This window comes from Solea solea, chromosome 5 (genome assembly GCF_958295425.1).
Source record: "Solea solea chromosome 5, fSolSol10.1, whole genome shotgun sequence".
Lineage (NCBI taxonomy): Eukaryota > Metazoa > Chordata > Actinopteri > Pleuronectiformes > Soleidae > Solea > Solea solea.
In genome coordinates this window covers 8,153,019-8,297,197 of record NC_081138.1, presented here as the reverse complement: position 1 = coordinate 8,297,197, position 144,179 = coordinate 8,153,019, and the positions used below count along the sequence as shown (strand labels likewise).

At 41.4% G+C, this 144,179-nt stretch overlaps 1 protein-coding gene and 1 long non-coding RNA gene across 4 annotated transcripts; one reads left to right on the top strand and one right to left on the bottom strand.

The window, feature by feature from the left end:
- Positions 1–29,858: 29,858 nt before the first annotated feature.
- On the bottom strand, positions 29,859–31,863 carry LOC131459507 (uncharacterized). Its single transcript, XR_009240251.1, has 3 exons — positions 31,757–31,863; positions 30,479–30,536; positions 29,859–30,101 (listed from the first exon to the last, which is right to left on the bottom strand). It is a non-coding gene; the product is annotated as an uncharacterized LOC131459507 (long non-coding RNA).
- Positions 31,864–37,583: 5,720 nt separating this feature from the next.
- Positions 37,584–142,051, top strand: ano1a (anoctamin 1, calcium activated chloride channel a). Of its 3 annotated transcripts, none has more exons than XM_058629389.1 (26): positions 37,584–37,685; positions 46,142–46,290; positions 70,308–70,655; positions 72,735–72,833; positions 75,221–75,372; positions 83,323–83,377; positions 90,493–90,544; positions 91,859–91,914; positions 92,149–92,190; positions 93,469–93,533; positions 93,910–94,044; positions 108,395–108,555; positions 109,978–110,063; positions 111,409–111,420; positions 112,517–112,588; positions 113,738–113,812; positions 117,778–117,979; positions 118,802–118,913; positions 119,017–119,074; positions 119,622–119,722; positions 121,616–121,758; positions 127,734–127,886; positions 128,944–128,996; positions 137,692–137,876; positions 138,045–138,150; positions 139,079–142,051. In XM_058629389.1, the coding sequence occupies exons 2-26, from the start codon at positions 46,198–46,200 to the stop codon at positions 139,304–139,306; spliced, it is 2,844 nt and encodes a 947-aa protein (XP_058485372.1). In that variant the 5' UTR covers positions 37,584–37,685; positions 46,142–46,197; the 3' UTR covers positions 139,307–142,051. The 3 variants fall into 3 exon arrangements, with proteins under 3 accessions (XP_058485372.1, XP_058485370.1, XP_058485371.1); XM_058629387.1 differs by lacking the exon at positions 37,584–37,685 and adding an exon at positions 40,763–41,199; XM_058629388.1 differs by lacking the exons at positions 37,584–37,685; positions 111,409–111,420 and adding an exon at positions 40,763–41,199.
- The last annotated feature ends 2,128 nt before the right edge of the window (positions 142,052–144,179 follow it).

Genomic DNA, 144,179 nt, shown 5'->3' with positions numbered 1-144,179 from the left:
AGGTCCCATCCCAGATCCCTGTGTAGCGTTTTGTGCTGTCTCGTCGCTGGGGGATCTGTCCAGCTGCTGTGGGCCTGCCGTCAGAAGTGATCCAGGCTGTGCTCTACGCTGCCCGACAGGTGTTTTTTTCTGCAAAGAGGCACTGTTCAGGTGGTCTGGGTTGTGGAGCTGGGAGCTGCGTTTGCTGCTGACCTCCGGCGTCTCTGGACATATCGGAGTTTTCTTTGCCGGATCCCGATCTTTCGATCTGCCGGTTGGCCCTGGTTGTTGGGTTGGATCCTCCCGGGATCGGAAGCCGCTGTTTCGCCGGCAAACAGGTGATCACCTGCCGCTGCCTGGTTAGAGGAGGCTGGGCTGTTGGTGTCTGATGGCTGCAGGCAGGTAGGTCTCGTGCCACTGCCGATGAGGAGATCTGCCGAGGCATCGGAGTCTGTTTTTTGCCGCTGACGGCTTTGGCTTCTGCGACGGGAGACTGCCGGCCGCTTACAGCTGGAATTTGCTTGGCCGCTGGGTTCTGCTGGCTGTGCGCCGCTCGCCGCTGGAGCTTGTTGGCTGTAGCAGCTAACCACCGGAGCCTGTTAGCCACAGGCTGCTAGCCACCGGAGCCTGTTAGCCACAGGCTGCTAGCCACCGGAGCCTGTTAGCCGCAGGTAGCTAGCCACCGGAGCCTGTTAGCCGCAGGCAGCTAACCACCGGAGCCTGTTAGCCGCAGGCAGCTAACCACCGGAGCCTGTTAGCCGCAGGCAGCTAGCCACCGGAGCCTGTTAGCCGCAGGTAGCTAGCCACCGGAGCCTGTTAGCTGCCGAAACAAAGCCATTTGTCGCGCTCCAAGACTTCTTCTTATTGTTGCTTTTATTTTCTTCTTCTTTTATCAATATATCCAGAGACAGTAACAATGAAGCTCATTTTCGCACTGTTTGTTGTATTTTCGTTTGCTTCCCATGGGTCTGTGTTGTCGAGCTTTGGTGGTGGGGTGCGCAGACACGCCCCCTGTCCACCTTGTGGTCTTTCCAGGTCAGCAACATGCACCTGGCCATTAGTCGTTGATAAACTGGCCCTGCATCCGCTGCTGTCCTACTGTCCGCCAGGACAAATTCATGTACATTTTCTTCGTTTGATGTGTTTATTTGTCTTACAGGGCAATTTCGTACACACAGAAATTTTACTTATTGACCTGGTAAATTCCAATATTGATGACAAGGTGTCAACTTCTGATGTAAAACGAAAATGTTTCATCCTCCTTCTTCTTTTATTATCAGGCAATGTTCAGCCTAACCCTGGCCCTTTCCAGAAAAATATTAGTACCCCTCATGAATTTAGAGCCAGATCAGGCCTTGGCATCTTACATCTGAATGTCCGGAGCCTGCTTCCTAAAATTGATACAGTAAGGATTTGGGTACAGACAACTGAAACTGATATTCTTGTGTTGTCTGAAACCTGGTTGGGTAAATCAGTCTCAGATCGGGATATTTCTATAAATGGTTACAATGTCTTTCGCTGTGATCGTCCGAGGAAAGGTGGAGGTGTAGCCATTTATATCAAAAACAAGTTTCATGCTACTCTCCTCTCCTCTTTGTCTATTAGAAAACAGTTTGAACTTCTGGCATTGAAACTTCAATTTCAACAAGGACAGTCCCTTACAGTCATAGGCTGTTATAGACCCCCCTCAGCCTGCAGTGAGGCTCTAAGTTCCCTAAAAAACTTTGTCGCAGGGTTAAACTCTGGTGAGCTTGTTTTGGTAGGGGATCTAAACCTTGATTGGTTGTCTTCAGCCTCGGACGGCCTGAAATCTATATCTGACTCAATGAATCTAAGTCAATTAATAGATAGTCCAACTCGGCCTAACATTAAATGTCCTTCTAGATCGTCGCTCCTTGATCTAGTAATAACAAATGCCCCCCACAAATATACTGATGTTGGTGTTTTTGGGAACGATCTGAGTGACCATTGTGCTATTGCAGTGGTCAGAAATGCCAAACTCTCTAAAGCTAAACCACAAATTTTACTCAAAAGAGATTTTAAAAATTTTCATGAGCAGGCTTTTTTGCACGATCTGTCTACTGTTCAGTGGAAACGAATCTCCCTCTTCGATGATGTTGAGTTGGCATGGAGTCTTTTTCATTCTGAATTCTTGAAGATGATAAACAAACATGCTCCATTACGAAAATTTAGAGTTAAGGGGCGAAATAATCCCTGGTATCTATTTTTGAGGTCTGTAGTGCATTGGAAAATTTGGATCCCAAAAAATCAGCTGGACCTGATGGTTTGGATCCATTTTTCCTAAAGCTGGCTGCTGATTTAATTGCTGAGCCTCTAACTGGTATTTTTAACTTAAGTCTTAGCAGAAACCAACTTCCTAAAATTTGGAAATCTGCGTTTGTCCTCCCACTGCTTAAAGGAGGCGATCCCTCAAACGCGAACAATTACAGGCCTATTTCAAAATTATGCATTTTGGCGAAAGTATTGGAAAAATTGGTTTGCGATCAGTTGAAGGACTTTTTGGAATCTAACAACATTCTAAACTCTCTTCAATCAGGTTTTAGGAAGCAACACAGCACTGCTACTGCTGCCCTAAAAGTTTTAAATGATGTGTTTGAGGCATTGGACTCAAAAAAGTTTTGTGTTGCCCTGTTCATTGACCTGTCCAAGGCATTTGACACTGTGGATCACAATATTTTGCTAGACATTCTCATCAAAAAAGGTATCTCCACACAAGCTACTACTTGGGTAAAAGATTATTTGGCAAATAGGACACAATGTGTTCAGATGGCTGGAGTTAGTTCCACTTTTCTTGAGGTCACAAAAGGTGTACCTCAAGGCTCAGTCCTAGGACCACTTTTGTTTACAATTTATATTAACGATCTGTGTGCAAACTTGTCCAATGCCTCACACCATTTTTATGCTGATGATACAGTCATTTATTGCTCTTCACGTTCAATTGCACAAGCATTCATATTTTTGCAATCCGCCTTTGATACAGTGCAGACTAATCTGGAGAAATTGAAACTGGTTTTAAATGCTGAAAAATCCAAAATTTTGGTTTTTTCAAACTCATCTGTTCCCATGGAACAAATCCCCTCAATTAGAACTTGCCATGGCAGAGCTCTTGAGCTGGTTACCAGTTATAAGTACCTGGGATTTATTATTGATGGGGAGCTGTCTTTCAAAGTGCATGTTAGAAATTTGGTTTCTAAATTAAGGGTGAAGCTTGGTTTCTTTTATAGAAACAAGTCTTGTTTCTCCCTCAGAGCTAGGAAGGTCCTGATAACAGCGACATTCTTACCAATAATTGACTATGGCGATGTTGTGTACATGTGTGCCTCTAACAGTTGTCTACAGTCTTTGACTCCAGTCTATCATTGTGCTCTGAGGTTCATCACTGGCTGTAGCCGCCTCACCCACCACTGTGAACTGTACGCCAAAGCTTCCATGTCTTCTCTGTCTGAAAGACGCTACACACACTGGATGACTCTGGTCTATAAGGCTCTTCTCGGCTTGGTTCCTACCTATTTAAGTACTTTTCTTCAGCGGACCAGAAGCCATTATGCCTTACGTTCCAATGATATTTTGCACTTGTCTGCCTCACGCGTTCGGACCGAAATGGGGAAAAAAGCTTTCAGTTTCTCTGCCCCCACTACTTGGAATGCCCTCCAAACAGAACTTAAATTGCATGCTCTTATTTCGCTGGGAGCTTTCCGCTCCATCTTAAAAGATAGACAACAAAAAACAATTGAACAGTGCCTGTGCTCTTAAATTGTTACTGTGACCAAAACTTTTGCACTTTATGTTTGTCTAGTTGTACTTTTGTAATTCTATGTTTGTATTGTAGTTGTTGTCTTCCTGTTTTTAATTGACTATGATGTGTGCTGCTGCCTTTCTTGGCCAGGTCACCCTTGTGAAAGAGATCTTGATCTCAATGGGTCTTTTTATCTGGTTAAATAAAGGAGAAATAAAAAAATAAAAAAAAGGACTGTTCTCCCTGCTGGCATCTGGCAGGAGGTTTCCGCAGCATCCTCTGCAGAACAAACAGACTCAAGAACAGTTACTTAAATTTGACCATCTAACTGTAAGCAAGAAAGATAAGATTTTGTCATGACCGAACAAGGACTTGAACCCAATAGCATGACTCAGAGACAACTTCCAAAAGTATCCAAATTTAATACACAAAGTATCAAACAATAATCACTCTCAAAAGAGGAAAAGTAACAACAAAAAATCACTCTATCAAGGAATCACTAGAAAAGCAAAAAAGGCAAAAATAACGAATTATAATCACTGGGAGGAGACAAAACGGTTTGGGCAACGTGTCAAATAAAAATCACTCTTCAAGAGGAAAAACTCTGAAGGCTCAAAAAGTCAAAACAAAGTAACAACTAAGAAATACAAAAACCTGACAAACAATTAGTGATGTGACGTTCCGTTTCGAGGCTTCGAAGCGTGTGCCGAGTAGGGGAGGGGGCGTTTCCGCGATGCGCGTATCGAGGCTTGCTTCATTTAGGGGAGGAGCCAAAAATGATGACGTCCGAAGCCTCGCTGCCCGGCTGTACCACGTGATTGCTTCGTGAAGTGGTTCAGATTAAGCGCGAGGTTTTACGGCTTTATAGACCCCTCAGGCTCCATTCAAAATGTGGGTTTTTGAAGGAGAGTTGCGGTCAGTTGAGAGTTTGGATAGAGTTTGGAGAGTTTGGAGAGTTTGGATACTAGAGTTTGGATAGCGTTTATATAGTTTGGAGAGTTTAGGGAGAGAGAGAGAGATTTAGGAGAGGGAGGAGAGTAGGATAGGTGATATAGGATGGAGCCAGCGAGGCTCATCATTGTCCAAGTTACACAAGCATAATCTGTGCCCTTTTCCTAGTTCCACAAGCACTTTCACTGTCCTCTGCCTGATTACGCCCATGCCATTTTCAGAAAAACATTGCACAACCTGCCATATTATGATATTACCATTTTGGGAAGATTTACACACACAGAATACATTCAAAAAATGTATTAAACACATATGTACAGAAATTATTTGGTCGTACATTTTTTGTAATTCATAGTCATTTCTAACAGACACAAAAATTAAATTCATCACACATTATGTGGTTCAGATACAGCTGCCTGTGATTATACACTTGGCCAGTAGGTGGTTTCGTGTGCACATGAAGCTTCGAGAAATGAACCCTTTCTCAAACCAATTGGCTCAAGTGGTTCAATGCCTCATGAGGCTTCTCTGGCATGGCAAACAAGACAAACTGGCACAGGGCAGAGGGAAGCACAGGCTATATATAAACTCAAAGTAATGGGGAACAGGTGGAAACAATCAGGGCGGGGAAGATAATCAGACTGGTGGGAAACCTACAGGGGAAGGGCAAGTTATCTGAAACAAGAGGAAAGAGAGATGTCAAAATAAAACAGGAAGTCACGAGACAACAGATACAAGGCAAAACTAAACATAACTTAACACAACTTTCTAGATATGACAGTACCCCCCCCTCTAGGGACGGCTCCTGACGGCCCAGATAACTGAGGGTGGTGTCTGTGATGAGGTCAGGATCCACAATAAAGCTTGCCGGAACCCATGATCGTTCCTCTGGACCGTAGCCCGCCCAATCCACCAGGAACTGCCTGCCCCGGCCCCTGTTGCGCACAGCCAGCCTTGACCGAGTAGACAGGACTGCCGTCCATGGGGCTTTCCTTAACTGGGTCTTGTTTGATGGTACAGATTTACCTGGTCCAATGTGTCCATGATGTTTGCAGTCTTTTGGCGTGTTGCTCCTCCTTTGGCACAACTGACTTTGATCAGCTGAGTTGAGTGCATGTCTAACTGGGTCATGAACTTCTCCTCAAGAGGAACAGCCATGAGCCTCTGGAACTCTGTATTTATCTGAAAACAAAACACAAATGACAGTAGATACTGTATTATGGAAAACATGCAACTGGTCTCATCCTATATAAACACTCAGAACACACAAAGTAACCATTGAAGCATACCTGCCAAAATATCAATACCCAAAAAAGTATTTCGTGGAAATTAAAAATGTAAATGTCATTAAGTTCAGTGTTATACTCTGTTATATCTCAACCACATCAAGTTATGACCAATTCCTGAACGCTCACTGCCTGAAGCATACAGACTTTTGGCGCATCTCCTCGCCTTGCCTCGGCACGACACCGCACGATTAGGTTGCATCTCCACGACAAAAAAGTACCTACTCAACGTGGGTGGAGTCATCACTGCACGGCTGAGGTGACTTCGTTTTATACGTGACACACACCCACCCACCCACATACAAACATACACACACACACACACACGAGTGTACTCGTCAACCAGTAGAACAGCGTTGTTACACACACACAAAGAGGGGACTCACCGTTGAACAGGGGACATTTTTCAGGTCCCCTCTTTGTCATGCTTTAAAACAACCTAAAATCATGTCTAAGACGCTCTAGTGAATTTTTTTAATATTAAGCAAAGTGGGGACTTGGAAGTGTGTGAGTGTTAAAGCCCATACTCAGCAGCACTCCTGGTGGCTGGAGCAGGGATTTTAACACCTCATTCACACACGTTGTTTCTTAACACTTCAATTTGTCAGGAAACCACCCAGGTTCAACGGTGTGTTAGTGTCAGTGGCCAAGGGTTTTGGAAGACGAAATAACGTCTTTACTGAGCAAACGAGCTATCAGAGCCGAGGAGTCACAACAGGGTTTCTACTCCCGGTACTTCCTCATTCCCAAGAAGGCAAGCACAGCCCTTCGCCCCATCCTAGATCTCCGTGTGCTAAACAAACACCTACGGAAATACACATTCAGGATGTTGACACACAAAGTGCTCTGTCGCTCTATCCGTCGGAGAGATAGGTTTGTAACACTCGATCTCTCGGACGTGTATTTTCACATCGCCATTCACCCTGCACACAGAAAATATCTCAGGTTTGCTTTTCAAGGCAAAACCTACGAGTATCAAACTGTTTCGTTCGGGCTGTCGTTAGCTCCGAGGGTATTCAGCAAGTGTGTGGAGGGGGCTCTGTCTCCACTACGGAGCAAAGGCATCAGAATTTTTCGTACATTATCTGATATGCGCTGGCTCGCTAGAAGGCGGTCATGGATTCTGCTGTGGTGATAAATCATCTCAGGGATCTTGGGTTCAGTATAAACTGGATGAAAAGTCAGATAGAGCCAGTACAGTGTACGGAGTATCTGGGTCTAAAAATAAACTCCCTGTCATATCAGACGGGAGAATAAAATCTTTCACACAGTGTCCCTCCCTCTTTCAGATGGGGAGAGTGGTGTTGTTTCGACTATGCCTACGTCTGCTCGGCCTGATGGCATCAGTGATAGCCGTAGTGAATTTAGGTCTGTTGATGATGAGAGATTTTCAGTGGGGGGTTGCAGCTTTGCACCTGTGCCCCCCCAGAGTGACGTCAAGTGTTACCATGACAACGGACGCTTCCCTGTCAGGATGGGGAGCAACGATGTCAGGCAGAGCAGTGAATGGCTCCTGGGGTCCAGAAATGGCCCCAGATTCACATAAATCTCTGGACAGTGTTTCTAGCTCTGAAACATTTCCTGCAATTTCTCAAAGGCCGTCATGTTCTGGTGAAAACAAAAAAATTCCCCTTAGGTAGCCTATGTCAACTGTCAGGGAGGCACTCGCTCACTACGGTTACACAAGTTGGCTCGGGGGGTGATACTGTGGAGCAGCACCAGGGCCTGGCCCTGGCCCGTGAGAGGTTTAATTTGGACGCAGCAGGACTGCCTCCGCAGGTTATAGACACCATTCAGAGTGCAAGGGCTTCCTCCACCCGTGCTTTGTACGGCTGTAAATGGCGGGTTTTTGAGGAATGGTGCGAGTCCCTTTTCAGTGTTCAGTTGTGGACCTGTTGTGCTTTCTGCAGGAGCTGGTGGATAAAGGGAGAGCTTTTTCCACAGTTAAAGTGTACCTCGCTGCCATCTCAGCATGTCACGTGGGGTTTGGTGATAAACCAGTGGGACAGCACCCCCTGGTTTGTCGCTTTATGAAAGGTGCACGTAGAAAGCTCCCAGTTTCCAGGCACCTGGTTCCACTGTGGGACCTTCTGGTGGTGCTAGATGCCCTTTCTCAGCATCCCTTTGAGCCTTTCGAGGCAGTGGGGATGAAGTTTGTATCTCTGAAAACGGTTCTGCTTTTGGCTTTGTCTACGGCGAAGCGCGTGAGTGACCTTCAGGCATTGTCTATCCGCCCTTCCTGTCTACAGTTCGGTCCGGGACTCTCCAAGGTTTGCTTACGGCCCAACCCGGCTTTTGTGCCTAAGGTGGTTTACAGGTGTCCCACAGTAGAGTTGCTGGCTTTTCACCCACCTCCATTCTCCTCGACAGAGGAACAGGTTCTTTGATAACAGAGGGAGGTGTTTCACCACACGCCCCTTCTTGCATGAGGCACGGAAAGAAACCGGTCTTGAATGATTTTGAGGGGAACGGTGCCCCAGCATAGCTCGACCTGTCTGTCACTGACAGGTGTGGTGCCATTGGAGCTTCCCTGGTTGGTCATGCCAAGGCGATATCCCATAGTGAAACAGTTATCAAAGAACCGGGGTTACGTTGAGTAACCCTTTGTTTCTTGTTTGTTTTTTTGCAGCTTTGTAGTCTCCTGAGACATGATTTATTATGTTTTTTTGTTACAAAACACAAAGACTTCCTGGCCTGTTTCAAGTTATAGATTGTTTTAAATGAAGGGCAACCCATTAGTGATATGTCGTTCGTGAACGATTCGTTCAAAATTAACTAATCTTTTATATGACTCGGGAGTAATGAGTCATCTCAGTGAGTGATTCGTTCATTTTCATGCAGTACCTTCCTTCGCCACATGGCAGGCAGCTGCATAAGCTCAGTCAGCAGAACAGGAAACAGAAATGATCAGTTCAGGACTTACTCAACTGAGTGGTTCGTTCGTTAATTTTCATGCAGTATCTTCCGTCGCCACACGATGGCAGGCAGCTGCATAAGCTCAGCAGGAAAGGAAAATAAATTATTAGTTCAGGACTGACTCGTCACGTGACAGCTACCTAGTCACTGTCGTGCTACAACAATGGCAGAGAGGATACAGGACACAAGTCACTTGTCACTTTATTGAGGTGTGTATTTGCTTTCCTAGGGTTTCATATGGTTTGAATTGCTTGTTGCATTTTGTTTATTATACTTTGTCAGCTGAAGCAAACGATGTTGCCTTCAGTGTTAAGTGTTTGAGAACCGTGGTCTTTTTTACAACGCCCACAAGAGGGATACAGCGCCACCCGCTGTAAAAATGAACGAAATTAACGAAATGACTCAAAAAAAGATTAGTTCAATTTACTGTCCGAGAGTAAAAGGTCCGAGTCAGTAAGAAGAGTTGAACTTCCCATCACTACAACCCATGAGGCAGCAGATAATTTTTAAAACTTATAAGAAAAAAGTTACAGTAAAACCATGAACAATAAAATTAATATGGGAAATGGTAAGATGATTTCTTTAAATTTTTAAAGTAACATCTGACTTTCACAAGACCCTTAAAAATGATTAAAATCTTTAATGTTCATACCACAGGCTCCTATAATCACAAATAGAAAAGACAACAAGAAATGCATATTGTTTCAAAGCCAAAGTTTATTTAATTACATTTTAAACTATATAGGCACTCCTAACCTGAGTTTCTCACTTCCTCTTGCTGCACTCCAAATGACGGAAATGGCTTTCTACATGATATACTATAAAGACATATCACATGGAAAATCTCATAAGCTCACTATAAGAGCCATTCACTGATGCTCCGTTTATGTGAACTACCAATGTTATGACCCTTACGTTGATGCTCTGTTTACATGAACTATAAGTGTTGTGACACTTAACACTGATGCTCTGTACTGCAAGTTCCCAGTATTTATGCACATAACACTGATAATCCATGATGTAAACTCCCAGTATTCAGGCACATAACACTGATAATCCATAATGCAAGCTCCCAGAATTCAGTCACAAAACGTTGATGATCCATAGTGCAAGCTAATACATTTGACACAAATTTCTCTTGATAGCTATTATCTTATTGTGCACAAAGAATTTAACTGCCTTCCAGTCTCTTCCTTTATCCCGGAGAATCTGATTTTAAGCATCATTGACACTCCAATTTTCCAGGACATTCATTTTTTGAAGGAAGTCCTTGAAATGGTGTTCAATGATCAGTCTCTCGGGTTGGTACCCGGGATTTCTGAATTTCCCTATAAATAAGAAAGTAAATTAAAAAAAATGAAAATGTCCACCATTAATTCTTAACAAATGTCGAGGTTTTCCATGGATACAGTACTATTTAGAGTCAACATAATGACATACCCTTTTTTATGTCTCCAAGTGCCTTTCTTGAGGTAGCAGCCCTTTCTTCAGACTGTTTTGGATATCGGCCCTTCCTCTAGAATGTGCATCTTCTGAGTTTCCTGAAATCACATAAATGTAAATACATGTTTACACCTAATAAAGTGTTCAGTCACAATGTGTTTAGTTGACAGATGGCAGCAGTTTAAACAGTTTGTCAGGGGTGTGAGGGGTCTGCAGAGTTTGTTGCCCATTTAAGTACCCTGGATCTGTACAGGTCTTGGATGGAAGGAAAGGTCAGCACCGGTGATCTTCTGTGCAGATCTGATTGTCCGTTGCAGTCTGGTACTGTCCTGTTTTGTGGCTGAGCCAAACCACACAGTGATGGACATGCACAGGACATACTGAACAATGGCAGTGTAAAAGATGACCAGCAGCTCCTGTGGCATGGTTTAACTTCCTGAGTTGCTGCAGGAAGTACAGTCTCTGCTGGGCCTTCTTTCTGACAGTGTCAGTGAGGACCACCTCAGACCACCTCAGATCCCGTGAGAGGGTGGTTTCTAGGAATCTGTGGGACTCCACTTTTGACACTGTGTTGTTGAAGATGGTGAGACGTTGAGGGGGGCTTTCTCCACTGTCTTGAGCGAGTTCAGCTCCAGGTGGTTATGACTGCACCAGTGGACCAGCTGCTCCACCTCCTGCCTGTATGCGGACCAATGATGGTGGTGTTGTCCGTGAATTTCAGGAGTTTAACAGATGGATCTACTGAGGGCAGTCTTTTGTGTAGAGGGAGAAGAGCAGTGGGGAGGGAACACACCCCTGGGGGTATAGGTGCTGATGGATTTTGGCGATGATGTAACGCTCCCTAGCCTCACCTGCTGCTGCCTGTCTGTCAGGAAGCTGGTGATCCACTGACAGGTGGGGGCAGGTACAGCGTACTGGCTGGTGGAGGATGTCTGAGATGATGGTGTTGGAGGCCGAGAGGTGAATAGAGATGGTGAGCTGTTGGGAGGTGTGAAGTGCTGCTTTTAAAACCTGCTGGGGGGATGGGCTCCTGTAGTTGGTAATATGCTGAAAGCCTCACCAGACTGTTGTTGGTTAGCTGGAAGCTATTGTTTAGCTCTCCCTGTAGCTCCTTTTAGCTTCCCTGATCTCCTTGGTCAGTTTGTTCCTGGACTGCTTGTACTTTTTCTAAAACAAATGACATTGACAGCAGGAAATTACTAATTTTAAGTATACAAGGAATTAAAAGTATTTGAACATTACATTGTCTTTACATATAATATAGGCTATATTAATCCTAGCTGCGTCAAGTGTAAAACTTGACTAAACTTGGTTAGATTAGTAATCTCACAATTCTCAGAGTTCAATTCTTCTTCAAGGGTAGAGTTAGTCACAATATGCTAAAAAGGATTCATGCCAGTTTGCAAAGTTTCAAAGGATTATGCAAAGCTACAATATTGGTTAGGAAGAGAGTTGTCCTCACTAGTTAAATGATGAAACTCCTGAAATATAGTGGAAGAAAATGTGTAAATATAAATATAAATACATCTCCATGGACAGTTGGGATATGCGTAGGCCGTACACGATTTCTTCTCCTGCGTTTATTTTTGTGATTGCAAATGCACAGAGATGTGGGCTTTTCTATTCATCGATGATTTATTGGTCACATAAACACAGATTGGTGAGATGTGATCGTCATTTATGAATCTCCCAAGTCTTGCTGTTTACTTACTGCCATCAACACTGCATAATGAAATGTTTTTTTTCAGTTTAGAAACATTGTAAAACATAGCTGAATAATCTCAAGAAGTTAGAATATTATTTCAATTGTTCTTACCAGGGGTCACACGGTGGGTAGTGGTTAGCACTCTGAAGCGAGAAGACCCGGGTTCGAGCCCCGGTCGGAACAAGGGCCTTCCTGCATGGAGTTTGCATGTTCTCCCTGTGTGTGCGTGGGTTCTCTCCGGGTTCTCCGGCTTCCTCCCACAGTCCAAAAACATGCAATGTGGGGATTAGGTAAATTGGACACTCTAAATTGACCATAGGAGTGAGTGTGAGAGTGAATGGTTGTTTGTCTCTATCTGTGTGTGGCTCTGTGATGGACTGGCGAACTGTCCAGGGTGTACCCCGCCTATCGCCCGATGTAGCTGAGATTGGCACAGCACCCCCAGCGACCCTCTGGCAGAGGATAAAGCGGTAGATGATGACTGTTCTTACCAGAAAGTCTGTCCCTGAAAAGAGTAGAAATACAAAAATGCTGCATCTGCATCTGATTACTCTTTGAACAGGGCCTTTCCTACCGAGCCGGAGATAAGTCTTCTGATGTACTCGAGCAAGAACTCTCCTGGCTCAATAATTGTTGTGGCAAACACACCATAACCTGTCTTTCTCAAGACATATAAATGCATGAATTGGCACAGCACTTCAATAGGTAGGTCATTATATGTCATAGCTTTGTTATAGGTTCACAGTCACAGTCACTACAGTTTCCTCATGTAAAATCCCAGTGTTCAAAATCTTACTTTATACACTGGTCTATAGGTTTTTGTGTACTATCAATTTAGGCCATGTTTTGTGCCTGTATCATGGTCTTGAATATTTTTCTATTTAAAATATAATTGTGAATAATTTATGGTCTGAGAAGATATTGATTAAGGAAGCTGCATATGTGACTATGGAAAAACTCCAACACAGCTGTGACCTAACATGCAATCACTCTGTATATCAACACTGTGCTGCTTTATGCCTGGTATGTCTTGAGAAAGGTCTTTGTGACTGAAACATCAACACTTTTTTGATAAATCATTGCAGAAGTGATAAATGTGTGCAGGGAGTTTTTCTTGGAAATGTATGTTCATGGGATTTAGTTTTCAACACTGTAGGAAAGACAAAGCAAGTGGTGTGCGTGTTGCCCTCTCTTTATCTTACTAATGACAGTCACACATATGATATCATGATTTATATTGTAACAATATCCACAATATCCACAAGATTAGGAACTTACCTCTTGTTTTAAAGATTGAAGACAGAAATTGAGAAGATGTAGTACATGGATGAGTTTCCTTCTCCAAAAACTTGCGGTGGTCAAAATGTTGCAACAAAGCTTGCTGTGAACCTTCTGTGAGGAGTATTGGCTGTCAGGATCAGGCATCAACTGCTGTCTATTGATGAAACAGTGCAAATGTTCTCTGGCCATGGAATTGTGAAGCTTCCTCCATGTAAATAAGAGCAGGTCAGACATGGTGCTCTAAGCTATTGTTCTGAAATAGGCCGTTATCTGGCCAGACATATGACAGTTTCCTGTGCATGAGTATCTGGCAGACGAGACAGAGATGCTGAAAATTCTTCAATTTACTGAGACTGTTACAAGTACAAGTAGTGGAAAAGAGAGAGACTGAACTAAAACATTTAATCAGACCAATAAGTTGCTGTAGCATAAGATTTTCTATGGCTGATGGAAGACAGAAAGGCTTGCATGGACACCATGAGCATATTACTTATGTCTTAATATTAACCTGAAAACTTAAATCACACTCTTTGAAGAAATTTGACCCTTAAAGTAGTAATGTAAATGATATTTTGTTGGTTGTTTTTTTGGAGATAGTATGAATACAATATGTTTCATATAATTCCGTAGTTAATTGTGGATAGAAAAAAACCTACATAGAAACAGTGAAGTGACACAGCACAGATTATAACTTTTAATGTTGAATTGTGGTGAGTGGTGTAATTTATGCAACTATACATTCCTAAGCATGTGGACATGTTTCCAGGTTGTAAAGAGGACCTTTCATGGAGAATTTTGTTTTGAACTCTGACTCTTAAATAGTTAAGATGCTTTCCACTTTGTCCCCTCTTTGTTAGGACAAAATGACACGAGCCCCCCCTGTTAGATGGTAAAGGACATTAACACTCCTATATTACAGAAAAAGACATGTACAGCCCTATTTCATACCACCAACAAACACAAACCTGTCCCTCAGCAAAAGTGGATGCTTCTGTTAAAACAGCATAGCAATGGTGTAGTTGGGGAGAAAGTGCCAGTGCACCTGGCATGTAAGGGGAATTAGAGATATACGGACTCATTATATTTCATCTGACCTCACTATATTCATGAATGACTTTACAATGAATGCCATCACATTGCCCAAAGTGACACAAGGTGAAGTTGACACATGATTCAAAACATGCATAAGATAAAGAAATGCTTGAATCCTGACTCCAATTAGATTATTAAGATCAAATACAAAATAAATCCATGTCATGATGTGAGTCCTCTTTCAAATCCATGCTTCACCATTCCACACAGGTCATAAACATGAGAAACAATAAGACAGGAGAATATGAATTTCCTGAAGTAAAAATTTAAATTTAACTTTGAGAATTATTTTTAATTATTATTAATCCCAGATAAAAGTCAATTTTATAACACACGTCAAGTGTGAAGAAGAGAGGGTGAAGGTGGAGATAGGTGATTCACAGGCATATACACACATACACAGAGATTCCTTCACTGACATTAGACTGCTGTGCCTTGTGTTTAATGTGCACGTATACATGGGGATACATTGGCCCTATTTTATACCACCAACAATCACAAAACTGTCCAGTGCATGCTTCTGTTAAAACAGAATAGCAATGGTGTCGATGGAGAGACACATCATTATAACCCACGTTGGAACGTGCAGCAGCACTCCCCTTCAGTTAATATCAGTGCTGTGGTCTATACTGTATGCTGTCAGACGCAGCTCTTGATAAGATGATGGAGACAGAGGGTCGACCAATGATCACGTACCTGTCCCAGCTACCCAAAAAAACAAAGTGCCAGTGCACCTAGCTTGTAAGGGGAATGGAAGATAACACTGAGACTGTTTTAGTTCATGTAATGCCCAAAACACTCTATGATTAATTAAGAGACTAAATGCAACTCCTTTGCATGCTGCACCTTTCTTTACACTGGGTTTATGCACAGTTTAAAAGTGTTTGTGTATATTTTTAATTGTTGTTGTGTTACAAAATTGTAATACATTTTTTTGCAAAACTATTAGAACTGTACATTAAAAGTTGTTGTTACAGCTCAAGTTGAAAAAGTATGTATACATCCCCCAAAAAAAAAAATATATATACACACTATATATATTAATCATAATCAATTAATATGTCGATTATTTTCTCAATTTATCGTTTGGTCCATAAAATATCAGAAAACCTTAAAAAATGTTGATTAGTGTTCGTCAAACCTGGAAATGATGATGTTCTCAAATGTCTTGTTTTGTCCACAAACCAAAATTATTAACTTTTAATGATTTCTTTGTTATCCTTTGTTATCTTTGTTTGGCAGCCCGTGGCCAAGTGGAAAAGGGAACTTGACTTGTAACCGGAAGGTCGCCGGTTCAAATCCCCACCCGGCCAAAAAGGGCTGGGGTATCCCTGAGCAAGGTACCCAACTCCCAATGCTCCCCGGGCGCTACTCATTGCGGCAGCCCACTGCTCCTAATTCTAGGATGGGTCAAATGCAGAGAATATCAGTCAGTCTGAGACTGAGAGTAATTTCCCTAAGGGGATTAATAAAGTATCTAAAAAAAAAAAAAAAAAATCCGGAGCAAAGAAATTAAGAAAATATTCACACTTAAGAAGGTTAAACAATCGAAAAATCTGGTTTTAATCACGAAAAACATTTCAAACTGATTAATCAATTATTATAATAGTTGTTGTATTACTAGTATGCAGTGTGAGCTGACTGCACATACATACTCCACTCAATGTATTGCTAGCCTGATACTCAGACAGAATTGCCATTTCGTTTCACTGCATTATTCAGTCTGACCGTGCTCTCATAGCAGCAGATGGTGATTAAAATCAGACATGATGACGTGGGTTTTTGTAACATATACTAGCAAAATCTACTTATTTCCTGTTATGTGCAATAAGAGTAATTTTGAGGCCTTTTTCTTGATGCAATGAATGTGTATTGGGAGCTGTACTCTTCCACAATTGTGAAGCACAAGAGCAGCTTATGAAGACAATCAACAATATTTGGACTTAAATCATGGCCATTAAACTTTGTAACCATTTCTTGCAAATTAAACAAATGTAAAAATCATGTTAGGAGACCTTCAATGTGGGCAATACATACTGTGCATGAGAAACAGAGCCTGATCACTTCAAACTGTCTGTTCACTTGCTTGGCTGCTGGGGCCTCCTTAAATACCTCCGATTGTCCATCTATGGAGAAAACAGGCATTTGATTAGACAATCCATATAAACCTTTTGGCCTTATACATAAACATTCATAAGGAACTAAAATTAACATTTCAACTTTTAGCTTTTTTCTTATGGAGACATTACCAGAGTATATGCAGGAATCCTGACGTTCAGTACCTTTAAGACTTTTTGCCACTTTAACTGTGAACTGTAATCAGCAACACACATTCTTGTGTAGACTTTGGCTTTGACTTTTTTTTTTAATTTTAAAATATTTTTTAAATAAAAGAAAAATAATCATGTGACGAAGTATGGTACCGTTATTTGAAGCCATTCATTGAATTTACAGAACAATTACTATATTTTGATGTATACCGTTACTGTGATTGAAGATTTTGGCCATATCACCCACCCCTCAGTCCAACTGTGGAAAATCCAATTAATTGGACATCATTTATCAGGCTCAAACCTGTCTAAACGAGATCTCACAGCTGGCAATGCATATCAGAGCAAAAACCAAGCCATGAGGGGGAAGGAACTACCTTCAGAGCTCAGAAACAGGATTTTCTATAGGCACAGATCTTGGGAAGGCAAAAAAAAATCTGATGCACTGAAGGTTCCCAGGAGCACAGTGGCGTCCATAATTCTTAAATGGAAGAAGTTTGGAACAACCAGGGCTCCTCCTAGAGCTGGCCGCCTAGCCCAACTGAGTGATCGGGGAGGGCCAAGGGCCTTGGTAAAAGAAGTGACCAAGAACCTGATAGTCACTCTGGCTGAGCTCCAGAGATCCTGTGTGGAGATGGGAGAAACTTCCACAAGGTCAACCATCACTGCAGAAGATTTTATTTGTAGCCCTTCCCCAGATCTATGACTCAATACAATCCTGTTTCAGACCTCTGCAGGCTGTTCCCTCCACCTCATGGCTTGATTTTGCTCTGATATGCATCGTCAGCTGTGAGACCTTATAGAGACAGGTGTGTGCCTTTCCAAATCATGTCAAATCCATTAAATTTACCTAGTCAAGGTGTAAACACATCTCAAAGATGACCGACATAAATGAAAGCATCCTGAGCTACATTTCAAGAGTCATAGTTATAGGTCTGAAAACTTAGAACAATGTTAAATTTTAGTTTTATATTTTTAATAAAATTGCAAAATTTTCTAAAACTCTCTTTTCACTTTGTCATTATGGGGTATGGAGTGCAGATTGATTAGATTAAATACATTTAAATGATTTTAGCAAAAGGCTGCAACATAACAATGTGAAAAAGCTGAAGGGGTCTGAATATTTTCTGAACCCATTATATCTATTTTACAAGCTAACCAGGGCCATGCAAACACATCAAGGAACATGTAAAAAAGATGGAGAACATGGAGGAATATTACACCAATACCACGCAACTAGCATAATATACAGCACAAACAAACCATATAGTTGTATATCATTGCCCCCTACCTGATGTACAGTAACTGGAGAGGGACTATGATTTGTTTTCTATTGTGCATGTGTGTTTGTACACTCACTTTGGCTGCGCAAGGTGAAGTGTCAAGGAGTGTATGTTTTCTTGTCCACATGACTCATTCTACAGCAGGTACCTTCAGTGCTAATGAAGAGAGAACCAGGTCATTATTTCCATTAGAGGATTCATCAGGATTTTTTGATTTGAAAGTATATTTCACATTAATCATCACTCACTTCAGGGTGGCACAATTACAGCACTACATGTCTGCCTTGTGATCCACAAGCCAATGAGCATTGCTAGCAAAGCCAACAATGTGCCAATTTTCTTCCTAACTAAGAGAGACACATAAGAGCAGAAATAAAGAGTGATAGATATTCCCTTTAGAGATTATACTCAGCACATTACTCCACTCCTTTCATCATTATGTTCTTAAAAGTAAGATTTGCATGAAAACATTAAAAACATGTCAATCACAGATCCGGAAAATGCTTCTCTTTCCAAAATAGATTCATGCAGTTATATACAGAGAAATCAATATGGTCTTACTTCTCCAGGTCAAAGTCTCCTTTTTTACAGGCATGACATCATTACAAGCAGCTCGCACACACATATAGGGAAAAGGGAGAAAAGCAGTTGGAAAGGAGACGCAGGAGTCAGGACTGGATCTCTGGATCTTTACTTGGGAACTGTGGCGACAGACAGAAAAACAAAAATCATGAGCTGTGTGAGAACTAGAGAATGCTTTTTAACTTGTTGCAATACAACAATACATTTTGCACAGTCTAATTAAGTTACAAAAACACAAATCGGTTCTTTAAATAGGTTACTTTCTGATTTCAATGGTTCAGTATTTAAAGTTCAAAAAAGAAATAATAAAGCAAAAATAAATAACATCAGTAATTCTGCTTCTTTTTTTTAATAGATAACACAATTAGGCAACCACACTTAATCTGGTAACCAGAAAACCCACATTTCACAACCTCAGTTTAACATTTAAATCCAAATGTACTAATTTACATTCAGCAGGCATCTATATCATTTAACAGCTACATAAAACATAGACAACTTCTCACGAGTGTTTAGCGAAATGTGAAGATCTAACCTCCAGCCAGAGCACAGTGGTTGTGGCGCTGTACAGCTGATCAGCGTGTGTTTTATAACGGCAAAAAAACACATCGTCGATCATCCTCACAGGATGGAGTATCGGATTGCCGATCAGCACGAGCCCAGTCACAGACACTCAGAACATTTGAATCGTCGGTTAACGGTTATTAATCACAGACACAATAAGCTCCGTGTGACTTTGCTCTCCCCTTATGAAAAAAGAGCGGCTTCTAGCTAGGGAAGGCAGCAGTTCATGATTTTTCTTTCATGTTCATGATTCATGACATGCCCAAACATGCAGGTTGGTTGTTATGGGCGGGACGAAGCAAACTGGAAATAGACGCCAACTTCAAAATTTGAATCTGCCTATTGTGATTGCAGGAAGTGAATGAAGTAAATAATGAGCGCAGTCTTCAAACAAAGTTGCGAGGCGTCCATGAGGGCACGTCTTTCACGTTCACGACTTATGACATGCCCAAACATGCAGGTTGGTTGTTATGGGCGGGACGAAGCAAACTGGAAATAGACGCCAACTTCGAAATTTGAATCCGCCTATTCTGATTGCATGAAGTGAATAAAGTAAATAATGAGCGCAGTCTTCAAACAAAGTTTGCACATGAAATTACAAAAGCACAAATAAACAAAGACAGTGTAGTGGCTGGGATATAGTGACAAGGATGCTTTGAGAGTAACAACAATACAAGCAAGAGTAGGGGGAAAACATTCAAGGAAGTATGTAGTAGAAAACGGAACTCAGCAGGGAAGACTAATACATCCTTTATTACTCTCCATCATGATGCATGACATTTATAATGGAATGGAAAGGGATTCTGGATGTTCTGGGGCAATTTGGAAGAGGGAGGAAACATGAATTTCATTAAAAAATAATAATAATGGCTCTAATTAATAATGAGATGTTTAGTTGGTAGGGAATAGGGAGCAGATAGAAATGCTTTAAGGGCTATATATGATGGATTACTGAGATCAGTGTTTGAGTATGGTTGTGTAGTATATGGATCTGCAGCAAGCACGCATCTCAAAAAAGTTGACACGTTAAGTCTTTAAGATTATGCACAGGAGCTTTTAAGACAACCCCGACATCAGCACTCCAAATAGAAATGGGGGAAATGCCACTAGAACTAAGAAGCATTCAGAACTCATATTACTGGACCAGACCACACATACAAACATACAGGCCAGGGGTCCCTGAGAACTAGGATTGGGAAACACTGATCTCGAAGATGTTCCGCTCGCACTTTTGAAACAACAACAACTTCTCGATTCTCATCCCCATTCATAATGTCATACAGCAGGTTATTTATTCATGTCTGACATATTCTGCACATTTCAAGACGCTGAAACTGTAGAACTACGTCTATTTCCAATGAGAATAGTGCACTTCTGAAAAAAAGAGGGTGAAACTCCGAATCTCTAGATTAGTGTTTCCCAATCCTGGTCCTCAGGGACCCCTGGCCTGCATGCTTTTAGATGTTTCCTTCATCTAGAGATTTGACATTTCACCCTTTTTTTCCAAAAGTGCACTGTTCTCAGTTGAAATGGATGTAGTTCTACAGTTTCAGCGTTTTTAAATATGTAGAATGTCAGACTTAAAAAAATAACCTGCTGTATGACATTATGAATAGGTATGGGAATCGACAAGTTGTTTTTTTAATCAGTTAATTAAAAAAAAAGTGTTATTGATATGGAGCCTGTCTGATTTTCCAGTTCTGCTGTTGCAGTCCCCATGGGCTCACAAGACACCATAGAATCAAACAAACCAAGACCAAGAAGGTTGTACATGTATTTTCCAGATTTCTAAACAAAAAAGGACTGATCCATCTCGTCAACTCTGAAGATTTTCACCAGTAATGGTGGGGAAAACATCACCCATGAGCCCACTGTACTTTATTCTACATATTAATTACCCGCAATTTTAAGGAAAACACTTTGAATGACAGCGGATTTCTGTAATGTACATTTGAATATGGAAAAATGAACATGTTCAATTGCCTTTCAAATTATAATAATGTAATCATATATTATGGTTAACCATTTGTAATTTTAAGGGTACATCTTTAAACTACTGCTAATATCTGTTAATCTACAGTTATAACCATGCAAGTAACGATGCATGCTTAATGACCTGCAATTTTATGGAAAACAAAAAAGATTTCTGGAATTTTACGTACAGTTCTTTATTATTATTATTTGGAAAGATCTGTAAAATTACATCACATTTTATGTAAAATTGCATTTGAATATGAAAGAAATATGTTACATTCCCTTTAAAAAACATAATAATAATGTAATATCATATTATGGTTAATTACTTGTAATTCTAAAGGTAAATCTTTAAATTACTGTTAGTATCTGTTATTTTAAAGTTAATACATTGTCTTATGTAAATGGTAATAAACCTGTAAATAAATGCAGAAAGTTGTATGTAAAATTACAGTTAAAGATATACAAATACAGTCAATTGTTATTAAAAAAACATAATATTAATGTAATCTTACATTACGGTTAATTTACTGTAATTTTAAACATAAAACCTAAAATTACGGAAAATATCTAAAAATCTACTAGCATTTCATTGTTTTATTGGAAAACGTGAAAAATCTGTTAAAAATTCCAGAAGATCTCCTGTAAAATTACTTTTTTTTTAACAGTGTAGAGTAAGTATCAGGGGTAGGTAGGAAAGTGAGTGGACATTTAAGACGAGGAGTTAAATATCCAAACAGCAGTGGGGATGAAGGACTTTCGGTAGCACTCCGTCCTACACTGAGGGTGCCGGGGCCTGCTGCTGAAGGAGCTGCCAAGCCCCTCCACAGTCAGGTGCAGTGGGTGGAGTGTGTTATCCATGATGGAGGACAGTCTGGATAACGTCCTCCTCTGTCCCACCTCCTCCACCGATTCCAGCGAGTGGCCCGGGACAGAGCCGGCCCTCCTGACCAGCCTGTTCAGTTTCTTTCTGTCCCGGATCGTGCTGCCCGCTCCCCAGCAAACCACAGCATAGTGGATGGCAGAGGCCACCACAGAGTCATAAAAAGTCCAGAGTAGAGGTCTGCACACTCCGAAGGACCTCAGTCTCCTCAGGAGGTGGAGGCGACTTTGACCCTTTTTGTACAGGGCGTCGATGTGAGTGGTCCAGTTCAGTTTATTGTTGAGGTGAACACCCAGGTAATTGAAGTTATGCACCAGCTCAATGTCCGAGCCCTGGATGCTCACCGGTGGGTGTGGTGGGGTCTTTTTCCGGAAGTCGATCACCATCTCCCTCGTCTTTCCGGTGTTCAAGCACAAGAAGTTGCTCTCACACCAGTCCACGAAGTCCTTGATGACCGACCTGTACTCCAACTCGTCCCCCTCAGACACACAGCCAACAATGGCTAAGTCATCTGAGAACGATGCTGCAGATGGCCACCTCAGACCTGCAGTCCTGCAGCCTCACATACTGCGGCCTGTTGGTGAGGTAGTCGGTGGTCCATGCAGCCAGCTGCGTCCCCACTCCTACGTCCTCCATCTTCCTCCGCAGCAGCGCCGTTCGGATGGTGTTGAAAGCGCTGGAGAACTCAAAGAACATGACTCTCACAGCGCTCCTGGCGGCCTCCAGGTGAGTCAGCGGCCTGTAGGCAAACTGCAGCGGGTCCATCGCGGAGCTCACCACCATGCGAAGATGTCTGAGGACCAGCCTCTCCATGGTCTTCATCAGATGAGAGGTCAGGGCAACGGGTCTGAAGTGGCTCGGCTCCTTTGCGTGCGCCGTCTTAAGAACCGGAACCACACAGGAGGTCTTCCACAGGACCGGGACCTTCTCCAGTCTGAGGCTCAGGTTGAAGATGTGCGCGACCACCTCACAGAGTTGGTCAGCACAGCCCTTGAGCAGTCTGAATAAAGTGCCCTTTACACATTAGTGCCAAGACGAGATCACTGGCAACAATAACAATGTCCTATATGCACCACCTCTCTTTTTTTAGCATAAATTTACAGTAGAAAAAGAGTGACCATAAAATGTGGCAACTGCAAAAATTATACTAATCTGTATGAGAAAATGATTACCAGTGCTATGAAAGCAAATGAAAATAAAGCCTTGCTTTGTATTTAGTGCCCTTTACACATTAGTGCCTAGACCAGGGGCCCGTTTCAGAAAGCAGGTTTAGTGAAAACTCTGAGCAAATTAACCATGAGATGAGGGAAACTCTCTTTTTTCGGTTTCACAAAGCCAGTTCAGCTTAACGCTGAGTCAGTTACCCCGGCAACATACTCTGTGAACCTAACCTGCTCGCTGGCAGGTTTTCTTCAACAAACCCAGAGTTTCTTTGTGTCTCCTCCTGCTGAGCCTGAGGAAATGACACTCCGTCTCATTTCCTCATTCATAGAGTTGATCTCAGAACGCGTATCAGAGCGTAAATTTCCGACTTTCAAAACATCGAAATCCCAATCAGATGTTACTTCCAGTGTGCCAAAAGTACCGCGGGTTTCGGGGGAGCTAACATATATGGGGGGGGGGGGGGGGTTGGTTTGCGGGATGGACGCTTGCGCATGCCTCAGAGCGAGGACTTGAGGCATATTTCGACCGGCTGTACTTGCCTCGGCACGGCACGACGCGGTTTAGGTACATACTCAACTCAACACATCCATTACATACATCCAAGGCTGTACGTCTATTAAGTCAGCACATATTGAATCCAACCTCCACACACGCATCAAATCAATCAAAAAACAATATTTTGCCAATATTTTACAGACGCCCCCAAAATCTCACAAATCATGTTTCCAGGGGAGCTCATGTCTCATTAAGGGAAGGGTGAGAGGGCTGGCTCCACTGTAGTTCACACCAACACTGTGACTGTGTGCATATTAGGACTGTCAGATTGTTTTACTGTGTGTTACTGTAGGTTCATCATCACTGTAGACACTCTTTGGTACTGTAAACATTGTTGTGAAATGTTCCTATCATAGATCACATCATGATGAAGATTATAGCTGATGTGAATATTTCTGATGCAGCTGGAAACACTTTAACTTCACTGTAGTTTAGAAGTGACTTTTTGAATCTAGCTGTAGACGAAATCTTAATGTTTGACAGCATCTAAGTGACTGCGTTAATATTTAGACGTCGAAATATAGTCATGAAATAGCGTTGAGCAAGATGTTTTAACGTAAAATAGAGTCAAATGAAGTGAGTCCGTTTGAACATGGACACTTTAGTTGGACTTTATATTTAGAGGTCCGTGAGTAAACTATGTTTTATCAGTTTGATCCATATTCTCATCTTCAGTTTGTGTCTTGTCAGGTTACAGCTGAATAAATATCAAATCAAATGTAAAATAATGGTAGGACTGCAGCATTTAATCATCCATTAATGAAATTAAAGTCTGTTAAATTATGAATAATTGGATTACGCTGTATAAAATGTAATAGTGTTCATTTATTGACTCGTCTCTTCACTCCTGTTTTTGAACATAAATGTAATGGTCATTGGCATGTGTTAATATTTCTGCTCAACTGCATTAAAATGGAGGCTGTGCTCTTTGTTTACCTGTTGCCATGGTGAATCATAGTATCAGAGCTCCATTGATGATGCCTTTTTTCACTCCCAACGCACACGCCTCAGAGTTTGACAGCTCAGAGTTGGCCAAACTCGAGTTAAGGTTTTAACTCTGGGTTGGCCAAGTTTGTTGAACCTGCTTTCTGAAAAAGGCCCCTGATCACCGGCAATCAAAACAATGCTATAGGCACCAATGTGGAAAAAAAAACAACTTCCTCATAAAATTAAAAAATTACCATAAAATGTGGCAACTGCGAAAAAATATTCTCATCTTTATGAGAAAATAAAATAAATATAAATTGGTACTTTTTATTTAACTGCCCTGTAGTGTCAAGACTAAATCACTGTCAACTAAAATGATTTTCTACATCTACATCTACCAATGTGGGAATTTACCATTAAAGGTGGCAAACCCTGTAGTTGCAATTGCAGTTTTCAATATGCATGTAAAACCCCATATAAAAACAATTCTAACTAAATCATACATGCCAAGATTACATTTTTGCTAACAAAGCAAGATGAGTTCTGCAACCCATAACAAGGCAAATGCACATTTTGCCTATAAATTAGCAGGAAAGAATTGTTTTGAGGACCTGTATATACTCGATAGTTTCTTTCCATCCAGTTGTAGGACTATTTTCTGCAATGCTTCAAACGTATATTGCAGCTCTGGAGGGTAACTCAGGTTCAGGGAATACACAAAGGCAAGCAACATGGCCACAGCAAAAGCAACATTATGTAACTTATTGAGTACTGCAACTCCTTCCAGCAGAATTCCCACATTCTCTGGGCTTTCTCCAGGACTTCCTCCTCCGTGCTCGATGAGTTAGATGCCAAAGACGGTTTCTGTCATGGCTGTGTGACTGTTTGGTTCTTCAGCCTGTGACACAACAATTAATGCATTAATGGTGTTTATTAGTCACAATTTATAAAGAATGTCTTTCTTCAAGGTGATTTTTTTTGGAAATTTAAGCAAATTTACAATGATGACCAATTACTTTGCTCTCCTTGGTGATGATCAAAATATAAGTTAACCTACCATGTATTTCTTCAGCATCGCATTAACCGAATATTTTCTGTCATTGACTGTTTTTTTAAAAAACGGTGACGGAAAAAATCTGAGGGCCATTCGTCATTTTGACAGATTGCAATTCACACCCCTGACCACCAAGTGGTCAGGGGTGTGGTGAAGAGCATATTACAGTAATTGGCTCTTGTAGAAGAAGAAAAGTAGAAAAGAAGAAAAATGTCACGGCAGTTGAGTGTCAGAAGTTTCTTTAAAAAGCCCAAAAACTATGTTCACGAAGAGGTGAAAAAGGAGGGATAGATGCAGATGAAGATGAAGGACAAACTCAGCCCTTGGCCTCAGCGGAGCGAGGAAGCGGCAGTAAGGAGGTTAGGCGGGAGTACAGAGTTCAGTGGGAGCGGGAGTTCTCCTGGCTGAGGAGGGAGGATAGAAAAATGTTGTGCGACAAAATAAAGACTCCCATCGGAGAATCCGAGCATAATTTCTGACCTGAACACCGTACTCAATGCATCTCGCTATCCTTGTAGTGCTGACAGCGTGTTAAAGAGCTATGGACAGGAGGCTTTGGAGCGCGTCTGGTGCAGCTGATCCACTGCTGCGGGATTTCCTACCACGCGCAACTACGCGCAAGCAGGCACACGATTTAAGCTTTCAGCTTTCTTTGTTTTTTTCACCCCATAGGCAGGGCTACATAGGTTATGGGCATCCAACTCTCCTCAGTTTTGTTCGGTAGTGAGCAAGTTTATGTTTCAAGCTCGTCTTCCAGCCAACATATCCACTGTCTGAACCGGGCTCTTTCAAACATGGATAATTTGAAATTAGAGCATCAGCTACATCCTCAAAATCACTGTCGGAGGGGTAGACTTTGCACTGTATAATGGCTTCAGCCAAGCCATCCAGCATACAAGATTTAAGATTACAATTAGGGCTCAACAAAGATCCGGTTTCTTTAAAACCAGGGGTGGGCCAGCTGGAGGATCTGGAGGAAGTGGACTCTGGAGAGGACAATATGTCGGTATCAAATGAGGTTGAAGATGAGGAAGATGAATCCTCTACAGAGTGTACAGCAGCAGCAGCCGAGGGCACAGCAAAACCTCCAGGATTGGCAGGGGCAGCAACTGAGTAGGGAGGGGGAGGAGGATCATCAGACCAGTCGAAGATGACCTTGATGGTCAATTTAGAGTGTTCAATTTACCTAATTGTTACCTAAATCTGGATGTCTTTGGACTATGGGAGGAAGCCGGAGAACCCGGAGAAAACCCACACAGACACAGGGCAACCACTACACCAACTGTGTGGCACGAGGCATGTGACTCTGAATTTAAAGGGGACATATTATACCCTATTTCTCCAAGTTAAAATAGTTCACTGGTGTCCTAAAGAACATGTCTGTGACGTGCTTTGGTCAAAATACCATAAGGATGAAGGACCATAGCAGTTCAATAACCCTGCCGAAACCGCCCCTTTCAGAACGCTCGGTTTTGTGCCTGGTCTCTTTACATGCAAATGAGACACAGGCAAACACACACCCACTTCTTCTGATTTGTCCTTTTTACTGCGCTCACTCAGCTCCTGTTCCCTCCACTCCACTCCTCTCCCCCTCCCTCCACTAGTTCTCTGACAATATCAACATGGCAGCGTGCGCGGAAAACAGCGAGAGTGCCGTCACAGGAAGAGACGTCCGACACAAGGATCAAGCTGAACACTGGCGAACTGTAAATCAGTTAAAAACACTTAGGGACAGCACAGCTGATCGCTAGGCGCACAAACTGCCGCTGTATGTGACTGAGTCTGTGCTCCGGTCATGGAGGACGTACTGAACAAATATTTTTAATTAGGACGTGTCAGAATGGTCAGTAATGAGCTCTATTTGACCTTTTCTTAAAAATGTGTGTGTTTGTACGTCGGTGAAATTCGGTCGCTGACTAAATATGGCGACTGCTGGCCGCAGTCTGATGCGAAGTGGTGCGAACACACAAACACACGTTTGCTGACTTTATCCGGCACATTAGCTTCATATATAAAATCCTCTGAGGCTGGAAGTTTGTGTAAAACACTGTGCTCCACTTTGCAGCCACGAACAGCAAACTTGTCCCTCCGCGTTGACATAATACCGCTCTTCCTCCCTCGCCTGCACTCTCGCATTTTATAGGTGGAGCTAAGGTGGAGCTCTCGAAGTAAACTTACTGGTGGGGGGGCAACATTTGCGGTGAAATGCGCATGCTGTCGTCATAATGCATAATGTCGTCATAATCCACTAACAGTTTAGTTTAAGTAATGCCAACAATCGAAACATATCGATCCTTGTTTCTTAAACCTCAAATTGACCCGAAAATGTTCTAAACAACCTTTACCAACCTTGGCTGATGCACTTGAAAGGAAATCTCAGTGTAACTCAGTGGACACTTGTAACCAAAAGCTGTGTGAGAGAGTTAATGTATTAACATTAGACATGGTAATACATGATCTTGTTAAAAAAATTAAATAATAATAATAATAATAATAAAGATAATAACAACAATAATAAGATCCACACAATGTCAACTTTTCCACACAAAGTCCCAATATGACAGTAACAAGTGGACACAAAAAGAGACAGAAATGGGATGACATGTAAATTATCTCAGCCAAAAGTTTAAATTTACAAAACAAAAAATTTTTTTTTTAAACAATTAAAATGTATCCAAAACACAAATAAATTACATTACAAACTTTAAAGGGGACATATTATACCCTATTTCCCCAATTAAAATAGTTCCCTGGTGTCCTAATGAACATGTCAGTGACATGCTTTGGTCAAAATACCATAAGGATGAAGCACCATAGCAGTTCAATAACCCTTCTAAACTCGCCCCTTTCAGACGCTCTGTTTTGTGCATGGTCCCTTTACATGCAAATGAGACACAGGCAAACACACACCCACTTCTTCCAGGGGGTTTCTGATTTGTCCTCTTTACAGCGCTCACTCAGATCCTGTTCCCTCTGCTCCATACCTCTCCCCCTCCCTCCACTAGTTCTCTGACAATATCAACATGGCAGCGTGCGCGGAAAACAGCGAGAGTTCCGTCACAGGCAGAGACGTCCTACATGAGGATCGAGCCGAACAGTGCCGAACTGTAAATCAGTTAAAAACACTTAGGGACAGCACCACTGATCGCCACTGCTGATCGCCAGCGGCGAGCTGAATAAACTGCCGCTGTATGTGACTGTATCAGACTGAGTCTGTGCTCCGGAGACCTCGGCACCGCTGATCGCCACCGCTGAGTGCCAGCGGCGAGCTGCATAAACTGCCGCTGTATGTTACAGACCGGTGACTGTATGCTCCGGAGCTTGTGATCAGTCACGTACAGCGGCAGTTTAGGCAGCTCGCCGCTCGCAGCTGGCGATCAGCGGTGCTTAACTGATTTTCACAGAGAGTGCCGTCACAGGAAGAGACCGGAACACAGACAGTCTGATACAGTCACATACAGCGGCAGTTTATGCAGCTCGCCGCTGGGGATCAGCGGTTCTGTCCCTAAGTATCCATGTGTCGGAGGTATCTTCCTGTGACGGCACTCTCTGTGAAAATCAGTGAAGAGACCTCTGACACATGCGCTCCAGCTCCGGAGCGCTAGTGAATTCGCTGTGATGGCAACGGTTTGCTAACAGAAGGCTGACAGCTTCTGTGTATTATTAATAAAGAAAATACAGTAGCGTTTGATACTGTGAGCTGTGCAAACGCTTCACTTCAAAGCTGTGCGTAACTGCGTTGTGACTCGGTCAAGTTAGCACCGGCAATGTTGTCAAAAATGATGCCGCTCATGAAACATGTATTCATTTTTAAATTCATTATTAGTTAGTGATGGGAAGTTCGACTCTTGTTACTGACTCGGATCTTTTACTCTCGGACAATAAATTGAACACCCACTCACAGTTGGCCCACATACAGCAATGAATTACGGTCCTTTAGTGGTCCACATCTGGCATCCAAAACAAGGGCCACATATGGCCCATAACTCAGCCAAACTGTACAACCAGAACTGGCCCTATGTTGGACCGAACAATTTTCCAAAGTGGTTCCTGATATTAAACCTTAACTCAGCCACTTAATATATGTGCCATATCTGATCCAGATTTAAAAAAAAGCTTCAACAAGTACAAGTACAAATGTTTATTTATTTTCAAATCATGTGTTAACACACAGTACACATGCACACCTGCCCATTTTTTAACACTGAGCCCATGAACCAGGACGCACCGTGCATGGACCAGGATTCTGTACATTTCAGAACAATATGGGAGTCTACGAACCAGGACTTTAACCTGTTGTGCCATCCATTCTCTGCTTTTGCTTCATCCTCTCCATTCTGCCACCATCTCTGTCTGGAGCCAGATGTAACCATCATCGTTGAGTCGATTTCCTGCTCTGTGGCCTCAGATGTTAGGCGGTTACGCCTTACGGCAGCTGAAACATAACATGCACAAAGCACAAATGATTTGAAAAACAAAGACAACTTACCAATAACAACATTTCTTAACTACAAGCGCTGGAAACCAATATTCCATTTATCCCTCTCATGTTTATAGTTCTTGCCAGGGAGTTTTTGATCATCGCATACATGATCCTCCACACTCACGAATGTCCACTCCACCTTTGAGAGCCAGTGTGTTTACCTGAAATCATATTATCCCATATGTATTAACTTTTTCTTATTTTTTTCAGAGAAATAAATAAAGACACTGGGAAAGTTGTTAGACAAAGTTTTAAGATAAGAAATTTTATTTATGGAAGCCGTGTCAGTTCGATGAAATGTGGGAATTGTATATCATATGCCAACATACCAATTGTTTCTGAAGGTCGGGGCTACTAGTTCCTCCAGGCCCTGGAGAGAACCAACATCTGGCAGTGGCAGCAAATTAGGAAGAAAGACAGATTAGACAGTGCCGGCCCTGAGTAATTTGGTGCCCTAGGCAAGATTTTAGCTGGCGCCCCCTTGTATCGCAGCAGTCAATTTCACAATCAACTTTCATACAATCACACAGAAACTGCATGTGTGTATTCAAGATTTTATTTCTTTGAGTAAAAAATATCACACCAAATAAAAACTAAAGAAAGAAACAAGTGATAAAATTAAAAAGGACAGGAGCACGTGATGCTGTGTCACTGGGGGTGGTACTGAAATATTTTAAAAGTGCATCTGAAGAGAGAAGAGAAGTATATGTGACGACGGCATGTTACATTTTAATAAAAAAACAGATGCTTGGTGTGCTATACATGAGACTAATATAGACTAATAATGAAAATGTGATGAGATTCATTCAACTTTATTGTCATTGCAATGCAATTCAGTCTAACCAGAGTGCAAAAACCAGTAAAGTGCAGTGAAATGAATATATATGTATATATAGCCTATGAATGATATGGGAAAGCTAAGGTATGAAATATTAACAGTAATACACTTTAACTGCACTTTAACACTGATGTAAACTTTAACAAACATTAACAACTGTGACACATAAAACCAAAGGCTTACAACCACCCTATTACAAAGGGGATGGACAACTTAAAGCATTTTAACTGACATACAAGCAGGAAAGACACCTGTAAAATAACACCTGAACAGGCCTAACGTTAAGTTTCCAAACGTCCCTGATGAATTTAAGGTGGAGTAACATTAACACACGTCCACTCAGCTATTTATTGATTATTAAACAATGTTGCTATCGTCCGAAGTAAGCTAGCAAGCTAACACTGCTCCAACAACGGTAACTACGATGCATTATTTAATAATCTTTGCTATGACTTTATGTCGCTGTGGGCTTATATAATATTTCGAAATAATAGTAATAATGGCACTGGTAAAAAAAAAAAAAAAAAAAGTAGTATTTATACTTTTTTTTTTTTTTTTTTTTCCGTTTTCGGCGCCCCCTGCGGATGACGGCGCCCCTAGCATTTGCCTATACTGCCTATGCCCAGGGCCGGCTCTGAGATTAGACATAGTATAAAATTCATGTTCAATCTAATGCATTACACAAGATAATAGTGTCACCATTACAGATGACCTGATAATCTATTTACAGTATCTAATCTTAGCAGAGAAAGCATGTGTGAATACTCACAAGTTTGCAAACTGGATGTGTGCTGTGTTTTACTGCTGGTGTGCCTTGTTGCACGGATCTCACTGCTGGTGCAGCTGTGTGGATGGATCACAGGCTCAGGACTGCAGTGGCTGCTTGCATAGAGGAATTAATTATGAATAACATGACATAATTGTATAATACATCATTACATAATAATAAAAAATGTTCTTAGTTGTCAAAACATCATTCATTTCATATTTCTACACAGGCATCTTCTCTACTTTAGCGTGGCTAGTCTGCTTGTTTCCACTCTGTACATGGCTGTGCAGACCTCAAACAGTTAAAAACTACATAGTACTGTGTAAACACAATTTGCTTGAAAATTATTTATATAAATACTTCATTGAAACAGAGGCAATGCAACACACAGCAACTTTGTGAAAGTTTTCACATTGAAATAAATCAGTGTGAATCTAGGCTCATGCAGCTAAAATCACCTAGTTCATCCACTCAATAAGTTTATATGGCTGGAGCTTTCATAGACTGCATAAACAAGTGCATTATCACTAAACTTATATGCACAGTAAAGCAAGCACGCAAAGACGACCTCTGTACAGCAGGTTGAAACCACGTACAACCCGTCTGTCCCATATTTCGACCGTTGCTGTACAGAAAGATTTGATGCTCAACTCTTAACCTGACATAAGACCTTTACTTCAGTCTCACAATGTGTGAAACCAGACACAGCAAATGGCACAAGTGACACATTTAAGATATTATAGCCTGCATTTGAATATTCATATAATTGCAGAGTCTTCGACTAAATCCAATGATGTCGGAGTCGAATCAATGTCATTGCCAGGCCAGCAGAAAAAAAAGCCAACATGCTAGCAGAAGCTAGTGGCAGTACTAGCCATAATCAGAGCCGGCCCTGGGCATAGGCAGTATAGGCAAATGCTAGGGGCGCCGTCATCCGCAGGGGGCGCCGAAAACGGAGAAAAAAAAAAAAAAAAAAAAAACTTTTTTTTTTTTTTTTTACCAGTGCCATTATTACTATTATTTCGAAATATTATATAAGCCCACAGCGACATAAAGTCATAGCAAAGATTATTAAATAATGCATCATAGTTACCGTTGTTGGAGCAGTGTTAGCTTGCTAGCTTACTTCGGACGATAGCAACATTGTTTAATAATCAATAAATAGCTGAGTGGACGTGTGTTAATGTTACTCCACCTTAAATTCATCAGGGACGTTTGGAAACTTAACGTTAGGCCTGTTCAGGTGTTATTTTACAGGTGTCTTTCCTGCTTGTATGTCAGTTAAAATGCTTTAAGTTGTCCATCCCCTTTGTAATAGGGTGGTTGTAAGCCTTTGGTTTTATGTGTCACAGTTGTTAATGTTTGTTAAAGTTTACATCAGTGTTAAAGTGCAGTTAAAGTGTATTACTGTTAATATTTCATACCTTAGCTTTCCCATATCATTCATAGGCTATATATACATATATATTCATTTCACTGCACTTTACTGTTTTTTTCACTCTGGTTAGACTGAATTGCATTGCAATGACAATAAAGTTGAATGAATCTCATCACATTTTCATTATTAGTCTATATTAGTTAGGGTGACCATACGTCCGTATTTCCCGGGACATGTCCGTATTTCACGTCCTGTCCCGGGTGTCCCGGGTTATTTTTAGAAAGTGAGGAAATGTCCTGGTTTTTAAAATTACCTTCTTTGGACCATTACATTTACATGCACTAGGGCACTGCCCACGGCGCTGCGTGCGACGTAGCCTAATCCCCGCCCCTATGCTGTCAGCCCTATTAATCAGAACGTAGACAACGTGACTGTCAGTCATACGCAAGCAACATGCCGAAGCGCAAGTGCTCGTTTACCGACGAATTGCTAAAGAGTTTCCCGGCTTTCAGATCGGGTCGAGACAAATGGGAAGCCTTGTGCACAGTGTGCAAAGCAGGCACATATGTCTCGGTGTCCAATGGAGGTGCAAGAGATCTGAAAATCCACCTGGACACAGAGAAGCACAAAACAGCTGTCCGAGGCGAGGGTAGTGCTAGCTCGATCATAAAATACTATTAAAGCAGCAGCATCCTCCACATGACCGCCCACCCCCCAACATTCAAGCTAGACTCTAACAGAAATTGTCTTTGTATGCCAACTGCCAATGCACTGTCTACGTAACAAACATTATTGGAAACAAACAATTGATGCATTTCACTCACCACGTCTTTGTTGGATATGCCTCACCGGAGTGTACAGGCGGCAGACAGACTCACTCAACAGCCACAGGCGGGACTCTGTGACGTCACTGTTACCTACGTTGGTGAATTTGAAAAATTCTCCCTCTCTCTCGCCTCGATTTCTCTCGCGCTCTCTCTCTTTTTTTGTGTTCAATATGTTAAGTGGCGTGTGGGTTTCTAATATAATTTAAAATATTCTTTTATTTTCTATATTTTAAATTTCTTATACTGAACACACACTCACACACACATATAAACTGTATATATACTGTAAATATATATATACATATACATACATGGGTATATATATATACATATATATGTGAGGCTGGACTCATATGAGTCCAGCCTCACATTATGTGGCCCAGAGTTCTAATTTGTTATATGGCCCGAATACTGCACTCAACAACTGGCCCATATCTTGTCTGCCAGAGTCAAGACAGTGCCACCTTTGCCACACCTGGGCCATGTTTGGTTCATATGCCTTATGCCAGTGCTGACTGAATGCCACCTGTGCCAGCTTCATGCCAAATCTGGGCCAAATGTCACTGCTATGTGGGAATCTTTTTTTGAGTCATTTCGTTCATTTTACAGCGGGTGGCGCTGTATCCCTCTTGTGGGCGCTGTTAAAAAGACTGCGGTTCTCAAACACTTAACACTGTAGGCAACATCGTTTGCTTCAGCTGACAAAGTATAATAAACAAAATGCCACAAGCAATTCAAACCTTATGAAACCCTAGGAAGGCAAATACACACCTCAATAAAGTGACAAGTGACTTGTGTCCTGTATCCTCTCTAACATTGTTGTATAACAGCACGACAGTGACTAGGTAGCTGTCACGTGACCTGAGGACGGCCGCTCGCTCAGTTGAGTGAATCCTGAACTAATCATTTCTGTTTCCTTTCCTGCTGAGCTTATGCAGCTGCTTGCCATCGTGTGACAAGGAAGGTACTGCATGAAAATGAACGAAGCACTCACTGAGATGACTCATTACTCCCGAGTCATATAAAAGATTAGTTCATTTTGAACGAATCGTTCACAAACGACACATCACTATTATTAGTCAACATGTAAGTGAATGATATAGTGGACACTGTCTTACCTTCTCCGTGTTACCTTCTCCACGGTAGTATGGACGTGCTCCACTCTACCCTCTGCTGTCCTCGCGCATGCGCATGCTGCGTTATCTTTGTGATATCGCGCAAGATCTTCTCGATTATGCGTGGAGCTTGACGGTCTCATGCTATGTGAGCACAATGAAGTCTAGCAACGCAAGGAAGTTGCGGTTTTAAACAAGTCCTGCACGAATTATTCACAATCTGCATGACCTCCTCCTATTGTAATTACAGTTGTAATTATTAATCAAATCATTAGACTGGAAGTATGCAACTAAACAAGTTAAAAAGGAACAGCTTTTAGATAAAGAACAACAATCATCATGTGAGTTCATCAGGTAAAGGTCCAGATGAGGCTATATTTGATAATGCAATCATGCAAGAAGTGAAAGAATTGGGCAGCTTGATTAGGCACGTCATTGTAACAACTTAAATCAAAGTGATATGATATTTTTTAACAGCAAGAGCTTTGCCTTTAAACATGCTTTTCATTTGTTTGGCAAAAAAGGTTAACAACTATTTGCCTTCTAGGTAAGAAAATAAACTATGTTCTAAGAAGGTTTTCTTGTCACTAAAAAACAGACTGACAAAAAACACTGAACAGACTGAAAGATAAACAGCCCCATTGCTTTAGTTATGGCTTTTTTCAATTTACGTCCATTTTATATCCATCTGTCTGTCCCAAATGTTGTCTCCATCACTGCGCTTCATGCTTTTGTGCCTTTTTTTTTTAATTTTTCTGTTGTTGATATGGACAACACATCATGAACTGAACAGTGACATGCATACCAAATGGGACATATTTTTTAAGTGAATCATTCCACCACTAGCCGATACAATAAGAGCAAGCATTTGGTTTCAGCTTTTCTGCAGGTTTTGGGTGTGGCATGTAAAACAACACCCAGGGCTATGAGTGCCTTGGTGTTACTGAGAAACTCAATAGATGGAAAAAGCTCATGCAAATTTATACTGTCCTCTTACAATACACTGCTCGGTCCCTTACCCAAAGGACCAGGGGATTTGTGTTTCTGTCAGCAGTTTTTCAGCGGCGTTCAAAGTGACAACTATCTGGGAAAACATTTTAAAAATAGCACTCCCTGGTTTTAATTTAGCACTGTGTGCCTACGGGTTCCAAAATGTCCTGAAGCTGTGTTTTGGTAGCAGAAATGTCAATGTTGTTTTAGCCAGCTAATAATATAATTCAGGTTTAATTACTTTAATTTAAATGTCGAAGAAGTGACTAGGACTGTGAGTATAACTCTGCATGTCTGCACAAGTTTTCCCTGAATGTAGGCAGACAAGCAGCCCATCCCAGCAAATATAGGGTCAAAGGCTGGTTATATCCTAACCAGTCCGTCACAGCACTAATAGAGTCAGACGACAATTTACTTTGCTTTGTAAACACACACAAACCTCGTTTGGTAGGTTTGTGCCACTGACGTGTGGGGAATGAGCAGTTTACAAAGAAACACAGACCCAAGTTCCCGGTTGGAAAAGACTGTCTAATGAAAGGATAAAGCGGCAAACATATCCTATTCTTTTATACATATGCATATACATATATATATATATATATATATATATATATATATATATATATATATATACACATATATGTGTGTATATATATATATATATATATATATACACATACATATATGGTGTACATTTCTATTAGGTCACCCTTTTTAATAGGCTAAAATCAGTTTCCTAGTGCTCCCCTGCTGAGTGTGTGTTTTTTTTTTTTTAATTCTTCAAATCTTTGTGTAGCTTGTTCTTGGCACAGGAGGCATGCACACACAACACTACATGTCAGTACATGCATACGTTGAATAAGTAAATAAGCATTATGTTAAAGCACTTGGAGCTGTATTGCTGCTTGATTATTTGATTATTTGTGTGTGTGTCCATGCCTAATAAAAGCTCAATGTGTTTGCTTTGGATTGAACTGTGTCTGTGAGAAGAGAGGTAAGTTTGTGTTTCAGAGTCAGGTAACTACAGTCCACTGCAGGTCCACACATGCCTCTCACCTGAGCGGTATTACATTTCTCTGTGTGCTTGCACATAAAAACACACATGTCTCTCCCTCTCTTATTGTCAAGATTCAAGATTCAAGATCAACTTTGTCCCTGAGTGCAGTGCCACTGAACAAATTATTTAATTGTGCAAGAGCAGCAACAATTGAGGTGTTTGCATTTGGTTTCCTTGGTGCAATAGTGTATTTAAAATTTGATTAAAAATAGTTTTAGAGGTTGAATGTTATTCTTGATTAATTTCTGCCTTCTCAGAGAAACCCAGTGAGTCAGCTCAATTTTTTTTAAAGATTTCTAAAATATTTAAGTTCTCATATTTGTTATGACAGCTGGTCTAATACACATGTTAAGTACTGTATGTGTATGCGTAAGTGTATGTGTGTCACCATAAACCCCCACTCACATGTCCTTGAGTTGCATTATGTGAGTAGGAGGAGAGAATTTACCTGATGCTTGGAGCACTTCCTCGTCTGGCCAGTCTCACCAGGTAAGGGGGAAGTGTTGCTAGACCTTGTGTACCTGCTGCTACTGGAAGGATACCGGCTCACTCGGGAGGAACGGTTAGAACTCTTTTCTAATATGTCTTTATTTTCACACTTATTGACTCTCTTTTCAACCATGTATTGAGTTCTGAGCGGAAGTCCTGGGCTTATTTGCCGTTATGGACAGGACAGCACAGTGAGATGAGGTGGGGGTGGGGGATCAAACCGGCGGCGCAGCAGGACGCCTAACTCGATAGGGCGTCACCATTACCAGCTTCATATGTGTCACCGTGACTGTTGGACTCGGCGCAGTCAGCCGCTTTCGGCCAAGTATGGCATCAGCTGCCGGTGTGCTGCTGACAGCAGGTTTTCTTGATGTGCACAGAGAAGCGGAAAGAGGAATCATTCTTTCTTCCAACTCGCGCCTGGCGCGCGCGTGGGCGGCACCTGCTGTCGTAGTGATTCTGCGTTCATGTTGTATTTGCACAAAAGAACAAGGCAGTGTAATTTTTACGTATTTTTGTCAGTAATCACGGAACACTCTCCGCTCTCACTGAAACGTTTGTCTCAAAATACAGTAACCCTTTGTACATGATTGTTGTAAGTTAGAGGCACATGTGGTCAGGGCTCTAAACTCATAATGACGTCATGAAATACATGTGCAATACATTTGTTTTCTGTATGATTTATCAGTTTCATAGTCAAAATCACTGAATTTGGACATTTCCTGTTCAAATACAGGGGAGAAATGCAAGGAATGACCAGCCTCAACTCAACTCGGCACTGTCCCTCGATGCGTGCTTGTTGCTGTGTCTCTGTTTGTCGGCAATATAATGTTTGCAGACACGATTATTATACACCCTGACTTTCCACAGTCTGGCTATTATCTGTAATGAATGTGTCTGTACATAGTGTTGCTGATTGGACATAAAACCACAGTGAAAAGGCACAAGGTGAAGTACACAGTACCTTGGCCAATGTTGGGCATCTGACTATAAAAAAGTAGTTAGTTATAGTTACAAATTACTTCTCCCAAAAGGTAATTGCATTGGTAACTAGGGGGTTGGAGTGGCTCAGTGGTTAAGACCGCCTGTGCTTAAGACCCTGTGTACAAAGACTTCATGGTCGCAAGTTCAACTCCATCCCTGGCAGGTTGTACTCAATTCCCTTCTAAGTTGCTTTGGATAAAATAGTCTGCTAAATGACATGTAATGTAACTCAGTTACCACATTGTAAAAGTTATTAGTTACTCAGTAACTGACCTTATTTTTTATGTTCTATAACACTATTACATTCTATAACCAGTGGCGGAGCTAGACTTTTATCTTTGGGGTGGCCGGGGGGCAAGGCTATTTCAGGGGGTCCACAGACTATGACAATGAATTTGTTTCTCGACCAATGAATTGCAATCTGAGTTTCTTAATGTTAAAATGTACATACTAAGCACACAGATTTGTGTGTATAATGTGCAGTTTATTAACAATGTACAAAATGTAAAACACAACTTGGCAACAATTTTTCAATAATGACGTAATTTTTACAAAAATGCTCTCTCTCTGGTACACACTCACACACAGTTAAACACTCACACAGTTACACACTCACACACAGTCACACACTCACACAGTTACTCTCACTCAGGGATACTCTCACACACACACACACACACTGGACCCAGCTGGCTCCGGGTCTGGCTCTTCTGGCTCATCTTCGTCAGAATCAGAGGCCTCTGTGTCCTCCTTCGATGGAACTACATTGTATAAAAATATTAATATTAGAAATGCAACCACCATTGAAAAAACAACTCATATCAGTAACCAACATTCAAATATCTAAAACTTAACTTAAAATTACTGAACTGAGCATGTGATTGTGACTACGACTGCTTGTGTAGATGCTCTGACCTGGTGATGATGGGCTGTGTTGTGCCTCACATTCTCTCTCCTGACTAGTCCCAGGATGAACACTGCAAGGACTGCTGATCTCAGAGCTGAGTTCTGTCTGCCTCATCTTTGCCTGACTTGCTTCTCTTTAAGAAGAATAGTATATAATGATCTGAAAAATGGACAAACACTTAGAATTTTATTTTACAACAGACAGTACAGCTCAACATAATGCACCTATTAAAATATAGCTGCATCTTATGTGCAGATGTTTTACTGTAACAGTATTTAATCAGTATGTTATTCATTTTAACTATGTATATAATGTGAAACTGTTGAAAGGACATTAAACCATAAAAACTATATGTAAAGCATACATATATAGCATATATTATTCAAGCTGTTAGATCAATGTCCTTCATGAACAAACTGACGCGATCGATTAGAGTCAGACATGACGCTCTTTTCGGAGCTGCGAGAGAGACACACAAACACAGGGGGAGAGAGTGTTGCCTCTCTCTGGGACAGTATGACATTTCAAACTAGTTTTGACGTTCACAAAAGTTTATAAAGACCTGATTCACGTGTCTCACTTGCTGTAGAGAAGACGTGTACCGTGTCAATAAAACGAGGTTACCCTGCTCCCCCGCAGGTGCATTTAGGCGACACTATTTAGTTTTTTTGTCAAGATTGTTTCTGCAGCTGCACACAAGAGCATATTCCGAACTCCCGGTAGTTACTGGAGTAAGCTATGTTTAGTCCAATGAAAGCTCTCAGCCCTCCCCTCGCTCCTCGGCCGACCACTCCCCTTCCCTCCCCAGGTTATCACATTTTGAGTTCGACCGGAGTTGAAGTGAGTGTGACGGAAGTCGATAAAACGCGCAAAGGGGACGCATCGAAACTTAGAGAGAGAGAGAGAGAGAGAGAGAGAGAGAGAGAGAGAGAGAGACCCTTATAGCCTTTGTTTTCAAATGCTATGAGTAGACTTGGTGTCCAAATTGCAGTGTAATTTTAGATTGCCATAAAGTTTGCAGTTATTATTGTCATGTAATATTAGTAAACTAAATTAGTTCGTTAGTAGTACTAAATAGTAGACTAAAGTAATTGTCAAATTATTTAAAATATAGTAATATTCACATTTAAGAGGCTGAATATTCAGCCTCTTAAATGTGAATATTTTCTGTTTCATTTGACAAAAAAAAGGTGGACACTGATTGACATTTTTCAACATTTTAACTACATTTTATGGCCAAAATAATACTCACTTAATGAGAAAATAATCGACATATTAATCATTATAAAAATAAAGAGCAGCTATATTTCATTAAACACTTAAAAGAAAGACTCTGTGTGTAAAATCCCATTAAACGGAGCACGTACTCACACAGACAAAGGCGACGTGTCTCAGCACAGAATAGATCATGTCACGAGGCAGAATTAATGATAGCTGAAGTAGCTTGACTGTTTCTTGTTGTGCGTGTGCGTGTGTGTGTGTGTGAGAGAAGAAGCGTTAGATACCCAAGTGTCCGGTGTTTCTATGCAACAGAGGCAGCGACGCTCTTCGCTCTCACGCAGGAATACATAGCCGTGGCTCCGTAGATCTGCCACACTGAAGGAACTGTGCGCCTTTTTTAACCCAATGGAGCGACACGGGGATGGAGGTGAGGCGGCTGGCAACTCACAGCAGCAGGGGAGTGCGCGGGAGCCTGGTAAGAGCGCTTCGTTCTTGCGCCGATGCCTCTCTCCATGTTGTCAGGAATGCAGGAATGTGATGATGATGTTGATGATGCACCGATGCGTAGCGTAGTGAGAACATACATCAACGCGTGGGTTTCCCTCTGTCCTCATATTTGCTATGTTGGATTTAAGTGACGTGTAACTGAAGAATTGAAGCCAACGCTTTCAATAAAAATGATTGTCACAGGAGGTTGCTGATGGTGATCGTGATCTGCTTTAACAACACAGATGGAGGTTTGTATGGAGTGCAGTTTGTAAAGCAGCACATGCTGAAAATAACGTCAATCCTTTTGTCACGTTTAGCTTTAACCAATGTATGTAAAGAGGTGTCAAAAAGTCACTTTTTAGCACATTTACAACAGTATTTGTTAACTTAAAAATGTATAAAGTAGTTAAATCTTAATATTAAATGTTACACCTAAATGTTAAATCTAAATGCTAAACATAAATCTAACTGTTAAATCTTAATGCTAAATATAAATATAAATGCTAAACATAAATCTAAATGTTAAATCGTAATGCTAAATCTAAATCTAAATGCTACATTCTAAATATTAAAGCTAAATGCTATATATAAATATATATGTTAACTCTAAATCTTTCAGGTGAAAATAATTATTTAGCTAATATGCAAATTCACACTGCCAGTAACAAACACACAGAAGTACCAAAATAAAAGCTCAAGGAGGTCAGCTAGTGTTTGAGTATCTAATGACAGAGATGTCTGAGCCAGATCATTTCAACAGGACAGGCCTGAGGTAACGCTGCTCTGTGCCCGGCACTGTGTGCACCGAGCATCCACAGAAAATGAGTAAATGACTTATTTCTTGCCTCAAATGATCTTAAAATTGCATTCCAGGACACAGAAAAATATTGTTTTCTCTGCTGCTATGTTCTGGCAAAACGCATTCTGGGATACATGGCTTTCCCAAGTGCGCTCAAGTCACCACCCAGTGCATACTTTGTAAAACGGGTTGAGCGAGAACACTTCTGAACATGTTTTTTGCTATTTTAGGTAGTTATTGTCACGATAATGTATGTTTAAGTGTTTATTTCCCACTAAGGTGATTTTAATGTGTTATTTCATTCTATAAACACAGCCTGATCTCCTCAAGCTTTTATTTAGGTACTTCCGGTAACCGACAGTGTGAATTTGCATATTAGCTTAATATTTTGTTTCACCCGAAAGATGTAGATTTATATTCAGCATTTAGATTTAACATTTAGCTTTATATTTAGCATTTGCCGTGCTGAGGCGAGTCGAGCCGGTGAAAACACGCCAAAACATTCACATTCAGACACACAAAGCAGCACTCTCAAGACAAGTGAGACAGAAACATTCACATTCAGACAGAGAATGTGTTTGAGAGCCCAGCTCGTAGCACATCTCCTGTGTCCCCCTTCAAACATGAGTTAATATGAAGATTAGTTGGTTAAAAGATTAGGTATCTGTTTTTATTCAAAAAAATAGATACATACTGTACATGTGCATTTAATTAATTGAGTCTGAGCATAGACCTCCTTAAAGTGTAAACAGTAGATATTATATTAGAATCATCAATACCCCATCAGAAAGTTGATCTGGTGAACAAGTTAAAAGGTAAATGGGCTGCAGTTACTTTACTATAATCCTAACAAGTGTCCAATATGTAGTAAACTATGAATCACATTCATTAGCTCACATATTTTACAACACTTTGTCACACATACACACCAGTAGCACATCAGTGGTAACTTGGTATTCTATCTGGACCAGGGCACATAAATTGGAGGCAGGAATCAAACACCAACCTTCTAATAATCCATATTTGCCAAAATATTATTTCTACCTGATAAATCAAAGGCTATGTTTTGTAGTGTTGAGGGAAATGTCTGGCTTTTTAGGTGGTAAATACTTCAATATGTTGGAAAGATAGTCAATGGTGGGCTATATCAGGATACAATAGCTCCAAGGAGGTAAGAACAAGTAATAATAACTTTTAAAATACAACTTTTTCAGACTTCCTGAAAAAGCAAGAACCACCTAATTTCTGCAGCTGATGGTAGTGTAAATAATACATTTTATTTCATCACACCCTAAGAGTAACAGCAACATTGCCAACAGTGTTATCTTCTCCAGATTTCTGTCTAGATTTTGCTCTAATGATCTTGGTCATTAGTTAATTCTATGATGATTTTACACCTGTGGAAATAAATATGCCCATTATTACTTCAGCAACAAATTGATATTACATTACATTACATGAATTTTGTATAAATAATATAAAATTATAGCCCTTCAGGGACAGATTTCAGACAGGTAGACTATATTTACACTGAAAACACATTGTGTTGCCAAAGTAAATTCCAGATTCTGGTGCCAGCTGTCTATAGGTGGACATGATCTGCCAACACATTTGGCAGACAATATCAGTTGTAGGATGGTGCTTGATTAAATACTGTATAACCTTAAAACACATAGATATTTGGTGAATGAAGAAAATGTGGATTTACCTGAGCTATGTAGTACATAAGAAGGCTGGTGTACTGTACAAAGTTAAACATACCATTGGTTCCCTCATGGTTTACTGTACATCAGCAAAGCATCAAAAGCACTAAGTGACTTCTTGTCAAAAGAGTGATACACGTGATATATTTTGGGGAATTCAGCTTTTATTTGAAGAGACAGCTTGAAATGGGGAGAAAGTGGAGTAGACATGCAGGACTGCATTCACACATATGTGGTAGGGGCTATAACGGACATGTTGCTCATTCACTTTGATTGGGGAAGGCACAGCACTGCCTTGCAGAACTGCAATTACTGTGTTAGTACGACTTAACATGTTTTGAAATTGCACCCCTACTGTTCTGGGTGGGTGATAATGGCAAAAAATAATTTCTCTTTTTTTATTTGACCATATTGATATTTAGCCGATATCCTTTAAAGATATGATTTTAATTGTTATTGTATTTTACTTTAGCATTCAAGTATAAGTAGTACAGACATGCTAATTAATTAATTAATTAGTTAATGCTGGGTTGTATGACCAAAAAATGAATATCACGGCATTTTCAAATCATCAAGGGTGTCATGGTATACAGTGGTATTTTTTATGCATGAGCATGAATGAGTCCTCCAGTGAGAGAGAGAGGTGCAGTTGAATGTGTTTATATGTGTGTACTTGAGGGATGCAAATGTGTGTGTGTGCATACGTGCTCAAGTGGTCGAGCAAGAGAATGGTACTTGGGCTCTTTTCTCTACTTGGAACCGGAGTGGGAGAACTAATTCGGCAGCCAGCAAGTGTGGCCATCTTCACCATGGAAGCATTTAAAAAACACAGATATTTTTGTCTGCTTTTCAGGTGGTTGATGCAACATATTTTACAACTCTCTGTCGGCTGTGTGCTCTCTGTCCGCTGGTGGGAATTTGTGTCTGGGGCGGAATTCCGCCGTGTTGGATACAGAGAGCAGATGAGAATTGTAAACGTGTGACCATGTAGAGACAGAAATGACATGCCGTTGTGTAAAAAAGGTGAATTCATACATAACACAATGAACAATACAACATAAGGCTATTTAGTTTGTTTAATGAAAGGATAAGGTATAGACCTGTTTATAGGAAAGGTTAACTGGAATGACGTCTGTTGTGATCTGTATAGAAAATAAAATTCTATAAAATTATCTTGACCTTGACCTATTATAATGGTAGGCGAAAGACTGTATATACGGCACTTTTCTTCTGAATGATACAACAAGAGTTTGCTGAGTGTACCTTTCAGGTTTACCAGGTTTTTCTTGAGATGTGGTTGTGGCTGGGAAAGTGTTCACAAGTCTATGGTGTCTTTCCACCGGCACTACTTGCCTCGGCGAGGCAAGACACGGCACGATTAGGTTGCATCTCCACTACAAAAAAGTACCTACTTAACGTGGGCGGAATCATCACTACACGGCTGCGTGAAACTGCGGTGACTTCATTTTATACACCAAATATGCACACACGAGTGACTAGTGACTTTCACCAGACTTCTGTAGTTGCTGGAGATTAACCCATGGTTTTAGGATCGTTAAGATCCACGTTTTAACTGATCTACAGTTCGGTGCTGTTCAGCTTGATTTGTGTCCCTAACCCTAACGTCTTTTCCTGTGACAGCACTCTGGCCAGTCAGTGGTCGGCAGTCTGACCAATCATCGCATAGTACCTACTCAGCACACTTTTGGAACCTCACTGGAGAAGGTACTAAAAATGGTACCTGGTACCAGGTACTATGCTAGTGGAAACGCTACTTGCGCTACTCTCTCTCACTGTGCCATGGTGTGGCAAGGCGAGGCGAGTAGAGCTGGTGGAAATATGCCACTAGTAGTCATGTGACGCTGAATCCTGCTTTGCAGTGCTCACTGCTGCAGTGAGGGGGACTTCTGCTGCAAACTTTCTGCGAATGTGTTGAGTGTACGAGCATGTTTCATTAGCTTTTGCAAAGTAATTTACATATTTAATAATTTAAATTTGCACATCGGTAAAACAAACATTTTAATACTATTGCAAACAATATATCTATATTGCCCACCTCTACTTACTGCATATCCCAGGCCTTCTTTGCTATTTCCTACCGTTTACCGTCTGCCATCAATTTGAACTGCAAGGATGCCAATTTACCCCATCTCCAATTTTTTTTCTCTCAGTATTGATTAATAGTTAAGATTTGAAGTCCTGCTTCACCTTAAGAATACCACAATGACTTCTTAGTTTGGGAACTTTGTTCCAGTAGGAGAAAGGCAGAGGCTCAAGGGCCCATTTTATTATAATGGCTGCATCACAATGCCTTTGCTACATGCAGACTTGGAAGAAATGTAGAAACATCTCAAAAACTTCATCCGACATTTAAAAACAGGAATAACACACTGGATTAACTGCAGCTATCTCTGTTCCTCTCTCAGGGTTTCCTCCTCTGGCCTTTGAGCTATCAGATTGCCTGTCACAAGAGGAAGCCACCATGATGAGGAGGAATGACCACTACTGGCCAGTTCCTGGTGAGGAGAAGAATTCGGACATGGACTATGTGAAAACCAAGCCCAGCGAGTCCATAGTAAGACATTCCACCCATGTTAAGCATGATTGATAATTCTCCCAAACTGTTTGATGTTGATGGTCAGATGATATTGTATGTACCCCAGCACACAATGTCAACTATTGGGAAATCTGTATCTGACCATTGCTGTGAGTGCTGCTTGGTTATGGATTTTTTTGTTTTATTGCAAACAGTACATGGTTTTGCACATTTTTCCTGGGAACAGTATACACGTATTACTACTAAAATATCAGTAACAATACTGTTCGCTCCTTCAGACTTTTGTAAACATTACTTTTTTGTCATTGCTGGTTACAAATCTAACATCCTCCACAAAAGAATGCAGCTGCAAGCTTTTCATTCAGCCTGTAACCTTTATGGATCATGAATTATGGACCTTTATGCAAAAGCTATTCTACTGGTTTCGTGTCGTCCCAAAAGTGATAACCTGCTAAACACTGGTTGCTGGAAACACAGAGCCTCTTGTAGCTGTAGCTACACAGCTATAGCTTATAGTGTATAGTGTCTATCTGAACTTCAGACTTTAAAGTGATAATTTAGGTTGATTGACTGCACTAACCATACCCCCTGGTGAAAACCTGCCTGAGACATGGAGGCTTGCAGCTAGTGAAAAAGTAGCTGCCAATGTGGACAGAAAAGCAGATTTTAGGCATGACACAAAATACTTACTAAATCTAATGAAATCTAGGTGTCCTCCTCCAGTGCCAGTAATTATGTTAATTGGTTTGTTGTGCTATATGAGGAGGTCATGATGTAAGGTTAGGATCTCATTCAGGCTCTACCTATAACTGCCCAGTCTTGTTGTGAACTGTGTTACAGGTATTACTTATCATTTTGCATTTCATCTCATTATGCTGGTGAATTTACTTGAATATGGAAATGGTAGTGAGTGGGCTTTAATTGCTGTAAAACTCAGGTAATTTCTGTAAGAAACAGACCAATGATTCACTGTTAAAGGAGACATATTATACCCTATTTCTCCAAGTTAAAATGTCTTCTGCTTACAGATTTTATATAACTTTTTTCCTTTATCATTTTTGACAGTTTTGCATTTGTATAATGAGTTTCAGGGGAACAGGAATTAATTATTCAGTGGCATGACACAGTGCTTCACCATTTGGATGGATTTGAGAAGTTGTCCTTTACAGTCAATTGTGTTTCACTTACTTCAGTTTGCTTTTTAAGAACTTCCACACCACTAAGAGGGTCAATGATACGGGTAGTTCATGGCCACGAAACATGAAAGAATATGGTGATCTTCCACAAAAAAATTAAACATATTACAGAATATGGTCTAAAGACTGTATAAACCTATTTTTTATGTGATAAACACAGCTCAAATAACAACTACATTAATTACTACATATCAATCTCTACGGCACCTTTCCAACAAAGCCATAAACTGTTATTTTGAACACCAATAGTGATATAAAAGTAATTTTGTACATGGGAAAATACAAATGGCACAGATGGTGCCAATATGTGCCAAATGACACCCTGTCTGTACTTTCTGTACTAAAACCTCTCAAATTTTGTTTTTCTTATCAGTAGTAATAGTATTCTTGATTTTAATTCAATTCAATTCAATTTGTATAGCACCAGATCTCAAAAAACATTGTTTATTCAAACAATAAATAGCACTGAATGTCTATGCTCAGTTTCAGATTGGGTAGGATAGGTTTTGCATGTGCAAACTGCATTTAGAATTGGAACCAACATGAAAACCAGAGAGCTGTTTATGGGTGAAAAACTGTGAAACACGGTGGAGGTAATGTCATGGTTTTGGCTAGCATAGGCTTTGTCTGGGATGGGCTAATTAATCTTCATTGATGATGTAACACATAGCAGCAGCAGAATGAATTCAGAAGTCTACAGGAAGGTAGTCAGTTTGGTTGCATAAAAATGCAACCAAACTGACTCCAAACATTACATTACGTTACATGTCATTTAGCAGATGCTTTTATCCAAAGCGACTTACAATAAGTGCATTTAAACATTTGGGTACAAGTAAGAGCTAGAAGTAAGTAAGAGCTTCAAGTAAGCCAAACTATGAAGTGCTAGTCATACATGCGACGTATAAGCAAGTTTTTTTTTTTGTTTTTTTTGTCGCAGTCGTTTTAGTCAAGGTAGAGTCGGAAGAAATTTGTTTTTAGTCAGCGGCGGAAGATGTGGAGGCTTTCTGCTGTCTGGATGTTGATGGGGAGCTCGTTCCACCATTTGGGAGCTAGGACAGTGAACAGTCTCGAGTTCTGCGAATGCCTCTGCGATCCTCTCAGTGAGGGGGCAGCAAGCCGCCGATGCAGAGCGGAGTGGGCAGGCTGGGGTGTAGGTTTTGATCATGTCCTGGATGTAGGCTGGACCGGATCCGTTTGTAGCATGGAACGCAAGCACTAGAGTCTTGAAGCGGATGCGAGCAGCTACAGGAAGCCAGTGAAGGGAGCGGAGGAGCGGTGTAGTGTAGGAGAGTTTTGGTAAGTTGAAGACCAGTCGAGCTGCTGCATTCTGGATGAGTTACAGAGGTCGTATGGCACACACAGGGAGACCAGCCAGGAGGGAGTTGCAGTAGTCAAAGCGTGAGATGACAAGAGCCTGGACCAGAACCTGTGCCGCCTTCTGGGTTAGAAGAGGCCGTATCCTTCTGATGTTGTGCAACATGTATCTGCAAGATCGAGCTGTTGGCAGTGAGGGAGAGATGGTCATCAAGTGTCACACCCAGGTTCCTTGCGGTATGAGAAGGACACATGAGTGTGAAAGACAAACACACAGGAGTTCATCAGGGGCAAGAAGTGGAAGGTTTTAGACTGGCCAAGACAATCTCCACACTTAAACCCTATAGAGCATGCATTTTAACTGCTAAAGAGGAGACTGAAGGGAGTAAACCCCCAAAACAAACAACAACTGAGGCTGCAGTGAAAGCCTGGAAGAGCATCACAGCAGAAGAATGCAAACATTTGGTAATGTCAGTGGGACACAGGTTTGATGCAGTTATTATTGAAATCAAATGATTTGCAACTTAATATTAAGTCATATTCACCTTTTTCAGTCTATCCATACTATCCAATACTTTTGCTCACATGAAACAGGGTGGGTTCAAACAAAAGGTTCTATCATCTATGTTGTGTATCAGATCCAGATGTAAATACCTGTAAGTAAAAGCTGAAAATAAAGAAATTGGCCTCACTGTTCCAGTGCTATAGGAGGGTACTGTACATTATCTCAAGGAACTGCACATATACAACGTTATCGAGAGCAGAGAAACCCAACAATTCACAGAATGAGCAAGCAATAGGCGGAAGAAATCTCTGACAGAACCAGACTCAGAGATGTGCAGCCATCTGCCTCGACCGGTTGGGGTGAAAGGAAAAATGAGGGACAGAGTAGAGGAGGGGGACAGAAAGGGGGGAAAGAAAGGTCAAGACGGAGGTGAGGTAGAGACAGAAGAAAGAGACCAAGAGCAGATATACAACAATTGTATCAAGATATACTGTAAGTTCAGACAAGACAGTTGAACTACAATGTCATTTATACAAGCAGCATAATAATAATAATGATAGGAATTCCCCCAGCAGTCTAGGTCTATAGCAGCCTAACTAGTGAACTGAGCCAGCTCTAACTATAAGCTTTGTCAAAAAGGAAGGAAGGCTTTAAGTCTAACTTTAAATACAGAGAGAGTGTCCGCCTCCCGAGCTGTAACTGGTAGCTGGTTCCACAGGAGAGGACCCTGGTAACTGAAGGCTCTGCCTCCCATTCTGCTCTTACGGACTCTGGGAACCACAAGTAAGCCTGCATTTTGGGACCAAAGTGATCTGTTAGTATGACATGGTAAAACTAGTTCTTTCAAGGTATGAAAGGGCCTGCTTTGTATGTGAGGAAGAGGATTTTAAATGGAATTCTAAACTGTACGGGGAACCAGTGTAGAGAAGCTAACACTGGAGTGATATGGTCTCTCTTTCTATTTCCTGTAAGAACTTGTGCTGCAGCATTATGAATTAACTGAAAGGTTTTAACAGACTTGTTGGAAGATCCATGGTTTTTTGTTTGTGGGCGGGCCTTAGGAAGCTGCCTGCTGATTGGCTGGAGTATTGGAGTGACAGCTCAATGGACCAGAAGTCATCACAAGCTCAGGGTTGCTGTCCGTCTGGAAACCGTTCCCCATCAACATACGACAATCAGCAGTCGGCTTCCTAAGGCTCGCCCGCAAACAAAAAACAACGGCGCAAAGAACAAACCAGGGATAGGGCTGGGCGATATGGACTTAAAGTCATATCTCGATATTTTTTAGCTGAATGGCTGACAAACATGACTAATAAAATTAAAATTGTATCTGTGAAAATTAATGCTTAATTGGGTTTGAACAATTATTTCACATAGATATTTAACACAGCTTGTTGATATGATAATTAAATAATGTCTTATATTTTATTATCAATATTGACTGCTTCGGGCTTCCATATGTCCAAAAGTGACTGACAGTAATGGAAAATAAGTCAAAACTCTAGAGTGTGAACCAGCTAGTTCCCACCTCCTCAGCACAAGCTGAACGATAAATCTAACACACCAAGAGAGGCGGGACTTAAGGCAGAACAGCCAATCATCAGCCAGTCACAATCAAAGCCGGTGTCATGTTTGAGGCAACAACAGGAGAGGGAGGGGGAGAGGAGGCAGCCGCAGCAAGCGCAGAAACGGAGCGGCCAAAGAATCGGAGCGACTGTCGTGAGGTGTTTATGCAAAACTGAGGAAAAACTGCAGAAAAGGTGTGGGTGTTTAACCCTCTCACCGGGAAAAGTGTGGGTGTTAAAACACCCACCTCCCCCACGGTTAGGGTTAGGGGGGGGGACACACACAGGTCCCTCTGTGTGTGTGTGTAGGGACGCAGGAAGAGGGAGAGGAGGTGCAAACTTGTTGCTCATGTATTGTCATTTTAACGCAAAATGAACTATAGCGATACAAGCGATATTGTCCCGTGTTATATCTCGTTTTGAAATATATTGATATATTAAAATATCGAGATATCGCCCAGCCCTAACCAGGGACAAACAAATCACAGAGCACAAAGAATAAGTGAGGGAGTGCAAAAACAAATCAGGGAGCGCAAAGAACAAGCATATTTTCAAACAATCAAATACATTATTTTTCAATGATTAAATTGATTTTTTTTTTTTGCTTCTTAAAGTGTTGTTTGAAAATAAGAGGTGTTTGATTAGTGAAAAGTGTTGTTTGAAAATAAGTGTTGTTTGAAAATATTCACACAAATCTAATTCCATAGGTTAAGGAGTCCAGTATAATTAAACAAGCTTGAATCATCACAGCGATATGACATCTGTATGTCAAATGCTTTGTAACAGAACAGCTCTTTAACATCAACCACATGAGTTCCCTCAGTTGTACACACTACTTTGAATGCATTAAAATGCTCAACAAGACATAGTATTGTTTGTAGTGCAAAAGTAACCAACAGTAAAATCTCATCTTTAAAGGAGTCATATTATACCCTATTTCCCCAAGTTAAAATAGTTCCCTGGTGTCCTAATGAACATGTCTGTGACATGCTTTGGTCAAAATACCATAAGGATGAAGCACCATAGCAGTTCAATAACCCTGCCAAAACCGCCCCTTTCAAAACGCTCGGTTTTGTGCATGGTCCCTTTATATGCAAATGAGACACAGGCAAACACACACCCACTTCTTCCAGGGGGTTTCTGATTTGTCCTTTTTACAGCGCTTACTCGCTCAGCTCCCCTGTTCCCTCCGCTCCATTCCTCTCCCCCTCCCTCCACTAGTTCTCTGACAATATCAACATGGCAGCGTGCGTGGAAAACAGCGAGAGTACCGTCAGGATCAAGCCGAACACTGCCGAACTGTAAATCAGTTAAAAACACTTAGGGACAGCACCGCTGATTGCCACCGCTGATCGCCAGCGGCGACCGCCAAGCTGCATAAACTGCCACTGCCATGTGACTGTATCAGACTGAGTCTGTGCTCCGGAGACCTCCGACACAAGGATCAAGTCGAACTGTAAATCAGTTAAAAACACTTAGGGACAGCACCGCTGATCGCCACCACTGATCGCCACCGGCGAGTGGCGAGCTGCATAAACTGCTGCTGTATGTGACTGTATCAGACTGAGTCTGTGCTCCGGTCATGGAGGACGTACTGAACAAATATTTTTAATTAGGACGTGTCAGAATGGTCAGTTATGAGCTCCATGTGACCTTTTCTTAAAAATGTGTGTGTTTGTACGTCAGTGAAATACGGTCGCTAAATACTAAATACGGCGACCGCTGGCCGCAGTCTGATGCGAAGTGGTGCGAACACACAAACATACGTTTGCTGACTTTATCCGGCACATTAGCTTCATATATAAAATCCTCTGAGGCTGAAAGTTTGTGTAAAACACTGTGCTCCACTGTGCAGCCACGAACAGCACACTTGTCCCTCCGCGTTGACATAATACCGCTCTTCCTCCCTCTCCTGCACTCTCGCATTTTATAGGGACAAGGTGGAGCTAAGGTGGAGCTCTCGAAGTAAACTTACTGGTGGGTGGTAACATTCGTGCGGAAATGCGCATGCTGCTGCCATAAGCGCATCGACATCGAGTGTTTTATCGCCTATACTTACACTAAGGGGGACCACGAAAACATGACTGAGTATTCTTTTACCACACTTTAGCGACTGGTAGGGCCTCCAGAGTCCCAAATATAAGTATTGAAATGGTTAAAAAGTTGATTTTGCATAATATGTCCCCTTTAACAACAACGTCCTGGATTATGTGAAAACGGGCATCTCACATTGGACTTTAAGACAAACAACTAAACCTGCATAATACATATTTCCATGGTGTTTGGCCCATCTAACTTTTAAAACCTCTATGTTAATTGGTAGGGGTGGGCGGATCGATCCAAATATCGATAGTATCGATACCAAGGTGAGTATTGGTATCGGATCGATACTAGCGTGATGAGGTTTTTTTTTTATTTTTGTTGTAGTTTCTCTTCTAGAAGTTCAGCATATCACTCAGATTTCATCACAGAGTTTGTGTGAGCGCAGTGTCTCTCTCAGTCCTCATGCACAGCGCTCATCTCCACCTCTCAGTCCGCTCACTCAGGTCCACTAGGCCCCTCCCCCGCTGCCTGCCAGTCAGAGCAGAGACGGACTGGTGAGATGGCGGAGAGGAAGAGGAGTGCTGTGTGGAGCTATTTTACAGTGTCAGACAGAGAAACTGCTAGCTGTGACATATGCAGTAAAGCTATACGATCCTGTGGTAACACTACAAACCTGTACAAGCCCTTCAAAGCTGTACACCTAAACATAAATGCTGAGCTGCAAAGCAAATGGAGGGAGGAGGAGGGAGGAGGAGGGAGCTCCCCAAACCAGACCCCCTGGCACAGAGACCGACGTCACTGACAGGGGCCTCAACAATATCCAGGTAGCAATTTCTAGAAGTGAAAGTTATTTCCAGCATTAATTAATGTTGTTTTAAGTGTAATTGGTGGTCAGAGATGTAATTTAGCAGAGAGATTAAACTATTTTCATATATTCAGTCAATTGAAATACATCTTAATTGTTTTACTGGAACTCAAAAATATACACTTATATTAAGATTTCCAGCCTCCCTCAAATCTGAAGTATGAATATGGCAGAAAAAGTACAAAATCATTCAATGATAAAGGCATTTTCAAGTAAAAAGTATCGGTATCAGGCAATACTGGCCCTGTAATACCAAAATTTGCAGTATTGCCCACCCCTATTAATTGGAGTCTCAGCTATCCCAGAAATTTTAGACAAAATGTCTTATCTGAACAAGGTCTGGGGATCAACTTTAGGTGCTTTATCAGGGAATTAGCATTTGCCTGAGGGTTTTTGCAAACAAAGCATAACATTTAAGTCTCAACTCAATGCAGCATTCGAGCACTCAACTCTGCAACTCTGGGATTGACCTTAGTGGTAGCAACATCAATTTCATAAATGGGGGTTTGCAAGAAGTTGATCCAGGTTGTATGATGTGCTGAAGACAAAATGAGCTTTGAAAAGCTCATCAAAACAGGCAAGAAAGTCTGGTCAATTACAAGGGATGGCATGTTTGCCAATCACAATGAAGTACTTAGGAATCACACCCCTCTGGGCTCCCATAGCAAGCAGGTAGGGTTGAAGGCTTTCTGTGATGCTGTCCAGATGCCCCTCGATGCTGGTCCGAGTCTGTGACACGAGAACTTCATTAGTCTTTTCATTAAAATGTGTCTTGGTTTGCAGGTTCGCAAAAAAAAATGATAGTGATTTCACCAAGATATGACCACAATCTTTAAAAATGTTTAGTAGGATTAGGTATGGGGACAAATCAGTGACCTTTCTTCAAATTTACTTGAACTGTAACCCAGTGCCAGCCCTGAGGCAAGATTTTAGCTGGCGCCCCCTTGCATCGCAGCAGTCAATTTCACAATCAACTTTCATACAATCACACAGAAACTGCATGTGTGTATTCAAGATTTTATTTCTTTGAGTAAAAAATATCACACCAAATAAAAACTAAAGAAAGAAACAAGTGATAAAATTAAAAATACAAAATAAATAAGGCAAACATATTAAGCCGAACACTGCACACGAAAACAAGTGACATAAAATGAATTAGAAGAAGAGATGGCCAGTCAGCAGGGTCTATAGGTGCAGCCTTTAGTCCTGATGCTGTGTCACTGGGCTGTGCAGAGGTAGACGGGACAGCAGCACGTGATGCTGTGTCACTGGTGGTGGTACTGAAATATTTTAAAAGTGCATCTTAAGAGAGAAGAGAAGTATATGTGACGACTGCATGTTACATTTAAAAAAAAAAACAGATGCTTGGTGTGCTATACATGAGACTAATATAGACTAATAATTAAAATGTGATGAGAATCATTCAACTTTATTGTCATTGCAATGCAATTCAGTCTAACCAGAGTGCAAAAACCAGTAAAGTGCAGTGAAATGAATATATATGTATATATAGCCTATGAATGATATGGGAAAGCTATGGTATGAAATATTAACAGTAATACACTTTAACTGCACTTTAACACTGATGTAAACTTTAACAAACATAAACTGTGACACATAAAACCAAAGGCTTACAACCACCCTATTACAAAGGGGATGGACAACTAAACGCATTTTAACTGACATACAAGCAGGAAAGACACCTGTAAAATAACACCTGAACAGGCCTAATGTTAAGTTTCCAAACGTCCCTGATGAATTTAAGGTGGAGTAACATTAACACACGTCGACTCAGCTATTTATTGATTATTAAACAATGTTGTCCAAAGTAAGCTAACAAGCTAACACTCTGCTCCAACAACGGTAACTACGATGCATTAAACTATTAATTTCATGCACTTCATCACATTGACATTACTGTACCTCTATCTTTTTCACGTTTTTCTTCCTCTTCTTTCTTTCTTTTCCTTCCTTGGGCGCCGGATGGCTTCAGTCTTTTGGACATAATTCTGAGACAGTGTCATTAATCTTTTTCTTCGTCTCTGGGTCACGGTCCGGTCAGATTCAGGCAGCTGGCCTCTTGACCCCGCCCCCCTCACAAAGGGCAGGTACAGAGCAACGGCTCGTTGCACCCAGAAAAAAGGCTTCTGCAAAACTTTCAAGGCAAGGAAGTTGAAGATGCACATACCATTCCTGCTATGTCTAGGAATCTTTGAAATGCTGTGAATATTTCAGAAGATTTCACTGGGTGAACCATCTTTTGGTGATAGGTGAAAGTCTGCTTCATCTTCTCCTTGACAATTGCTTCATCGGCTGTATGCTTCATCAGTGCAATGGCCTCGCAACACAGGTTTTCTGTCGTTAGCCAGTTTTCCTCTCTGAGGGGGTCTCTCTCAGCCTTTGGACCACATGTAACAGTGGTGGGACATTTACAGATTACTGGATTTGTCTGCTTTAGTATATGACATTACATTGTGTACTTCAGGGTTTCTGCAGGTTTTAGAACATTCAATTTCATACTAGGGAAGTATGCCAAGCAGCAGAAAGCTGAAGTTGCTACGTCAGAAGTAGACGAATGGATCCAACAGTGTGTGTGGCTTCTTTGCTTGACATGTGAGGTAAAGCCCAATGTTTGCCAAAGAAGCCTGGACACTGATGTGGACTAGGCCAGACTCTGCCTCACTCAGCCACAAAGCTTGACTTTGTTTGGTGAGGAAAAGAAGGCTAGGTCCCCCTCTCCACCTACAAGCACTTCAACCCTTCCTTCTTCTTTTCTTTCCCAGGGGAACTCATTTCCCAGGGTAACGTGCACAACTTGTACATCTCTGTGGCTTCTTGAGTCAGGCTCCAAATCTGCCCGACATGTTCAAGCATGTTTGCTAAAGGCTCACCTTAAGCAAACCTCTGTGGACAAAATCTTGTAGTCTCAGCATCATGGGCTACACATCACGTGCGAAGTGAGGTTGACCTTGGTGCACCCCATCCACATCTGTGTTTTCAACACAGATTCTTTGCACATCGGTGAGGATCTTCTCAGTGGCTTCTTTGCTTGTGACTGCTGACCAAGTCACATTTTAACTCAGGTAACTCTACCTTAGCCCTTGGTCCAGCTAGCATTTTGTTAAATTGCGAATAACAAAGTGGCTGCTGCCAAGAAATCAGCTGCTCCTCACCGTTTCAAGCTTCTTGCTCAGAGCCTGTTCCTGGCCCTGAAGTTTTTGTTTGTTTGTCAACTATTTATTTTTCTTTGAACCCATAAGCTGTTTTCCACATCCAAAAGGGGGGACCAGGCTCCAGCAACCAGTGCCGGAGCTCTCTCCCACCCCAAGGAATGGAAAAAGCAGTTTTTTTACCTTACCCCTCACAAGGTTGCGTGCCTCAACCTTTTCAGCACATACCAACCATTTATAAGAACCAGGTCAATAATTCTGTTAGGTTGTTTAGGAGTAACCTCCACTCAACATCTTTGCATTGTCATAAGGACTCTGTCAGAGGATCTGAGAAGATTTAAACTTTTGTGTAGAGTTAGGACTCTTGTGCAGGACTTAAACAGAGAAGTCAGCTCGCCCGTCAGTAACTTAAAGTAGCAGTAAAACCCTCCTTATTTAGTCCCACTTGACCTGGTCTTCAGGTTTTCAGGGTGGTGCCCTGATCTTGCATTAATATATATTTAATTAATTTTTCGAAATATTTAATGAAAATATTAAATATTATAAATATTATAATATTAAATATTAAATATTAAAAAAATATTAAATAAATAAATATACAGTGCTGTGCAGAAGTCTTAGGCCACCATTAGATTTGTTGTTTTAGCAATGCTATAACAACAATAGAGAATAATTATTTCTATTTCACTTTACTGGAACACATCCAGAAAATATGTATGCAGTTTTTTCAAAAATCAAAATCGCAGAATTTGACAAACAGAAAAAACAACAGAGCTGGTGGTGCCTGAAACTTTTGTACAGAACTGTATATATTTAATGTTTTATTTTTATCAAACAAATCATTTCCACTATTGTTGATCCCCAACACTAGATGTACTAATTCTGACTGGGCTGAACTGCACAGTTTGCATCAATATGTTTAGGTTTGTGAGGTGTGTGATCAATACTATTTATTTCTAAAAACACATTTGTGAGAGTGAAACTTCATAATCCAATACATTTAAAGACTTTAAGACAACTGCAGAAACCCTGCTCCTAAGATATAAGAATCAAGGCCTGGACAGTCAGAAAGGAAGGCCAAACATGCAGTTGTCATCAGATGATAAGTAGGATTCAAATGCTTAAAAAACACAATTAATAAGAGTGACTAAAACAGTAAGACTGAAAAAAACATTTGCTTACGCAGTAGTTTACATATATACATATCATGAGTGGAATCCAAAATTGGAGCACTACTGTAACAGAAGGGGTGGTGCAGAAGAGCAGAGAAACCAAGATCATTTCAAAATATAAAAAATGAGAAAGAAGAAACTCACCATCAGGATTTGGGTCTTGGGGTAAACAAATCTCCAGCACACCAAGGTCTTGTTTTTTTTACAAGAAACTCGAACACCTCGTCAACTTCAGTCTTTCAATCATCGTAGACTTTTAAGTCCAGAGTTGGGATGTCAAATTTGATAACTAAAGACAAAAGACAATTGCACAAGCTTACTAACTAATTAGATGTGTATTGTTATAGACATTATAGTGGTAACTATCGGGGAAAAATTTCTTATGATGGCATTTTAGGGCCATTTCCCACAATTTTGTCTTTTTATAATTCAAATTGCCCTCCTATTTCATTGGGTTTGCCCTAGTTAACCTTTTTTTTTATTTTAATTTCATTTCATTTCATTACATTTCATTTAATTGTGCACAAAGACATTGCACTATTTTAGTGCTATGGTAGCGGCTTAATGGTCAAGAACCAATCTAGGTCCTGAGGCTAGACTAGTTGAAAACTACTGCCATAGGTTATTGTGCAAAATTAGTGAAATTTTTCACTCACCACAGTCCAAAAACGATTTGAAGGCTGCTCCTCATAAGAAATGTACTTCTGATGATCTTGGTGCTTCACTCGTACAGCCTGCATCCTGGATGACAAGACATACAAAGAAAATATATTTCAATTACATTATCAAAAGTATATACAGCAATTTAGTAGTTTAAAAAATAACAAGTTAAAATACACTACAACAATTAATTAACGTTAATTAATAACTTAAAAGTTCTGAATTTTCATTTTCTGTGCAACTCACACATCAGTGCCTAAAGCAGACAGTAGCTTAATTAAATCCTGGTCAAAGAAATAACTGTATCAGGGGCGGCTGGCATCCTTAAGCCACATGAAAAAAGAGAGAAAAAAGTTTATTTTGCTGGTCTAAGTCTTAATATTATTGTCCAATCAGCAGCCTGAATATCGCTGTGACATTCAGCAGCCTGAGTGTCACTTTCCAAAAAAACAAAAAAAAAACAGTAGCCCCGCCCCCTTGGGTCAATATTTTGATCAATATTCGATTTACTATAGAGATTGTGACACCCCTTAACTATTAGATTGTGGAAATGAGATAACTACTGCAATGGATAATTTAGAATACGCTTTTGGGTTATTTCTTGACCTAAAATGCATTTGATACTGTTGATCACCATTTGTTACTGATAATATTTAATTAGCAAGAAACTGACAACATGCGTAGCTTTGGAGAGAAGCCTTAGGAAAGGGGCTTGGACCTTTGAATTTAAAATTTAGCCTGCTCGAACAGTTTTTGCAGTTCTTCAACCCTACCTTTAAATCAACCATCACTATACACCATGTGCCGCTCCTTGATACTCCCATGCTTGACCTACTGTGTGGAAATACGGGGGAATGCATACAAAACAAACACAGATCCCATCTTCATCCTGTGAAAAAGAGCCATTTGGGCTGCACATAAAACTTCTTACAGAGTACAAATCCAGTCTTTAACCAATCAAAAAGTTCAAGGATCTGGTTGACTACAAAAATATTAAAAGTCACGTACAGCACCATGCGCCAAACTCAAGGCCCCTGGACCACCTTTGTACATGTCTTTCCTCTTGACTCTGGGACCTCCAGTCCTTACTTGAATCTTCCTGTACACTATTCCAACCACTTGGTTGTAGCATTCCTGCATGCCTTCCCAGCCAGCATCTTACACCCTGTTATGATGTGCTGCACTGTCTCGGGGGCATCTTTACACAAGCTACACCTAGGTTCCTTTGTGGTTGCTTACTCACTAAGAACAAACAATAAAACAATAAAATACTGTAGAAAGTAGAAATACAACACAAACTAGTACCGCAAGCGTTTCTGAACGGGTTCGTGCTCGAGGGCTTGCAAGTCTCCGTGTGCCCACGTTGCCACGCGAGTCCTCTAGCTCATCTCCCGTTCATTCACTGCTTGCGGTACTAATTATTTCTAGTCCTAGTTATTTTCAGCGTCATCCCTGCGCAGATTTAGAGGGCACTTCCTGTTTAAACAGTACAGTTTTTGCATAGACGCCTTCAGCTATAGTCCATCATCAATCATAGCAAGTTTTGTTCAGATCGGACCTTCCATCACAAAGTTATAAGAGTTTCGTTCTCTGCTGCGAAAAATAGCAATTTTCGCCAACTTTGCCGGCCCCGTTCTTGTGCGATCGATGGACAAGTCGATGGACAAGTCGATCTTCAACTTGTCCAAGTGACCTCACCGAGTTTGAAGGCGAAAGCACAAAAGCCTTAGGAAAAGTTTGTTCATATACCAAATGTCATATTGTCTGCCGTAACCAGGGGGCACTGTTTTCCAAATTGAATATTTTCATATAGACGTCTTCAGGGCTGGACTATCATCGATCCTAGCAAGTTTGGTTCAGCTCAGACCAGGATTTGAAAAGTTGTAGCAGTTGGTTTTTTTGTCCCAAGAATCTGACTTTGCATTGTTGCCATGGCAACACAGTTTTTCATTTTTTGACTGCATTCCCCAAACCACTATTATACGTCATTTTTCACCAGTTCTGATGCGGCTGCAAAAATTGGTGAGTTTTGGTGTATGTTCAGGGCCTCAAAAACGCGATTTATTTGGAGGAATAAGAAGAAGAAGAAGAAGAAGAATATCTCCTTCAGTTTCAATAGGGTTCTACACACCTTGTGCTCAAACCCTAATAATTTTAAAATGAACTCTAAAATGCACGGGCAGCTAGTGGAGTGAGGCTATAATAGGTGTTACGTGCTCGAGTTAAAAGATGTGCTGCAGTGTTTTGGATGAGCTGGAGATGTGAGAGGGACATCTGACTGACTCCAAGATAAAGTGCGTTACAGTAATCTAGGCGAGACTTAATAAATGCATGAATTACAGTCTCACAGTGCTGTGCTGAAAGAAAATGTTTTACCTTTGTCAACTTTCTTAAAGGGGACATATTATGCAAAATCAACTTTTTAACCATTTTAATACTTATATTTGGGACTCTGGGGGCCCTACCAGTCACCAAAGTGTGGAAAAAGAATACTCCGTCATGTTTTCGTGGTTCCCCTAAGTGTAAGTATAGGCGATAAAACACTCGATGTTGAATTCCCTGCGCTTATGACGTCAGAATGCGCATTTCACCGCGAATGTTACCGCCCCACCAGTAAGTTTACTTCGAGAGCTCCACCTTAGCTCCACCTTGTCCCTGCGAGAGTGCAGGCGAGGGAGGAAGAGCGGTATTATGTCAACGCAGAGGGACAAGTGTGCTGTTGGTGGCTGCACAGTGGAGCACAGTGTTTTACACAAACTTCCACAGAGGATTTGATATATGAAGCTAATGTGGCGGATAAAGTCAGGGGACGTATTTCACTGACGTACAAACACACACACGTTGTTAAAGGCGACATAGAATGCTTGTATCACACATATATGTTAGTTATGGAGGTCTACTTACATATATTAACTTGTTTTCATGATTAAAAACCTCCTAATCGCTGCAAACGAGCCGATCAAAATATCTCCTCACTGACGCTCTCGTCAGCCGCGCTGTTTCAGACCAAACAGTTGCTGTGATTGGCCAGTCAACGAGAGCTTTCCTACTGTCCTGTGATTGGCCAGGTACCTGGAAGTGACGTAATAGATAGGCCAGCGCTCAGATACACAGCTCCCCCTCTGGCACGGTGGATGCTCTGCATCTCAGCAGCTACAACGAGACTAGTTCTTCTTCTTCTTCTGCGGTTGAATGTACGCAACCGGATGTGCCCGGACTAGTGCCCGCACCGGGAGGCGCTACGGTGGTGAGGATTTCTGATGACGACATCAAATTAAGGAAGTGTCGATCCGCTTCGCAGAGCCCAGGAAAACAATACAACACTATTTTCTCAGCAGTGGCTGAACTGTTTGTTCTGAAACTTTAGGGTTTCATAAACGAGGTAATGACGCAGATACACACAAAAACGCAGCGTTAATTGGAGCTTCCGGTCTATGTCACCTTCAAGAAAAGGTCACATAGAGCTCATAACTAACCATTCTGACACGTCCTAATTAAAAATATTTGTTCAGTACGTCCTCCATGACCGGAGCACAGACTCAGTCTGATACAATCACATATACAGCGGCGAGCGGCCGTTTATGCAGCTCGCCGCTGGCGATCAGCGGTGCTGCACTCTCTGTGCAGAGGTGCTGCACTCTCTGTGAAAATCAGCTGATCGCCACCGGCGAGCCGCCTAAACGGCCTCTGTATGCGACTGATCGCCAGCTCCGGTGCAGACCGGTGACTATGCTCCGGAGACCTCGCCACCGCGGCACCGCTGATCGCCACCGCGGCACCGCTGATCGCCACCGCGGCACCGCTGATCGCCAGCGGCGAGCCGCCTAAACGGCCGCTGTATGCGTTTAGGCAGCTCGCCGCTCGCCGCTGGCGATCAGCGGTGCCGCGGTGACGAGGTCTCCGGAGCATAGTCACCGGTCTGATACAGTAACATACAGCGCCAGCTTATGCAGCTCGCCGCGCGCCGCTGGCGATCAGTGGTGCTGTTCCTAAGTGTTTTTAACTGATTAACAGTTTGTCAGTGTTCGGCTTGATCCTTATGTAGAACGTCTCTTCCTGTGACGGCACTCTGGCTGTTTTCTGCGCACGCTGCCATGTTGATATTGTCAGAGAACTAGTGGAGGGAGGGGGAGACGAATAGAGCTGTAAAGCGCTGTAACGAGGACAAATCAGAAACCCCCTGGAAGAAGTGGGTGTGTGTTTGCCTGTGTCTCATTTGCATGTAAAGGGACCATGCACGAAAACCGAGCGTTCTGAAAGGGGCGGGCTTAGCAGGGTTATTGAACTGCTATGATGCTTCATCCTTATGGTATTTTGACCAAGGCATGTCACTGACATGTTCATTAGGACACCAGGGAACTATTTTAATGGGGGAAATAGGGTATAATATGTCCCCTTTAAGTGAAAAAAGCTGGACTTCACTACGGGTCCAATTCAAAATCACTGTTTTCAATCACAATTTTTGTGACTGTAGGCTTTACGTGCTGTGTGAAAGGGCCCAAGTCAACAGGAAGGGACTCACTGGGGCCATTGGCTCCAAAAACTATTACTTCTGTCTTCCTTTTATTAAAATGTAAAAAGTTCAGGGCCATCCATGCTTTGATCTCGTCAAGACACTCAAGAAGTGAATTGACTGAGGAGGCCTTCTTCTGCTTTAGAGGTACATCATCAGGTACATGCTGTATACGAAACAATAAAATGTTGCGCTCCACTATATCAAAAGCAGCAGTCAGGTCAAGCAGGACAAGCACAACAAAGTCACCAGAATCTGTAGCCAGTAGGATGTAATTGAAAACCTTTAACAATGCTGATTCAGTGCTATGAAGGGTTTTAAAACCAGACTGAAACACCTCCAAGATATCATGGTTGTCCAGAAATAACCGGCATAAATAACCATAAACTATTTTCTCCAAGATTTTGGAGAGAAAAGGTTTGTAAAAAAGCTTGTAAACGGGCCTAAAATATGCCAAGACCCTGTTTCTTAATCAGGTGTTGCATGACTGCATGTTTAAAATTTGCAGGCACCACACGAGAAGATAGACTGCTGTTAATAATGGCACAAACTGACCGACTTATAATAGGGAAAACCTCTTTAAATTATTAAAGAGGGACAGGGCCCTGTTTGTTAGATGTCTGTTCATCCTTAGCTCTAAGAAGCATTTATTGTATTTGATTAGAGCTGCAACTAATAATTATTTTATAATCTATTAATCTGTTAATTATTTTCACGATTAATCGAATAATTGTTTGGTCCATAAAATATCCGAAAACATCAAAAAAATGTGATCAGTTTTTATCAAACCTATGTTCTTGTACGTCTTGTTTTGTCCACAAACCAAAATGATTCACTTTTAATGATGTCTTTGTTATATGGAGCAAAGAAGTGAAGAATAGATTCACATTTATGAAGCTGAAACAATCAGAAATCTTGTTTTAATAATGAAAAAAGTGTTTAATCGATTATCAAAATAGCTGACGATTAATTTAGTAGTGGATTAATAATGTCATAGTTTAGTCTCCAAAATGTGACAAAAAAGTCATCCAAAAGTTCTACAGAGAAGAGGTTGGCAATATACACACTTGTGCAATATTAATTAGATCAGACTGTATATTTAAAAAAAATATTTATTAAAGACATCAAAGATTGAAACAAGAAAATGAATTAAATGTAACGATATACAGTGTGTGCGTGAAAGAGAGAGAGAGAGTCTGTGTGTACAGGTCAAATGGTCAAAATTAGATGACAGGTTAGATGAGAGGTTAGAAGCATGAACATCTAGAGCTGAAAGCTAAGAAGCATGGACATCAGTAACATAACATTAACTTAAATCTAGACATTACAATGACACTTTATATGAGCAAGCTCAATACAACATTTCATCTATGCTTAGCCAAGTAGGATAATGCTATGCTAGGCCCAGTTACGTTACAAAGTCCTTAAAAGATGCAAAAGTGTCCTTCTGAGGTGCTGTCTGTTGGTCCAGGAACTGTAGATAATTGACTGTGTTTCTGGTGTATGTTGCTCAGGTTCCTCCCCACAAAGTTAACTAGTTGGAACTAACCGGGCTCTGGATCCTTGGTTGATCCTTAGGCAGGCTCTGTTGTCACTGCCTCTGATGGGAGGATAGCAGGCTGCTATGAGCAGGTCTGCTTGAAGATCAGCAGAGAGGATTCTCTTGCTGCTGGAAGCTTGTTTAGTTCTGTACTGAAGGATCTTCAATTGAAGAGCTGATGTATGTGTCCTTCCTGCACCCAGAAGGGCAGGGGAGAGCAGAGGAGCCTGTGTCCTCTGCTGAGATGGAGAAGAGAAGAGAGAGAAGGAGGGGAAACCTGGCTTTTTTATTGTTTGCCACATGAGGTCACATGTCACAAAGTGACCACTGAGATGGGTTTCCCACTGATGTGTGAAAGATAAGGAATCTTTAGAGACTGAGTTTTATGACCCTCTTTGTCTTTGAGCGAAGGGTCATGTCTCCATTCAAGATGCATGTGAGTTAAAGTGTCAAAGTTTAGTATGTCGTCCAAAATGTGACAAATATGTCATAGTTTAGTATGTCGTCCAAAATGTGACAAAAATGTCATAGTTTAGTATGTCGTCCGAAATGTGACAAAAATGTCATAGTTTAGTATGTCGTCCGAAATGTGACAAAAATGTCATAGTTTAGTATGTCGTCCGAAATGTGACAAATATGTCATAGTTTAGTATGTCGTCCGAAATGTGACAAATATGTCATAGTTTAGTATGTCGTCCGAAATGTGACAAATATGTCATAGTTTAGTATGTCGTCCGAAATGTGACAAAAATGTAATAGTTAGATGACTAATTTAAATTAAACAGTGCATTTGTATGTAAAAGTTACTGTTAAAAAAGGTGTGAAGTCACCATTGGCCCCCGAACATCTTCACATTCAATCCACCCAAAATCGGCAGCAAGAAGTAGGCAAGCTTGAAATTTTGCCGCAGAATTAGTTCTCAGATGTACTTCTGCGTTTTAGTCAGATCTCTCATTTAAATCATGTGCTATTTGTCAGTAAATACATTATTGTTTTTTCACCAGGGTTTTTTAGATATTCATTGAGACATTTGCACCACTGTCTTTGTAAATACTGTCAGCTGAAGAAACATTCATGATAAAGAAACCATATGAACCATATTATGATGGTATGCATATGACATAGATTTCATCCCAAACAAAACTGACACAAAATTTAAAACATGGATAAGTAAAGGTTTCACAGCCTACTGCTGTTGTATCCACAAGGGAACACAAGTTTTGAGGATTAGAATCAAGATTTCTTAAGATATTTACAAATGAGACACAATGTAAATTAAATTAGACAAGAGGGGTTGGAGAAAGCAGAAGATGGTATACTGAATGTCTTTGTATCACTTTATAAATCAGGGAATGAATGTAAAATAATATCAAGATTATACTGTATAAAGGCTTTCAGAAGTCTTTAAGGGCAAAGTTAAAAATAAATGGGAAAGAGAGGGAGGAATGCAAATACTAGAAGATGAGTGGGAAAATATATGTAAAGCCCAGTGGATGACTACATATTAACACTGTTGGGGGGAATTTGGGTGGAGGCTGTGTGGGGCAAATGTAGGAAACCATTATGTTCTGGGACTGCCCAACAATTACACCGTGCAACAGTTTTTCAGATCAATATTCCATTTGATGTATATGGGTACGATAACACAGATTATTAAGACTAAGGTTGACAAATGCTTAATGAAAATATTACTTATTGCAGGGAAAAAAGCCCTGACTAAGAAGTGGTTGCAATTGGATGCTCAGTCATGAAAAGACTGGTTTAAAATTATTTATGAATTTTACATCAACACATGGAGATCTGACTTGATCTGATGGACATTGTCATTACTAGTAATTTATTACAGAGACTGGAAGAACTTGAACTTGCGACCAGGAAGTCTTTTGCACAGTCTTTTGTCATGGTCAAATTGTATTAGATGTAATATCAGCACAACTCTTGCTGCTTCTAAAATCAAATGTCTATAGTAATTTATTGAGTTCAACCTGTAACTTGCAAACTCATGCAGCTCTCTGTTGCTGTGAAATGCATAATTAAATGGGAAACTGCTGGGTTTATCTCAGCCTTGAGCTTGTTATGGTTTAGAACTCTGTGTCTTCTCTCTCTCTCTCTCTTTCTCACTCCCACTCTCTCTCTCTCTCTTTCTCTCTCACACACACTCTCTCTGTGTGGGGGTGAATGGGTAGGTGGGTGTCCATGTGCATGTCGAAGCCCAGAGGAGTGGAGAACCTCTTTCCCAATGGTTTAGTGAGAAAAGAGCTCCAATTGGTGGAAGATGCATGCACCACCTCATTCTCATGTGCCCACAGAGAAGTGACCTTTGACCTTTTCAGCTATGACTTCTTCTTGATGAGAGAGAGCTGAAGATGAACATATTTGTGTGTACATGTTGCTGTGCAGTGGGTTGTTGACTGTGGAGAGACAGAGCATTTTTGCCTTAGCATAAATGTTTAATACAATGCGGATCTATGAACCTGAAGGACATTCAATTGAGTATATATGTGCATCCTAGGGTGGCCAACAATGACAAACATACTGCAACAACCCAAAACACATCTGCAGAAGGTGAAACGAGCTGCATATTTACAAACAAAGCAGATTCAAAAGCACAAACGAAGAACAAAAACACATGCAAAAATCCCAAAACAACTGCAGCACCAGCAGGAGAGAAAACACCAGTATATTCAATAATGGAAGTGCTCCAGGCTTGTGGGGGGCGCTGTCGTGCAGCTCTACGACCAGCTGTTACGATACTTGAGACTACTTAATTATTACTTTATTAAAATACCTTGTCATGTTGAACAAAAGGATAAAAGTTCTCCTGTAACACCACAGTTTTTTTGATCAGATTTTTTTTAAATTTGGTAGTAGTTTGCTCTGGGCGTAGTGAGATTTTGTCCACAAGTGGTAAAGTGGCCTTCACTTGACCGACAGGAGAACGCTAGAGGGTCCATGTGTCATAGGCAAAAACAGAAACAATCTGTGGACACTGGTGACCGAGCAGACTAGGCCTGTAGCAGGTAGGTAAACTCATAATTCCTTAACCTTAATAAAGGTAAACATGTGAGACATCTCACGCATATTACTCAGAGAAAAGTTCCCTTTCATAGTATTTCGTTCGATGTCTCACTATGGGATGTGGTAGCTCCCGTATTGCCAGACAAGCTTATCAAGCGTCTACCAACCCACAGGGAAAATTACTCTGATCCTATGAGGACAGTAAAACCACGCATGCCAGGCACGGAGCGGAAATGTCCAACATATAGAAACGGACAAAAGTGAGAGGCGAGGACCAACTCGCCGCAGCACATATGTCCTGAACAGAAACCCCCCTGAATAAGGCCCGGGATGTGGCCAAGCCCCGAGTTGAGTGCGCTCGCAGGCCCACAGGTGGCTTCAAACCCTGACTCGAATATGCCAAAGCATCACCTAGTGGGACAGGCGCTGCTTCGTGACAGGTTTCCCCTTATGAGGATCAGCCCAGGAGACGAACAGCTGATCGCTCCTATTGAAACCCCTCGTCCTACCCATGTAAGTGCGCACAGCACGGACAGGACACAGCACCTGTGGCCACTGCCAACCCGGTGAGGTGGCAAAGGCCATAAGGTCAATAGGAGAACACGAACCCACCACCTTAGGCACAAAGGTTTGGCTTCAAGATCATCCTCAATTCACCCGGGAAGAGCTGAGCACATGACGGATGCACTGAAAGCGCATGAATGTCACTAACGCGCTTAGCCGAAGCCAGAGCCAGTAACAACACTGCCTTGAGAGACACATGTTTCAAGTCTGCCCCCTCCAGTGGCTCAAACGGGGGGGCCTTTAAGCCCCTCCAGAACCACAGCCAGATCCCATGGTGGCACCAGTGGTCTCGACATGGGAAAAAGCCTGCACGCCCCCTTCATAAAACGGCTGGATGCAACAGCGGGACACATTTTCTTTTCTTTATGAAAACAAGGGTGCGTGTGTGTGCGTGCTTGTGGACATAAGAGAGGGGCAACCGCTGAACCCTCCGCCGTCAGATGTCCACCTCTCCCGGCTCGTCCTGGCATGGATCGTGGCAGCTGGGAGACGGGGGCGTGGCTGGCCCTTGCCCGCACGCTCGAAAGCCAAACAGGTCAAGCTGGAGAACGGGGAACTTCCAGCTGCAACACCAGAGGAGAGAGGGGCTGTCATGCCGCTATCTTCTTGGAAAGTTTCTGCTATGATCAATACTTGGACGTTTGTTGGTCCTGATGTTTCATAAATATGGCGGTTTTGTGCATGTATTGCCTCAGAATGTCATCTCTATGTAATTAAACTTTCACCTTCATTGCTTTTTCGTAGCTCTCTTTTTCATCTCTGTAATGTATATCCTTATGTATATAGCTCTCTTTTATAAACCAGAAAACACTTATTATTTATGGTAGCTCAATGTTTTTGCTTATCCACCTTTTTGACCAGCAATTACACTGGCTCTGTACCCATAAATAGAGGACTTCAATGACATCTGCTCTTACTTTCGATAAAGATGATGATGGTCTTGGGTCTTGTGGTGTTAAACGTGCAAGCAGAACCACCAGCATGTGATTTTCATTTTTTATTCACATTCATTACATTACAGTCAGCTACCAGGGTTAGGGTTAGGCTTTCTAATAAACAAGCATCCAAAGAGCATATCTACTGCTGAAATAACATAATAAATATTTAAAATACAGTTCAAAATACATGTATACAGTGGGTACAGAAAGTATTCAGACCCCCTTAAATTTTTCACTCTGTTAATTTGCAGCCATTTGCAAAAATCATTTAAGTTGCAGTGTGTTTGCCCCTGTTGGCCATCGTAGCATCCATCATGTTTTTGCAACCTTTGAGTAACGCATGTACAGACAGCTAGTTGGTTATAGGTATGTAGACAGGCAGACACAAAAAATACACCTAATTTACATGCTGCCAGCACAGCCACCAGGAGCACTTTGGGGTTAAGTGTCTTGCCCAGGGACATATTAGCAAATACACTAGAAGAGCTGGGATCGACCTCAGGCCTTCCAGTTGGAATAAGCTGCAGCTGCCCCAAACACATAAGGGTAGTGTGGGGATTAGGATGACTAGTTAAGCATTAAACAAAACACAGTCTAGTGTGTATGTTATTTCCTGTACTGGTACTTGCTACAAAAAAGTTAGGTACCTTCATAAGCAAGTTCAAATGTGCTATTTTGTGTTATTTGTGTTATCTTGTGATTGAAATTATTTGTTTTAATGTACCTAAGTTACACACCTACTAAGGGAGGCAGCAGTAGACCAGCAGCTGCGGTGTCCCCATGATCGTGGGTTGGGTTGGATTTGAACACAAATAACAAAAGCACGACAGAATTTTGGCTTGGATAGAAAAATTCACCCCAAGCTGCGATGTAGTTTGTGTGTGTTATATATCTAAGATGTCAGACTATTAATGCGCTTTCAAAGTGACTGCTATAATCATCTAAGATAAAATGCTTCTGTTTTGCTTCCAGCCAATGAAAAATCTCTACATGGACGATGTCTCGCCCCACTATTCAGAGCTGGGCCCATACTTTTCTGATGGGCAGAGGCGGGTGGACTATATCCTGGCATACAACATCCAGAAACCCAGCAGTGACAGGCGTCGGTCATCCAGATTTGGTGAAAACAACTTCATCCGACGGCTTCGCCGCAGCCTGAGTATGAGAGGCAGCCGAGCTCCGCTTCAGCCAAAGGAGGACCCGGAGATTGCAGCCCAGGACCAACAGACAGACTATCATGAAGATGACAAGCGCTTCAGGAGGGAGGAGTTTGAGGAAAACCTCCTGGAGACAGGGCTGGAGCTGGAGAAGGATGAAGGGGTAAGAAATGGTCTAGGAGTTTATAAAGGGGGGGGATTGTATAGCTGGATGCTAAGATAGCTAAGATGTTGAGACATCACAGAAAGGACAGGAATGGGAGACAAAAGCAAGTGTAACATGCAGTGGGCCACAAGGCAGGTTCAGCTCGTATGACTGAATAGGATTGGAAGCAGCTTAAGCTGTGCTTAACAGTGGGTTCAGAAAAAAATATGGACTTATTTATGATAACAAAATTAATACTACACATCATTTACTCAAGAGAGAAATATTAAAATGTGTGCTAGTGAAGAGAAACAAAAAACAAGTCTATGTGTACCCATGTTCACCACCACCAAAAAGCTACCTAACTTTCCTCCTAGGATCATGGTCAGTTGGCTGTCCCTCTACACCTAATCTGCATATAGTTGTTATCAGTGGAACGATTGCTACTTAAGCAGTGGCAATAACTGCCTGTGCTGCAAAGAAACCTTTAAAAATGGTTTCTGTCATTGGGCTTCTAGCAGTGTGTGTGTTCTGTGTTTTGAGGGCAGATCTGTAATGTGAGAGCAGCATAGGTGGGGTTGGGGGTGTGGTGTAAGGTATCATAGTAGTGTAGTCTGCTATTATTGACACCATTACTGTAGTGGTGAGTCAGTAGCGTGGAGAGTTGGATTGAGAATATTTGGCAATGTCTTTTTACAAAGTTGAATTTTATTACAGCTGTTTGAGCAGTCAAGAACGACATAGGCTTTTCCTCACAAAAAGCAAGATAATCTCAAAGACAGACATTTTTAGGCAAGCCACAACAGTAATAATGGCGTGCTTACTTACTTACTATGGTTCACCAGATTCATGATTAGTGTTCTAAGTCAGTGTCCAGTTTTGTCCAGTTGTCCAGTTTTGACTCATCCAGACTTTCACCGAGACAAATCCGCGCAGCAACATGAACATGGAGAAACCATGAATCAAATTTTACTAAAGATTTAATGAAAAATAAGATTTTTTCAATGGAAATTAAGATAATTACATATGCTGCTGTAGTTTTTATAAAAAAACTACAGACTTGGCAACCACAGTCCAGAATAACTAATGACAATTAAGATATAGTGTCTTGTCCCTAGTGGCCCTCTTAGATCAAAAGTGACAATGGCATAGCTTCTCTTGGAAACCCTCTTTTTTGGGACCATGACAGTTTTGCACTGCACCATGGATTTTCACTCACATTTAAACAAAGCTTCAAGGTATAAATACATGATGGATGTAAAAATGTATAGTTTCCAATGATACAATGTCATGTTTACCAAGATCTCAGGAGGAAAGCTGTGTCATGGAGATTTATTTCCAGTCTACTAGGTGCAATATAGGGAATATAGTGCAATATAAATGTTAATGGAGTGCAGACTCCATCTGACACAGTCACTGAATTAAAATACAGTGAAAGGGGTTGTGATGCGGCTCACGATTGCCGGCTTTCGGCTGTGCTGTCGCTAAATACACCTGACTCCTCTGTTAAATATTAAGATTTAGGCCGGTAGTCTGTGGACTCTCATTTTGCTTGGAACCTTGCCAAAGCAGGTACTAAAAAAGTACCACGTACCAGGAACTATCCCTGATGGAAAAGCAAAAAAAAGAAACGTGAAGAGTCAAGCCGTGTCATGCCGAGCCATGCTACAACTGTTTCGTGGAAAAGCACCATATGTACTGTTCCCTCTGTGGAAACTGCATTTTACAGTTGTGCAGCAGTGCTTATCAGCCAACAAAACAAACGCTTTCAGTGTTTTAATGGTGAAATGCACATTATATATGTACAGTGCCAGTTTGAATTGGATGCTATGTATTTCTGTATATACCATAGATGCGTCACTGTGTTGACCTGTGTGGTGTGAAGAGAGTCTAACAATGTAGGAGTGATTTCACAGAAGGGAGAATGCCTGATCTCATATGCAGCAATAAAGACAGGAGTTTGTGCTGAAGGGACCCTACCAACTCACTTTTACATTTACATTTATTGTCCATGTCAGACTTTTGAAGGTATTTTGGCAAGTTAAAAACTTTAATTTCTGAAAAAAATTCTCTAAATATGCAAACCTTATATTTCAGAGTAAAATCCCTGGTATTGGCTTCTTGAAGATCCATGCTCCTTGGAACGTTCTGTGTCGAGAGGCTGAGTTCATGAAGCTCAAGATGCCAACAAAAAAGGTACTTTTTTTTAATTCACTGCCACTTTAAGCCTTGTTTATACCAAACAACCAGTAGATTATGTGACCAAGGATGCACTCAGCAGAAATAAAGCCATTGCATGTTGCAGTGCATTGAGTCACACCTCTCAATAAAAATGTTATTTATCAAACCATGCTCATGCACATTCCACGCCAATTTCTGTTTTTTAATCACATTCAACTCGTAATGTGGCGCAGCTTTGCGGGCTTCATGTGATGCCCACACTTATAAACTTAAAAATAGTCATACAAATGCCCCAGATTAATATTTATTGATCGAAAGTGACTAGAAAATCATGGCAAACACAAAGAGAAGAGGAAGTTGCCATCATTATCATCACTAATATCAGAACAAAAGCAAATGCTGTAAATGCAGAAGGTCAAAGTTGCTGCTCCACAATAGCACACATTTAAGTCCCACTCCTCTGCACACTGTGGGTTCAAATGGTGATTTGTACATACACTAATCGCCATATGTAGAAGCCAGTTCCTGTGCGTGCTGACACTGGATCCAGTGCGGCACAGAGATGGTAAATCGCACATTTATATAGTGCTTTTCTAGTCATGATGATCCCTCAAAGCTGTTTTACACTACAGTTTTGCTATTCACCCATTCAAACCTGTTCACTCACACTTTCATACAACGCTTATCTTTCATACCCACTTATACGCTGCTGGCACAGCCATCAGGAGTAACATGGGATTAAGTGTCAGGACACATTGGCAGTGTTGTAATGTAACAAAGTACAAATACTTCATTACCGTACTTAAGTAGAATTTTCACATGTCATTCCTATCTTGAATTATGCAGAAGACTACCAACCAATGCACAAGAGTCTGGCTGCACTCTTGTTCTCTCAACAGAGTGAACACTCAACAACAAGGGTAGTCATGTTTGTTTATGTTTTTTAATTTTGGTTTTTACAAAATCCGATACATTTCCCTTAACCATCTTCATCACTTAAATACAGCTACAGCTGTTAGCCGCATATTTTGGCTCCAAGTGGACTTAAAACACACCAGCTGTAACGGGTCAGGGGAGGACCCAAATGCAGTGTGTGGGGAACGTGTCGTCCACGGAGGAGGAGGGACCCTCTGGACCAATGTCATCAGCATTGGGTGGGGCGGAGTGGAGGAGCCCATGGTTTGGGGTTATGACTGGTACTGGCCGGAGAGTGCAGGATGTGAAACTGTGTGGTTTTGTGATGGTTGTGGAATAGCAGTATGTGGATGGGCACTGGCTGATGTGTGACTGTCCCCAGGGGGCGACCACCCAGGGCATTGGTGGACAGGCAGGAGAACTCGAACCGACACCTCGCTGATGTGCTAGGTCATTGTCGATGATATTACTGTCCGAACCACAGTCTATGAGGATGGCTAGGGTCTGGGAACCCTGGGGTAATAGCAGCCGTGCTTGACACAGGGGACGCAGGTTGGAGGAGGGTTTAGCAGTATGGCTTACCAGGACCTCCTCCCTCACTGGTGAGCCCGACCTTTTACCGGACACTTGGAGATGAAGTGACTGGCCTGACGACCGTAAAGGCAGAGGTTTGCCATGCAGCATCTATCTCTCTCTTCTGGGGTGAGACTGGCATGGCCCACCTGCATTGGCTCATAGTCTCTCGGAGGTTGGCTGACTGGGGAAGACGACGGCCTGGGTGTGGCTGGAAGGCAGGTGAATGGGCTGTCTTCCACTCGCTCCTGCCGTCTCTCTCTTGCCTAGCCAGGATGCGTCTATTGAGGCGGGATGCCAGCTCGATAACACCATCGAGCGAGGTGGGCAGGTCATTTGAAACTATCTCATCATTCACGTATGAGAACAGAAAAGCGTCACACTGGGCTGCCTCATTCCACTCGCTCAACCGAGCCTGTTTGCGAAAGTCTATGGCGTAATCCGTCACAGAGCAGGACCCCTGGCAGAGACCCATGAGACCATCAGAGACGTCGGGACCCGGAGATGCCACCCCGAACACCTTGCGGTGGCGAAGGCATGGAAGGAGGAGCAGGCTGGTGTGTGTGTCGCTCCCACTCGGCCATACCACACAGTCGCGCGCAACCCGTCAGTTGATTGATGGTGAATGCCACTCGGGCCTCCTCTGATGCGAAGGTGTAGGACTGCAGCGCGAAGAGGATGGAACAGTTGGTGATAAACGGGTTGCAGCCCTCCATGTCCCCGAGGCAGGCCATTGGCTCGGGGTCGTGTGCTGGGTCCATGTCTGGCCAGACTGTACTGTAATGCGTCAGAGTCATATTTGTCCCCCTCTAGTTCATGCTGAGCATCATAAAAGCGCTATGAACTTATACAATGTGTGAAGACAAGAAATGCTGAATTTAGATATTTGAAAATGTGTTTTTTCTCCTCTGTAGGTCTATGAAGTAAATCAAGGCAGTAATGTGGTAGAGAAGACCCGGCTCTTCATTCACAAAGTTACAGCTCCACTTCATCCAAAGGTTGACACCAACAAACCAGCGACTGCCAAATCCCTCTCTCATCCTTTCTCCAGAGAAAAGCAGCATCTGTGAGTAAAATAAACTGTACTGACTTTATGCTTTCACTTGCACAGACACTTTATCTCTCAGATGTGGTGATGTTGATAATCAGGTCAGGTCAGTTTAATTTATTGGTACCCATAGGTAGATATGTTATACAGCAGAGGTCACTAACAGGCGGACCCTGGTCCGAGTCCGGACCCAGACAATAAATTATTTAAGTATTTTACATTTTGACGGGGAGGGCCACACGGTGGTGTAGTGGTTAGCACTCTCGCCTTGCAGCGAGAAGACCCGGGGTCGAGCCCCGGTTGGAACAAGGGCCTTTCTGCATGGAGTTTGCATGTTCTCCCCGTGTGCGTGGGTTCTCTCCGGGTTCTCCGGCTTCCTCCAACAGTCCAAAAACATGCAATGTGGGGATTAGGTAAATTGGACACTCTAAATTGACCATAGGAGTGAGTGTGAGAGTGAATGGTTGTTTGTCTCTAGCTGTGTGTGGCCCTGCGATGGACTGGCGAACTTTCCAGGGTGTACCCCGCCTATCGCCCGATGTAGCTGAGATTGGCACAGCACCCCCGCAACCCTCTGGTGGAGGATAAAGCGGTAGATGATGACTGACTGACATTTTGACGGGGTGCTTCTATTTTGACTGGCACAGCTTCTCTAGACTTTAGGGTACTGGTTTAGCGAATGAGGAAATCCACTGACCAATTGCATTTAAGTTAGGCCATCCCACGTGATGCCACTAAAGCCAATAAAATCTGTGCATTCCGCTAAACATTGCAACACTGAATATGGACAGATGAAGGAGTTGAGAAGCGAGTGACAGACAGAGAGACGAATGAGCGATACAGGGTGAGAAGACAGAGAGAAGAGTGAGCGATACAGGGAGGAAAGACAGAGAAGTGAGCGCGAGACAGAGAAAAATAACTAAACATGGCACTCTCTAAGAAGAGAAAAGTGGACAGCGAAAACAGATGGGTTGTGATAGATCTGTTTAAAATTAGTTGAGACTGTTAAAACAAACAAAAAGGTAAACTCATACTGCTACCATCCTTTATTTTATTTCTCAAAAATTAAGTTATTTTTTCATTTATTTTAAGATTGTTTTTATATTTATTTTCACCATTTTAATTTTAAATACAGCCCTTCTTTTCCTTAAAGAGAGAAGAAAATAATACATGTCTTCAGTATTATCAGTATAATTGTATAAAAGTGACAATTAGAGGGAGGAAGCAATTCTAAGTCTTGATTTAAAGGTGTGAAGGGAGTCAATATTGCGGATATCATGTGGGAGAGTGTTCCAGAGGCAGGGGGCAGAGTGGCTGAAAGCCCTGGAGCCCATAGTGCCAAGACAGGCAGAGGGTACAGTGAGTTGGGGGGCAGCTGGATCAAGGTTTCTCTGCTCTCCTTGATGTTGTCTATGTACAGTGCCTTGAGATTATGTATGTTATGATTTGGCATTATACAAATAAAATTTAATTAAATTGAATTGAATTAAAGGTGGCAGGTGGATGGCTTTGATTTACGGATTAGGTTTGAGATGTTGGTAGCAGTCGGGAGGGTGTAGCAGGACAGTGAGGAGGAGTTGGGGACAGCCGGAATAGGGTAAGATGGAGTAGTCTTAGTTGAGGAGGACAGTTGTTGGTGGATGTCTTGAATTTTGGACTTGAAAAAAGACATGAGAGTGTCATAGTGGGCAGTTGAGAGTAAATGGGGGGGGCGAGAGTATTAGGGAGTCGTAGGATGTTGTTGAGAGTGAAGAAAAGGGGTCTAGTGTTTCTTTCATCAGAAAAGATTATGTTGGCGTAGTAAGTACATTTGGCTGTGGAGAGCGTCTTTGTAGAGGAGGATGTGGTCGTAGTACATGTCCTTGTGTATTGTTAGTCCGGTTCTGGTGTGTAGGCGTTCCAGTCAGCGGCCATTGGTTTTGAGTTGTCGTAAATCGGGAGTGAACCAGAGTGGGTGAATGAGACAGTCACACATCTTTCATAACCATGCACCCGCTGCTGGCACAGCTGTCAGGACCAACGTGGGGTTAGGTGTGTGGCCCTAGGACACATAGGCATGCAAACTAGCAGACCCGAGAATCAAATCCACAACCTTCCAGTTGAAAGATACCTCACTCTACCATTGCGTTATCCATCCATCCATTTTCTACCGCTTATCTGAGGTTGGGTCACGGGAGTAGCAGCTTGAGCAGAAAAGCCCAGACTTCACTCTCCCCAGCCACTTTGTCCAGCTCTTCCTAGCCAGAGGCCCAAGCATCTGGCCCCATAAGGAAAAAACCTAGTCTCGCGACTCCAGCTATGTGAACCAGAGCAGCACGTCCAGTCTGCCGAGCCCCAGCGGTGCTCACTCATCCCTCCTTCCCCTCCCCACTCACTGATAACTCGCTGCCCACTTTTTGTAGATTTTCAAAATCAGCCAGAGTCAGTATCAGAACAGGGGTTTAGGTCCTCTTTAATTCATAGAGGATATCGATGTGAGTATTAGAGTATGAGAGTTTGCAGTAGGTCCAGATTGAATTAGCCTAAAATTAATTTCACTGCAGCTGCTTTGATGTAGTGTTTCAGAGACCACTCAAGCTAGTATAAAGTGCATGCACAGGCAAAATGGACATATGCTATAGTATTGTAAATTCAATGTTAGGTAACTGAAGGATGAGCCTGTGTGCTTTTTTACAACCATGATGCATTCTATGTCACATCACATCAGTCAAATCAACTTTGTTCCCTGTTCTGATCCTCGGGTTGGACTTCAGCAGGTTGTCTTGTTCAACATCTTGTTTTGTTGCTCTCCACTACTGTTCCCTCCACCTGTGAGTGAGTAGTGTAGGTTATATGTGAACTATGTTGCTATGTTCCTTAACAGGAGTAATTGAGAATGAAGTCTTGAAAATCCTCACCAGTTGTTACATTTGATTTATTGGTCATAAAATGCAATTCCAGATTATTTGAAATCCAAAATTGTTGCATCATGTTTCATCTTGTAGAGTATTTTCTCTCAGCTACAGTGAAGTGACAACTTCACAGAAATGTGAATTAATATGAAGTCATCTGTTCTGAGCACAGCATTAAAGACATTCCTCCTCTAAGTTGTGTGTACCTCACCTTTCTTAAGCCCACAGGGAACAAATCTAAACCCAAAACCTACAAAAGTAGTATATATTTATTATATTATAACATTTGTGTGACTTCCTGTTCAGCCATAACAAGTAAAAACACCTTTAAAGGCAGTGATTAGAGAACAATGTCTTAGCATAAAAAACAACCTCCTGGGATGTGTGGAGAAGAGAGTGGGCAGTGAATAGCTATATATACCCTGTATACCATGTTTTCAGCTTCTCTGACTAAGAGCTAGCAGAAAATCTCCCTCCATGTCTTTCTCTTTTCTTCATATTTATCCGTTTTGAGAATTCCTGTAACACTATTACAGCAAATCAGCAACACAGGATATATCAGAATCAGAATACTTTATTAATCTGTAACAAGAGCTAAAGATACAGATATAAATAAATAAATAGTAAGCTCAGTAAGCCCATCAATGTCCTCTCCATGTGGCTCACAGAGTACATTCCAGTCAGTCACCTCAAAACAGCCCTGCAGTGCCTCATAGCAGTCCTCTGACCATGTCCTCAATGTCTTTGTGGTCACAGACAGCCTCTTGCCAGAGGTACATAGCAGGGGGTAATCACCAAGTTGTGATCTGCTCTTCCCAGTGGGGGAAGGGACGTGGAGGTGTATGTGTCCTTCACATTAGCATACAGCAGGTCCAGGATCTTCTCCTCTCTGGTTTTACAGGTCACATACTGGGTGAATTTCCGGAGTGTTTTTTTAATGGAGACATGGTTGAGGTCACCAGAGATTATAATGAGAGCACTCGGGTGCGCATTCTGTAGTCCACATATCCCAATGTCGGGTTAGCGGATGAGATGAGATGAGATGAGATGAGATTCAACTTTATTGTCATTACTCAAATGCAAGTTTCAGGTAACGAAATGAGGTTTGCATCTCACCAGAAGTGCAACAAGCAGAAAGTGCAGAATGTGAATATATATGTACAGAAGTAGATTTGTTCTATGGATAAGTATAAATATAAAGAACAAATATGAATATAAATGAGCGCTATAAATACAATTATATTGTGCAGATTATTAGATAAGGTGCAGTGAATACGCTATATTAAGAGACATATGGATAAATGCTAATTTACAGAATATTTTACAGATTATGGACATTTTTTACAGGTGGATATCTTATTGAGGTGGTATGAACATTCTACATAATAAATAAACAAACAAGAGAATACATTCTTCGGTGGGCAGAATTAAAAAGTGTGTGGGGGGGGGGGGGGGGTAACTGGTGTAAGTGTTGAGGTTGAGGATGCTGTGAGCACGATGCAGACAGCGTTTCCTCTGAACGTCCTCAATGGCAGGAAGTGGAGTCCTTGTGATGCGCTGTGCGGTTTTGACCACCCTCTGTAGTGCCTTACCGTCTGTGACGGAGCAGTTTCCGTACCAGACTGTAACACAGTTCATCAGGATTCTTTCTACTTTCAATCACACAGTGGTAGAAGTTCCTCAGAACATCTGAGGACAGGTGGTGACGCTTCAGGATCCTCAGGAAAAAGAGGCGTTGATGAGCCTTCTTGACCAGACTGGAGGTGTTGGTGGACCAGGAGAGGTCCTCTGTGATGTGGGTCCCCAGAAACTTAAAGCTGGAAACACGTTCAACAGCCATCCCGTTGATGTGAATGGGGTTGTTCGTGTTTCTTCTTTCTCTCCTGAAGTCCACGATGAGCTCCTTTGTTTTGCTGGTGTTAAGGAGCAGGTTGTTGTCAACGCACCAAGTGGCCAGATGTTTCACTTCCTCCCTGTAGGCTGTCTCATCGTTGTTACTGATGAGGCCAATCACCGCTGTATCGTCCGCAAACTTGACGATGTTGTTGGATCCATGTACAGGCCTGCAGTCGTGGGTGAAGAGGGAGTAGAGGAATGGGCTCAGCACACAGCCCTGTGGTACGCCTGTGTTGAGTGTGATGGTGCTGGAGCAGGAGTGTCCTGACCTAACAAATTGAGGTCTGTTGGTCAGAAAGTCCGTAATCCAGTGGTGGAGGGAAGTGTTGAAGCCCAGGTCTCAATATGACAATATTGAAACCTGAGCTGAAATCAACAAACAGCATTCTTGCGTAGGTGTTATTGTTGTCCAGATGTGTGAGCACGGTGGAGACTGCATCTTCTGTGCTCCTATTGCTGCGGTAGGCAAACTGGTAAGGGTCCAGTGTGGGTGGGAGGCAGTTCTTCATGTGTGCCAGGACCAGTCGCTCAAAACACTTCATAATAATGGGTGTGAGTGCTACAGGGCGATAGTCATTCAGGCACTTCGGGCTGGAGTGTTTCGGCACTGGGACGATGGAGGTAGCTTTGAGGCATGCTGGCACAGCTGCTTGGGCGAGGGACAGGTTAAATATGTCCGTAAAAACCCCTGTAAGCTGCTCCGCACATGCCCAAAGCACACGCCCGGGGGTGCCATCTGGACCAGCAGCCTTTCGGGTGTTGATGCGGCTCAGTGCAGCATGGACGTCTGTGGGGGTGAGTGAGAGGGGCTGGTCATCTGCAGGGGGTCCGGTCGTGGTCTCCCTGTTGTCTCTATCGAAACAAGCATAAAAGTGATTTAGCTCGTTCAGGAAGGAGACATCTGTTGTTATTTGGGAGTTGCTGGGTTTGTAGTCACAGGTAGCCTGAGAAGCAAACATACTCCAGTCTGTGTGATGGAACTTGTCCTGAAGTACGGTGTCTGTCCCCACTGGCCACACTTTGATGTTTGTCACTGATGGCTTCACACGTTGGATGAGTGGGGAATATATGCAGCCACTATAATAGCATGTGAGAATTCACAGGGCAAATAGTAAGGACGGAGTCCCACAGCTCACAGTTCAATATCCGGGCTGCAGATGCGGTCTTTGACGGTGATGTGCCCAGGATTGCACCACCTGTTGTTCAAATAAACAGCAAGCCCATGTCCTTTAAGCTTACCGCTCTTAGTGCAGTCCCTGTCAGCCCGCACAGTGTGGAAACCCTCGGGGGAAACATTGTGGTCAGGAACATCCATCCGTGTGTAGCCATGAGTCCGAGAAAATCGTCAAGCTACACAGGGAGACACTTTTATGTCTTCCTCTGCATAAGTCTCCGATGTTTGGCTCCTTTCCGCTGCCATAGTGATCCGTTCCCTCTGCATCCCTGGTGTGTTTTCCTCAGAAGTTCCGCAGGGATGTCCTGTGTAACTGTAGCCAAGCCAGCCGGCTTCAGTTCTATCAGCTGATCCTAGGAGTAAACAATGCGGTGTTGCTGAGCGACTGTCGAGTGGCAGAGTAAAAGGAGTGATTCCACCACAAACAAAACAACAAAAACTCTCCACATAAGCATGTTTAGAGAGGACGTGGCTTGATAAATAAATTAAAAAACAGAACAAGTAAGTCTGGTCGGGTCCCGGGCTTCATTTTTCCAGTATAAAACACATTTCCTTCATACGAAATTATATGTTGTTGTGAATCACTGTGTTCACGTGTGGTGAAGAGTAAATCTGGCTGCCTGCTTGATGGAGAGGGGCAGACCTGACGCCGCTGCGTGTGTAACCCCCAACACTTTGGGCATGTTGTGTCATTTTTGGAGCCTTTTATGATGCTCAGCAGAACTGGAGGGGGACAAATATACCACTCTGCATCTTGTGCTGCTATGGGCAGAATGACTCAGACATCACTGCCAGCAAAATGTCAATGATACTGCACAGCTGGCAGCCGTGCGTCAACGGCATGTGCACCACTCCACAAAGTCACAACACTCCTGTGGCTGAAATTAAACCAGTTGCGAATGCTGCCACTGACCAAAGGGCAAAATGTACAACAGTACGTGAAGTCCCTCCTGTTAACCGCGCAGCAGCAGGGTACCAGACCCAGATGATGCGAGCCAGGAGACGGGTGCTGCATCAACAGGTCTGCACCTCTCCAGCAGCACCAGCTCCCAATGCAAATAAAACACCACGCTTCAAAAATAATTAAAATCTATTTCAATTAATGCCGGGTCGGGTTCGGGCTTAAGGACCCGTGGGCCAGGTCGGGTCGGGTTGTAATTTTCAGGTCCGTTGAGAACTCTAGGGCACTGTGAGCACCAGCATCCGCAGAGGCGAGAGAGCTGATCACCTCCGACAACGTCGCTGCCAAACTATAAATACGTCATATCTTAATACACAAACCTCATGTTTGATTTCTAAATGACTTGTCCGGGACAAGTCATTTAGAAATGACTTTGTTCCGGGACAGAGAAAAATATTTACTTCAGGTTTACATTTGTACTCTCTGCTGCTATGTTCTGCTGAAATGCATTCTGGGATACATGGCTTTCCCAAGTACGCTCAAGTTACCACCCGATGCATCCTTGGTAAAACGGGCGGAGCGAGAACACTTCTGGGTATGAGAACCGTACTCGTTGCTCGCGTACTTGAGAATTGTAACAGAACTTGCACTGAGGCTGATGACGTTTCACAATTACGGACACAAGTATGGATATTGAGAAAGAGCCTATGTGTGGCAAATCAGATGTAGGTGAACAGGATGAGGCTCATAAAGAGAACAGGGAAGGGAGGGGGAGTGAGCAGAGACAGTAGGTAAGTGGGAGAAACACAAGCACAAACAGGAAGGAGAACTACAAAATAAAGCAAAGAGAGACAAAAGGAGACAGACACACTTTTTACTGACAGTTACTACTTGAACTACTACAATTGTGCAAAATATTTAAAAATAATTGTTCAGAATATACAAAGCCATCCCTTTCCATGGTTTGTATAAAAGTTAAATTGCACTGTTTTCGTGCAGCCGTATTTTCTAAAAAAGTAGTATTAAGTGGATTAAATGTTTGTTTGTTTGCTTGTTGGTTTTATATCTGCAACTTAACATCAATCAATTTTGCTTTTTGTTGCCAGATTTGATCTGTCTGACAGGAACAAGTTCTTCGACAGCAAGACCAGGAGCTCAATAGTAAGTATTGGCTTTAGTTGCTTCAGCAAGTCACATTGGATCTTAAAAAAAGAAGCACAAACTGTGCTCTTTGTGTTCTCTTTTCTTGCTTCTATGTGACCCTTTAAAGGGACAGTTATTGATTTATTATTGGATTGTGATTGTATAAGGTATCTAGTCAGGGGGCACTCCTTGTGTAAACATGGCTGTTCATGGAAACAGATTTATCAGCTAACCTATACTATCTTAAAATAATTATGTGCCACTCCTCACCTTTAGACAGCCTTTCATTCAATCAGATTGAAAGCTTTTAAATACAAACACACATTTTAATTTACTGATGGAGGCAGCAGAGGATCAACAACTACTGCTGTGATGTGACATGAATTTTCTGATTTTTTTCTGTTAAAATGAATTTACTGAAGTGGAATGATCATGTTGAACTGTTTAAAACAAACACTTGTGTTTCAGCATTAAGTCTCCCTTATAAAGGCTTGATGCCTGAAATGCATCTCTCTCTTATGTCGCTCCCTGCTTTTATCACCCTCGCATTAAGTCAAAAAGCAAAGAAATACTCTCTATGGTGACACAGATGACACACACACAGGAGATGAGAGGAGAGAGTTTGTCTCATTTTACTTTTGTTTCCGCATTGTTTGATGCATTTGAAAACTAGTGACCTACATGCAGTAGCCTCATGGCTGTAGCCACATTGTCCTCTGACTGAGTTGTAGCACTGTGAACCGTAGAAGGAGCAGCTCATCAAAATTCAATGTATTTTGGTTAAACTAATTTCAGCAAATAATTGATTAAAGCCCACATAGACCAGAAGCTCCAATTAACGCTGCGTTTGTTTGTGTATCTGCGTCATTACCTCGTTTATGAAACCCTAAAGCTTCAGAACAAACAGTTCAGCCACTGCTGAGAAAATAGTGTTGTATTGTTTTCCTGGGCTCTGCGAAGCGGATCGGCATTTCCTTAGTTTGATGTCGTCATCAGAAATCCTCACCACTCCTCTCACCACCGTAGCGCCTCCTGGTGCGGGCACTAGTCCGGGCACATCCGGTTGCGTACATTCAACCGCAGAAGAAGAAGAACTAGTCTCGTTGTAGCTGCTGAGATGCAGAGCATCCACCGTGCCAGAGGGGGAGCTGTGTATCTGAGAGCTGGCCTATCTATTACGTCACTTCCAGGTACCTGGCCAATCACAGGACAGTGGTAAAGCTCTCGTTGGCTGGCCAATCACAACACAGTCCACGTTCTGGGGGTGATTTTGGTCTGAAACAGCGCGGCTGACGAGAGCGTCAGTGAGGAGATATTTTGATCGGCTCGTTTGCAGCGATTAGGAGGTTTTTAATCATGAAAACAAGTTAATATATGTAAGTAGACCTCCATAACTAACATATATGTGTGATACAAGCATTCTATGTCACCTTTAATGGTGTGCAGAGAAGGAGTATTGGAGCAGCCAGTAGGAGCGACCGCTCTCTCCCTCTTTCTTTCTGAACTGCTCTGTGATTAGATTTGTCAATGCCTTTCAAGAAGATACAGATATGTGTGACTGTAAACAAAGCCCAGAGAAGGTGTTGTTTTCTCTCAGATCAATGTATTTACATTACATGCTGATAGGTTATTATGGAATTATTAGCCACTATAGGCCAAAAAATCGATTACATTATATTACATGTCATTTAGCAGACGCTTTTATCCAAAGCGACTTACAAGGGAATTGAGTACAACTTGGTGATTACTTTCAGCACCAGGTCGTGATGCCATCAATAGTGTCCCCTCTCCCAGAGATTTCCTCTTTTCTGGCACAGAACATGTGGGGGTTTCTGCTAAGCCCCAGGAGAACCAGTTGGTTTGGCAGGACATCATAAGCTGACAGGATAAGACATTTAATTTGGTTCAGCTCAGTTTTCCATAGGTCTGACAAAGGGATCTTCCAGTTTATTGCCTGCTACCATCAAGTCTATGCTTCTTGCTGTTTCATTGTGACCATCCTGCTGGTGCGGTTTTCCTCCAACTCGGCTCGGATTTCATCTTGGACAAGGTGGTGTCTTTCCTTAACCTGATCAACTGCCTCCTGAGCCAGTTTCTTGGATTGCATCAGTGTTATTCAGTTTGCTGTTGAAAACCCTCTCCAGGCTCTTGACTGGCTTTTTGATGATTGATGCGATTTGGACTCATTCCAGGAAGAAATGGTATTTGTTTGTTATTCTACCTGTAATGGCTAAGCCCAAACTGAAAGCCACAGCCCTTGGCACTAACATGCCAAGGGCTGCCATTCGGGTTTACAACAATAGAAAAAGGCTAATGACTTAGCTGATGCGCTCGTTGCTATGTTACGCCGCTCCCCGTAATATTTAGAAATAAATCAGTCCCACTTCATCCTCTGCTGCTTTGTTTCTTTTATTTCTCACCGCATGCAAGAATCAATTATTGTCCATTTGTTTCCAAACATTTACGAGCCTGCGCATCGTTACGTCGGACAGTGGTCAAAAACTATGTTGCTCCTCCGACTAGCAACACCTGTCACCTGTCTGAAGGTTCCTAGTTATAAACAATTAATGTGACACCCCACCACAACAGTGACACCTAGTGGACGATTTGTGTCCAACACACACCACACATAAAAATGGCTCTTACACTTCCTTCTCACAACAAGGATTCAGCACAGCTGGCTTGAAAACTATCCAACCCACTTAATTGGATGTTCAAGACCTTAGAGGATCCATCTGCAGCCTGCCACTGGTGTTGTGGTAATTGTCAGATCATCCATAAATACCCTGATGGAAGGTTGCCACACACTTGACTTGGTGAGTGGACCCCTACATTCCACCTCTGCTGACTTCATGAGCATGTTCATGGCCAAGGAGACCAATATCAGTGAAATAGCTCAGCCAGTGATAAAGCCCTAATCCAGCTGCAATGAGGATGTTACTTTTCCAGAGGTGACTCAAACTTAATCAGCTGTAATAGTCCATAATGAGTCCACCAGCTTGTAAGGGATGAACCCAGGTGTTTGGCTAGGCCAAGCCACACAACCGCCAGGTTACCTCCACAAGCCTCCTGGATAAGCTGGGTGACAACTCCTGTATGCTCAATACATCCTGGCACCTTTGGAATTTGAACTCCCTCTGCATGTCGCCACTATTTTGCTCCAGGTGACTGATGATCTCCCTGTACTCATCCTCATTTCCGATCTTCCATGATGATCTTCCATAGTCTTCTCAAGAGTCTGGGGCACAACATAGTGCACATCACTTGGTGCTGAGTTGGTCCTAGCTGCTCCAATTACCTCTTCAACCTTATTCAGTTCCTTGAGGTTGAATACCACAGTGGCTTTTAATGGGCTTATCAAAGTGCTGCATGGTCCAAGATCCTGATCTGTCATGTTGTCACTGTAGCTGGCACTCTGGTACTTGTCAACTGATGCCGACATGTCAACTGATGCCGCCATGCCTCTGCCATGCCCAAGGATTCTTCAGGCTCTGTGTTTGCCCCTTCTTCTGTGCCACACAGCTCTCTAAAGGTATGTTAGCTTTCTCCTCATGACTCTGCCAGTCCAGCTTTGTCCTCTTCCCATGCCTGCTTGAACTGCCATGTAAGAAAACTGAGTTCCTGTGGCAGCTGGCTGATCTGTCGTTGTTTTGGACACCCTGACTTACTGGTTGCATGCTGTTCTTTCACACTGAATCTCTCCGCTACACTGCCACACCCTCTTCTTATTGGCAGCAGGCCATTTAACCTGGTGATATTCTGACCTTGTGGTGCGTGTAGGGTCTGGGCACTATAGGATGACTCCTTTGTCTTACCAGATGGTGAACCTGTGTGTTGCACCACTGGCTTTCCTATCATGCACTTCATTGTGGCATGATGGCTCTTCAGACTAGGAAGGTTTATGTAGACTTTACATCTACAGACTCATTGTCCTATATCCAATTGGTCAATACCTGTGTCCATCCAGTTGTGGTTCACACTGAATCTGCCATTTATACATTATATGCTGCTGCATTGAGTTACTCACATAAATGTTAACTTTTGTTCCCTTTCCCACCTGCAGAACTTTTCCACAGAATGTCTGTGAGTGACATGATAGAAACATCAACATGCCTACTCGCTCGGTCACTCAATCGTTCACTTGCTCCTTCACTCACTCACTGTTTTAACTGTTGCAATGAGTTTCAAACATGGGCTCAGTCTATATATTTTAGGGGGCTGGCAGCCTAAATAATGTTTAATGCACAGTGCAACTAGGGCTGTAATCAACCAAATAAATTCTTGGTCGACTCAAAATTTAGTTGGGGGGGGGGGGCTGACGGCTCTGAAAGTGTTTTTTATTCACTCATCCAGCTCCTCCAAGTCTTCTTCATCTTCCGGGTTCTCCCTTTAGTGGTCATCACAGCAGATCAACTGCTTCCATCTTGCTCTATCCCTTATGTTCAGCTCCTCTGAGTGAAGTCTAGAAAAGTCGCAGGGCTGCAATGCGTGTGTGAAAGCTGTGTTAACACTGACACAGCACTTTGAAGTGACTGGCTATTTTCATTGATATCACATTATTAGATGAATCATAACAGTTCCCAGCTCTGTGAAGAGCTTTGTGTTTTATCCTGAATTGATCAGCAGTCTCTCACAAACTTGGTTAATTTTACTCTTAACAACTTCAACACCTGTGCTATTGTATTATGTATACAATGACCTCTATTTGTCTAGTCTACTGTATACAGTTGCAAGAAAAAGTATGTGAACCATGAGAAATTATCTGCATAAATTGGTCATAAAATGGGATCAGATCCTCATCTAAGTCAAATCAATAGACAAACACAGTCTTATTAAACTAATACCTCACAAACAATTGTATGTTTTCATGTTTTTATTGAACACACAATGTAAACATTCACAGTGCAGGGTGGAAAAAGTATGTGAACCCTTAGGCTAATGACTTCTCCATGAACTAATCGGAGTCAGGAGTCAGCCGACCTGGGGTCCAATCAATGAGACGAGGTTGGAGGTGTTGGTTAAAGTTGCCCTGCCCTATAAAAACACATACCAGTTTTGAGGTTGCTATTCACAAGAATAGCAGCCTCATTCTCACTTCCAGTTTGAGTGAACGCTGGCATGCTTTACTACCACTGCTCACTGGTCCCATTTTTGCTCGATTTTTAATGTCTTAAGACTCCAAAGTGTGCTGGATTTGTGTGGATTTGCGTGTATTACCCCAGTCAAGTAATAATCGAGTATCACTCGGATTATTTTGGCTAGCGTTAGCACACCTGTTGCCTCCTGTCTGACTCTTCACATCTGGCTTCCACCGCTGCCACTCACTCCTCACATGTACTCCACAACATTCTGCAATTTACTTATGTCATTCTTTACATCCAAAATTAACTTAATCCATCAACAACTCATCCCAAACATCTCCCAAAATTCATCTTCCTTGGTCCTCTCTGTGTTCCTCACCAACCCATTCTCCTCCTTTACGCTACCATCTGCTACTGTAATTTCTGATCCCATTAAAAAATCTAAACCCTTTGCCAGTTGGACCCCCTCCCTACCATTCTAGTCAAAACCACCCTTCTGTCCCTGGTCCCCCTCATAACACAAATAATTAATTCTTCCCTCACCACTGGTATTGTCCCCTCTTCACTAAAAACAGCTGCTGTCACTCCTATTCTTGAAAAAACCCAGTGCAGACCTCAATAACCTCTGGCCCATTTCAAATCTCCCGTTAAAAAACAAAAATAGAAAAAGTCGACTACTCAACTCCACACCCATCTTTCTCATAATAACCTTTATGAACAGTTACAATTGGGTTTCTGCCCCCACCACAGCACAGAAACAGCACTGGTTAAATCCTTGAAGCTGACTCCGGACTTTCATCAATACTCATCCTACATTATCTGACTGCTGCCTTTGACACCATCTTACACACCATCCTCCTAGACAGACTTCACTCCATTGGCATCTCACGCACACCCCTCACCTGGATTAAATCCTACCTCTCCGGTAGCTGGACAGGATTACAAAAGTATCTCTAAAAGCCTTGATGTTCATCAGTCCACGGTAAAACAAATGGAGAAAGTTCAGCACTGTTGCTACTCTCCCTAGGAGTGGCCTTCCTGTAACAATGACTGTAAGAGCACAGCACAGTGTCACAGTGTCAGCTAAGACACAGAAATGTCTGGCACATGCTAACATCTCTGTTGACAAATCTACGATACATAAAACATTGAACAAGAATGGAGTTCAAGGGAGGACAACACGGAGGAAGCCACTGCTGTCCAAAAAAACCCATTGCTGCACGTTTGAAGTTTATGGATGAGCACCTGGATGTTCCACAGCACTACTGGCAAATATTCTGTGGACATCACTGATCCCAACTGTGAAGTATGGTGGAGGGGGCATTATGGTTTGGAGCTGCTTTGCTGCTTTAGGGCCTGGACAGATCGTCATCATCAACAGAAAAATTAATTCCCAAGTTTATCAAGACATTTAGCAGGAGAACTTAAGGCCAGCTGTCCACCAACAGAAGCTCAACAGAGGATGAGTGATGCAACAGGACAATGACCCAAAGCACAGAAGTAAATCAACAACAGAAGGGCTTCAACAGAAGAAAATACATCTCCTGGAGTGACCCAGTCAGAGTCCTGAACTCAAACCAATTGAGATGCTATGGTATGACCTCAAGAGAGCGATTCACACCCGACAGCCCAAGAATATTGCTGAACTGAAACAGTTTTGTAAAGAGGAATGGTTCAAATTCCTCCTGACTGTTGTGCAGGTCTGATCTGCAACTACAGGAAACGTTTGGTTGAGGTTATTGCTGCCAAAGAAGGGTCAATCAGTTATGAAATCAAGGGTTCACATACTTTTTCCACTCTGCACTGTGAATGTTTACATTGTGTGTTCAATAAAAACATGAAAACATACAATTGTTTGTGAGGTATTAGTTTAATAAGACAGTGTTTGTCTATTGTTGTGACTTAGATGAAGATCCGATTTTGAATTGTATGACCAATTTATGCAGAAATCCAGGTAATTCCAAAGGTTCACATACTTTTCTTGCAACTGTATACTCATATATTAGGACTGAAACTGTTGAGTTAATTATAACATTTTGTTTATTACCTTAGGTCTATGAGGTACTGAAGAGGACAAGATGCACCAGAGCCAAATACTCCATGGGTAAGACACTGTATATACAGTAGCTCTAACACATACACAAGATAACTCAATAATAAATTAATCTAGAATCTAACCTAATTACTAGCAAAGTAAATCAAAATAAAACTTGATTTGCTTGAAAAGATGTGATCAACGATCCCTCTATCGTTTCCACTATGTCAGCATGTTTCATTCTTGGGCTGTTTCTTCAGCCTCTATCCCGGGACGCATCACATGCACATGCATACATTCCACTTTACAGTACACGGTATGTAAACAAGAAGAATGCCATGAGAGAGCCAAAACAATTCAAAGCAGATACTTTCAGAAGAAATGAAAAAGAGAGTCTGTTTGAGCAAGAGTTCACTTTGTGAATGTAAATTAGTAAATACTAGTAAATAAGCTTATTGCAAATTGGTATTCCTTTAATTTTTATTGTATATTGTAAAAAAAATTAATTTATCTCAGAGCAATAAACAAAAAAAAAACATGTACAATATAACATATCCCCCCTCTTCTGAAAAAAAACAAGTCACCTGGAAAGGTTTTCAGCTGTAAATCGCACTCATCAGGTTTATTATTATCATATTTCACTTTGTCAATTTAAAAAATAAATACATTTCACTGTGGCTACAGCAGATATTCAAAGCTTTTTCCTCATTCTGTTTGGATTGGCTCACTATTTCATAATGATATATGACCTAGCCAACCACTGTTAATGGACTATAACCCACTACTGTGGCTTGGTAAGTTGAAAAATGAATGATGAATGACTGTGCAGCATTTTCATTATGTTTTGCTGTCGTGGAACTTTGAGCATTGCACTGGGATCAATGGTTGAAGATGTGTTATTAAAAAAAATAAATGTTTACACTGTGAGTCATGGGACATGCAAGAGGCATGGCGGAGCATGGTGTCTATATACATAAGTTGTCACGGATGAATACAGACACCATGCTGTTCTCTGTGAATTGATGCTTTGGTTGTATTTATATACTTCAGTACATGTATCTGCTTTATTTAAAAAAAAAATAAAGACATTATATCTCATTATGGAACCTGTAACACTTTGGCTAAATTTCTGAGTTCTGCTTTTGAGTCTTACATGACTGTATGTTCCAGGCATTACTCACTGGTATTAACACAGTGACATTATGGGGACGTGTCTTCCTTATGGGGATAAAAAGCAATTATCCATAATGTTTAGTATTTAAGGTTATAGATAAATCTTCAGGACATTAATGTAAGTCACTGTAATGTCCTCTGAGGTGATGTAAACCAGACTGTGTGTGTGCCTGCCTGGATTATAATTCCTCTGAATATGCCTTTTTACAGGGATTACCAGTCTACTGGCCAATGGCATCTACACATCTGCTTATCCTTTGCATGATGTAAGTACATCTACATCACATCCCTCTTTCCTGCTGAACTGAGATCAGTTTACTTTTTAATATTGAAATCAGCTACATGTTCTTGATACATGCCAAATATTACTAGTGTGTAGATAACTTTCTGGTTTTTAAATTAAATGCATTATTTGTGCTTGGTGACCACAGTATATTTTATGATATTAAATATAAAATCTTTGTGGAGGTCAGTCATGTGTGTGCATGTGTGTGTTATAGGGAGACATCGAGGGTGTGAATGCTCAGCCTAATGACAGGAAGGTAAGTGTAATTAGTAAATTGAGGCACGTGTCACCCCACCCACAATGCCAGTCCTAACAAATACTGATTAATCAGTAATTGTCAGCTCTTAGAGTGTACCAGCTGCAACTGGAATACTCCACCCTCACATTCAGTTAAGATTTCCCCTTGTTAAATCATGAATGTATATCATTTTTTTTCCCACCCAAATATTTTCCTTCAGGTACCCAAACTGGTGCATCTCCACCTTTATTATTTAAAAAAAGACACCAGTATTTCCAGTGTGTGTGTGTGTGTGTGTGTGTGTGTGCTATACAATATAAGAAGAAAAATGAAAATAGGAGGTGTGATGTTTTCCCCCGGAGCCATACTGTGTCTCTGAATGCTTCTTTGGGCCTGACTACTGATTAAAAGCCTTAATTTGTCGCCTCACAGCTCTGCCTACAAATGGCCTGTGTGACTGCATTGTAAATACTATTTTACAGTGATTTATTATTTTATCCCCAGTATGTACATTGGCAGTGGTTTGATGATAATTGTATTACACTGCACTGATTTGCTTATAAATAACATTCATCAGAATTCCTTTAAAGTTGTATTTCCTTATAGTATGAATGAAAGGTCTGTAATTAATATAAAGATAAATGATCCTTTCCTCAATTACACATTCTAGAGTGAGCAAACACTTCATCATTCACTGGACAATGGTTATAGCCAGCTAAATGTGAAAATGCATAGAAACACTTACAGAACTGAAGTCTGAAATTCTCCGGAAAGGCAAGTGCATTACTAACAAATCTGGCAATTGATTCGTGTATTCCTCTAATCCAGTGACACTACAGTGATACCTGTGACATTTATATGAAACATAAATGCAAAAAAAAAAAATAATAAAATAAAATAAACTCTAAAATAATAACAAAACAAAATGAAGATATAGCTGTCCTATTGCCCTATGTCAGCTGAGATTGGCACAGCACCCCCGCCACCCTCATGAAGGATAAAGTGGTAGAAAATGGATTAGTAAGTTAAAAATTAATTTTAACTTACTAACAAGGTACTTACTAAGCAATTTCAACTCATTCTTCATATTATTTAAAAAAGGTTTTATTTTAAGAATTTACATTTGTGTATTCATATTGAAAATGATCTGCTGTGAATAATTAATAATAATTAGCTTGGTTGACTAGTTTACTTATATGATGTTGTTCTTAAGTTATATTGCAGAAATGTTTTATTTTTGAACAAAATACAGCTGATTTCTTTGTATCGGTTGTTGACTCTTTACTTTCTTTACAGCTTTTGTATGAGCAGTGGGCCAGCTACAGTGTCTTCTACAAGTACCAGCCCATTGGACTCATCAGGTCAGATCAAAAGCAGTGCTCTTTGCATCAACTTAATTATAGACACATTCACTACCTCAAATGGCTTTATGGGCTGAGCAGCAAAATGACTGATGAGGATTTTCACAAGCAGAGTGAGGCTCTAGTACTCACAAAGTAATCATGTGCTGAGAGTGAGACTCAAAATGTGAACTAAATGTAAAGTTGTTTCCTGTTAAACATATTCAGAGTCAGGGAGTGTAGCACTGATGGAACAGGCATACAATGAGCAAGACGACACAAAGAATTACTGTAGAGTTCCTTCACACAGGGAAAAATACTTTGACCTTCTGTGACATGAAATGTGTTTTGTTGTTGTGACCAGATCACCGTTCACGTCTTATGTCTCCATCCACAGGAAATATTTTGGGGAGAAGGTTGGACTGTATTTTGCCTGGTTAGGCGTTTACACACAGATGCTGATTCCTGCAGCCATTGTTGGAGTCATTGTATTCCTCTACGGCTGTGCCACTGTCGATGATAACATACCAAGGTACATACATATACACACATCTAACAAGGTTTAATTCAACATGTTTTTCAAGGGATAGTTCAGGAATGACACTGCCTGCTCACTCTGCAGAGAAGCAGTTAGAGTCCTGCAGTCACATGCTCACTGAAAACATGACTGAAAGGAAGCAGGAAAACATCAGGAAAAAACACATTTACACTGGCTGGTAGACAGCCTTTTCTAATACGAAAATGAAGTGTGTTTCACTATGTGAACCATTAATTTCCATAAATAAAAACAGCTTATTTACATCATGGCATCATTAAGACTACATCTATGCTACTGCATTTTCATACGTAAACAGTGTTTTCAGATAAAAACAAGTGTGTGTAGTATGTAGTCTGTGGGTAGTAGACAAACATTTTGGCTGTGTGTCAGACGTAATCTGTGTCCATGCTGATTGTAAAACTGTATTCACAACTGTCTGCAGCACATGTTCTCTTTTATACAGCACAACTATGTGCGGCACATTTTCTATCACACATTTTTTATACAAATTCACACGCTGCCAGCACAGCTGTCAGGATCAACGTGGGGTTGAGTGTCTTGCACAAGGACACATTGTAGTGTAGACTAGTAGAGTCTTGAATCGAAGCATGTGCTAATGTAAACAGAAAGCTGATTTTCTACTCTGTAGTTACACAATTATATTATTACTAATGCAATACAACTATGGTGAAAAGTATGAACAATGGTGTCTGTTATGACACTGTGACAGAAGATGGCCGAATTATAAGAACTAACCAGCAAGTGAATGCGAGTAAGTACATCATCGTTGATGAAAAAAGATGATGCATTTACCCTTTCTGTCATTCCAGGCTAAAAAACAGCACTGCAGTTTTCAAACTGAAACTAAAAGCCAGCAGTGTTTTCAACTGTTCCATGGCTCTAAAAGGTGCCCAGCTATGGAAAAAGCAGCAACAAGTAGGCCCAGGGACATTTTGAGTTACTTTCAGATTATGAAAGTACCTAAGCTTTCCAGCAATGTAAATATTAAAATATTTGAAGTAGATATGGCCATTCAAATGTAAGCACTCCTCAAACTGCTGTAGGGAGAAATTCAGTCTGAAAGATATTGACCTACTTGGGGAGCCAAGGCTGTAGTTGCTCATTTGCATACATTTACATAGTCCAACCCCCTCCCACTCTAGCTGTCAGTGACATCTGTGTGGACAGAAACTATTGTAGTAGTTTGACCAAAGGTTATCAATAGCAGGTGTAGGGACCCCAACGGTTATATGAAGAGGTTCCAGGGGGTTCCCAGAGAAAGGAATGAATGTAGTTGATGTTAATGTAGTGTTATTTTCCTTAAGCACTTCAGTGGACTGATATGAATCAGAATCTACTTTATTGATCCCCAGAGGGAAATTCTTTCATACCCAAAGCTGTGTCATTCACACATTATGAATCTGATTTTCTTTGTCCAAGTCTCTCCCTGGCCATAATAACAATGTGGCTACATAATTTTCTGAAATGCACAGTGGATTATTAAAAGATAGCGTCTAACATGAAAAAACATATATTAATCCCTGTATGTGACTTCAAATGAACACTAATGAAACATAGATTAACAACGTTAATGAAAACTCACCCCATAAGAAGATATGAGGTTAATAAGAGGTTTGGGGTGCTTTCTTCTCATCACTGGCATCATGTCATCATGTGGTCTGGATGAACACGAGCCTGCACCAAACAAATTTTCGGATTTCAAAATATTTCGAGCAGTAACCACGTTACTGCAGAGTGGAACCTGTGGAAAGGATTCCACTGCATGCATGTTGCATCACATGGCGGCTCCGTTACTGCTCCGTTGCTACACTGTTGCTGCGTACATTTCATCCGTTTATTTATTTATTTATCAGGTTTATTTTGAGTGCACTAAAAAAAAAAACTTAAAAATAACTTAGTTAAAAAATATATTGTAAGTATTTGCACGCAAATGATTCAAGTAAAATTTAATGCTGCAATATCAAGATACTTGTTTTTCATAGGCAGGAAAATAAATAAAAGTAAATTTTACTTCTGTAGTATTTATTGTTATGAAGTAATTCAGTAGATTTTAATTATTTTCTCGTGCCTGACATTTTAATTTACTTGGTTGCATTACATTACATTACTCACTAAAATTAGGTAATCATTGCCAGTTTTCTTTTGATATATGTTACCAAATAAATTTAACCAATACTCAATGCATTTAATATATATTTAGATAGATAGATAGATAGATAGATAGATAGATAGATACTTTATTCATCTCACAGAGAAATTCACAGTTCAGCAGCTCCAGAATATGTTACACAATAGAAACATAAGAGGCATGCAAGTCTATGTACAGTCTAAATAGGAACTGAAACATATGTATAAAAAGGAAAAAAGAAAAAATATATAAAAAATATAAAGGCGTTAAAAAGAATGAGATGTACATGTGTGCTTGCGTGTATGTGTCATGTATGATGCAGGTTGAAGAGTCTGATGGCATGGTGGAGGAATGATCTCCTCAGTCTTTCTGTGGAGCAGGACATTGACAGCAGTCTGTCACTGAAGCTGCTCCTCTGTCTGTGTATGGTGCTGTGTAGTGGATGGTGTGGATTGTCTATGATGGACAGGAGCCTGTTGAGTGTGCGTCGCTCAGCTATCGATGTCAGACTGTCCAGTTCTATGCCTACAACAGAGCCTGCCTTCCTTATTAGTTTGTCCAGGCGTGAAGCGTCCTTCTTCTTTAGGCTGCCCCCCCAGCACACCACTGTGTACAGGAGGGCACTCGCTACCACAGACTGGTAGAAGGTCTGTAGCAGCTTCCTGCAGACGTTGAAGGATGCCAGCCTTCTAAGGAAGTACAGACGACTCTGTCCTTTCCTGCACAGAGCATCTGTGTTGGTGGTCCAGTCCAGCCTGTCATCCAGCTGTACTCCCAGGTATTTGTAGGTGTGCACCACCTCCACACAGTCCCCCTTGATGAGAACTGGTTCTGGGTGCACCCTGGATCTCCGGAAATCCACAACCATCTCCCTGGTCTTGGTGGTGTTTAGGAGCAGATGATTGTTGTCACACCATTTGACGGAGTCCTGGATGAGCTCCCTGTACTCATCCTCCTTTCCGCTCCTGATACAGCCAACAATGGCTGTGTCGTCCGCAAATTTCTGCACATGGCAGAGCTCTGAGTTGTGCTGAAAGTCAGACGTGTACAGGGTAAACAAGACAGGAGAGAGCACAGTCCCCTGCGGCGCCCCCGTGTTGCTGACCACCGTCATTCCCCCAGTCTCACATACTGGGGTCGGCCGGTCAGGTAGTCACTTATCCAGGCAACTAGGTGTGAACCCACTCCCATCCCAGACAGCTTGTCCCTCAGGAGCAGAGGCTGGATGGTGTTGAAGGCGCCGGAGAAATCCAAGAATGTAATTCTCACAGCACCGCTGCCTCTGTCCAGGTGAGAGAGAGATCGATGTTGCAGGAAGATGATGGCATCTTCCACTCCCACCTTTTCCCGGTAAGCAAACTGTAGGGGGTCAAGGGCATGGCAGGTCTGTGGCCTGAGGTGATGAAGCACCAGTCGTTCCATGGTCTTCATCACGTGCGACGTCAGGGCCACAGGTCTGAAGTCGTTCATCTCTCCAGGATGGGGTTTCTTTGGGACTGGGATGATGCACGATGTCTTCCACTGCTGGGGAACCTTCCCCAGTCCCAGGCTCAGGTTGAAGATGTGCTGAAGGGGGTGACCCAGTTCCCGCGCGCAGGCCTTCAGTAGTCGAGGTGACACTCCATCTGGACCTGCAGCTTTGTTAGGGCGCAGCCTCCTCAGCTCTCCATAAACCTGAGCTGCTGTGATCGTGGGTGGTGTGGTGGGGGGTTGGGAGTTGTCCTCATCTGTGTTAGTGGAGGCTTGTGTGAGTTGGGGGGTGAGGTGAGGGGTGAGGGCATCAGCATTCAGATGTGTGAATAGGATGGGGTGATCAAACCTGTTAAAGAACTGGTTTAACTGGTTTGCCCTACCCACATCGCTCTCCATGGGGGGTTTTCTCTTGGAGCTGCAGCCAGTGATTGTCTTCATGCCCTCCCACACCTTCCTCATGTTGTTTTCCTGGATCTTTTGTTCTATCTTCCTCCTGTACTGCTCCTTCGCCTCTCTGAGCTGAACTCTGGGTTCCTTCTGTATCCGCTTGAGCTCCTGGGTGTCACCATCCTTGAAGGCCATCTTTTTCTGGTTCAGAAGACCCTTGATGTTGCTTGTAATCCAGGGCTTGTTGTTAGCAAAGCAGCGTACAGTTCTTACTGGAACAACAACGTCCATACAGAAGTTGATATACTCAGTTGTGCAGTCAACCACCGCCTCAATGTTCTCATTGTGGGATCCATGCAAAGCATCCCAGTCTGTGGTCTCAAAGCAGTCCTGTAGGGCCAGTTCAGCCTCAGGAGACCACTTCCTGAATGAGCGTGTGACTGTAGGCAGCCTCCTCACTCTTTGGATGTAGTGAGGTTTTAACAGGACCAGATTGTGATCAGCTTTCCCCAGTGCCGGCAGAGGGGTGGCTGTGTATGCATCCTTCACATTTGCATACATCAGATCTAAAGTCCTATTCCCCCTGGTGTTACAGTCCACGTACTGGTGAAAAGCAGTCAGTGTTTTGTCCAGAGTAACATGATTAAAGTCCCCAGAGATTAACACAAGAGTCTCTGGATGCTGTGTTTGTAGTTTAGCCACAGCGCTGTGGATGACGTCACACGCAGCCTCCGTGTCAGCCCGTGGAGGAATGTAAACAATGACAACAATGGCGTGGCTGAAATCTCTGGGCAGGTAATATGGTCTTAAACTTACCGCCAGGAGTTCAACGTCCCTGCAGCAGGTGGAGATTTTAATCCTCACATGTCCAGAATTGCACCAGCATTTGTTTACATACAGCGCGAGTCCCCCTCCTTTGCGCTTTCCACAGGCTCTTGTGTCCCTGTCCGCTCTGACTGTGCTGAACTGTATTTATCACATATCACACAACTAAATTACAATGCAATCTTTTATGGGGCAGCCATAAATTTAACATTGGCATGACTGACATAAAAAGAACAAACAGACAGTATTACACAGTATACACTGCAAATATACACTATTGGGGAAAAATATTAGGAACACTGTCAATATAATGCACTATAATGGTAAACCAGCACCATCCACCACAACTTCAGGAATAAACATAAAGTCGAATGATCACCTTTCTGACAATGTAAATAAAAACTGAGCATGTAGAAACTTAATAAAAGAAGAAGCTGGCAGACTTTTGTACTGGAAATAAATATTGCATTAGATTTTGCAGGTATCCCAATACTTTTGTACATAGATCTGGAATAGTGCTTTTGCAATATGCAGTGGAAAAACTTACAGAGTTTCAAAATTCATTACAGAAATATAATACTTAGATATTCAAGAACGTTTAACACAAACAAACATGCTCAAAACAACTTTGGGGAGAGGGTCAGGATAGAAACAGCCTCTTAAGCTTTGAGCAGTGGTGTAAGGATTATGTATACCCCTATTTAAATGGAAAAAAACCTGAATGTACAAGTACTGCATTAATAGTGAAAGTGCATTATGTTGTACTGCATTAGAATTTGTAACAGTAAATTAAAGATATATCTCCAGCAAAAGGTATTTAAAGTAAGACTAAGTATATTTTTGAAAGAAAAATATCCAAATTTGAATCATACTACTGAAACATTGGTATGACTGGTAAACAACAAATACATTATACACCACATCCAACATAGATCTGGTAGCATAGTCACTTCTCAAATATGCAATTAAAATAATATGCAAAGATTTTTGAATTAATGAAACATTGTCCGAAAGGTAATAATTCTATTTTATGTTGATTATTGAGGCTGTAAAGAAAGAGTGGTGCTGGGGGGTATTCCAGAAAGCGGGTTATGCGAGAACTCTGAGTTTGCTAACCCTGAGATGAAGGAAACTCTGAGTTATCCGTTCCAGAAAGAGAGGTAACTTAAACTCTGGGTCTGTTACTGCGGTAACTTACTCTGTGAACATAACCTGCTCACTGGCAGGTTTACTATAAGAAACCCAGAGTTTCTACCTGTCTCCTCCCACACAAAGAAAGCAGTTAGACATGGATTGCCCATTCATTAGAAATCCAATCGACATCGAAGCCGTATTGATTAGAAATGCATTACGTCGTGAGAGAATCTTCCGACCCAGATTAGACATTTTGATTAAAAATAAAAGACAAATTCACATGTGATTTGGTTCTTCTTTATTCCCTAAAAGTACAAAAGCAACAGTCAGGATTTGTAATAAAGTTCCAACTATTAACATATTTCACATATTCACCTGTTTCACCATGACAATGCACCCACCTCAACTGGTGTTCAAGTAATAGAATTTCCAAGTCTGTTTTTCTGATTTGCCGGTCCAGGTACACCATTTCTTTCTCGGTTTTTTGAATGGTTTTCATTAGGTGCACCCTGTACAACTCTTTTACCGGCAACTCGGAAACATATGGACGACATTTAATTCCTGCAGTTCTACATACAGATTTAACATGGTATTGACCGAAAATCTCACTGTGTCAAGCTGTGCTCTAGAAGTTGATGGACCCTCCTCTTGGTGATGCCCAGCCATGTTCTGTTGAAGGACAAGAATGTGCTAGTTTGTCCATTATCTATGCTCATCACTTCAGTGTACATGTCTTGATTGAACTAACTCAGATCAGCTGTTCTGGAACCGGATATTCAGAGTTTCCCGACTCAGAGTAAGTCAACTCAGAGTTCAGGGATAGACTCAGAGTTTGTTGAACCTGCTTTCTGGAATACCCCCCTGGTGTGCACTCTGACATCAATAATAAACTTAAGTAGAACTATCACTTTTGGGCAATGTCAACAAAAACAGAAAATAATATTAATTTGTGTCTGGTGTTTTTTTTCCCACAAAAATTCCAGTATCTTGTAAAAAAATCTTAAAATTGCATGTGCTTCTGCACAGTGAAGCTCTAACAGTCAACTGAAGAGTAAGAAAAGCAGAAAAACATGTAGGAAGGATTTGGGTTACTTTACCTAGTTTGACAAGCAGATGTGGTGTTTCATAGAAACCATGTGATCGCCTTCCACTGACACATACCCATTGGCTACCTAGCCAATGGGTATGTGTCAGTGAGTTGTGACTGCTCAGTTAGTTTGGCAACTCTTGTGGTGTAAGGTGTCATGAACAATGAGGATTTGTAATATTTCAGCAAAGTCAGGTAACCCAGCAGTGGAGCCATATACCAACATCATGCAAACACCTGAAATTCTTCCTGGTTGGTCAAATTAACACCTGTCTCCTCATGAAATTTCTGTGATAGAAAGTCCTGGACATTCTCATTTACAACTTCAAATGGAACTCTTGACATCTTTGATACAGACACGGCAGGCTTTTAACAACTGAAGCATGGAGATGGCATGTGATCATGGACTGGTGTTTGTTTGCCATAGACTTTAAAATGTTACGAAAGCAACTAGTCTGTCTTACAAAAACATGATGGTTTCTAGGCTGTGCTTTTTGTGCTCTGGCGTCTTCAATTGGGTGCTGAACAGCAGTATCTTTATAAAACAGCAGGTGTGTCTTGTTGTTTTAGTGTGATTCATGAAAGCTGGAACTGTAAGTCAGCTATTTGTCTTTTCAGACCACAAATTTGAGACTTGGACTCATCATGTCTGTTACGACCCCAGCGTCGTGACTGCTTTTTCCCTGTGTGTATGGCCCTTTCTCAATATCCATACTTGTCCGTACTTGTCCGTACTTGCGTACGCTCGTACTTATCATCAGCCTCAGTCCAAGTTATAAATATTTTTCTGTGTCCTGGAACACAGTTTTAAGATCATTTGAGCCGAGAAATTAGTCATTTAGAATTCAAACATGTGGTTTGGGTATTAAGATATTTAATAGATTTATAGTTTGGCAGCGACGTTTGTCGGAGGTGATCAGCTCCGCCTCTGCAGACGCTGCTGCTCACAGTGCAGAGCAGCGTTACCTCGGCCTGTCCTGATGAAATGATCCACTGGCTCAGATGTCTCTGTCATTAGATGTTTGGTGTGATCGATAGATTTGTTGTTGACGCATTATTTTGTTGGTAATGTAAACGTTTTGACCTGATAGTTTGTATATTATTAATGTTTTATTTTTTTAATTTTAACTTTGAATTTTAGATTTATATTAAAGTTGCACAGTCATTGTATATATATATATATATTTATATATATATATTTATATACACTACTCTGCACTGCTGTAATATATCTATTTTCCACATGGTAATGTATATTTTAATAAAAATAAATTAATAAATTAAGTTAAATATTTTAAATGTGAAAATATATATATAATATACATGCATTTATTAAAAGTATTTCATATGTTAATGTATCAACACTGTTGGTGGCGTTAATAAGGCTTAAGCACTTGGCACCACCCACCATTCAAACAGTAGAACAAGGAAGTACGCTGCTGTTCCAATTGAAAAGAACGTACTTGTGTACTCTGTACTTGGTGAGTATGTACTCCAGTCATACTTCTCAAGTACGTACTTCTCAAGTATACAAGTACAAACTTGCATATTTAAGTATTGAGAAAGGGCCTATGTGTCTGCATGTGAGTTTGAGATGGGTTGTAGGTGTGCATGTTTGAGTGAATGACATGTGTGAGTGAGTCTCGGTGGATCCTGGGAGCTGATTGGTCCTGCACAAGAGGAATCTAAATAAGAGGCCTGAACATCCCAGCTGCAGTGGACTTCCTCAAACCACTCACAGCCAAACTGCCAGCAGACATTTTGTGCTTGATTTTAATAAACCTTTAAAATGGTTTGTTTGATGTGTTGCTGGTGGTTTCTAGGGAGTTGGGAAGAGGGAGTCTCCTTATCATTGTATTGACCAGGCCTAGGGGAAAACCTGATCACAACATTGATCCCAGGATCCACCTAGACTCACTCACACATCTCATTCACTCAAACTGGCAACAGGGTGCCTTCTTCACCCCACTAGGCCCCATAAACACAGCAAAGTACAGGCTCACAATAGAGGGGGGGTGAACCACCACAGAAACACAAAAATGCCAGTAAAGTCTTAATCAGTAAATGCCTGGAACATGGATCTACATACAGCTTTGACATCAAACTTATCTTGAGTCACATCTTGCCTGGACATGGTTTCTATCAGTCTGTTCACAGGCTTAACCAGACGACCAAATCTTGACCTGACGTGTTCGCGTGAGTTAGAGAGGTCAGAGCGAATGGACGAGGTCTGGTCAAATGTGAGGCAAGTACCTGGGTCAATATCCATCTGAGTCACATGGTCAGAAGCAGGGTCTGAGCGTCTCAGACTGCGTTGTCTGATCAACGCAGTTGATGAGGACTGCGTTTGGTCCTCATCTCTGAATCCACAGGCTCTGGACCAGTTATTGGGGCACGATCTTCGTCCACAGACGAGTCATTGTCATTTCCAGCATCAAGGCATGACCCAGTCTCCGGAATGGATGAGGCATGGTTGGACATTTCACTCATTTCAATCACAGGGAGGAAATTGGCCAGCATCAGCAGGTTCTTGTGAACCACCCTCTCTTTTCCGGACACAGTGTCACGGATCCTGTATGTGTGTGTCTCTGAGTTAACATCCACCACAGTGTAAATATTTGATTCCCATCGGTCAACAAGCTTCTCCTTCCCCTTCTCCTTTTTGTTGGCCAGAAGCACCCTGTCACCGATCTCAATGATGATCTCCTGTTGTATAGCTGAGTGTGCCTGCCCTGCTCTTTCATGGCATGATCCAGAGATATCGCCATCGCTTCTTTCAAATAATCTGCAAGAGACACCACATACTTATCATAACTTGTCACAACAGAGTCATGGAGGGCAGAGCGGAAAAGAACATCAACAGGAAGGCGGGGGACACGACCAAACATCAGGTACAAAGGAGGGAAGCCTGTCGTCTCATGAACTGCGCAGTTATACATCCATGTCTTCAAGAGCCACACAGGAGTAAACATCAGTCAGCTTAGCATTGCGTCTCAAAAGCACAGGCCTGTCAGAGGTGTTAATCAGCGTTAAAGGGACCCACCTATCTCCCCACAGTGGAGTCACAATCCTCGCAAACCAACACGCCTCTAGCTGAGTGGGATGATGTCGGCTCAGTCATGACGCCGCTGCCTGGTGAAACAGCAGCGTGTTCTTGGGCAATTTTCCCCTGATGATATACTCATGGCCAGGCTCCAAGCAGACAGCTGAGTAACACCTGACTGTGCGGTGCTGTCAGGAGCATCCTCACCTAGCATCCAGGGGTTCAGACCAGCCAGCATAGACAGCAAACGTTCCATTTCTGGATCTGTGGGTGGGCAGGGACCAGAAACTTCCCTCCAATACGAGTCACTTAATTTAGACTTGTGCAGGATGTATTTTAAGACATTAGTTCCCAGTATTAACTCATCGTGTTGACCAGGGACAACAAGTGTGGGGACCAGCATCTTACAGCCATACACTTCCATCTCTATATCAAAAGCACACTTTGGTTTCACACGAAGACCACCACATCCAATAAGAGTCACATATACATCAATTTGTTTATGGTCAGATAGTACACCAGCCTCCCTCAATCTCATCTCCACTGTCTAACTAATGCTGCAGGCCATCGAACCACTGTCCATCATGCCACCCAATGTAACAACCCCTTCCACAGTCACAGGTGTGTAAAAGAGACTGTCGCTATTTCCAACTCTGTGAACATTATGATAAACAACTTCAGAGTCAACGCAGGAGTCTCTAGCCGACGTGTAAACAGTTTCAGCATCAGACAAGTCATGAGATAGGGAGTTTGCGTCGAGACCGAATACAGGTCACAGTTTCCCTCAGACTGGGGCTGGGGAGAGCTATTGGCAGTACAGTTCAGTTTGGTTTGGCCAGGGACAAAACAGGCAAAACACATTCTGTCAGACATGCAGTGGGAAATGGTGGTGTGGCGTGAATCATGACAGATTCTACAGACGCCACCCCCACATGACACGCTGGAATCCCCCACCTTGACTTTGATGAGAAGTGTTGCGCTGCTGCATTTTATCCATCATCTCCTGGAACATGTCAACCATGCGGGAAGCCTCTCCTCCGTCTGCTGGAGATTTTGCGCCACCACTGGAGCAGAGGCTCGGGGAACATTGGGGGAGTGAGAGGGGAACGGTACACATGACACTGAGTTCAGGGAGAAAGAGGAGAGGGACCTGGAGTGCGACACTCTTCGGACACTGGCAGGCACACCGACGGTGGACTGGGCTGCTCAGAGGCGACAGTGGTGACGTGACTCTTTAACTGCGCAGCTCCAGCGGCCCTTCCATTAGCCCTCAGCTCACTCTGGTAGTCATCAATTCTTTGTTGAACATCACGGGAGGTCCACTCATGAAGTGGCTTACACTTTAAGATACAGGATAGTTCTGGGTCGGGGCAGTGTTTGACAAACAGGAGAGCCACTTCATCATTCATGTTCTCTGCCTGCGTCCCCTGTCTGTGAAGACCCTCAAGAGCCAGGTCCGCTGCTTTGTTCAGTCTTATCCAGTAGTCTACTGGGTTCTCTCTGTGCTTGGGCAGAGTAGCATAAAAGTCAGCAAGAGGGAGACATGAGCAACAATGGATTCACCAATTTGAGCACCTAACTGCCCTACCATGTCAGTGAGATGGTGGATGGCATCAGCGTCACTATAGGGTGTGGAAGTGTGGGATCTCTCCCTCATGAACTCATGAACAGGAGCGAACAGTGGACCTAACCCCATATCTGTACACCCATCAGCTGTAATCCTCGAATGCTACCTCCCTACTGTCAGCAATATCAGAAAACAAAACACCCCTACCTCTTGGCAACACAGGGGTAGTAAACTTATCCATTGTCAGTTTAGTAGATCCCCACAATCATTAAATGTGTCAATAATTACATATACTTGTGTTGTGTAAATATATATAGGAGCAAAAGTTGCCAACCCACTGGCCACACAATAATCATGAACTGTAGATCAGGACAGCAGCGCAGCATCCACGGTGACAGTATCAAGCTGATCTGAAGATCTGAAGGGTCACGGCAGTGTACCAGTGTAACAATTGTGGGTCGGCACAAGGAGGAGGACAAGGATTCTACAGTTTTTTAGAGCTTTGCAGTATTTCATTCCAACCTGCGGGCGACAGTCACACACAAAATGTCGTCATCCGTCTTTTTGGCTCACGCCCTCAGCCATTGTCAACATTTCTGTCAGGGACACATTTTTCTCTAATACTTGGGAAATTACAAAAACAAGAACATAAGGTGTCTGTAAAACATGGGGTGTGTATCGCATTAATAAAGAGTGCCATCCCGTGGCAAAACAAAAACATGCATCATTTACTACGATTAAAACGTTAAAAAAAAAATTTAATAAAACCACAAATCTGCGGGCAACAGTCACACACAAAATGTCGTCATCCGTCTTTTTGGCTCATGCCTAAACATACAGAATGACACTCGTTACACACACACACATATAGAGCCACAGTCTCTGTATGTAGCTTAAAACGAGGCAGCTGATCGGCACCAACACCCGTAACATAAAATAGTATCCAAAATAACTTCTGAGCTCAGGAACTAGTAAAAACAACTGACAAACATATTCACATTCCCTGTGCAGATCCCTCCCCACACACTCAACGACTCAAAACACAAATTCACATGGAAAACAAACAAAAATATGTCGGCGGCACTTCGCGACCAAACTCACCCTCTGACATTGTCAACATTTATGTGAGGGAAGAAGGGGGCTACAGAAACCTGAAGGGCTACGGAAGCTCAGGAGGGACAAAAAGAAAGCAAAATGTCCTCTCACAGGTAAAAGGAAAATAAAACTATTTAAATATGATAAAAATTAAGAAAAAATATCTGCAATATCTGAAAAGTCAGACTTTTCTGACTTCTTCAGATTTTCACATTTTCTGATGCTCTGTCATTGTGAGCATCAAGCGTCTCTTCATAGACACAGTACTGCTTTTCAGGAGCTGAATATCTTCTGATGTCCTGAACAACACAGACTCTTTCCCCAGTCTCTCTGGATCCACTCCATGAAGTGACGGTACGATCTACAAAAAAATGAGCACAACATTAGTGATGCAAAGTATCTGTGCTTACAGTAGCATAGATGTAAATGAAGTGTAAAGATGCTAAAGTTAGCTCAGCTGGTGTTCAATGTCAACAGGGACAAACGTGGTGGTAAAAAAATATATAAAAATACAAAACAAAATACTCAATTTGAACTCACACATCTGGTCCCCGTGGCCGGTGCCGGCTTCTAGTTTTTACCCTTGCAGTCATATCAGTTTGAAAACTACATTCGGTCATTGTCATTCTCTGTTTACTCTGCAAAGCAAGAGCCAGTTAGCGTAACTGTTAGCAAAGATGGCTGACACCGTGTGTACATTCTGGGAATTAAGTCTCGTCCCACTAAGTGTGGAACTGGCTTTGTAGTTGCAAACCTTGAGCGACGTGCCCCCCAATGACGCAAATCGTGTCATCGGAGGGCAGAATTGGAAAGGGAAAAACAGATTTTTTACAACTCAGTAATAAACTGAGGGAGGGAAGAACAATTTTAAAAAAAAATACTACTGCTATTTCAGCAATACAAAGCCACACGCAAATAGGTGGAGTATTCCTTTAAGTTTGATTGAACTTAATTTGAGTTGAGATTTTTTTTAGCTTGTCAAGCACTTTCCATCTTAAGTATACTACATAATTAATGATATATAATTTCTATATCTTGCCAGTCTTTTCTGAACCTGGATGATTACTTATATGGTTGTTAAGGGCTTTTTTGCTTTGCTTCACTCACACAACTGTAGTTGCAGAAAATGTGTATTTTACACAAATAAACACAACCCCTGACTTCTCATCCGGGGATAATGCTAGAGCTGTCTGCTTATAGTAAACTGTAACCAGCTTGAATTAAGTGACACACACACAAGTTACCAGGAAGTCTAACTTGGTGAACTTGCTGAATGTTGGCCTCTCCTTCTCTCACATATGATACAATAGTAGGATAAAAGAAGAATCTCAACACTGAATGGCTTTCTTGACCTCACATGTAACGTACATTTCGCTGTATTTGAGATATATCAACTCGAACGACTGAAGCAAACATGCAAATTTTACATCTTTACCAGATTCAAGTTTGATACATGTTGGGAATCTCAATATACTTTTCCACTTTGAAGCTCTGATTGTATTCTTATGTAATGCAAAGTTATCTGTACCATCAATATACCACATTCTGAATTATTGATCTCTCCATGCATCTCTGTGTTGTCAGTATGGAGATTTGTGATCCAAGGAACAACATTACCATGTGCCCGCTGTGTGACCACGCCTGCAGCTACTGGAAGCTGGTAACTGCGTGTGGTACAGCTCGTGCCAGCCACCTTTTCGACAACCCTGCCACTGTCTTCTTCTCCATCTTCATGGCCCTCTGGGGTGAGGTCACATTCCCATCCGATCATACAAGCAACAACTAAATACCCTACTTCCCTAGCAGTACTTTTCAGTATGGCTGCAACGATTAATACATTACTAAATTAATTCATTATTTTGATAATCATTTTGAGTTTTTTATTCTCAATAGTTAAAACAAGCTCTTTGATTTTTCATCTTCTTTAATGTCAATATTTTCTGGTGACTTTGCTCCACATAACAGAGAAATCAACAAAGCTGAATCATTTTGGTTTGTAGAAAAAACAAGATTATTGAGAACGTCATCATTTCCAGGTTTGGGACAATGATTAATGTTTTTTCCAGATTTTCTTATATTTTATGGACCAAACAACTAATTGATTCATTGAGAATTATCGGCAGATTAACCAATTATGAAAATGATCCTTACTTTGCAGCCCTACTTCTCAGTCAGTTAAGCACAAATAACTAGATATATTAGGACTAAGGCCGTCAATCAAATTTTTTTTTTTTTTTTTTTTTTTTTTTTTTTTTTTTTTTTTTTTTTTTTACTAATTAATTGCGGGCCACACGGTGGTGTAGTGGTTAGCACTCTCGCCTTGCAGCGAGAAGACCCGGGTTCGAGCCCCGGTTGGAACAAGGGCCTTTCTGCATGGAGTTTGCATGTTCTCCCCGTGTGTGCGTGGGTTCTCTCCGGGTACTCCGGCTTCCTCCCACAGTCCAAAAACATGCAATGTGGGGATAGGTAAATTGGACACTCCAAATTGACCATAGGAGTGAGTGTGAGAGTGAATGGTTGTTTGTCTCTATCTGTGTGTGGCCCTGCGATGGACTGGCGAACTGTCCAGGGTGTACCCCGCCTATCGCCCGATGTAGCTGAGATTGGCACAGCACCCCCCGCGACCCTCTGGTGGAGGATAAAGCGGTAGATGATGACTGACTGACTAATTAATTGCACAATTTTCTGTAATTAATCACGATTAATGAAAAAAAAACTTATAGCTTATAACAGATATTTATTTGTATGAAATCATGGAATGAATGTAGAATCAACACAAAAAGACTGTTTCAATGCTTTTTTTAAACTTTAAACACAGTTTCTCTCCTATGAACTACAAATTTGGCACAAAGAGGGCATCTTGATGTTTTAAACATGTTAGTAAATCTTTACACATAATATTTCATCTTTCAGAGCTTTGACTGAAAACCAGCCTGGGCTCTAGCACATGAAATGAACAATAGGAATGTGGAAATGTAATTTGTCAGATGTCACACAGACATACTTCCCCTCGTGTGCTGCCAAACTGCACTGCCATCTGTCAGCAACAGCAGAGTCACATCATGAAAGCCCTCACAATTTTAATGTTATAATGTCTTCATTTTTTATAGTTTGAGTAACAAGTGTCAACACACTGGTAGTCTAAAGGTGTCTGTTTCATTATGTAGCTGTTCTCTTTATGGAACACTGGAAGAGACGGCAGATGCGACTCAACTACATCTGGGATCTGACAGGCTTTGGGGAGGAGGAGGAGGTGAGACAGCAACACACATCATTATTTTATATTCATGTTGCCCATGCACGTTTCTGCAAACCTACAGGTGTGAGTTTACTTTTCTGAACCTAGACTAAAGATCTGTAGACTTTTTAGATGTCTACAGATGTGCACATCGAGAAGTGAGTGAGAGGTGTTGCAGGGGTTATCACACAAGGATGCTGTAAAGCTTGGTCTTGACCTGTGGTCTGCTGTTTTACCGGCATGATGATGCTCATTTTGTCTCAGTGAAAAAATGAGCATCATCATGCCAGTGCAATGTAAGATGCCAAATGTTACATGGAGATACTTAAGCTGTGACTTGCCCTAGCTGCTGGGTTCCTTTTTATAAAGTAGATAAAATTACTGCATTATAAACTAGTAAATACTACCTTGCTGTTGTACCCATACACCGACAATCAAATCATGCTAGTAACACTCCCAAATGTACATCAGGTATCACAAAATATGTGGTGCTAATAGCGTGTGGAAGACAGAGAGAAAAGGGTAACAGCCTGTAGTTTAGTTAGGTTCAGGTTTCATACACATGCAGCATCTTTTGAGGAAATTAATACATTATTTTAAATTATCTCCATTTAAAACAATGGATACTCTGGATATTTAAGAAGGCCAAATGAGTGGATGAACAGAAAATTGTTGAAATTAGTAACGTAAAAGGGAAAACAAAAGTGCTCTTTTTTTCATCAGCAGAGCAAACACGTCTAATTGAGCTGTATGAGGAATGCAAACATCCATTATCTATTGCTTTATCCTCCACCGGAAGGTTGTGGGCGGTGCTGTGCCAATCTCAACTGACATAGGGCGATAAGCGGGGTACACCCTGGACAGTTCGCCAGTCCATCGCAGGGACAGTTCGCAGGGAACACGGCCACACATAGAGAGACATAACCACTCTCACATGCACACCTATGGACCAATTGACCTAATCCCCATATTGCATGTATTTGGACTGTGGGAGGAAGCCGGAGAACCTGGAGAAAACCCACGCACACATGGGGAGAACATGCAAACTCCATGCAGAAAGGCCCTACACCAACCGTGTGGCCGGAATACAAACATATTATCATGAAAAAAGGCAAAACAGCCATTACCAATGGTAGGGAAACAATTGTAGACGGACTAAATGGGTCAGTTACAATGCCAGCGAAAAAAGCAAGACCTTTAATTTTGCTTCATGGAATACCCCCTTGAAATGGAACAGTACAATGTCTGTTTGTCATTCTTCTAGTTTGTGTTATCTAGAAGTTGTTTTATTGTCCACAGAGAGCAACTGCTGACAGACATCTTCTCATTGTTTTTTTTGTTTGTGTGCTGTATTTTGCAGGAGGAACACAAGGTTTGAATCCATCTTACTTACTTCTTTACCTTTATTCTTTTTACTTACTGATTCAGATGAGCCCAGTGGACACTGCGACTGTGTAACAGTGAACTTTTCTCCCTCAAGGTGTCTAACAACCAACCTGAGTTCTCAATGACAGCTTCAACCTTTGCTCTTCTCATAGGTTAATTTTTCTGTCTGAAGCTCATCCCCATACAGTATGCTGCCTATTCTTATGACTTTTCACCACAGTATAAGTTGCTGATCTTCTGGCTTCTCATAGCTCCTGTTTTCCTCAAGTTTTCTTTTTAATGTTCCCTTTTGAGCAGACCAGGGGTGTTGCAACAGGCAAAGCCCCAAGCTGAGAGTGGTCTTCTAAAAACCACTGATTACTTTAGTCTACAGTCCATGTCACAGTTTGTTGCAGTTGTTGGAGTGGTTTCATCCATACTTTAACGTTGCTGTGAGCATCAAACCGGTACTAAGCAGTCACTGACAAGATAATAAAAACATAAATTGGAAATTTTCTAGAACGACATTCTTTTTAAATTCAATAATGTCTAGAAACAGGCCAAATAGAAATGATGAAAATATCAGTCCCTTCCTGCTGATCTGAGCCTGTGCTGCTCAGGATTTATTTTTGTTTCCACTTTTTTGTTTTCTCCATCTGTAAATAAGGTTGATACATTCAAACATGATTATCTAACCCTGAAATTTGCCTTCTAGTGGTAGAGTTCCATTTGTTCCTTTTGGTGGTGGTTTGAAAAACAAACCATCCATGATATATATCCCATTGTGAAAATTTCAAGATTAATTTTACAGTGTACATGCTTTTCCCTCTTCCAAAATGGCTAACCTGTGTGTAACAATGACACACCTGGAAATAGCTATACACACAAAAGGTTGTATGTCACAACTTTAAACTTTTCTTTGTTGATGCAATTCTCTCTCTTTTCTTGCATGAAGCGCTGTATTTACTCTTTAGCACACCATGTCATCTTGCAAAACCTATTGGAGGCAGGCTGCTACTTTCATGTCTGTCTTCATTGTCAAATGCAATCAGGATATTCTCTTTAGTTTACTGCTCACTATCACAGTCTGGTATCTCTTCCAGGACCACAACAGAGCAGAATATGAGTTCCGTGTCATGCAGAAGACAATGAGACTGGAACAATCCACCCCAAAGGTAACATTTGTTTTGTTTGGGTTATGTTATAGCATTTTATACAAATATCATACCAAAATCCTTTTATTTGATTTACTAATTCATCAGTATTAATTTCACTAGTTAGTAAAGTATTGTTTAAAATTATTAATTTGGCATTTGATTGTAATATAATCATCACTTCAAAGTTAGAAAGAAAAATGTGAACAAATGTAAAGTTCTAATAATAATTAAGATTTCTCAAATATTTTCAAGTATAAATATTACTTATACAGACTCCAGCGCAATCACTTGAGATGTTAATTTCACATATATTTCAGTGTGGCTCGTCTTAACATGTATGCCAAATGATACTTCCCCATCCAGTGTGGCTGTGGCCGTAATTGTCTAGGCAACCACATTAATAGAAATTTACAGTGCAGTTCAACTCAACATGGTTTAATATGAAAGAGTAAACCCTGATCTGGCTTGTGTTTCAACTACAGGATGTATAGGCCATATAATGCTTGATGTGTCAGCTACGTACATATAGCCCAACAATATGCCAGCGTGAATCTGTAACCACCAATTAATTCATGAAAGAAAATAAAGAACATGACGCAGTAAATACTTCTGCAAATTGACATTATTTGTCGAAAAAAGGAAACACAAATGGCCTTGTATCCTCTCTGACTTACATCCATCTTGACAGCCTAAACAAAGCCTTACCCTCAACCATAACCATGACCAGTTAATGCCTAACCATAACTTTAACTTAATCACAATTCAGATCTTAGCCCGATACTCGTTATTCCACAGAAATGAGGTTCTTCTTCATCAGAACCAGGTTTTGGTCTCCATGAGGACTAATGGTCCTGACAAGGTCAGTGTTCATGCCAGAAAAGGCCCTAAAGTGGTAACAAGTACACACTGTGACTCCAGCAGAGCACAGCGTAATTCTGCCCTAAGCTATCATGCCACATCCAAACATACTAAGAAGTAGGTCAGACTGCCTAACTCAGTGTCACTGCCTAAGTATATAGAGCCTAAAGAGATGCTGCAGCTTTGAGGCTGCTGTTGTAAAACTACACATATTAATGTTACAAAAATAATGTGTCCTTTTTGTCCCTCCTATAACACAGTACTATGTATGTGTGTGTGTGCATGTGTGTGCGTGTGTGTGTGTTTTAGGGCAAGAAGGTGAAGCTGACTTGCACTGATAGACTACCAGCCTACCTAACTACTGTGCTCACAATGGGCTTCCTGGTGAGTCAACATATGTATGATATCTGAGGAAATTATTTTTAATAACCCAGATGCAAAAACTGATTCTGTTTGCTGTAGGGGATTGTTCTTGTACTTTTTTTTTTGTCTTTCTCTAGGTGAAGGGTAAAGGTATTTTTGTCAAATGAATGTATGTAGTTAACTATTCCTGTAACAATTATCCAGCCTCGGGGGACCTTTATTATGGTTGAATACTTGGCATAGGTGCTGGAAACAATCAAGTTCACATGTCATTCGAGACAATGCCACAGACAGCAGTGATGCTCTGTTGCGCCCATCGTCTAGCTATGATTGTAAGTAGCTGGTGTGAAGTACAGGTTATAGGCAGGCCATTCCAATATTTTTACTTCTCTGTGAATTTGTTTCAATGATTTTTTTTACAGTTTCTAACCATAATTTAATTGTTTCTGGCGGTGGGGTAGCTCAGTGCTGTGTGTACAACAGACATCATGGTCGCAAGTTCAACTCCTCCCCTGGCAGGTTGTACTCAATTCCATTGTAAGTCGCTTTCGATAAAAGTGTCTGCTAAATGACATGTAATGTTTCTGAAATTTTAATATTTCTTTACCCATGTCTGGGTAGCCCAAAATTATTTGTATTGGTGTGTCCATCAGGAAGAACTCTGTTTTTCCATTAAGCTTAATAAGCAGGTTGTTCAAAAATCACTAATGGTCTCAACTGAGGGGATAGCAGGTTGATGTACCCGGATGTACCCGGACTCTAGTGCCCGGACTAGGGGCGCTGCTGTTTAGAGGAGTGGTGAAATTCGCCAGTGACGTAACTAGTCAACGGAAGTGCCGTTCCGCTTTGTAGAGCTCAGGAAAACAATCGAACCCTGCGCTCTCAGCAGTGGCTGAACTGATTGTTATGGACTTCAGTTCCGGATGAAATACTCTGAGAACATGAAAACAATGTCCATCATCTTGGAAAGCCCTAGTGATATAGCAGCCCGCTCAGTATTTTTGTATTTATCAGATGAAATAATTGATACATTAATAAAAAAATAATAATAACACACACACACATACACACACACATTCGTAAGTAAAACTGTCGCAGCAAAAACAGTTGCCAAGCCCGCTCATTATAAGCTATTTTTAGCTTGTTTTTTCTGTAAAGTCGCTTACATTTTATTGGTCGTTGTGGGTTACGGGTTTTTGGGCTTGTTGTGTAGTTGCGTATTTGGGTTTGTTCCCAGGTGCATTTTTTCTTTTAAAAAGAACAGGGTTTTGGGAAGCTAACAATTCTATTCAATTTACTTGTATAGCGCCAAATCATAACATACATTATCTCAAGGCACTGTACATAGACAACATCAAGAGAGCAGAGAAACCCAACAGCTCACACAATGAGCAAGCACTAGGCATCAGTGGAGAGAAAAAACTCACTTTTAACAGGAAGAAATCTCTGACAGAACCAGACTCAGAGATGTGCCATCTGCCTCGACCGGTTTGGGTGAAAGGAAAAAAGCGGGATAGAGGAGAGGTGGAGGACAGAAGGGACAAAAGGGAGATGAGGTAGAGACAGAAGAGAGAGACCAGGAGCAGATATACAACAACTGTATAGTTTCAAGTTTATACAGGAAAGTTCTGAGTCAGTGATGACATGTTCATAGAAACGTAATTTATATACCCAGCAGCAGAGACTGTTGATAAAAATGATACTGATATCGAATTTTAATTATAACATAATAATAAGCATGGTGATGATATGTATGATAATAATGGCCTCGAAACTGGATCTGGATCCTGCAACCTGCAAGATGAGGACACAGAGAGGGAGATGGAGAGGGAGAGAGAGAGAGACACAAACTAGGGAGACAACACAACACAACCAAGCGATCTGCCACCATGTTGAATGTTTGGACTATACGTCATCAACAACACTCGTTTGGTTACGATTGGTTAGCTGTAAATCCATTGGAAAAGGAAGCTCGTGAACCTGGACCATGATCCAAAAAAAAAACAGTCACAATTTTGCATAGTGAAATTACTTGGCTGGTGTGATGTTCTAAAAGTGCTTCAAACATGCAAATAATTTGCATGAAAAAATGTGTCCCGCACCCATCACATCTATCGCGCCCATCACGTTGCGTGATCACGTTCTTTTCACCATCAACCAAAGCACTGTTGCACTCTGGTGTTGTGGTTTCACAACACCATCCGTGGCCAGACAAAGCTAGGCAAGTTTTAACATTTACTTCAGGAGCTCTACATGGTGTTGTGAAACCACACAAGTCAGTGGTCTCTTCTCTGCAGACGTTTCCACAAGAGATAGAGGCCCTTTCTCAATATCCATTTCTCAATGTCCGTACTTGTCTGTACTTGTCTGTACTTGAGTACTCCCGTATTTGTGAAACGTCATCAGCCTCAGTCCAAGTTCTAAAATTAAGATTGACTCAAAAATGCATTGCATGTTTTTAACACAAAGTAGTCCTCATTTATCCTCATTTATCAAACTTGTGTAAAACCTGGTGCAGATACAGGTGTGATTCACAGTTTCGAGACTTCGCCCCTTCAGTTTAAGACACTGAGATGGGGAATATGACCAAGAAGAGAAAATCCAGAAGCTGAAAATAAGTAATAAGTATAAGGTTGAAATTTCAACATAACAAAGTGATTCTGTTTGTCAGAAAGCAACAGTGTGGAGAGAACTCAACAGCAATCTATGGTCTATGGGCTCCACAGAGAGCTCAGAGAGAGGTTTATGTCCTCCACATCCACATCCACAACTCCTCTGTGTGGCTCTCAGATATATCTGCAGTGGACAAGGCTCTGTGGGTAGAGGCTCATCTGGCTGTGCTTTTATTTCTTGTCCTTACATTTTACAGAATCTCACAGGCCAAAATGGTGTCACACACTGTCTCAGCTGTTTACAGCAGTTTATTCCTCTGATCACAGACACAGCCCGCTGCCCTTCAGCTGTCCGGTGCAGCTCTACTGTCAGCCACGTGCATAATCGTGAGCTGAATTATTAACTGATATGTCACCTGTAGTCTGTCAACAAAAAATAGTCATTCACCTTAAATTACATATTTTTGAGTACTGAGAAATTGCTGTATATTATTAGTATGGTTATTATCATCATTATTATTTTTAATGATAACAAAATCTAAAATTTTTCGTGCATTATATAGTTTAACTGTAAGTCTGGGAACATCTGCATGAATGGACATTGTATTAGCATGGTTCAATTACAGTTATCCAGTGACTTACTGCACTGCAAGCCCATTGCGATTTCAAATTTGCATATACCTGGTTGGAGCTGGCGTGAGATTTGATCGCACACTATGCCAGCATTTATATTGATAAATTGATATACACAATTGGTATATGCACATTTGATAAATGATGGCCAATGTGACCCGTTGAGGGTGTGTCCCCACCCTTCACCCTATGTCAGCTGTGATTGGCTCCAGCTCCCCCATGAACCTCATGTGAATAAAACAATAAATGAATGAAAGAATGAATGAATGAACACAACAATTTTATTATCAAAGATGGGTTCAGGATAATCTAATGTAATGGCTGTGCTTTAAAGGTAGTGAGTATTCAGAATATGTTACTCAGATTGAGTAATCTAATGGCATACATTACAAAATATAGTTTAGGGGATGTAGTCTGTATTCTGTAGTAGAATACATTTAAATAGTTGAAAAAAAATGCATTATTTTATATATTTTCATTGTGCCCCTAAATGTTTTCATTTGTAAAAAAGTCAGTGTCAAGCTCTGCCACTAGGTGGCATTCTAGACTTTGTCTTCCTCTACAGGACATCAGAATTCATAAATTATTTTCCTTCTGACTACTCAGATGTAAATAAGTGTGGTAAATGTTGTGGGGTAAATTGGTACATTATTGAAACCCGGCTTTCTACGTCATAGATTTCGCTACTTCAGAATGTCATCAGATTTTCAGATTTTGTCTTCTCTATGTTCTTAACTTTAGATTGCCGTGACATTTACCATAGTCTTTGGGGTCATCCTGTACCGGATCAGCATTAAGACAGCGCTGCACATCAGCAGCTACCCTGCAGCACGGTCCAACATCAGAGCCACTGTCAAAACCACTGCTGCCATTATCAACCTCATAGTCATCATCATCTTAGATGAAATATATGGAGCCATTGCTCGCTGGCTCACCACACTGGGTGAGACACATTTCATTAAAAGCATGACTGATTTTATAAACTGACTGAATGTAAACAGGTTGTACTGAAACATAAAGCCTAGAGTGTTGCTTGATGTTACCATAGTAAAGAAGTAAAACAGCTGACATGTTTTGTTGTGTCTTTCGATTCTTACAACATATGATGCCACAAACAAGGCCTCAGACTTATTCAGAAAAGGACTGTGTATTCTGACAGCTATCGCTTATCTACACTTTATCCAACTACAGGATCTTTCACAGAACTTCAAAGATTAAAAGTAAACAGCACAATTATCAAAATATAAGCAGTTTGAAAAACTAGGCAACTAGGAAAAAGGCCAGAAAATTTCAACAGAGACAGCATATGTTTGTTAAAAACAGATTGAGGTGTGCAAAAGTGATAATATTTGTGGTGGGGTTTAAGAATTTAGGGTAATATTTAATCGAGGAAACAAGGTTTCAGTGTGCTTATCATTGCTGTATCCTCCAGTCTGCAGTGGTAGATTTTCAGACTTAGATCAACTGTTAGCAGGTTACTTTATCTTAGTGTTAGTTTGTGAGTGTGGAACACTTGTGAGTGTGAAAATGTTCCTTCCTCCAAACTGTCTACCTGGCTTAACAGTGAGATACAATTTACTTCCCATTCCAGAGCATGACAGAAGCTCCCCCTTGCCTGTATCGTAGATTACAACCCACCTTCCCTTACTATTAGCAGTATTAAAAATATATATAACAAAAAAGGTGTATACAAAAAGCTACTTCAACAATAATGTTACTGGATGTATGTGTATGTGAGACATCATTCTAAGTCTTTATTTTTCAGAGGTTCCAAAGACGGACAAGAGCTTTGAGGAGCGCCTCATCTTCAAAACTTTTATTCTGAAGTTTGTCAATGCCTTCACTCCCATTGTCTATTTAGCCTTTTTCAGGGGCAGGTAGGAGAATATGTTCTTACTGCTTTGTACATTGTTTGTTTCTGTTAGTAATGGATAAAGTCACTCGTTTTTGCTCATTATATTTAATATGTTTGTTCCACAGACTTGTTGGGCGGCCCGGAAACTACTTGTATGTAGTTGGATCATACAGAATGGAAGAGGTAATTCTGCACTGTACATTAAGATGGTTGTTTATATTCCTTGTTGTCCTACCAAAGCCCCAACTTTACCAGTGAGTGGAGGTTTTGAAATAGCAACTGCAAAATAAGCTAAGTGCAGTGGACAGCTGGGGTGTGGAAAGGCTTGTTGCTTTGTTACATTTCTTCTGCTTTTGTTTTAACAAGCAACTTGTGTTTGAGTTTAGAGATAAATAATCTATGAAAATGTTCCTCTACAGCATAATGCTAACTCATTTCATAAATGCACAAGTCTTTAAAACTGTAGAGTGAATCCAGCCAGTCACAAAAATACCATTCCATGCTCCAAGATTCCATGCTGACCAAGTGCTAGTTCCGAGAAACAGTCAGTTTCACATAGATGATACATTGAAGGACAATTTTCATTTAATAATTTCTTCTATATAATTATAGTGCTGAACAAACTTCACCTCAGTAGCTGTGATCTGCTTAAGTTTGAACTTGTTTTACTCTCACCTTTTACTGTGCATTTGTTTAACCTCTATTTCCACCTTCTTTTCTCCCTATGCAGTGTGCTCATGCAGGCTGCCTCATGGAGCTTTGTATCCAGTTATGCATCACCATGTTGGGCAAGCAGCTAATCCAGAACAACCTGTTTGAGATTGGCATACCGTGAGTGCAGTGCATACTCACTCACCAATGAAAAGCTGAACAGAACACAACACAAGGGCTCAGCCAGCCAAGAAATTACAAAGAAAGAACTAAGAGTGCAACCTAAGTTTGCCTCCTCTTAGCCGTGTGTAATTATCCAAGGGAAATACTGTGCCATTGTTTATTGGCTCCATTGGCTGGCTGACTTGCCTGTCATTCATGTAACTTAACATCTGAGCCACACTGCCTTTCTTTTTTGTCAAAAACCTAAAAGGGTACATTGATTTTAACTATTAAATTTGATGATCCTAACCTTTAAAAAAATTACATTAAAAAGGACATTAATAGTCTTCTTCACAGAACCAAATATTTGTGCCCAATACTGTGGTCTTGGCCTTGGCCAAGGGCTAGACGTGACATGAACGATGAAACTCTGGGACTAGACAAAGGGAGACGCAGACACTAAGTACATATGAGGGTGGGGCCACAGCTGGAAACTATCGGGCAATCAAGGGAGGCGATCAGACTGGTGACACATGGAGGAAAGGCAAGTGACCTGAAACAAGAGTTACTCTTTCAAAATAAAACACAGGAAGTCACAAGACAAAGACAAGACAGTCCTCACCACGGCGTGACACAGCTTAAGTCTACGGTATCTTGAGAATATGTTTAAATCATGATCTTGTGTTTAGACAGCCTTCTCGCAACTGGAAATTGTTTTCCAAAGTCAACAGCAAAAATCAGCTCACAGTTCTACTGCTGGCCCTGTTTGGTATGTTTGTCACTAAGGTATAGCAAATCAGTGACAACTAGGGATTTTAAACACCAGCATCACAAAATGACACATTTGAACTTGTTGATGGAGGTATCAATTTATTAAGAATTCCTTTATGTTGTTTGTCCAGTTGGGAAACAGTATAACAGTCTGTGAGCATATTGAGGGGTAGAGTGGCTCAGTGGTTAAGACTGGTACCCTGTGTGCGAAAGACATCATGGTCGCAATGGTCGCAAGTTCGACTCCACCCCTGGCTGATTGTACTTAATTTCATTGTAAGTCGCTTTGGATAAAAGCGTCTGCTAAATGACATGTAATATTGTAAACTTAATCAGGTGTTGATTTGTCAGATGAACCTTTTTTTAGGTTGCTAAAATCTGCTTTTCTTTATGTACACACTGGCAGTTTTGTCTCAGGCTGGTTCTTGCAACACATTTAGTAAACATCATTATTAAAAATATTATGTTCAACAAATCAGTTTAACAATGTGGGAATGTGTTTTAGTTGGTCACATTTACGACATCATCAACACAGCCCAACATGGCTGTTGCTAGCAGTACATTTATTTATGTTTCTACTCCATCGGAAGACAGTTTATTTGTGAATTTAGAATGAGTTAATAAATGATGCATCAAAACCAAACTGTATGTCTTCCCCCATGCAACATTACAGCCCATTGCATACTGCTGCCTTGTCACGTCCCCCGGCGTCGTCTTACAGAGCCACAGTGGTACCCTGTCTGAAAGAGAGGCACCGGGTAGCACATTTAGATGCTCAGAGCAGCTGCCCTGAGTGTCCACCCACACTTTAACATCTCTGTAAGCATCAAGCTGTTACTAAGCAGTCACTGTCATGGAAAATATTTACTATTCATTATTTATGATTTGTTACTGGGCATGGAGATGTTGATGATATTGATAAAATAAAATGTGAGTGTGAGCCAGTGGGTTCACATGGGAGTCATTAAAAAGCCTAGTGGATCTTTTTCAGATACAGAAGTGTACCTGGTGTGTCTGTAAGGTGATGCCGAGGGACTTGACAAAGCGGCGGCATAGAGCGCTCCCGGGATGAGAACAGGTTGAACATTAGCAGTAGTGTCAGGTTAGATGTTTGTTATCCTTTTTTGTTTGTTTGTGCAGGAAATTAAAACAAATGCTGCGGAGGAGGAAATCAGATATGGATACAAAGCAAGAGGAGGAGCTGAACAAAACCTTGCAGCGGTACGAGAAAGACCACATTCTGGGTCCATTTGTTGGGATCAACCCAGAGTACATGGAGATGAGTAAGTCTAAATTCAAATACACAAAGTTGTAAGAAAGTGTCTGCAATGTTAATAAGTAATTATTAAAGCTACACTAGGTAGGATCACTGGGAAAATAGTAATTGTTGAGTTTCATCTGCAGTTCATTAAAATACTAACATTTTTTGATTGCAGCTCTCTGTTCTGAGTAGGATAGATAGATAGATAGATAGATAGATAGATAGATAGATAGATAGACTTTGACACCTTCTGGGGTTGAGATCAGGTAAAGGCTTAGTTTACACATCAAATCTCTATCCATTAGATTAATGGGACAGACTTCAGAGAGTAAGAATCCATCTTTGAAAGTTGTATTTGGCCCATCCCCACATTTAAGAAGGACAGTAATCGTTTCACCTTGTACACGTTATTTCCACTCAGTTTTGGTTTTAGAATCAGCTCTGCTTTTGCTTATGCTTTTATCACATAACTTGTGTTAACTAAAACAGCAGTCCCCAACATTGTTTGATAACAAAATAAAATGATATGACTAGCATAAAAACTGGTATTTTCTAAATATAATAATAAAGGTGAATCCACGCCACGTCATGCGCACATCATCCGCCATCATTTGCGATCTCCAGCAGTTGATCTTCTTCTTGCGACCGTGACATGTGACCGAGGCAAGCATCTTGACATGCATCAAGAGTGAGTCATAGACAGATGTGGCGGAGAGAATCCGGTAATTTTCCAAAATAAAACATCGTTCAGAATCATATAAAACGGAAATAATGTAAGTTGCCCAGTACCAATTGACCCACAGACCGGTACCGGTCCACAGCCCGGGGGTTGGGGACCACTGAACTAAAACACTTTGTTCTGCAATGGTCAATGTACGTTGTAGAAACTTCGTTGTAGATGTTGTAGATGTGTTTGCTGGAGTTGATGATGTTGTTGTGGAACAGTCATGTTTCCACTGTCAAAATTGGCCACTGTGGTTGCCAATTCGTCATTGGGAAACTTACTCGCTCTTCTTTCCCAGTTCCTGTCTCAGTCATGTCTTCTCTCACTATGTCCATGACTTGGTTGTCCATGTTCCCGGAATGTTTTAAACATGGTTATTGCTGGCATGTGAAGCTCTTTCTGTATTGTCTCTTCTTTTTTCTTTTTCCTGGAGAGTAGTTGGTTACGGCATGTCGGCAAAGTTTGTGCATCATCAGGCGTGCATCATTCCAACCAATGTATTTTCACAGCTAAAGCAATGTCTGGTTTCAATTACAAAGATGAATTTCCCACACATCTCAAGTGTTGTAGACTTGTATGGAGGTAGAACTGAAGGATGAATCCGTGGGTTGCCATCGAGGTCTGGATCTAGCTTCAAACTGCCAACTGTGAAAACAAACACGAAATCTGCGAGTATGGTGTTCTTTGTGTGTGTAAATTGCGCTCATCATTTGTTTAAATTTTTTCACAAGAAAAAGGTAATTGTTTCTGCACCTCTGCTTCCCCTTTCCACATCTCATAACATCCACAGGATGTACTTGTACTAGAACTAGTACTTTCAGGTATGAAGGGGCCTGACCATTAAGTGCTTTGTATGTGAGGATTTTAAATTGAATTCTATACTGTACGGGGAGCCAGTATAGAGAAGCTTGCACTGGAGTGATATGGTCTCTCTTTCTAGTTCAGAACTCGTCAGAACTCTAGTCAGAACTCGTGCTGCAGCATTTTGTATTAACTGAAGGGTTTTAACAGACTTGTTGGAACATCCTGATAATAAGGAGTTACAGTAATCTAATCTAGATGTAACAAAAGCATGAACTAGTTTTTCAGTGCGTGCCCTTAAGGACATGATGTTTCTAATTTTCATAATGTTCCGCAGGTGGAAGAAGGCTGTTCTGGAAATTAGTTTTATGTGTGAATCAAATGTCCTGGTCAAAAATAACTCCAAGGTTCCTCATAGTGTAACTGGAAGCCATGGTAATGTCATCTAAAGTGACAATGTTGTCAGAATGTTTTTCCCGTTTAGGGCCGAGTGTAATGACCTCAGTCTTAAAGTAGAAAGTTACAGGTCATCCAGGACTTAATGTATCTGAGACATTCCTGGAGTTGAACAACCTGATTTATTTCATCCGGCCTTATTGATAAATAAAGCTGCATGTCATCAACAATGAATGTGTATGTTGTGCTTCCTAATAATGTTCCCCAAAAGGAAGCATAAGGTAAAAAGTATAGGCCCAAGCACTGAGCCTTGTGGAACTCCACAATTAACTTTTGTTTGCAATGAGGCTTTATCATTAACATGAACAAACTGGAATCTATCAGATAAGTATGATTTAAACCAACAGAGGGTAGCACCTGTGATACCAAGAGTCTGCTCCAATCTCTGCAGTAGAATAGTATGATCAATGGTGTCAAATGCAGCACTAAGATCTAACAGGACAGAGAGAGACTAGACCACTATCTTAGGCCAAGAGAAGGTCGTTACTAACTTTGACTAGTGTTGTTTCTGTGCTATAGTGTAATCTAAGACCTGACTGAAAATCTGCAAACTGGTCATTAATGCACAAATATTTACATAATTGATTAGCAATTGCCTTTTCTAATATTAACTAATGATGTTAACTATCTATATCTATAGAGGAGAAACTGTCTAACTGTACACCTGGTACACAATTTTTTCTCTAATTGATGTTATTTTATTCACAAAGAAGTTCATAAAGTCGTCACTGCTCAGTGTTAAAGAAATAGATGGTACAGAGGAGCTGTGACTCTGTGTCAGTCTGGCTACAGTGCTGAAAAGAGGAAATAATCAGATTTTCTTCAATTAAAGAAGGATAATAGGCAGCTCTAGCTTTATGTGGGGCCTGTTTGTATGCTAGAAAACCATCTTTCCAGGCTATTTGAAATTCCAGGACATTTATGCCATATTTCCACTGGCTCTATTCGCCTCGCCTCGGCACGGCACGACACGGCACGATTAGGTTGCTTCTCCACTACAAAAAAAGCACCCACTCAACGTGGCCAAGTGTCATCACAACAGTCATCACTACACGGCTGAGTGAAACTGTGGTGACTTCGTTTTATACACGTGACACACACGCACACACACACACACACACACACACACACACACGAGTGACGAGTGACTTTGCACCAGACTCCTGGTAGTTGTTGGAGATTAACCCACGTTTTTAGGATTGTTAAGTAGTTTTAACTTATCTACAATTCGGCACTGTTCGGCTTGATTTCAGTCCACACGTCTCCGGAGTACAGCCTCCTACTCCACAGACTACAGCGGCAGTGACCTGTGATGCCGCTCACGATCGCCGGCGCTGTAAAATCTGTTAAATATAGAGATTTCCATGGTAGTTGTTGGTGATTAACCCACGTTTTTAGGATTGTTAAGTAATTTTAAGTGATCTACAGTTTGGCGCTGTTCGGCCTGATTTGTGTGTGGAACGTCTCTTCCTGTGACGACACTCTGGCCAGTCAGTGGCCGGCAGTATGACCAATCATCGCATAATACCTACTCAGCACGCTTTTGGAACCTTGCCTGAGCAGGTACTAAAAATTGTACCTGGTATCAGGTACTATGCTAGTGGAAACGCTACTTAAACCGTGCCGTGGTGTGGCAAGGCAAGGCGAGTAGAGCTGGTGGAAATGCGCCATTAGGCTTAGCACTACGCCTCTTATTACAGTCATTCACCCAGCTGCCCTGTTTTCTCCAGCTGTTGAGAGTGCTAATGCTATGTGGTCCGCACCAACTACAGGAGACTGGCTAGCTGACTTAGCTTCTATGGTGCAAAGTTTCTACCTCACTAAGCCTCGCCTCCATCATGGCAAACAAGTTACACTTATTACAAGTATCGTTATCGCTAAAGGAGGCAGATTAGTAACTAAACATTTGTCACACACCGGAAGACAGCAGGAGAAGAGAGAGAAGCCATATCTATGTTAAAGATAGAGTTTAAGCAAAAGTAGTGGGTGATTTGTTACGCTCCCGAATGAGAGCGGTTTGACTATGTAGAGGACCCGAAAATGCAGCGGAGACAGATCACGGTTTTAACAGGGTTTTTATTGCCGATGCAGCTGTGCCGGGAAATGGCGAGAGCCCAGGGTGAGAGACAGTGAGTGGGGGGATACTGGCAGGAGCAGACTCACGATGGAGAATCGAGGCAGCGGAGGTTCCAACGGCCGAGATGTGTCGTGGGGAATCCGGAGCTCTCTGGGAAGCAGGAGGTGTGGAGACCTGAAGCAGAACAACACTGGTTGTGAGAATTCCGGGAGTCAGAGTTTCAAAGATTACAGCAGAAGTCATGGACATTACCACTAGAAGAGCAAAAAACAATCTGACGCTGGTGACTGAGACGGCAAAGGCTTAAGAAGGCTCCTGATTGCTCATCAGGAGCAGGTGAGGATGAGCTGCCGCAGGTGTTGCTGATCACCAGCGTCATCAGTGGAAGTGGGTCAGCCATGCCTCCTGCAGAGAGGGGAGAGAGGGAGAGAGGGAGCAGCACGGAGGAAAATAACAAATAAGGATAATAGTGGTGGAGGAGAGTGGGATCGTGACATGATTAGTAGAGTAGTTATTAACCAATTTTCAAAATGAACAGAAGAAACACACAGAGTAACACCAGTGGAAAACAGGAAGGGACACATTATGTTACCGCCTACATCAGCCTCGACGATGCAGTCCAGTTAAATAGTGTCTTGGTTTCACCACCTTCTTGTTTCTGCCTCATTTTTGATGTCAGGCTCCCCAACCTCCCCAACCCTGTAGACATTAAAAACGATGTGAAATTGTTTGTGTATATTTCTGCAATTTTAGCGAGACTTCATTCATTGCATAGGACTCAAACGTTGAACCACTAGAGGGATGTATGGAATTACGAGAAGCAGCTCCATTTGTCAATGACACTGGTCACCTGTTCTCCAAGCAAAGGCAGAATTTGGGACGTCTGACCTTGGTGCATTTGTCCAGCTTGAGCTAGAGCAGGTGGAGAACTCTCTCAGGTAACACTGTCGATTCTGACATGATATAATAGGCACGAGAAGAGACTGTTGTCTTCTTTCAGTGTTTGCAATGTTTCTTTGTTTTTGAAATACTAGGTTGGGATTTTCAATTGAAGAGGGACACTTTGTTATTTCTAATTGGGCATAAAACCTGCTTAGGTTTTTGAGTTGCTGTTTGAATTATGTAAACTGTGTCTTTACAAGTGTTTCAAGAGTTTATAAAGTCCACCTTTCTTCCAAAAGACCCCTTGGCTCCACCATCTCAGCATTGTGCTGTTCATGTGCTTGGTTTATAGGGTTCAGGTCAACAGATGTGTCTCATATCTCTCAAATGAACTGAAAGCCATATTGCATAGTGAACTTTATCCAGGGCAAACAAAAGGAAGGAGTTCTTGCAGGGCATCTTTGTTAAGTGTGACCTCATGAAAAGGAGAACAAGGAGCTCTCGTCGAAGCACAAGGTTCTAAAAAAATGTAATTGTGGAGACTCTGACTGGCACCTTGAGATCCATTCTTCAAAACTCTTACACAACTAGTAAAGATGGCAAACTGTGGCCCGGTGTGCTAGGGGATTTTGAAAACCTTTGGGCCATCTTGTAAAATGGAGAAATTCTACATAACCCAAGTTTGATTTTCAATTCGGGTGATATAAAGGTCATCTGTGCCAAAATTCTCTTATCACCATTTGCACTTTTCTTTCGTATATCTGCAATTTCCCGCCTGACTATAAGTTCAGGTGACATTTTTCGGCTAGCCAGCCTTTCTTTTTGGATGACCTCTTAGTGAGTATTGAAACCAGAAAGTAGTCCAGTCATGGCAGTCGCTCCATCTATGCATACATCAACACAAAATTACCAATTCACGTTTCCTGATATGCATTCATTCAAATACTTAAATACATATGTATATAGTATTATAGTTTCATTCCTTTACTAAGAAGTGTGTGTCCTGAAAGTCATGTAGCAACTCCTGCTCCATCATCCCTTTATTCTCTGTTTCTAGTCATCCAGTTTGGAATGGTGACTCTTTTCGTGGCCTCCTTCCCTCTGGCTCCCCTCTTTGCTCTCCTGAATAACATCATCGAGATTCGCCTGGATGCCAAGAAGTTTCTAAGAGACCTGCGCAGGCCAGTCGCAGCCAAAGCAAAGGACATTGGTAAGTGTTCACTCTCTGCCCCAACTTAAGTGAAGCGCACAGTTTTTTGATCTAGATTGCCTTCATTTCGGATGAAGAACATGGGGATGTAAGCTCTACTAAATTACAGTACCTCGGACAAAAAAGGTTCTCATAATCAATATTTCACTGCACCCAACAAAATTGTATCTGAAGGTATGTAAAAGGTAAGTATCTGATTGTATTTCTTAGACCAAATCCCCAACTCTATTTGCACAAAGCCTCAAATTTGCAAGGAACCTCCACCTGTCTGCACTGTTGCCTGCAGACTGTCATTATTGGACCACTCTCCAACCACTTGTCAAAGTAACTGCCTTCTGCTACAGAGAAATATTTAAAAGTTTGACTCATCAGAGCAGAGCACCCCAGTTCTTATGTTTTGTGCAAAGTTGAATCGCTTGGCCTTTATATATCTGACGTATGTATGGTTTTGTGTTTCCCATTTCTTTGTTCTTCCTCAAAAGTGCTTGAACAGCACATCTTGAGACCCCAGTCTGCTATGAAATCTTGATGTTATATAATTATCTTGTGTCTTGCCATGGTGTATGACCTTTGACATGAAACTGTCTACCACAACCAGCCTCCTGCACAGCTGTTCCTGTTTTAGTAATGACTGTGTTTCAGTATGTTAATACTCATATTCATATTCATACTCATATTTCCTTAGCTTATTTCAATTTTTCTTCTATTTCTACCTTGTTGTGATTATTGCCTGTAACACTACAAGTCCCCATATGGGACAAATAAATAAATATCCTGTCTTATTTTATGGTATTGAAAATAATTGAAATATTTAGGAGTTTAGTAGTTTTTAGAAGAGTAGTTTATGCTTTCAATTTTATTGGACAAAATACTTGTACGCAAGTAAGTAGTATGGAGTACTTTTACTGTGTACTGTTTACAGTGCTGGTACTGGACAATAAAAAATTAGAAGTGCTGGTACTGGACAGTACACAGTCTCAGAACCTCTCACTAAGGCTGCTTGTGCCATCCACAGGTGGCTGCTGTGTTCCCTAATGACAGTTGTGTCTTCCTACAGGTATCTGGTACAACCTCCTGAGAGGCCTCAGCAAGGTGGCAGTCATTGTTAATGTAAGTCTTTATAATATACTTGTCATGGCAACGGTGTGTGATGGGAAAAGTGCTTAATATTTTGCTTTTGAATGGGTAACTGGCAAACTATGGTGTTCTCTGAGTGCTTTGTGTGGTCATCAAGACTAAAGTGTTATATAAATACAGACCATTTACCATTGGCCACGTTTAGAATAGAATAGAATAGAATAGAAATACTTTATTCATCCCCAAGGGGAAATTGTTTTAACATAACAGCAATACAAACAAATATTATAAACATAATAGAATGCACATACAGTGATGTGAAAAAGTGTTTGCTCATTGTCCTGCTGCAGAACCCAAGTTTGCTTCAGCCTGAGGTCACGAACAGATGGCCGCACATTCTCCTTCAGGATTTTTTGGTAGACAGCAGAATTCAGGGTTCCATTTATCACAGCAAGTCTTCCAGGTCCTGAAGCAGGAAAACAGCCCCACACATCACACTACCACCACCATATTTGACTGTTGGTATGATGTTCTTTTTTTGAAATGCGGTGTTACTTTTACGCCAGATGTATTGCGACACACACCTTCCACCAAGTTCCACTTCTGTCTCATCAGTATTTCCCCAAAAGGTCTTAGGGATCATCAAGATGTTTTTTGAAAATTGAGACAAGCCTTAATGTTCTTGTTGCTCAGCAGTGGTTTTCGTCTTGGAACAGGCCATTTTTGCCCAGTCTCTTTCTTACGGTGGAGTCATGAACACTGACCTTGGCAAGTGAGACCTGCAGTTCTTTAGATGTTGTTCTGGGTTCTTTTGTGACCTCTTAGATGAGTCATTGCTGCGCTAGTGGTTCCCCACTGTTCCATGTTTTCTCCATTTGTGAATAATGGGCCTGACCGTGGTTCACTGGAGTCCCAAAGCTTTAGAAAGGTCTTTGTAACCTTTTCCAGACCGATAGATGTCAATTACTTTGTTTCTCATTTGTTCCTGAATTTCTTTAGATCACGGCATGATGTCTTCTTTTTTTTTGAACTTCACTTTGTCTGACAGGTTCTATTTAAGTGGTCTCTTGATTTGAGAGACCACACCCAGGCCAGTAATCAGGCCTGGGTGTGGAAAGTGAAATTTTCCAAAACATCTGACTAACCACAGTTACCTCATGATTTTACAAGGGGGGCAATTACTTTTTCACATGGGGCCATGTAGGTTTTAACTAAGCTCCTGTGCTGCTCACGTACTTCAGAATAAATCTGTGTACGGAGCTGACAATAGTATTTTTCTGTTCTTGTATAGACAAGCTGGTCAAAGGAAAGGTTAGTTCTCCCAGGCAAACTTAAACCAGTAGTTCTGAAGAACCTACACGACGATATGGGGCATGTGGGAGCGGATAAAGTGGTACATTTAGCCAGAGAGTGATTCTATTGGCCCATTATTTAATGTTTGGTAAACATGTATTTATTTATTTATTTGCTTGTTTTTTACCTTGTTAATTTGGTTGCAAATGTCAGGAGACGTCTCTCAAAGCAGGGGAGAGAGGATTGGAAAATGTGCCTCTATTTGTAGTTTTATGTAAAACAGACACACCCTAAGTAGTATATCGTGCTAAATTAACAAAATGGTTATTTTATTTTTTTATAAACTGTTAATGTTTATTCTCTTTAAAAAAGGGTACACATTACACAACCTGAACAGCACTATAAACACAGACAATGAAGGAAGTATTAAGCTCCGGTGCAGGCAACAGCTCTGGTGGATATGCCTGCAGTCAGCATGCCAATTGCACGCTCCCTGAAAACTTGCGAAATCTGTGGCATTGTGCTGTGTTATAAAACTGAACATTTCAGAGTGGCCTTTTATTGTGGTTTTATTTGTGTATATAGAAAATGTTTTAGATCTTTGAGGTCAGCTCATGAAAAATGAGAGCATCGATATATATATACTACTCTACACTGCTGTAATATATTATATTATATATTATATTATATATTATATTTTCCACATGGTACTGTATATTTTAATAAAAAATCATTAATAAATTAAGTTAACATTTTAAATGTAAAAATAATAATATATATATATATATATGCATTTATTAAAGGTATTTTACATGGGGCAGCACTCTATAACTCTCTATAACACTCTATCAGCACTCTATAGGTAGCGGTAATGAGGCTTAAGCACTTGGCGCTCAAACAGTCAACATTCAAACAGTAGAACAAGGAAGTACGCCGCTGTTCCAATTGCAATGATCGTAGTTGTGTACTCAGTATTTGCCAATAATGTACTCCAGTCATACTTCCCAAGTATGCAAGTACATACTGGGTATTGGGTATTGAGAAATGGCCATTGACTATTGTTAGCAGTGTGTGCTCCTGTAATACTACCCACTGGGTGGCTCTTTGTTTTAGTTTCCATCCTCATGCTCTTTTACACTTAGTTTTATATTGTATTTTGGGCATGAGGATGGTTCTTATTGTTTCCTCACCCATTGGATATGGGCATGTATGTTCCAGCACAGGTTATTGCCAAATTATGGTGAATTGCACATCCTTTTTTTAATGGGCTATCTTTGTTTTATCTGGATAATTTCCATTTGCTATCCGACAAGTAGTCTACATATAATAATGAGAAAAATTATAACACTGTATGTTAAAGGTATCAATCATGTGGTGAAGAGACAAAGTACTTTCTATGCTCAAAAAAGACAAGATGCAAGTGGCACTATTACAGGAAACTCACCTCACTGATCCTGAACACTTAAAATTAAAACGTGATTGGGTCAGCCACGCGACTGGGCGGCCAGTGCCGGTGCTCGGTATTTTCCCTTGCAGCCATATCACTTTGAAAACTACATTTTACATTCGATCATTGTCGTTTTCAGCTTACTCTGCAGAGCAAGAGCCGGTTAGCGTAACTGTTAGCAAATATGGCGGACACCGCCGTCTTTGCATTCTGGGAATGAAGTCTCGTCCCCCTATGGGTGAGTCTAAAAAGTGCGGAACTGGCACTGTAGTTTCCAACCTTGAACTGATTTTTGCCCTGCACTCAAATGACGTGATTCCAGCCTTGTGCATTAAAAGAATACTCTGACGATTTGGGAGTTACCCTTTTTCTATCATTTTCATAATGAGACAACATGATCAATATCTTTTTTGTGCTAGTTCGTCCAATAGTTGGCTTTCAGCTCTTAACATCGCGGCTTAGCTCTCTTAGCAGTGGATACAGCAGCCTGAAGCCAACCAATGGACAATATCAATCTGGAAAACATTTAAGATTTAAGGCATTTCTGCTTTATTTGATTGTGATAGCAGTGAGACAGAAAAGGCAGGAGGAGGAGAGGAGCAAACATGCACCAAACGCTCCTTGTAAATCAAACCCCAGATGCTGTGGTTTGGAGCCTTGATATGTGATACATCTCTACCAGGTGACCTACCAGACAAACCAAATGCATCTGCATTGAAAACATAATACTTTTTTTTCTTTTCTAAATCTTAAGTCAAATAGACACGGTCGGGAGGGCTCTCGCAGCTCACCTGGTAGAGCATGTATCACATATTGAGGCTGGACCGTAAATGGACCACTGCACGAGAACATCAGAAGCCGGACAAAACATGGATAACCACAGATCCAGACAAATCGCACCTCAGTAGCTCGACTGGAAGAATTATGGACTCAGCAATACAAGTGTGATTTTCCTGAGATCGCTCAAGGTGAGCATTTGGAAATGTCTAAGGAATACCAGCTGTTCATTGACAGAGTCTCAGAATCAGCCAAGCTGGTCGACGGCCACTACTGTATTGGTTTGCCGTTGAAGAACAAAGAAATGACAAGCTACAAATGGAGTCTCAAACAAACTTACCTGACCATGGACGACTTGCGACAAGCTGAGCTGGATATCATCCACCACTGTCAGCAAAGGATGTTCCGAGAGGAAATGTCTGCTCTTCAGAGAAAAATGAAAAGTAGTCGAACCTACAGACTGAATCTGCAACTTCAAGAGGGAATCCTGCGCGTTGGAGGGAGGCTCAGTCGAGCATCCATGCCAGCCAAAGCCAAACACCCGATGCTCCTTTTTTTTAAATATTTTATGATTATTCCATTTACCATAAATTGTAATTATAATGATAAGTTAGCTTTATTTGTAAACCACCTACAAAAACAGTTAGAAATGTGAACTTCGAAATTTAAACCAAAATACAAAGCATAGCAATGAGACCAAAATCATATTCATGGTTAATATTCAATGGAATTGTTTTTTTTAATCATCATAAGTATATCATATAAGTATAAGTATCATAAGTACTTAATGTTGTCATTATTTTCTTGGATAATAATATATAAAATCCCTGAGTTCTGTGACAGCAACATTTTGTATTTTACAACTTTTTTGATGATTAGCATACAGTATATCAGCGTAAGTTAGACTGGTGCAGGAAATTAATGCCAACTGTGAGACCGCGGTGAGGTGTGCTGTAGGTGTGACAGAGAAGTTCAAGGTGGAGGTGGGACTACATCAGGGTTCCGCTCTGAGTCCCTTCTTGTTTGCGGCCTAATTATTATTAAGCTTGAGCAGATACAACACTGAGATGTGCTCTATGAATGGAATACAATGCTTTTGTTTGTGGTGTCATAATTTAAGTGTGTTATTGTTGTTAATGGTGCACCAGATGAGAAGAAAATTTCAAACTGGCACTCCATGTCACAAAGGTTGTCCCCTGATTTATACGATATGTGGAGGCACATGACATACCAGAGGATAAATGTGCACATTGTGTTGTTTCAAAAATTAAAATAAAGCGCAGTAGCCTTCATGGAAGAGGGTAGCAATGTAAAAAAGATTGATACGCTCTTTCACTACTCACAGAGACTTTCATCTTGGGAGAGATGGCCACAGTAGTGCCACAATTCCCATCTTGAAGTGAAAGTGGTTGGGTGGGGAGGGAGAGGAGGGCTGAGAGCTTTCATTGGACTAGCCCAATGTCCTTCAAGAAAAACAACCAATGGGCCAATAAAAATATGCCTGGCCCGGTACGCTCGATGGCCAGTCCATGCCTGAATAGATCCTGATTAGGATTGTGACGATACACTCAGCTCACGAGACGAGACAGGATATTGGGTTCACGAGAACGAGACGAGACGAGATTTTAAGAAAACTACAATGACAAAATATATGACTGGACCAACCGAGTTGCACATGCATTTTAAAATGTTTTATTATAACTCTTTACATGCATGATGTAAGAATGAGCTTTTAATAAATAATTGAAACAAAAACTAACATTTATAATTTTCCAGTCATTGTTGATTGTGTGGGCTGTAATTGTGATGTAGCTTTGCATACCTCTCGATGTCCAACCGTCTGTTGTTATGGCGACGCTTTCTGCGTCTTTCAGGATCTGTACAACCTTGCTTTTGGACTCTCCATAGAGGTTCGAGATCACTGTGTGGGTAAAATGCGTGTGTGATGGGATGGTGTACTTCCGGTTCCAGTGTGTGAAGGAGTCACCGAAATCCTTGATTTTCTACCACAGAAAATGGCCTCATATCTGCTGCGATGAAAACACCGATGTCTCTTGTTATTGTTGTGGCTCTGGCGCTTGACTGTGGAAGTTGAGGCCCGAATGCATTTGTCAGCGTTGTCTGGCTTTTTAGTGGTTTCTTCACAGGTGCGGTTGTTGATTTGAGTACCGAACTGTGGTGGTGCTGTATATGTCTCTGCGTCGTGCTCATATTAACCGCGGTGTACGGCATTATTTTCATTGTCAGTCATTATTGTCAGTCACTCTACTGCCCTTTATCATTTCCGCCGGGTACCCAAAATGCTTCCAAACAAACTATTTGAAAGTGGCGGGGGCATCTTCAATGATAAAATCTGCTAATGCTAATCCTGATGGATGAATGTCTCCTTCATATTCCAGGTCAGGCTTCGCCCTTATCACTACTATTATCCTCGGTTTGTCCCTTGAGTTGTGGAGTTTAATAACTACTAGTCGAGGATACACTCCCTGGGGACCAAAGCTGCAGTGTGGCCGGTCAATTTTTTTTTTCTAACATTTATTAGAACAAGTTCCTTGACAGAGTCTCACACATTATGACAAGTGTCAATACTCATATTGGTACCAAACTGACAAAATACAAAATACAAGGACAATCAAATAGCAAATAGGTGAAAGAATAGTCCTTGTAGGTACACCATCTAGCCCAGTTGAACAGAGACAGTATTCTCACCTTTCCAAATACATTATAACAGGTGACCATTTTTCAAGATACAAGTCCGTCTGGAGTCGAAGGTTTGCCGTTATGTGTTCCATGCAATTTACATCCTTAAGCCTTTGAGACCACTGGTCCAGTGTGGGTGGATAGGGCTTTAGCCAATTTGCTGTGATCATTTTATGTGCAATCAACAAAAGAACCCTGAGCATAAACACACTATCTTTCCCTAAATCCGTTAACGATACAGTACCCAAAATGAGTTGCTGTGGTTCAATTCGTCTATTTAAATTCAAAATCGTACATGTTTGTTGCTTCACATTCTCCCAGAATTTTTGCAATTTAGGACAATCTCATAAGTTGTGGGAAAAGTCCACTGTTATACCGCAACCCCTCCAACACAGGGGGGAACAGTTATTATCATAACTAGCTATTACCAAAGGAGTGAAATATCTTGTTCTCAACTTCCAGCCAAATTGGGCTGCTTAAACATTTCTGCCAGGGCACCCAAGAACTCTCCCATTCCTCATCAGCAATCATGGTATTAACTTCCAATTCCCATTTAGCTTGTATCCATACGGATCCTGCCATATATACATGATATTGTGTTTTTAGTGTTCATTTTTCTCAGCTGTCTCAATCCAATATTGTTCAAAATGAGATGGAACTTCTTTAATTTTGTCCCACTCTTTGTGTATCATCAGGTAATGCCAAATTTGAAAATATCTAAATAAATCCTTAGAATCAGTGCCATACTTTGCTTGAAGTCATTCGAGAGTCATTCCTTCGAATAATTGATGTTATTGTGCCCTTCCCCGCCCATCTAATGAAACCACTGTCCATCACAGGCAGTAGTTATTTTTGCTGCCCTTGATAGAGATAGAGGTCAATTCAACAATCGTCACCTCTTCTCTCAAACCTTTAATGTATGATTAACACATTTGTTTTGTATCCTACGTTTACGCCTTACTTTTGGATTTAGAAAGGGAAGCGTTGATAGTGATATATTTTTTACTGAACCTTGCTCTATATGTACCCATTTTGTGTCCATACCTAATCTCATCCATGAAACCAATTTTCCATAGTTGTGCTGCCCAGTAGTAACTTCTGAAATGTGGCAAGGCTAATCAACCCTTATCCTTGCGTGCACAGAGGACTTTGAGTCTCACTCTAGGCCTTTTGTTTTGCCATATGAATTTGGAAACAAGCTTATCCATAAATGTAAAGGTAGATACAGGAACAGGGATAGGTAACACATTAAAAAGAAATAACAATCTTGGCAGGACATTCATCGTGATAGTTTCTACCCTCCCAACTAAAGACAAAGGAAGCATCTCTCATCTTTTTTTTTTTTATACCTGCTGCTCCGCCGCAGTGATTCACATCACATCTATAGTAATAGGGAGGTCTCTGCAAATTTGGAAATCTTCTCCTCCATAGCATCGCTAAAACTTTGAGTTACTTTATGAATCAGAGACGTGGTGTCCATAGCTGGTGAAGGTTTGTCACTTTGCATTGCAGAGTCTGTGGCTAATTTTCCATTAGCGTGGCGCGCCTTGCCATGGTTATTTTTACTACTCTCGCTACAATGAGAGTAGTTCTTCTTCTACGGTTGAAAGTAGCAATATAAAGCAGGACACCAAACTTCACCTAAAAGAAGGAGAAGTGCCAACAACAGATATTACAATTTTAATAAACCGGAAAACTGTCTTTGTGTGCTTGTTTTGTCGTTTAGCATAAGCAATAGCCTAAACTACAGGCTAAGCTACAGGCTAAGCTACACGCTCATTTGCATGTATGTGTGTTTATCATCTCGGTAAACACAACGTTATCCAAGCTACAGGCGTCCTGCAGCAGTCGTTGCGATGGAGGTGGCTCACTTGTCACAGTGTCTTCTGACTCTGGTTCAGACTCCGGATCAAATGCGTAATGGATTACAGCGAGGGGTTGTGACGACGGCATTACTCAATGTTTTGATGATTACTAGCGGTGCATCCACAACCAGTGGGAGAGCTGTGGGTCTGAGAGCTGACGTGCCAATGACGTCACTTCCAGGTAACTGGCCAATCACAAGACAGTGGGAAAGCTCTCCTTGGCTGGCCAATCACAAGACAGTCTGTATTCTGCTGGTGTGGTTTTGGTCTGAACAACGCAGCTGACGAGAGCGTCAGTGATGAGACCTTTACATCGGCTCGTTTGTAGCGACTAGGACGTATTTGACCATAAAAACGACTTCATGTTTGTAAGTACACCTCCATATCTCACATATGAGTGAGACAGGACCATGCTATGGCCGCTTTAACAATCCTAAAAACTTGAGTTTATCTCCAACAATTACCAAGGTCTAAAATCTCATCATTTAACAGAGGAGTCTGGTGTATTTAGTAACAGCACGATCTCAGGAGGTGCTTTATTATGTACATCAAAGAGAAGTGGGAGAAGGAACTAAATATCAACATCACTGTAGATGTTTTTGTTTTCATGAAAACATACATTTTTAATAGGTTTTCTCTCCTTCAGGCCTTTGTCATCTCTTTCACATCTGACTTCATCCCTCGGCTGGTCTACCAGTACAAGTACAGCCCTGATGGCACCATGCATGGCTTCATCAATCACACAATGTCTTACTTTAATGTCAGTGACTTTCAGCCAGGCACAGACCCACTGCAGCCCATGCATCTTGGCTACAAGGTTCAAATCTGCAGGTAAGCTTTGACTTTCAAGAACCCTTATTTCAAATCCTTGCACCCTCATTTTACCACAGTTTACATTGTACTGTATTTCACCAATGCTTCATAACATTTACAGTATGTTTTAGACAGTAGTGAAACCAGTAAAATGGACATATTTAAATTTCCAATTTGTTTTTCCAGATATAAGGACTACAGAGAGCCTCCGTGGTCCAGCACTCCATATGAACTCTCAAAGGAGTTCTGGGCCATTCTGGCAGCACGCCTTGCCTTTGTCATCATCTTTCAGGTTCATTACAACACAGTAATAATATCAAGGCACTCATGCTGTACCATCTTCCTCTACATGCTTTCAAATAGGCCCTCTCTTTCACCTGTGTCACATTTAGCCTAAGCAAACAATGGTTTACGTCTTAAATTAAATATGTGACTATTAAAATGTTGAGTTCAGGTTAGTGGCCTGAAACACATTCAACATATTAAATCTGTGCTGTAGACAGAGATCGACTACCACAGTAACATTCTTCAGCATCCAACATAAATGATTGTAATGCAACAAAAAGATCGTAAAACTGGGAGGCCACATTCACCACACAAAGATCTACTGATCTGAGGAGTTCAACCCATACACATACGTGGGTCACAACACAACTATTTTTGCCACAATACAAAAAACTGTAATATTTGGTCACAGTACACATCACATATTACTAGAATTAGACAAATTGACTAAACGATGTTTCCCAAACAATAAACCAAGGATCACCAGTAACATCATAGTACTACTTATCCAGAAAAAGGGGGCCTTTGAGATGGAGACAAGGAGAAGCTCAAACAAGTTCAGTGTGAGCCAAGGAGGTGACTAAAGCAGGCAAAAAGAACTACAGAAAAACTGGAGAAAAAACTGCAGCATAACATCAGATAGGTGTGAAAGTGAGTGACGACCATCACTAGCTACAAACAAAAGAACAGCCAGGGCAGCACTGAATGATGTGGACAGGGACAATTAGCTTAACCAGTCCTTTAACATGTTCAATTCAGCATCTGCCTCTACCTGACCAGCTCACCTACACTTCTTCTGAAATACTCTCCATCTTATAAAGGAGTTAAACATACTGTAGCAGTTTAATTAATGGTTTACATCTGTGGTTCTTAAAGAGATGTTGATTTCTAAGGTGTTCCAATCTGCTCTTTGTTTCCTCTGTCTGTCTGTCCAGAACATGGTCATGCTCATGAGTGACTTTGTGGACTGGCTTATCCCAGACATCCCCAAGGACATCAGCCTCCAGATCCACAAGGAGAAGATCCTCATGGTGGAGCTCTTCATGAAGGAGGAGCAGGGCAAAAGGATTGCAGCGCAGGACAACCACAACCATGACAAACGCACTGCACCTTCATCACCCAATCAGAGCCCACCACAGCCACGCTCACGTCTCTCAAACTAACTGCTGTTAAACACTTGATAAGTAAACACCACAAATGTTATATAAACTAAGCATTCGTGTTAATATTCTGATCTGATGGCTTAAACCTAAACTGAAATGTTCACATTAGAATGTTAACAAGGGAATTTGTGACATTAAACAACAAGCCACAAAGTACAAAATTAGCCATTTTTCCAAAAACTAGCAGGGAACAGGTTTAGTGAAAAAGGACAGTACTAGATTTATGAGCACACATCGTTAGTTATTGGATGTAATTAAAAGGAACAAGCCATTTGTTTATTTGACTATAGGGATATTTAATTCTTCAGGATGTCTCAGACTGCCAAACATGTAAACTAATGTGAATCACATGTCCATGGAGCAAGTTCAAACCTACTAATTCTGCCACAGGGCTTAGTAAGGCATTTGTGCTGTGGTCGTTGGGATTCTGTGTCGAACAGCCAGTTGCTTTGTACTATTCTCTTGTATGAGCACTTTAATGGTCTTTTATTACATTTTGTACATGGACAAATAGCAGTGCACAGTGGTGTTATACCTGGAAGCACAAGTGATATTATTATTCAATCCACTAAACAGGAATTAAAGCTGCATTTGGTGAGGTTAATTAAACATGATGTCATGATGTCATTTTATACACACTTACAAAATCACGAAAATATTCCAAAAATGTTTCTCACAGCTGCAGAAACTCAACAGGAATATTTGTTTTCTCAGTCTAATAAAAAACAAACAAAAAAATATTTACAATCTTCAGAGGTTTAGATACAGGCAACTGAACTAAACTGACTTAAACAAGTCCACCTTCACAAACAAAACATGTCTACCCTCACTACATACTTCTTTGTCTGTTAAGTTGACAGCCATTTATTTTTATTTTTTGCTTTTTGCTAAGTTGTTGTTAAATTGATTAGACTTTAGATTAAATAGAAAAGCCGTCCAATATGTAATAATTACGCAGCACTAGTTGTTGCAGTTGAGCAAGCATGTGGCCACCAATGAAAACAGTCTGTAGACAGAAGTCTACAGACTTCCCTCGCAAAATCCACACAGGACTGAGGCAGAAGAGGCTCCGCTGTCGTGTATGTTTCTGCAACGCTGTCAACCAAAAACTAGTTCTGCCTTTCAACAGAAAGTTACACGTGGTAACCCAGGTTCTCTGACTGGAGAGACTCAGAGAACCTCTACCCTTCATATTCCTTATGTATGGGGAGTGCACAAGATGAGCTGTGCAATGGTGGCCATGCACTGATTGGCCAGACATGGTAATGTAAGCACCACACTTAAGTTCTCAACGGGCCTGAAAATTACAACCCGACCCAACCCGGCCCGCAGGTCTTTAAACACGAACCCAACCTGGGCCGACACGCTAGCATGAATTGTCCACCCGAACCGAAATCCCCCCCCCCCCCACATTTTCCCACTGATCGAAGCGCGCTGTTTTCTGCAGCACCTGTCTCCTGGCTTGCGTTATCTGGGTCCTCCCGTACCGGCAGCTAACAGTCAGCGGGCAGCATCCGCAACTGATTGAATTTCGCCCACGGTAATGTTGCGGCTTTGTGGAGATTGGTGGACGTTTGTCATTTTTCCCCCTAGTTCTCAATTCTACACCTTACATACCTTGACACTCCAGTTAAACTTGATGTGGAAGGATAGTGTCTCCACTCTCTCCACCCAACACATTCCATATACAAGGGGACTCTGTAGGACACACCGTGTGGAAACCATGTATCTACTGCCCTCCCACGGGGAGCCTGAAATTACAGTTGCTTTTTGAACAACACATCACCTATGTGCTCAGAAAGGAAATATTTACAAATATACACTATTTACACACCCATGGCCACAAAGGCCTAGCTGTACATGCCAGATGTTAAGGCCAGCCCAAAAAGGGTGAATCTTCAACTTGGTCAACTTACAAAGAAAAGAAGCAATCACACTGACCCAAGAATCGTTCAGAAGAACCTTATAATAGTGGATGGAATTGACCAATAAAGAAGAGCCTTCACTTGTCTAAAGTGACTGCTTGCTCATTGCTGCAACTCCAGAGACTAACTGACAGAAGACTCCAACCAGGCTGGAATTTTGCAAGAAATGACTTCCTAGTCTCCCTGACTCTGGCCAGCAGGTTAAAACAGTTTATAACTTTTACCCATACAACCACGGGCGTAGGTTTGCGGCACTCTTTCTTATGATGGCTATGAATTTCACAAGATGGCTAAACAAGCACACCATCAATTCAAATACTGGCATGTTTGGTGCTTATATAACCATGTATGGCTAATCAGTGTGTGGCCACCACAAGTGATGTGTCTTAGAGAGTATTCACTTCAGCTGCTCCCATGTAGAATCAGTCCTTGTGCATATGGAATATGTAGGGTGGGGAGTATGTTACAGAACAGTTTCCTGACAGCTTGGAGTGTGAATGTTGAATCGTGGACCATAAAAGGCACACAAATACTGTGAAAAGCTAAAGGGAGACTGTAGTTGTTAATACCTCTGTGGGTGTGTGCCAAATAAATGATAATATTGCTCTGTAATCCATGGATATAGTTTTATATTTGTAATACCATCCTAAGAGGCAATAATGTGTAAGCATGATAAAATCAATTGGCACTCTTGCATACCATTATAATAATAAGCTTTAAATGTATTAATGGGTTGTATTAAGTACAGTCCTTATCCATCACACAACCACATGATTTTGTATTGCAAGCTACAATAGTTACCTAGTTTAATGAGTAGCAACACTTTTGCTACACACATTTTTTATTGTTTTATCCAAAATAAGTGTAGATGTATGGCTGTGCAGAGAAATTGTTCTGTTTTGTGTGTTTGACATCATACTTGTGCAACATGAGAAAGCAACTGAAATGGAATAATGTTGCCTTAACGTAAAGGAAGTATGCATTTTAATTTAACTGAAGCAGGAGTTTCTTGATGTATGTAGAAAGTAGCAGCAGTATGATACTCATGTGCATATCATTTTGTTTTGATTGTTGTTAGTGGGTAAACTGTGTTTCTAACTCTCTGACCCTGCCTCATCCAGGCTGCTCCAAGGGCTTGAACTGATTACCTTCTCGGAACCACCTGTTACTCATATATCTTCATTTTGCTGTTTTTAAACAAAGAAAGAAATTGCTTTAATATTATTATTTTTTCTTAAATTATCAAATCAACTATTTGGCATTTTCTTAAAAGATTGTATAATAACTAATCAGTTTTTATGCTGGAAAATGTGAGCGTGTGACAGAATATAATTTTGAATTGCATTATTGTCCTGTCGACTGAAATATGCTGTCACAGTTACAGTCTGCCAGTCTGTAATTTCTTTTAACTACCTAGAATGAAAGAATTTATTGTTACATTTATAATTTTCAGTGATGTATAACCACATTTAAATCAACATTTTATCAAGATGTGTGTTGTGTTGTTGCTTGTCATTTCTATGTCCATTTAACATGTAGTAGGACCAGTGATTTATCAACTTGCCATTTAAAAAATTACCAGCGTATTCATGTAATTGTCTTTATTTCACTCTTTATTTAAGGTATTAGGAAGCCTCAGTAAATTGTTTGTATGTGGAAGAATACATACGATAACATTGATCATTGCAGCCTACAAATACTTTCTTCCTCTACAGTTACAAGACAGCTCTGGAATATGACTTGCTCGGAGAATTTCTTTTACTGAATCTTGATACTGTTAATACCACAGTTAGTGTAAAACATTTACTTACTTACTAGTTAAGTGTTAAAAACAGACACCCATATATTTTTATTGTATCTTTAGTGATAAAATGCCAAAGTAATTGTCATCTGCTTGTTATCGTCACTAATGTGACATTATCTAACATTCAAGCCTACAGAATAGTTCTAAAAAATAAGTGACTATTACAAATCCCAAGCTAAATGTCTCATTTAATAATGAAATCTCAAAGTGCAGTGAATGGCTGATAAACGAGTACCTGTCCTCTGAACTTCATCATACACTGTTTTCCACTCCTGTTTTAACCAAAGAGCCACCAAACTTTGTTAAATAAAAACAGTAATATAATCATATCGAATAACTACGGAGCCCCTAAAGCAAGGGTCTCAAACTCAAATGACCTGTGGGCCAATGATTGTCTTGTCTGGTCAGTCGGGGGCCAGTCAAGTAAGAAAAAAGCACAAAATTACATTATGTAAAATTATGTATTAATTCCTTTTCTTATATGTACTCTATTGCCCCGTGTGAGCTTTTCCGTCTTTTACTTCTTCTGTCTTTCATCCATTATTCTGTACAGCACTTTGGTCCACTGTGTTTGTTTTAAAGGGCTTTACAAATAAAGTTGGATTGGATAATTTCAAAATATATTGGGGTTATATAAAATATTTCAAAAAGTGGTTGTTTTAATATGCAACAATAAAAAAAATATATTTATGATGCAAAATTAATTTATTAATTTAAAAATAAAAACATATAGAAATGACTCGTTACAACTTCATATTGTTTGGAGGGCCACATGAAATCGATTGGGGGGCCACCGGGCCACAACTTTGAGACCACTGCCCAAAAGGGACATGGAAAAAAGAAAATGGAGGTTGAAGTAAAAAAAAAAGTACTTACGAGATCTCGCATTATCTCGCGAAACTTTTGCGTGATCTCGCAAAGTTTTTGCGAGATCTCGCAAAACTTTCATTCATTCATGTACGTCCGGGGCAGTTGAACCCATAGAGATTATAATCAAACACACCTGTGCTGTGTATGTCATCAGATAACCCTTACCTAAGGTATTACTTAACATTAGTAACCTGACCTAACCCTTAATAAGTACCTCATAAGCATTAATTAACCATAGTTAATCATTACTGAATGCTTTTTGGACCCTTATTGT

What these genes read in the sequence shown, in the direction of transcription:
- ano1a (XM_058629387.1), top strand. Translation starts at nt 41,130, where the DNA reads ATGGAGCGACACGGGGATGGAGGTGAGGCGGCTGGCAACTCACAGCAG. An exon ending in CAGCCCATTGGACTCATCAG is followed by an intron (nt 93,534 to 93,909) that starts GTCAGATCAAAA and finishes CTCCATCCACAG; the next exon opens with GAAATATTTTGGGGAGAAGG. An exon ending in TGCTCACAATGGGCTTCCTG is followed by an intron (nt 113,813 to 117,777) that starts GTGAGTCAACAT and finishes TCTTAACTTTAG; the next exon opens with ATTGCCGTGACATTTACCAT.